This window comes from Thalassophryne amazonica, chromosome 23 (assembly GCF_902500255.1).
Source record: "Thalassophryne amazonica chromosome 23, fThaAma1.1, whole genome shotgun sequence".
Taxonomy (NCBI): Eukaryota; Metazoa; Chordata; class Actinopteri; order Batrachoidiformes; family Batrachoididae; genus Thalassophryne; species Thalassophryne amazonica.
Window position 1 is genome coordinate 24045909 of NC_047125.1, and position 121896 is coordinate 24167804.

The window sequence follows — 121896 nt, forward strand, 5'->3', positions numbered from 1 at the left end:
TCTGTTCTGGTATAACTTGCTAAACAATACGGAGAATTCATCTAATGGCAAGTTGTATGGTTGAAAAAAAATAGTGACAGTTTTTGGTGTATGCTTGAGCATTCAAGCTAGCGTAGAAAACACCCTTGACCAAATGATAAGCTATGATAGATTGTCAAAAGATGAAGTAGTACTTTCTAAGTCCATTTTCTAAGCAGTCAGTGGAGTTTTAAAATGACCTGTGTGGTGAAACTGGCAGGAAAAACATGACAAGAAAAACTGACACTGTCCGAAGTACACAATTTCCCTACCTTTTCTATCCAATATTATGTTGTATTTAAAAAAGAACAAAACAAAACACAAAACCTGCTCGCTATACCCCACTATATAAAACGGTTAAAACAAAACTCCAACACTACACCACTCCCAACATTTTTTTCATAAAGTTTAAACCCATTTATGCATATTTGGAATTAACAAAGCTATTAAAAATGCTCAAATGCCACCTTTTTGTCCTGTTCAATCCAAGAATTCTGCAGAATTTGATTCCAGAATAGTCCAAATGCTTTTACAGTTTCCTGAAACTGTTGTATTAAGGTGGCCAATCTTATACGAAAGCTCCGCAGCAAATTTTTTGTTTTGTTTCTGTTCCAGGTCTCACCTCGCCCAGTGCTTTCAGGATGTAACAAAAGACAGGAAGAAAGAAAGACAGGAGGAAAGCAAGCAAGAAACAACAAATAAACTGACTTCACTCAGAGGATCAGACCCTCCAAACCTTTCCACATTGTGAAAGCTGTCTTAAAGCTCCATCACCCTTTCCCTGCCCTCCCTCTTTTCTCCTCTCTGGATCACGGCGGGCTAATCTCAATATGTTTTGCTGCGATATCATACAACAGCTCCACAGCTACAGCAGTGCCATATCCTGTCGAGCTCGCCAGTGTGCCAGCCGGTCGCGGCTCTTAACTTAGCATGCTTCTGGGTTCTGTGGTTGTTTTCCATCAGCTCCGTCCAGGCACTCTGTTGCTATGATGCCACTACACAGTGTGTCCCAGCCATTGTCTCCAACTTCCTCCACACTGCTCTGTTATTTTCTGCAGTTTTCCTTTGCACACGAGTGCTCTTGGAGTGCAACTTGCACAGGTTTGTCAAGCTTCTCATTGACACTGAGAGCAATTAAGAATGCAAGACGAAGTCTTGTGAGCAAATCCTCAAAGAGCGAGGCTACTACCACAGTAGGAGCTGGCATGTCAGATTTAATCCTTGTGATATGGCTACTTGGGTGAAGGAATGGCTACTGTGTTGTTAGCGTGAGGCTCTTCATCACATATCGATATCCAAGGTCCCAGTTTCGAAGCTCAATTTTTAGAAAAATAATTACAAAAGACAAAATATAATATCTGCTGATAAACAAGATCAATATCTCTGTTTATTGAGCCAGCTTTGTGCTAGCTGACCAAGCTAGCTGGTTTGGTGAGCATGCATTTCAAGTGGGCTAAGTTAGCTAGGTCAGTCAGCATCTACCCAAATAATAACTGATTGATTTGTTGTTGTCTTTGTTGGAAACAACCTTTGTTTCCATCTGGGAGTCAGGCATCACCCCAGCTGCCTGGAAGACAAGACTTGTTGTCCCTCTCTGGAAATGTGAGCGTGATCGCCTGGACTGCAACAACTAGGAAATTGGGAATGGTGCTTGCAAATATCATTTGTAACAGGATTCAGTCCCAGTTACAGTCTGGCTTCTTGATGTCTTTGGTACTAAGATGACATAAGCAATTCCTCTATTAGTTCCATAGGGGAATGTACAAGGTTTCTCTGGAGGATCTTTGAGTACTACTGGAATGACTCTGTGTCAGACTGGGGAGATTCAGATGAGGTGTACTACTTGCATTCTGAGGGAACATTATCTATGACATTTTGGCCAAGTGGCAGGCTTCTTTGGTCATGATCCAGCACACAGGTGTCTTCCAGCTGACGATTCCACTTACCACCAGGCTTTTATAGACAGGTGGCTAGTTTCAGGAGGTGGGGTTGGTCTGGTTGTCTGCCTGGGTGATTGTCAATGAGGACCCGAGGCGGTTCCATACACCAGCGTACGCAACTCAACATAAGCGTGGGGAAAGATGCACAGAAAGATGTTCTATTTTAAAACCAATGTGAAATCAATATTTATCCATTTTGGGAACAGTTTATAATCCAAAAGGACAGAATTTTAGAACTTTACAATACGTGACACACAGCTAGCTCATATTATACTGACCTCTACTGTTGACACTGTTTCCATTCTGTCTCATGAAAATTCAGTAAGGTATATCTTATATATTACATTCCAATTCTAAGGTGGAACTATGCTAGTATACTAAGGTATATCTAACTATCTAAAAAGGAAAAGTAAAATAGAAGAGTAGAAAAGAGTAGAGTAGAGCCACTTAGGTGCCTGGTCTTGAGAACCAGGGATGTCAAAGGTTAACATGAGATAATAAGAACACTTTGCATTCTTATGCAGATTTGCAAAAATCTCCAGATTATAAAAAATAAAGTCTATCCGGCCCCCTATGAAAATGCTCCAAATGCTAACTAGAGCCAAGCAGAAAAAAAAGAAGACATCATTGGGAATTTATTTTAATATTATAGATTAGTCATCCAAACATCACTAATTTTTCATGATAATTTTCCTTTTAGTGTCTCCCGTTAATAGATCACAACTGAAACAGGTGTTGATGGCATCTCCTCTGCGAGCAATTATTTAAATGTTTTTAATTAGATGTTTATATGTGTGTGTGTGTGTGTGTGTGTGTGTGTGTGTGTGTGTGTGTGTGTGTACGTTCAGCTGTCACTGGAAGTGTGAGTGCAATCAATAAAACTGTGCCTCTTTGCTAATAACGCTTCCATAACAGCACATCATCACTTCATTCTGCGCCATGGCACCTTTTTATTAGTATTGACCAACCGCTGCACACAATTCATTACGCTAAAGCAACAGTGAACCGTGCAAAGTGATGCAAAAACATTCATAAGTCAAATAACAGCCTCGGATCAAAAACCAGTTTTACCGCTCCTCCGAGAAGCTCGAACATTGCTCAGACCTATGAAGAAGGATTTTAACTGCTGTGTTTTTGATGTATTCAGGATTATTGAAAGCCTCAGAGTGATATAATCTAATAAAAGACAATAAAAAGTGCGTCGGGAGCTGAAGACAGTTTGGATTTCATTTCTCTCAGATCACCGGCAGCTGTGCTTCATGCTCAAACTCTGCATAATTCTATGCCAGAAATAACCTACTTACTGGTTTGTATCACTCCGTTACTAATGTCATTTCACAAGGCAAAAGCAAATCCAATACCGCAAACAAATACTAAAGTTTATTCTGACTGTTTGCTACAACTTTAATAGCCATAACTGTCAATATTACAATAATAATTAAAATAACAGACATGAATATACAGTGAACTCACCCACTATTACTAATACTATAATTATTACAATGGTTGGAAAACTGCAGTGGAAACTCAATCAGTAGCATGAATAATTGCACAAGAAATTGAACCGCAGTTGTCATTATTATTACAAAAATATGTAAAATTGCACTAGAACCACAACCATTATTACAATAATTATAACAGCAGTAGGAAAAACTGCATAGGAAACTTAATCAGTATTGCAACAATTATTATAATAAGAGGTGAAGTTGCAAGAGAAATCCAACCACTGTTGTCAGAGTTATTACAACAGCAGGCAAAACTGTACAGTAAACTCAACCATTATTACCATAATTATTACAATTTTAGGCAAAACTGCACAGGAAACTCAACCACTGTTGGAATCATTATTGCAATAGCGGGTGAAACTGCACAGTAAATTCAGCCATGACGGGAATAAGCATAAGAGTAGTGGATTAAATTTCACTGGTAAATTAACCACTATTTTAGGGCCTGGTCACACGACACACTGTATTGGCTGAACACACAAAGTCCCAAATTGTTGAGAAAAAGTGGACGAATGAGCCGGCACTTCTCCCATCACCCAAAAGCCTGTGAGTCCAGAGCACATAAAAGAATGAAACAAAACCGAAACTAACAAAAGAAAAACTAAGCAAACGGTGACCTTGACGCTGTGATCATTTCTGCAGCGAGTCTGTGCTCTCCACAGCCATCTTCAGCTGCGTTGTCTTGACAACAGGTTTGTCTTCACTACAAAAACGTGTGCACGCACATACACATTGCAGCCAGAGACAGCTACAATGTGCGGAAACAGTTAAAACAGTTAATCAAATGTTCTTGCTGCTATTATTTCTGTATGAAAACGCTTTCTTCATCCCACACATGGACGAGTCACGTTCAGCTCGTCAGATATTTAGTTACTGATTCATTCAGATATCGTCAATGTTTGTGCAAGGTATCGGACTTGGGAGGTTGGACGAAGCTGGACAACAAATCAAATGGAACGCTGATGGTACGGGAACTACGCAAACGATGAGGAACCGTCAAGACAGAAAGCAAAACGGAATACAGACGAATTGATGTTGTTGTCGGGACTCGTTCGCATTTTTCAACAGTTTGAAAAGTCTTACAAAGCGCCAGCTACAGAAACAAAGGTGGACGATGGTTAAACGACGTCTCTGAAAGTCAACATAAGTCCAGATTTCTTGGTTCATTTTGGCTTCGGTGTCCTTTGTTAGTGCCGTGTGACCGGGGCTTTAATAATTATTACTATACGGGACAAAATTGTATAGGGGAGCTCAGCCATTATTACAATAATTATTACAATAGCTGGCAAACTGCACGGCAATCTCGCACACTATTGTAATCTTTACAATAGCGGTTGCAACATTTGGTTGCACAAATATGCTTTGCAATCTGTGGTATATTGGTATATCATCTAATTCACATGCAAATCAGTTGATCAGAAGATTTGATTCAGACTCTAAGAAAGTTACACTGGATGTGTGTGTTTTTTATTGTATTTTTCTTTCACCCACAGCTGTGGATTGTGTCATAAAGAGGAAATTGCTCCAAACTGAGTAAACCTGGTCAGTGTCAGAGAAAGATCGAAAAAATAATATCTTTACTTTGACCTGCCACACTGGCAGCTAAAAGGAGAAATATAAACAGGAAGTGGCCTCATGCAGCTCATAAACGTACTCCAGAACTGTCCCTGAGCAAGAATCCGCACATTAATTATTTCTGTTTTGATGGAAATGCACTTCTCCAAAATATCGCTCAACCATAACAATAAAAACTACAGATTATATAAAATCATGAAATACCCTGAACTTAAAAAAAAAAATCTGAGTGCTAGGTAATTGCACCCATGGGCATGAAGACAGTAACGGCAGCAGCACTCTGGCATTTAATCCCAAAAACGCTGACCTCTGGCTGACCTTGCCAGGGTAATTCTGGAATGCACCAAAGTGTGTGTCATACTTGGTCAAATCCCTTGACCTTCACCGAAATTAATTACTTTAAGGGTGATTTCGGGGTCAACCTTCAACGACATAACAAGTTTGGTATAAAGTAGCAAACACACAAACAAACATGACCTTGACCCCAATTTGCTGACCTTCAGCAAATTTGGTGTTTGGTGAGGAATTCAGGAACACACCCCTCCATATGTGTGCCACATTTGGTGCAAATCAAAGTGAAACATGATCTTTGACCTGAATGACCCTGAACACAAAGACTGACTTATGATAAGTTTGATTTCACCTGGGAAAATTCGGGAAGCCACCCACGTGCGTGTGCGATGTTTGGTGTAAATGGGAGAGAAAAGCCATTTTTGAGCCCCAACAATTGACTTTTAGCAAATTTGACTTTGATGGGCAATTCCAGAAACCACCTAAATGTTTGATGGACACTCTGAATTATGTATGACCTTTGAGCCCAACGTCCCTGACCTTTGACAAAATGCACCTTTTAAGGCCAATTCTGAGCTTGGCGGAAGTCAGTCAAAGGACATGGGAGACGGACAGACAGACATTTCTCAAGTTATAGTATTATATAGTTGCCATGATGGACACTATTTCCATTGCCTTAAAGGTTCACAGTATCAGGAAGGTTTGTAACTGAACACTGATGCAAAGTACAGTGTCAAACTTTATAAAGTTTATACAAACTGAACTCATGACTGATTTGTGTGGATTATGGCAGTGATAGCGGCTCATCCTTTGAAAATTCCTGGTGAATCCATGAATCAAGGATGGAATTAATCTGAATTTGCTGTGATATTTCATGTCTTAAATGAATAAGTGCCAGCAGAATCACCCAGTGGGACTGCTGGTTAATGACGTTATGCAACATGTCATGAAAAACTAAGCAATAGTTCATTCGGAGAGGCGGAGTTACACTGCGAATGCTGTGAGAAGAGACCAGCTGGTGTCTCTGATTCTGCTTTTAGAGGACAAAATCAAACTTCCAGTGGGAGAAATGAAAGCCGCAGTGTTTCTGGAAGCCGTAGAACAAAAGTCCTCTGGTGCACAGTGCGCTTTGGTCTTGTATCTCGACAAGACAATGGGTCAGTTGTCTCTTTGCTGCTCTGCGTGTCTCAGTCCTCTGTGGCCTTAAAGTATTTAGAACTGTGTGACTTCTTCTGCTTTGTTCTCTGCTCTGTCACTTTGAGTGGCTCTAATGCTTGGTCCCCTGTCTGCTTCCTCTCTTCATCTCACTTTAGTTCCATCCCCTTCTTTCATTTCCTCTTCCCTTCATTGGTGTATTTCTGCCTCTGATGGTTATTTGCTGTCCTTCTTTTGGTTAAAGCGGTGGACTTGTGGCCAGAGGATCCCATGTTTGGTTTCCCATGAGACAGGAATATCACAAAGGTCCCTTGGATAGGATCCTCAAGTTGCTCCCAGTGTGCCATCATCCATGTCTCACCATGTCCAAATTCCCTCATCCAACTTTCCCCTTCATTTTTACACATCTCGCCTACTTTTGTTGTACTTCTGATCGTCTCACTTCTTACCGTGTTCATCAGGAAATAAAACTGATTTATCACAAAATATGGTTGATAATGATTTGTTTAGTATGTGTTGGTAGTAACCTCATCTATCCAGGCCAATTTCTTGGTCTTTGGATACAGTTGTAAAGTTCTGAGAATGTTCAAAATGCCAGATAAACTCTTGACGGACCATGTCATGTAGTATCTGCTTCAACCAATTTTACAAGGAATTGGAAGATGTCTGAGTACACTCTTAATTTCTTGTATTTCAGAATATCCTAGTTTTCTAATTTAGCCCCTTAGTCCATAATCACGACAGCTGGAAAGTCACAGTCAAACCTACGTTCTGGGTTTCTTTCAATGGTGATGCAATTTACTGTGACCGTTAGCAGGTGCTAACATCATTACTGTGACTACTGTTTTGGGAAGGATTATTCTTCAGTATAACAGAATTACAAAACTGTATTTTGCAGCATGACTAGTCAATGTGACAGCCATTGCTAGATCAGATTAGATTAGATTAGACAGAACTTTAGTGATCCCTTGGGAAGACTCCTTCAGGGAAATTGAGGTTCCAGCAGCATCGTATAGCAGCACACAGGGTAAGAAGCGCACAGAACATCAAAAGTGAAAGTTAAAAAAAAACAACAATTTGCAAATATAAATATAAAGACACATAGAAATACTGGCTACTAACGTTCCTCTCCTTCCCGTCTTCTGTCTTCCTGTTACTCCTCCTCCCCCCGAGTGAGGAGTTTTAGGTGCCACTTACTATCTGAAGGGTCAGTATTGCCACAATAGCTTGTGTTTGCACATCAATGTAAATTCACAGGTCAAAGTTCACCAAATGAAGCCCCCCCCCCCCCCAAAAAAAAAAATCAATCCTTACCCATTATTATGTGCTGACAGTTTGCTTTTTGGACAAACTGTAAAATGTGACTGAGTTGTTTTACATCATATACAAGCAAAAAGTTGGTAAAATATACAATTTTGTGTACTTTCTTAAAATTTCACATTCATTCATTAACAGATGACCATCGGTCATTATTGTTTTGTTTTCAACTCTGTTTTGGACATACAATATTTTAAACCTACTGTTGTGTGGGCCGCTGAAGAGGAGGTACTGCTGGCCCACCACCACCAGATGGCGCCCTGCTTGGAGTGCGGGCTTCAAGCACGAGAGGGCGCCGGAACCAGTGGAGTGACAGCTGTCATCATCACCACCAGCTGTCACTCATCTACGTCAACCTCCATAAAAGCCGGACTGCAACTCCACCTCCCCGCCGAGAAATCATCTACTATACAGGCAATTTCTCTGCTGAATCTAAAAACCTTGTGTAATAGTCTGATCTCATTTGCAGCCGTTTTCCTGTGACGGTGTCCTTATTCTGCGGTATTGGCGTTTGGTGTGGACTGCGACGGCTTCGCCTCACACCCCAAACCAGACAAGTGGTTAAACAGGAGCTGCACGAGTGTGTGATTGGAGGTGGAGGTACTCCCTCCTAACTGAACACAGACTGTGGGATTACTGAGTGTGCATACTCACACTCATCAAACTGTTCTGTTCTCTGCCAGCAGTACCGGGTCTGACTGCTGAAGACGGTGGCCACCTGGGGCGCAGGGCTTGGCGGCTCCGGTGTTCTTCAGATCCGTTGGTGGTGGAAGCTGTGTGGGTTCCGGCTCTTCTATCACCAGACGTCTTCTATCTTCGAGCCTGCCACACGCCACCTTGTGTATGATTGACATTCCGCACTATTGTTATTGTCTGTACTTCGTTGTGCGCTTCACAACATTAAATTGTTACTTTTTGGCTTATCCATTGTCCGTTCTTTAACGCCGCCTGTTGTGGGTCCGTGTCACAACACTTTCCCAACACCTACTTCTTGAAAAGTCATGCCTGTGATGTTTTTGTCTGTTTTTAGTAGAAAACGATTACAGAATCAGCTTATGTATTCAGAGGTATTTGCTGATATGCAAAACAAAGCATCAGTGCCCTTGACTAAAACGTACTGATATTTTTGGAAAATATCACATTTTGGCTGTTGATATCAGGTATCATTTGATCATGCGTGTTTTTAGAAGACTGCACGCAGTGCTGCATCTGCAGAGGGATGTGCTGCACGCAGTGGTTGACTTTTACTCTACATTCAGGATTTCTGTGGAGGTGGGGGTGTAGGGGGGGCACTGCACAGTAAATGCAGCCCAAAGACCTTAGGACAAGATGAGTAATTACATATACTCACCCACAACAAGGCTTTTAATGCGAGTAATAGATCAATATATTTGGGGGCTGAAACAGTGGGCCAACAAACTATCAAGTGAAATGGGCAAATGTTATTATAACTATTACTTCCTGGGATGATTTGTGAAAATCTAACAAAGCGAGAGACATCGTGGGGACATTTAGAAAGATGGGATTTTCCATTTCCACACTGAAAGTAATGCATCAGTGATTTATAAAAGATGCAAAACCTCTCATGCATTCTAACAACTGATGCATTAGAATCAATTCTGATGTTGTTGAATTTGTACAACAGATACACCGTTCAGCCCTGCCACAGACTGGCCTCCTGTCCAGGGTGCACCCTGCGCCTCACGCCCCATGACAGGAGTAAGCGGTTGAAGATGAGTGAGTGAGATACATTGTTCATCTTCATTTTTAATTCAGCACACAACTTCATATTTAAATTTACACAGTAAGTTAGTTATCTTTATGTAGATTGGGCTTAATATTTTTTATTGATTTTCAAGTTTTTAAAAATGAGTTAATTATTGAAGTATGTTACATCACAATGCTAGCTAAAGATCTGTGGTCAAGGTCACAAAATAATACCACTCCTCACTGCTCAGCCATAGTATATGCTTTAATGTAATATATACGAGGGCTGTCAATAAAGTATAGGTCCTTTTTATTTTTTTCAAAAACTATATGGATTTCATTCATATGTTTTTATGTCAGACATGCTTGAACCCTCGTGCGCATGCGTGAGTTTTTCCACGCCTGTCAGTGACGTCATTCGCCTGTGAGCACTCCTTGTGGGAGAAGTCGTCCAGCCCCTCGTCGGAATTCCTTTGTCTGAGAAGTTGCTGAGAGACTGGCGCTTTGTTTGATCAAAATTTTTCTAAACCTGTGAGACACATCGAAGTGGACACGGTTCGAAAAATTAAGCTGGTTTTCGGTGAAAATTTTAACGGCTGAGAGATTTTGAGGTGATACTGTGGCTTTAAGGACTTCCCACGGGACGTCGCGCAGCACTCCCAGGCGCCGTCGTCAGCCTGTTTCAAGCTGAAAACCTCCACATTTCAGGCTCTATTGATCCAGGACGTCGTGAGAGAACAGAGAAGTTTCAGAAGAAGTCGGTTTCAGCATTTTATCCGGATATTCCACTGTTAAAGGAGATTTTTTTTAATGAAAGACGTGCGGGTGGATTGCAGCGTCGGCTCGCAGCCGCCGCGACGCTCCGCCACAGGAAAAACACCTCCGTGTTGATAACCATTTGTAAAATCCAGGCGGCTTTTGATGGCTTTCAGTGGAGTGAGTATATGAGAAATTGTTTAACAGCTGGACATGTTCCAACTTGTCCTTAAGGCTTCCAACAGAGGTGTTTTTCCAGTGGCGGAGCGTCGCAGCGGCTACGAGCCGATGCTGCAATCCGTCCGCACGTCTTTCATTAAAAAAATCTCCTTTAACAGTGGAATATCCGGATAAAATGCTGAAACCGACTTCTTCTGAAACTTCTGTTCTCTCACGACGTCCTGGATCAATAGAGCCTGAAATGTGGAGGTTTTCAGCTTGAAACAGGCTGACGACGGCGCCTGAGAGCGCTGCGCGACGTCTCGCTCCGTGGGAAGTCCTTAAAGTGACAGTATCACCTCAAAATCTCTCATCAGCCGTTAAAATTTTCACCGAAAACCAGCTTAATTTTTCGAACCGTGTCCACTTCGATGTGTCTCACAGGTTTAGAAAAAATTTTGATCAAACAAAGCGCCAGTCTCTCAGCAACTTCTCAGACAAAGGAATTCCGACGAGGGGCTGGATGACTCCTTCCACAAGGAGTGCTCACAGGCGAATGACGTCACTGACAGGCGTGGAAAAACTCACACATGCGCACGAGGGTTCAAGCATGTCTGACGTAAAAACATATGAATGAAATCCATATAGTTTTGAAAAAAATAAAAAGGACCTATACTTTATTGACAGACCTCGTATTATTGGTAAAAAAGCTTTTGCAGTGAATTACCAGAACTGAAATTGTCAACCTCTGTAAATGGAACTGATGAATATGATGTATGTAAAACAACAACAGAAGTCCAGTTATTTCCCTTTGATCATGTTGGGCTGAAATTATTTTCCTTCATGCGCACCTTCATGTGGTGCACTACCATTGTGTGAAGCTTCAGTGAAATCAACCAAATGGTTTAGGAGATTTCAAGAGGCAGACAAAGTGATTCTTACACACCTGCCCAAAGTTTCTTTGAAGGAATATAAATTTGTGCCTTCAGCACATTTATCTTGAGCCATCAAAACATTTGCTAAGATCAGCTGTTAGCCATAGCCACAGTTTTCATGAAACCATTCATAAAAAGTCTGTTTCTGTCTCCTGACCCTACCGACACTTTACCAATTTAGTTTTTATAAAGTCCATCTAGTGGAAACACACACACATCTCAAATTTTCCAAACATTTACAGCAAAGCGACTTCTTGTTGGTCATTAAGATGGTTCATCCCTCCTCCAAAGTGATGTCATCTGTTTTAAAAAAGGAAACATCTTGAAGACCAACACGAAGCTAGTTTCTGGATGGTAAATTTTGAGATATCACTTACCTGGATGACTGAGAACCTTCAACTAGTATTCCATACTAGTCTCTGTTGTAGGAAAAGTGACTTCTTCCTGGATCCTTCAAGGAGCAAAATTGTGATCTCAATGTATCCTGTGGGGAACAGCGAAGGCAAAGACCAAACATTAACTGGCACAGTAAAGAATGAGATAAGTACATGTTAATACATCTCTAAATCTGTAGCTATTATTCCAAACCTGCATCACGTAGCAACTATTTGATTTCTACATTCATTAGCTTTTCCTTTAACTGACAAAAGCTGCAACTGTAGCTGCACAAATGATCATTTTGGTTCCAGTATGAAGCTGTGATCTACATATAACAGTTTATTCACTGCATAATGAATGAATTACTGTGGGCTTTTTGCTTGTTCCTGTCTTGTTGCGCAGATGGAGAAACAAACCGGGGGTGTGCTGGGGGATAGTTTATTACCCACATATAATCACTTTGTGTGCAGCTAAAACAAGGTTTTCTTTGCCAGCACTGGTGCAAATTGAAGTGCCGTTTTGGGGCTGATTGATACTGAAATGGCAACATCTACATATGCTTGTGTGATTTTTTTTTTTCAGTAAGCAGTAATCCTGAACCAACAGTGTGTGTACACCTTCTGTCAAATCTGCACCGTTCATTGGTGTAATGAGCATTATTGTGCTCGGGGTGTTGTTCTGGTGGCCTCCCTGTATATGGCACTGCCAAGCTAGTTAACTGATGGTCTTTTTGGATAGAAAGTGGTTTTGCTGTCTATTTGGCTTGATGATTCAGTCACTGGCTGATGCAAGAAAAGCTGGCTGGCAGCTTGAATGGATGAATAATTGACTGAGGTCAGAGCTAATCAGAGATTTTGACACTCCTCTTTGACTCCTTGGGAATGCACAAAGCTGTTTTTAATTTATTAAATTTTTTTTTCCCCAAGTTGCAGTATTGATTGATAGAGAATGGCTTTTGTAAATTTATTTCACACATATGCTAATGATAATGATATGAAATGTCTTCTGTTGATGTGTTCACACTGATATAAACACTCAAGAATGTTTCAGGCATGCTGGAGGTAATTTGATTGAAAAGACTGTTATAATCAAAAGACCAGAGTAGACATTGCACATGGGGCCAAATCACTCAAAGGGATATGAGTTTGTGTTGCCAAAACATTGACTGGGGTTATTTCTTGTTGTGCTACATGTAAACGGGCAACGCCCGTGGCTGGGAAAGTGACCTACAATGGACTGGCATCCTGTACCGGGGGTGGGGCCGGACAGGTAGTTAAATGGGATAGAAGTTGAGCTGCCAATATATAGACCTGGGTTCAATTTCCATTCCCACTGCGAGAACGAGACACTTCAGTTGCAAATCCAACCAGTTGTAAGTGGGTACCGGCCTTTGCTGGAGAAGTAACCTGCGAGAGATTGGTGTTCCATTAGCATTGAAGACTAGCTTATTCCAAGTGTAACTCTGCATATACCTTATTGTGCAGGGCCGTAATATCATAGAACCTTTCGGAACAGGATAACTAATTTGACAACAGGGCTATCTGACCTTCAACAGGGTTCTAATTTATCCAGAGACGCCGACCTGACTGATTTTAAAAAGATAACAGCTCTCACTGAAGGATTACCATCTTCAGACAAACAGAGCAAATGCCTTAGATCGGGGTGCCCACACACCTGAATCCAATGAAAGGCTCATTAAAAGCCTGCTAACAAGTCTTTCATTGGATTCAGGTGGGTTGGAACAGGGAGACAACTAAGAGTTTCAGGAAGGTCGATCTTGAGGACTGAACCTGGGCATCCCTGGCTTAGATCAACACAACACCCCTTGAGGGTAAATGTCTGCTGCCCAAAACTGAGCTTCCTGCTTCAGACTTGTTTGCTGTCACCTCGAGGTTTTATTTACAGCGTCTAGGGAAGCATAAGCGACGAGTACCAACATTACGCATTCATTAAAGTCCCCCACAGAAGAGCCTTCCATATCAATCCTAGCTCAGGGAGATTTGTTTCGACCTGGTGCTGGTTAACAAGCATCGAGTGACACAGAGTGATGATGAATTATTGCATTATTTGACACAGTGACTGTGCTTCTGAAGTATTAGTCACTCATGTCTAATGCACGGGTGCATCATGGGATTTAGAGGTGATCACAAGTAACACAGTGACACATATTCAGGCGTAGTTTATAAAACAAGCAAATTAAAAACATGCACTTTTCAATCTTTTGTGTCAGCTACGAAATGGCTCGCTTTGTGGTTTTATAGATGTGTTTTATGCCTTTGTGGTATATATGAAACAAGTCTATAAAAGATGCATAATGCATCAAGGGTCCCTCTGTGGAAATACCGACTGAGATGACAAATCCTTACCTGTATGCTATATATCTGGGATAGAGGCTCGGCTACCAATATGTAGATGTGGGTTCAATTCCCAGTCACACTACCTGCCTATGTCCTGAGACAATGGACCTCCCAGGTCACTCAGGTGTAAATGGGTACAGGCCTTAGCTGGGGAAGTAACCTGCTGTAGAATGGCATCTGATCCAGAAGGAGTTGACTCATCTACTTCACACTATGACGTGTGGAGATAAGCACCGGCACCAAAGGCCTTGGGACATGTATTAGACTTATGAGGTCTATTAGAAAAGTATCCGACCTTATTATTTTTTTCAAAAACCACATGGATTTGAATCACATGTGATTGCGTCAGACAAGCTTGAACCCTCGTGCGCATGCGTGAGTTTTTCCACGCCTGTCGGTTGCGTCATTTGCCTGTGAGCAGGCTTTAAGTGAGGAGTGGTCCACCCCCTCGGCGGATTTTCATTGTCAGGAAATGGCGGAATGATTTGGGCTTTTTTTCCATCAGAATTTTTTCAGAAACTGTTAGAGACTGGCAGCTGGAAACCATTCGAAAAATTTACCTGGCTTTCGGTGAAACTTTTACGGGCTTCACAGAGAATAAGGACTGTTACTACAGCTTTAAGGACGGCTTTAAGGACGCTCAGCGTGCCGCACTCCGTGCCGCCATCGAGAGCCACAAACCACCGGATCATTTCTAAATGGATGGCTCTGTGGAGCCGGACCGTCGTGTGCACTTTCTCTGGTTATCACAAGAGCTGGACATCAACCATTTTCCAGCAGATTTCACTTTTAACAAGAGATTTTGTCATGGAAAGCCAAGCGGAGGCTTCGCGCGTCATGACCGATTTGCTGATGGAGCGAGACAAAGGAACACCTCCGTTTTGGTCTCACAGGACGGCTTTGAGATGGCGTTCAGACAGTTGTCGGTGGTTTTTCCATCGAGTGATTATCCGAGAAATTGTGGATGTGCCTGGACATGCCAGAACATGTCCCGTGAGGCTTCATCACGGCGTTGCTGTGCGCCATGTGGCACCGCAGCGACGCGCGAAACCTCCGCTCCTCTTTCCATGACAAAAACTCCTGTAACAGTGAAATGTGCCGTTCATTTCCAAACTGGACGCTGTGTTTTATCCGGGACGTCGTCTGACTAGCACAGGAATTGTGAAAAGACGTGGACATCAGCACTTTTTCGGCACATTGAGACAGACGTGCGGAGGAATTCCTTTGTCTCGCTCCATCAGCAAATCGGTTGATGGTTGATGTCCAGCTCTTGTGATAATGAGAGAAAGTGCACACGACGGTCCGGCTCCACAGAGCCATCTGTTTAGAAATGATCCGGTGGTTTGTGGCTCTCGATGGCGGCACGGAGCGCGGTGCGCCGAGCGTCCTTAAAGCCGTCCTTAAAGCCATCCTTAAAGCTGTAGTAACAGTCCTTATTCTCTGTGAAGCCCGTAAAATTTTCACCGAAAGCCAGATAAATTTTTCGAATGGTTTCCAGCTGCCAGTCTCTAACAGTTTCTGAAAAAATTCTGATGGAAAAAAAGCCCAAATCATTCTGCCATTTCCTGACAATGAAAATCCGCCGAGGGGGTGGACCACTCCTCACTCAAAGCCTGCTCACAGGCGAATGACGCAACCGACAGGTGTGGAAAAACGCACGCATGTGCACGAGGGTTCAAGTTTGTCTGACGCAATCACACGTGATCCAAATCCATATGGTTTTTGAAAAAAATAATAAGGTCGGATACTTTTCTAATACACCTCGTATTTCTTCTCTGTGTTACATCCATCCATTTTCAATCACATATCCAGGACCAGGTTGTGATGTGAACAAGTTAAATAACATAGTCCGGGCATCCCTGCAGTAACTCCTGGGGGATCACAGGGTATTCTTAGGTCAGATGTAATGTATAATCCCTCCAGGGTGGGCATATATGCAAAAACCTCCAAAGGGACATATCCCGGAGACAACTTAAGCACACCAACTACTCCTTTCTACAAAAACCAGCCGTTTCAGTTTGAGACATTCTGACATTCCAACACCCCTCATCCTGTCTACAAGGATGAGTGCCACAATCCCTATAACCAGGGATTCAAATAAGAAATTGTTCTCACTCAGTTTGTTTTGAGCAAAATCTGTATTTTCACATTTCCAGTTTTGGGTTCCATCATAAAAATGATCATTTGCAAACTGGTGAGAACCAAATAAAATACCAGTTAATAATGGTCCATGTAAAATTGGTTTGGTGGTTGCCCTCCATGATGCAAGGTGGTGGTTTGGTGATGTGGTGGATGTAGCACCGGGCTGTACCAGCCTATACTCTCAGAACTGAACTGACCTAAGGCTGTAGGACGTGTATCTTTTGCCTCAAGATGTGGGCAAAAATGCATAACTTGAACAAGAAGAAGAAGTTGTAGTCGCTGTAGATGTTGTTGTAGCTTTACAGGTCATAGGACCCATTGGTGCCCGAGTTTATCCCCAGATTCTGTAGCGTGAATAAGCATTTACAACTTCTCATGGAAGGGATGCTGGTCTCAGGTAGGTTAATTCTCCAGTCAAGATTCGTACCCATTTGCAGCTGGATGGACTTGGACAATGAGGATTAAGAGTCTTGCCCAACAACAAAGACAAGTAAAGTTTGAATGGGAAATGAACCTAGGTCCACATATTGGCAGCCCACTTCCTTATCCCAGTGATCTACTCACTTATGTGTTAAACTTTTCTTCAGTAAGTTGGGTTTTCTTTGTCATCTTTGAGACATTTTTGCCTTGCAACATCACAAAGATATACGTTCCTCTGTAGGTTTGTGGAGCTAATACTAGACAAAGGTATGCACTTTCTGAGTGCCCTTGCAATTACAAACGCAGGCAAATATGAAACTTTACAGCTTTAAGGACGCTCAGCGTGCCGCGCTCCGTGCCGCCATCGAGAGCCACAAACCACCGGATCATTTCTAAATGGATGGCTCTGTGGAGCCGGACCGTCGTGTGCACTTTCTCTGGTTATCACAAGAGCTGGACATCAACCATTTTCCGGCAGATTTCACTTTTAACAAGAGATTTTGTCATGGAAAGCCAAGCGGAGGCTTCGCGCGTCATGACCGATTTGCTGATGGAGCGAGACAAAGGAACACCTCCGTTTTGGTCTCACAGGACGGCTTTGAGATGGCGTTCAGACAGTTGTCGGTGGTTTTTCCATCGAGTGATTATCCGAGAAATTGTGGATGTGCCTGGACATGCCAGAACATGTCCCGTGAGGCTTCATCACGGCGTTGCTGTGCGCCATGTGGCACCGCAGCGACGCGCGAAACCTCCGCTCCTCTTTCCATGACAAAAACTCCTGTAACAGTGGAATGTGCCGTTCATTTCCAAACTGGACGCTGTGTTTTATCCGGGACGTCGTCTGACTAGCACAGGAATTGTGAAAAGACGTGGACATCAGCACTTTTTCGGCACATTGAGACAGACGTGCGGAGGAATTCCTTTGTCTCGCTCCATCAGCAAATCGGTTGATGGTTGATGTCCAGCTCTTGTGATAATGAGAGAATGTGCACACGACGGTCCGGCTCCACAGAGCCATCTGTTTAGAAATGATCCGGTGGTTTGTGGCTCTCGATGGCGGCACGGAGCGCGGTGCGCCGAGCGTCCTTAAAGCCGTCCTTAAAGCCATCCTTAAAGCTGTAGTAACAGTCCTTATTCTCTGTGAAGCCCGTAAAATTTTCACCGAAAGCCAGATAAATTTTTCGAATGGTTTCCAGCTGCCAGTCTCTAACAGTTTCTGAAAAAATTCTGATGGAAAAAAAGCCCAAATCATTCTGCCATTTCCTGACAATGAAAATCCGCCGAGGGGGTGGACCACTCCTCACTCAAAGCCTGCTCACAGGCGAATGACGCAACCGACAGGTGTGGAAAAACGCACGCATGTGCACGAGGGTTCAAGCTTGTCTGACGCAATCACACGTGATTCAAATCCATATGGTTTTTGAAAAAAATAATAAGGTCGGATACTTTTCTAATACACCTCGTATTTCTTCTCTGTGTTACATCCATCCATTTTCAATCACATATCCAGGACCAGGTTGTGATGTGAACAAGTTAAATAACATAGTCCGGGCATCCCTGCAGTAACTCCTGGGGGATCACAGGGTATTCTTAGGTCAGATGTAATGTATAATCCCTCCAGGGTGGGCATATATGCAAAAACCTCCAAAGGGACATATCCCGGAGACAACTTAAGCACACCAACTACTCCTTTCTACAAAAACCAGCCGTTTCAGTTTGAGACATTCTGACATTCCAACACCCCTCATCCTGTCTACAAGGATGAGTGCCACAATCCCTATAACCAGGGATTCAAATAAGAAATTGTTCTCACTCAGTTTGTTTTGAGCAAAATCTGTATTTTCACATTTCCAGTTTTGGGTTCCATCATAAAAATGATCATTTGCAAACTGGTGAGAACCAAATAAAATACCAGTTAATAATGGTCCATGTAAAATTGGTTTGGTGGTTGCCCTCCATGATGCAAGGTGGTGGTTTGGTGATGTGGTGGATGTAGCACCGGGCTGTACCAGCCTATACTCTCAGAACTGAACTGACCTAAGGCTGTAGGACGTGTATCTTTTGCCTCAAGATGTGGGCAAAAATGCATAACTTGAACAAGAAGAAGAAGTTGTAGTCGCTGTAGATGTTGTTGTAGCTTTACAGGTCATAGGACCCATTGGTGCCCGAGTTTATCCCCAGATTCTGTAGCGTGAATAAGCATTTACAACTTCTCATGGAAGGGATGCTGGTCTCAGGTAGGTTAATTCTCCAGTCAAGATTTGTACCCATTTGCAGCTGGATGGACTTGGACAATGAGGATTAAGAGTCTTGCCCAACAACAAAGACAAGTAAAGTTTGAATGGGAAATGAACCTAGGTCCACATATTGGCAGCCCACTTCCTTATCCCAGTGATCTACTCACTTATGTGTTAAACTTTTCTTCAGTAAGTTGGGTTTTCTTTGTCATCTTTGAGACATTTTTGCCTTGCAACATCACAAAGATATACGTTCCTCTGTAGGTTTGTGGAGCTAATACTAGACAAAGGTATGCACTTTCCGAGTGCCCTTGCAATTACAAACGCAGGCAAATATGAAACTTTGAGTTTGTAATTACGCATAACTCTAAGGTCGATATCTGTACACACCAGCAGTCCTAACACTTTTGCTATACACATTACACAAACTCAATGTGGCAGAAAAGTTTGAATTCTGGCTGTTCAATTTTGAAAAACAAAAACGATAACATGTTCTGCTTGACTGAACAGTAATTACACAAAGTACTTGCTTAACTTTTGGTTGCAAGAGCCACTGTCTTGGAGAAGAGAGTAAAGCCCTTCTGGAAAAAAAAAGACACTGCTGACATTGTCAACGGATAACAAGGTGGTTGAAGGAGAGAAAGTCAAAATCACCTTGGAAGGGTTATTGTGGTCAGAAATAACAAAGGAGCCAACGTGCCTTTAATGAGCCTGAGATTAAAGTGAGAGGGTAAAACAGGATCAATCACCTCTATGGTGCCAAGAAGAGATTTGGAGAAGGTTACGTGTGGGAAAGAAAAGAAGAAGGTAACACACTCTACAATGGTGCCAAAGAGGACCTGTCTGTGGTTCTACAATCACTTAAGTAAATCTCATTAAACCCTTTGTTTAGTGCAGTCAATTTAAAGTCAGGACTTAATTGTTATGCTTGTTCAAAAGGTACGATTGCTGTCTACCCGTCAGTAAATATGATGTCCACTGATAAAGGTCCTATTGACTTTTTTCACTTTCCAAACGGTACCTGAGTAACACTGACCTTTACGGTTTATTCCATTAACAACAAACAGGAGGTGTAGTATTTTTCTACATCCACACACAGTGGTAGTGCATGAGGAGTGGGTAATGTTTTGAGCCTCGTGTGTCTGACTGTAAGAACAACATTGCTACAAGAGCTTTGATCCAGTTTGGATCAAAGTTGGTGGAATAACTGATGGTAAGCCAAGGACGCAGTGATCTAATGCTGCGGAATTCAAGCTTGTAAGCACAGAGGACATTTATGCCGTATTTCCATACGTTACATTTGTGTTGCATCACATATAGGTCTTTGCCGTGTTTTGGTTCAGTGTAGGGAATGGGTGAATGAGAAACGGGGGGGGGTTACAAGAGACTGTGAATGCATCAGGGTATGTGTGCAGAGAACAATAAAATAATAATAATAAAAAAAAAGACGGGCAATTTTTTGGTTTAAAAGAAAGATGGTGTGGCCAAGATTATAACAGAAAGTGCTGTATAATGTACGATACTATTCAACCACAAGTTTGAGCCTGTGTTGCTTTGTGCACCAGCTATGTTTCTGCAATTTTTAAATTTTTTTTTTTTACTGTGTAGTAGTAGTACATAGTGCCTGCAACTAGGATGCAACTGAAATGTACCGCTGCGGAAAAGGAGGCATTGACTTGAGTGGTGTCCATCATCTCCATATATGTATCAAAGAAGCAACAGATTATTGTCGGACAGCAAGCGTAGTGTGTGAAAATCTGGCCTTTTTCCTGAAATAATAACCCAGCAAACTTCATTCTGTCTCATGATTACAGCTGGCTCACTTAGTGTGTCTGAAGAGCAGCAGTTTTGCTAATTTTGCAAAAGATCCCGTTGAAACAGAATTACAAATCAATCGGAAACTTGGCGAAATGACTGTAACGGCATATGCAAATGAACCGTCACCCAACTGACACACATGTTCCTACAGTCTTCAACTTTTAAAGCCTTTCTGTAATATGCCAATAAAGCACCTTTATAATTGAACTGACCTCAGAGCGACAGAACTGGGCCAGTGGATGGGACAGGAGGAGAGAGAGAGGGTGGATGGAGTGATAAAGTCGAGGAAGGGGTGCGGAGTGAGGTCGGGAATAATGCTGTCGCTCCCTTGTGGCTGGTGCAGTCTGATCGGGGCAACAACGTCAACCTTTCCCCAATGGAACCTGACTCGCCCACAAAACAGATTAATGTCCAGCTGTTTGCAGACGACACTCCCGCAAAAACAAGTTTATACACACTGAAGATGAAGCACTGAAGACCTGATTCATCTTCCTACACGTCTTGGCTGGTCTGTCCACAGTGATGTCTTTACTGGAATACACAAGTGAATGAAAAGTTTACAGTCCAACTATGATGGCTTTCTTGAGTGAGCCATCTTCCACTGGTGCTATAATACCTCGATCCCTACTTCGCGGAACACTCCCTATTGCTATAGCCATTTAAATGACAATTTACTATCCCTTTGAAAATACTGTCCAGCCAAATACACCTTCAAGTTAGGGAACAAGTGGAAATTTGACAAGGTAAATGCTGAGTGTGCTCCATTTTGTCAAATTTTCATAGTTGTTTTGCCTTGATAGCATAGAGCGGCATCTCTAGTAAATTGGCACTTGGTACTCTTTGTTTCTTGTTTGGCTCTTTGGAAGAACCTTTGCATCACCAAAAACATCAACAGAAGAAACAACCTTGATCTTCTTTAGAAGAGTGAACTGGGTTGTTTCATTGTCTCTAGCTCACCATCCCTAGTCAGAAACTTTCGATGAAATCAGTATCTGCTTCGGCAGCTCCAAGGTCTTTCTACAGTACCAATGTTCTTTATATCTCAAGTCCACTAGTGTCCAGCTGTGCAACAAAACATATTCTCACTCCCAACTAGTCACATTTTGACACAAAGCCATTGTTGGGAGTCAAGAAGATTGGTCTGTATGTTGTCAGAGGTCCAATTTATCAAAGATGTGTTGAGGCAAACATAATCTTAGCTCATAGACTTACTATGGGACAGATATAATTTGGTCCTTTTGGGCTTTTGGGTAGGACTTGGATTAGAAATGTTTCACACACTCAAAAGGATCTCTTTCAGAATGATCCATGTTCTTAAGTGATGACCAGTCTAGAGCACCAATTAGGCACCAATTGAGCAGAAACCTTTCCTTGAGTGCATATGAGGAAGAAGTCATTAAATTATTTTTATCTCCTCTTCTCAGATGTGGTTGCCACCGTACCAGTGCTGCACATCACCTGTAATCCTCACATATGCTTATGCATGCATCTTCCATAGTACCAAACAAAATGGCAGGGATTTATATGGCATCTGATGGCAGCATGATCCTTATCTTTGGCAATTTCTTGAAAATTCATGACCTTTTCAGTCTTGTTGGTTGAACTCCTCTATGGCAGCGCCTTCCCAAGGTAACATTTGAGCTCATTGGGGTGTTTGGCATGATGGAAAGCCTGTAATTCAAGGTTGAGGGCAGGTGCCACGGTGCAGTAACAGGATGCAGGGGAGGACAGGCAGGAGGTGAGAGAGCATGAGAGAGCAATAATTACGTTATTTAAGAGCTGAGGAAACTGCAGCACGGTCCTGATAGGGGACGGGGTGTGTGTGTGTGTGTATGTGTGTATGGAGGGAAATCCTGCAGGGTTTTCTCTTGCCATTCCCTGCTAGGCAAGCAGAAATGGAAAGAGAAAGAAAGAGAAAGAGAGAGAGAGAGAGAGAGAGAGAGAAAGACCAGTGGCAGGTCTGGCTGCAATCACAGAATCCCACTATCGTTTTACATTTTCTTTCTGGAGAGAGCACAGACTGCTCCAGGGGTTGAAGCACTGCTACTCTATTGCCATCATAGTTTAATATAAAACATTAGATGTATTTTATGAAAGCAGCATGTGCAGCTTACGAGTGAAACTACAATGAGATGCTTTTTTTTATAAGAATGTCATTTTTGTACTTATATCAAGTACCGCCATATGTAAGAAAGAAAATAAGTCAAATTAAGTTCTATATCAACCCTAAGCCCCATTGCTGCCAGGATCTATCCCCAAATTCAATTGCATAAAGTTAATGAGAGTCTACGACAGGTGACCGTATTGTTTCTCCCTCTTCACAATGCATTTTTTGACAGGTGCAACTTATACTCCAGAAAATGACTCTATTCAATCGAAAAATGAATGATTTGTCCAAATGCCAATAGAAATGTTACAGACATCTTAAGAAGACAGAAGCAAGAATATCAATATTTTGGTCTGAATGGAAGGCTACTGGCTACCAGGACAAAGGTCTGCTGGGAAACAGGACTCAGGTCTACAGACAGTCTTGGTGAAAAGTGTTGGAAGCAGAACAAATCTATATTCTGTGCTTTTATAGCGCAAGCTTACAGTAACGTGGTTTGACAATGTGAGCATGTGAGTACAGTGTATTTGACAGAGTGAGGCTCCCTAATGTGTTTGCAGATGATGTGTTGACAGTAATGCAAAGTTCCCACTGGGTGGGACTGCATCACCCTGTTATGTCCTTGTCAGAGCTGAGCACAGAACACTTGCAACATCATAGATGGGATCCAGAACAGTAGCAATGATAAAGATACTTTGGTTTTCTTAAACAATTTCTTCTTTTTGCTCATTGTTCACATATGTAGATTTATTAATTTCCTATTGGCTTGCAAGTCTGTAGTTCACTTACCATGATTTTCTGAAAGAACTAGATGTTTGGCTCAGTTATTTCTTTTGGACTCATTCCTGTCCTTCTGTCATTCCAACTTCTAGTTCCAACTGTTGGATTGATGAAATGTGATTGGCTGCTCAGTAAGACCGTCTATGACAGCTTGGCTTTTGCATATGGTTGGGAAGGAACCATCCATCACCATCCATAAAAATTAGCAACTTTGTGATGCCGAAAAAATGGGCATCTCCGCAGAGCATGAACAATCCCAACTTTAAAAATAGTTAGGTTATGGGAAAGTACTAGTGTAGATGGAATTGCCTTGGATTAGATCCTTACACACTGGCCTAGGGTGTATTATGGTGGACCCCATCCTGAATTCTGCACCATGTGGTTTCAGAAAATATTTCCAGCTACATGGGGGGAAAAAAACTCCAGCCAACTGCTACCTTGATGTAAATGAGGAGCAGTTGCACATGAATATTAAAAACACATCCTGCATAATTCGGGTCAGTGAGTTCGAAATCATATTTGGGCTCATAAAACTATATTACGTGCGCTTGATGCACAAAATTATGATATCTAAGGACCTTATTGTTCAGGTCATGGGGTCATCCAGGGCAGATTTTTACTCAGAGTTGGGTCGGAGAATGTCTGGTTCATGGCTTGATGGTTAGTGATGATGAATAGTCTTGTTTTATTATGCATATGTAGGTCGTGACCTAAGCGCCACCAGTTTCTACCCTTTCCACAGAACAGTATTACCCCTGAGGTCAAGTTAAAAAGGTTCTTCGGGTTCTGGCTCCATCCATAAAGACAGGCTGCTACACCAATGAATGCTTTCCAATCTGATCTGCTCAAACAAGTTTGGTCGGACGAAGCTTTTGGCAACAGCCCAATGGAGTTCATAAGTAGGGACGAAGAGAGAGCTGGGAAGAGGTGACTTGAGTGCAGACATCAAAGGAAGGGTCTGAGTGATAGAAAGGGAGGAGGAAAGGGAGGGAGAACGAGGAGCAAAGGGGAGGGATTAGCAAAATAGATGCCAGTGAGAGTGTGAGGGGAGGAGTGCATGTGGAGGGGAGAGAGAGAGAGCGAGAGCGCGTGTGAAGCACGCTGCCATGACTCGCACTTTAATGCATACTGTGAACAAGCTGGAGAGGGAGTCACATGTGTGTGCGCACACACAGCTGTGCACCTCATGTGCACACTCTCTCTCACGTGTTGGGACACACACACTTTCTACCTGTCTCACTCGCACTTTCACGCGTGCACACGTAGTGCAAGACGGAGCGGCAGCTGGGCTCAATGCAATATGACCAGAATACTGTCACCCACCAGTGTAGACTGAACGCATGAGCGGTGGCGCTACGGCACCTACTGTAAGACACAGCTACCTGCCAGCTGCTCCCCCAAACCGCCTCACCCCAGCCACGACATCTCCTCCCTCTCCAGCTCCCCCCACCCCCGTCACTGTCTTCATTCATTCATCCCTCGTTCTCTCAACTGCGAGGCGGCATGCATGGCTGAAGGACACAGCGCTGCGCTCTGCCGTAGTGGAGTGCGCCACTGACAGAGTTGGAGAGCTTGAGCTGAAAGAGGGGGAACGGATAGAGTCCCGGCACTCCCTCCCCTTTGTGCGCTCTCATTCATGAATGTCACCTCCATCTCTGGGAATTACTGGACTCATCAGCCTCGTCTTTTTTCCCTCCTCTCTTTCTGCGATCTGCGCTCAGGGTGTGGGTGACATCAAGGGTGATGCCAGGGGAGGTTGAAAGATAGCAAGGAAACAAGCTGCTCTCTTTCTGCGCTCCTGCATCCTCAATCCAGTTGATACCTCAGGTCGGACAGTCTTCACTTCGCCTACTTCTCGTGCACCCTCGTTGCTTCGGATGGGGGAATTTTACAGTTGAAAGACAGACAGGAAGGACCTGCGTTGTACCTGGACAGTCGCTCGTGTCATTTTGGAGAGTTATAAATTGGGTATTTCTCGCCTGTCTGAATTAAATCTCATCTGCCAGGCAGAGTGGGTAAACGGACTGAATGTGGATTTTGTTTGGGTCTGGTGTCATCATGCGGTGAACGTCTCAGTCACTCAAGGCGTTCGGACGAGGCTGAGTCAAAGTTCCCTGGAGTGCCAAGAGGGTGGCAACGCTGGATTGTTGGTCCAAAGAGGAACACTCAGAGTGGGACAGAGGCTCCCGGTGAGATCAACGCACTTTTTTGGGGGGAGGATAACAACATGGCATGTCCTAATCGAGGAACGGTTACATATGCAGGCATCGCCTGAACCTACAGCTGGAACAAGCTAGAACCCATCAATCAAAACATCAACAGGACTCAGCTGTCAGTTTGAAGTGGATCTTTAAGAAAGAGCCACCCCTCATATCATCACCTACCCCCTGCTTCCCTTTCTTGCTCACTTTTCCCAACTTTCTCCTTGTTGCATCCTCAGAAAGTCATTCATCTGCTCTACACCCCTCCCTCAGTGGTGCGCCATCGCCCCAGTTAGCGGGCGAGGGGTGACCCACGGGACCCCCTGGTACCCGGGCACCACCGAGCCATCCGTGGCTGGTGAGGTGGCAGGAGGGCCAGCACCAGGAAGATGGCTGCCCTTGCCAGCTCCCTCATTCGCCAACGCAGGGAGGTCAAGGACCCCCAGGCAAACCGGCAGATTGCCAGCAAGCGCAAGCCCTGTCCAAAAAGCAACAAGTCGCTCTGCCAGAAGCAAATCCTCATATTAATATCAAAGGTTCGACTATGTGGCAGTCGAGGGAGAAAAATAGACAAAAGGCCAGGTGAGTTCCACAGTTTACCACTTCCCTTCCAGTGTCTCCCTCGTTTCTTTCCTTTCCTTTTTCTTCTGAGCTCTGTGTTCTGCTTGTACTTGATAACAGGATTTTGGAGGTTAACATAGCAGAGTACTGATTAATCCTCAGATGAAAAGCTTTAACCCCGTACATCCTTTGCCTGTAATTTCCTGTACAGGACTTAATCACAATCCGGAAATCATCCCTGTTCATTCCCAGCAGCCAATCACATCATGTCATGTAGTTAAGGTCCAACAGAAGGAACGGACACAGGAAATTGTGCAACACATCGAGATCGATGCAGGACGGAGTCCTGACCTAGACTGGGTTATGAAAACAGTTACAAGTTTGTTTAAATACTCACTGCAAATGCTGTTTATCTTCAAGTACAGCTTTAATTTGTAGTTTCTGCCAGTTCATGAAATCACACAATTGTTATTCACTGAAGATAAATGAACTAAATCTGTCCATGTATTGCTTTAGACATTATGAGATCATATAACCTGTGAGCACAGTTCTTTTTTAGTATTAATATCTGCCAATTGTAGACACCGTACAACAGGGAGCCTCCTGAACAGAAGGTTCTGGGTTCAACACCATGCATTACATGTGTCAGGAAGGACAGCCGGCATCAAACTTGTGACAAATCCACTATGGTGACCCATATGGGGGGGAAAAAAAATAAAAACAAAACAGTTGAAGCCAAAAGGAATTACCACAAAACGGGGAAGGAATGGAGAGGAGATAAAATCACAATGGTGGGGGGTGCACAAACTGCTCATGGAAAACTAAAGGTGACAAAACAATCAAATGTTAAGAGCCCATCGGTATTAAGGTTTGCAAGATATAATCAAATAACATGTAAATGTGTCAATTTGTGATGAGGTTGGTCATGTTCATCAAGCAGAGCCTATCAAAAGCAAAACATGATTAATTCAAACTTGATCTTAGGCCCCGTGGTATTTATTCAAAATTCTTTCAGCTTGTCCAAACAGCAACTTTCGTATTTACCTTTTGCTTTGCAACAGTAGCATTTACAAAGATTAATAAAAATGTGCAGTACTTCAAGAAGATAACCAACTAAAACAAAACATTTTGTGGTCAAAACGGTTGGCTCTATACAACATAGACTCTTTCTCAAAATTAATTTCTGTATTTTGATGAAAAATAAATAAATGAATGAAAACATAACCCAGAAGTGGGGAGTGAGAACATTCACATGGACTGAATCTCTGCCAGAGAAGTTGCCATCCAGGACCGTAGTATGGTGAATGTGTGGTGGCACCAGCGCATGTGTCCAAACCTAACTACGATCTGACCTATAGGGTACAACCACTGATCTGTATGTATTACTGGATCGCTCATTGGCCCACACACTCCGTACAATCCGCTGAAGCAAACTGGCGGCCATCTTGCCACTTGGAACTTATGTAGACCACACAAACCGCTTATAAGAACGTCAACAGTTTCAAGTAATAACTGAGATGATTGTCTCATTAACTTATTTTTGATCTTTGGATAATGTAAGATTGATCCCTCCTAATCTATACCTGCCATGATTAGCTATTTGATTTATTTTCTTTCTTTTATTACTTTTATCACTCATATCTCACTGGGACAAATACTCAATTCTAAAAATTATAATTTTTTTAATCAAAGTTTATACATGTGGAATCATCAGCAAGCTCTTATATATATTCAAATTATTGTTCATTACTTACTTACTTACTTCTGTATCCGCTGTGGCAACCCCGGTCAAAACGAGAGCAGCCGAATGGACAACACTTCCCATTTCAGTCATGCTCACAGGTGAAATGTTTGTCCACAGCCTTTGAGATGGCAATTTGCGCAGTTTATAGCTGCACATGAAGGTATTTTTTAACAAAATTACAAAGAATAAAGTTGCGTGCGCTTCATTAAAGATCAATAGAAAAGAGCGTTCAAGAGCGAGACATTGGAGTGGTAATATGGCGGCCAATTTGCTTCAGAAATATTGGCCAATGAGCAAATTAATCGATTTCTTTAATGTACGTTAAAGGTTTTTGTTATGAATGTTGTAAGCCCTATATAAGCCCAGAGGCGTGTTGGTGCAGGTGATTATCCTGGAATTCTGCAGCATGAAGCATATACAAGTTTACAACTCCCCCTGGACTGGACACCAGTGCATTGCAGGCTACTTCTCCAAGGTCTTGGACAGGGCAGATGAAGTGTCTTCCCCCAAGGACAGAGACAGATAGAGCAACCAGGAATCAAACTCAAGTCTACATATTAGAAGCTCAACTCCTCACCCTACTAAGATACCTTTTATTTAATCTAAACACTGTGCTGCATTCCAATAAAGTAGAGCGTCTACAGTGTGAATTAGCCCGTAACGTTCTCCACACCTGTGTACTGTACTGCACTTTCCTTTTCCACTCTGTGCAAGTGCGCTTCCAGATGTGTTCCGTCATATTTATCACCTCGGTTTGCCAACTTCACGATGACAATTAGGTGGAGAACCTTAACGTGAGAAGGAGCACCTGTCACCAAAGCGTCTGCTCCATATGTTGTAATTAGAGTGTTGGGCAGGTTGCAGCAGTACAAGCGTTTTGGGGAAAGACCATGAATGAATCATCCCACGGTACAACCAAGTGTGATACGTGTTAAATTTGGTGATCACCTAGATGTGGTATGGAAGTTGCTTGACCAGGCTTACAGTTTCATGCTCTCTTTTTAAACTGATTTCTGCTCTTGTTCGAGCCAGTGAAAAAGTGAGAAATGAAGAAGTGAACGTGAGATGTGCACAGGCAGCGATTCACAGCAACCCATGTTAAACGGTGTTGGTGTGGCAGTGCACATCTTCATCATTCTCTCAAAGAGTGTGTATGTGATGATGGAGGACATTTCTGACCCCAGGCCATGACAGTGAGCTCACTCTTCTATAAGTGTGTGTTTCCATTTTGTGTGTGTGTGTGTGTGTGTGTGCACGCGCGCGCACGCTCCCTCTTTGAACCTCTTCTCAAAAGCCACAGTTGACCCCATCCAGGAATAACCATGTAAAATATTCCCCATCTTCACCCTCCGCCTCCTCATTGTCATCCTTCTGGCACCACTTTAGGGAAACCTATTTCCAATTTGCTGTCTTTTTGCTTCCAAATGTATTCCATTGTTTTCCGCTGGCAGCATTTGGCTTATTTTGGCATGTTTAGCTCACACATGCTTCCATTCTCTGCATTTTTGTTGTTGTTTTCATTGTGTTCTCTTTATTTCATTGGTTGCATTGACTTCTTTTGAGTCTGATTAACTTCTGTTCTATTATTATTATTATTTTTGTTTTCGGGCAATTATTGACTTATCAAGCAGATTCTCATGTACACATTTGGTCACATGCACACAGCCAATAACAAATGTTACTGTGTTGGTACCTGGTTTATTTCTAAAAGATATCTAATATAATGTGCACAGTTACATTCAGTTCTGTAACTGTTTGCACAAAGTTCAGTTTCCAGTCAAGCAGGGAAACAGATGTAATTCCAAATGTGATTTAACACCCTCAGGTTGTAATACTGCACCAAGTGTCCTGCAGATCTGGCCTGAAACACGTAAACAGGCACATTTGTGGGTCAGTGGTGTAACATCACACTGGTACCATGGTAATATAACCTGGCGTGTCTTCAGTTAATATGGCCTTGAGTTTTTGTCGTACTGTTGGATCCCACTCATCTCTGTATTAGTTGGGTTTCAGTCAGGAGCTTGATTGAACTGAAGGACCTTTACTACATAAAAGATATGTCTGCTGAACTTTAAAACATTCCCAAATACAGTCCTGTGTCTGACTTTGGTAAGTGAACCTTAAAATGTCATGGTGCATCACAAGTTTCATTGTTTTCCCTCAAGAATAAGAAAAAGTGCCCACTTTATGGGCTCCTAAAACAACCCTTCAAGAAATAATTTACTGAGGAGGTACAGCACATTTGAAAAAACATTTTTTGAAGCACTTCAATGTACTTTTCCAAAGCTGAGTACCATTGAAAATACACAGAGCAAATAGATAAACAAATATATAAATGAATGGGTCCAGTCTAGGTGACCAGATGTCCCACTTTGTGCCGCAAATTGAGATGGTTTCTGGTGTTGTTACTGACAGTCAGGCTTAGTTATGAAATGCGCGTTTAAAAAAACCTACAGTTATCAAAGTAACTCCTTCAGTTTGTCCTATTTTTCACTTGAGGTCCCAACAGTGGATCAGAGATGGATTTGCTTGTTGATTTGGCACAAATTTTGCAACGGATGCCCTTCCTGACGCAACTCCACATTACGTATGTGGGCAACGGGGAGGGGTGGCCTTGAACCAAGAACCTTCTGCTCTGAAAATAAGCACACTAACTGCAGTCCATCTCTACCTGGGTGGTCTGGGTGGTTTGGGTGGTTGACATCCAAGACAGAGGTCTTTTCTTAAAGTACCAGATGTAGCCAGGTACCACTACATGCTCCAAGACCTGACCTGAAGGTCAAAATACATTTAAAATTTCCCAAAAGTATATGAGAACAGGTGAGACTTTTACATGGCTGCACCTGAACCACACCTGGAGTAATTAAAATTATCAGCCCTTCCAAACAAAGCCTTGTCCCAACTGTAAAAAAATAATAATTGTTACCCAGTGTGGATCTGCATTTTTGTTCACAATTATATGCAAACACCCATTTGCAATCTCAAGGACACTGTCTTTCTGTGTCTTTGGCCAAGTCAGTCATTCAGGAAGCTCTAATTTTTGTGGAGGTTTGGACGCTTTTATGTATTTGCACGAGTTTAAAGCATGGCCGTCCTCTGAAACTGTGTGGTCAATGTGCAGAAATAAGCAAACTATAGCAAATTAACCTGATTGCAGCCTTTGGGCATGTAAAAGTACTTCATTACATCTTTGTTTGCAAAAGTGTGCACATGAAAGGGTCACGATTATATTATATATACTATGATATTTTATTATGAAAAGCATATTCAGATTTTAAGATGCATAATGAAGTGTTTTATGTTAGTTAATCAACTTTTAATGCCTACAGTATGTGTGAACAGTTTGTGACCTTAACCCCCCCCCCCCAAAAAATAACCATTCAGTGATTTCTCGTTTACTTATAACTGCCTGTATATTGTTTTCATCGTAAAGCAGTTGTGTTTAGTACAGCAGAAAAGTTTATGTGTGTGATATTTATGCATGTCGAGTGTCTTGTCTTCTACAGTGTAGCCAGAAAGGATTGCAGTGTGTATCACGAAACTGACTGTGCAGCTGACAACATGGAGACAAAAGCACCAACAAACTAACAAACTAATACAATTTTTATCAGCTAAACTGGGTGAATATTCCCATGATCATAGTTATAGCTTTTGAAAAAGTGAAGGAATCTCCATTTGGTTTTGGGGATCAAAACTAACCCTGAGATGGCTTTCTATTGGACAAATAAGTAAACATTAATGAAAAACGAGACTCTAGTGTGATTTAACTTTTTGTTTTTCTCAGATCAACATCAGCGAGCCTGCTAAAAACCAATCACTTGCTAACTAGCTTGTCAAATAGCTAACACTAATGAATGAGTCTAAAAAAAATTCATAGTCAGGGTAAGAGTGCACTTCTTTTCTGGAAGAAAAATGTAGGCATGGGGCTGGGGAACACTTCATCCCTTCATTCAGAACGAGAGAACTGCACATTGTTTTGTTCCTATGACAACAATGCACTGGTAACAAGTTCATAACATGCACAACAATAAAACCACAACACTCAACAGCAGCATTTAGAGTCCATCCAATCTGCTCCCCTTGATGAGCTTTTCTCTCTCTATTGTGATCGTTTTTGTGTGATATGTCGTACAGCTCAGCCAGTCAGCCACGTTGTCTTCAGTATGTTTGAATCTGTCCTATGTTGAAATTATCCAACTAGAAAAAGTGAGATTTGGGAACTTCTACTCTTAAAGGGCCAATGCTGAATATCTGAGAAAAATTCAATAAACTGAAATTTTTACAGTGTATTTTTTTCCTACCTCCTGCATATTCTACCAAGTCAAACCTAACCCAAACAGAGTATTTCAGGTAAATAAGTATACATCTGAGACAATCTCCAGACCTGACTATCTACACATTATCTGGAGTTCTTATAAGTAAAGTGTGGTGTCATCTATCACTCAGAGGAACCACTATAATACATTTAATAGACGCATCACCACCAGATGATGGCTTCTTTTTTCTGTTGTCCGCTGTCTATCTCCACCAGTGCACCAGTGTTTTGTTTTAAATAGTGCCTGGGATAAAGGATTTGCAGATTTAGCTATATGATGATCAATCAGAGCCATCAGTGCTGCTCCTCCCACCCAAATGATTTATGGAGACAACCGCAATTTGCTTGGCTGTGGCGTGGATTCACATTGCTATCAATCATTATTATAAAAAAAAACTAAAACAAGATTTCTAGCATGCGTCCTTCTGTGTGTGTGTTTCTGGAACTTTACATTTCAATGTGGGGCAAAAAGACAGGTGTTGGGGGGGAATCTGATGCACCATTCTGTAAGGCTCCAAGGCCCTAGTAGGAGTGAAGTGAGCAGGTTGGAGTGGTTCTGGCACATTCTTGGCAGGGCATGGTACAGGGAACACCAAAGGCGCTGCACCACTGAACTGAAATGGGAGTAGGGCAGCAAAATCTGGACCAAGAAGCTTTGCTCTACACATGACCTCCAACTGGGAGACATGCACTAAAAAAACCCCCAAAAAGCAGATATAAATATGTTTGTATTTAACCACGCTGTTCCTCGATGTCTTAAACTGGCATTACATGTAGTCAATGAGCTATGTGGTTTGTGTGCACAGCTGAGCTGGATGTGTGTCACATGGAGATGTCACTTTTGGGTGATGGCCTAAACACATTGAATCACAAACTGCATCAAAGCCTTCTGGGGTAGCGTCAGAACAAGATACAGCAGCACGCACAGGCACACAGTACTCTACACTGATCTGATTGGTGCGTGCAGGGTTGATCGCTCCCGCATGTGAGCCACAGTGTCCCTAACCGAAGTGACACGGTGGAGCGGTCGTTAAATCATGTGTAATGCACCTCTTTTCTCACTCACATGCGTCACCTTAAACACGTCAGTCCCGCAGTCGATTGATGCGAATGAATTAACGAGCCTAACGGGACAATGTGTGCCTGTGCTTCCCCATGTGTCTGTATCTGATTACGTGGTAATTTACTTTGATCTGATGAACGCATGGTACCCACGGGTGGTGTAGGATTTACTGACAGGTGCTGTGCACAAGCAGATTGGCACAAAGGGCCATCTCTTCTGTCTGTGACAGGATAGTTCCTTAAAAATAATGAACTACAGCACATGATGAGTAAAGTATCTCAGGAGTCATCAGGCCTAGTCTTGACAAGCTGAAGTGAAAGGTCAAAAGCGCATAGCGCAAGTGCATTTGAGGCGTGTCCCATTTCACTTTGCCGGTTACACCGTGCATAATCTGAGTGCAAAATAAGGCAGATAGTGCAATGGTGTTTTGTTTAGATACTAACCTCAATATGTTTATCTTGAGTTTCGATCAGGCTTTTGGTGGTGTATGGTGGAATAATTTTCTGCTGCCTCTTGACAGGAATGTACCAGTCCCGCCCTGATCACACCTCATTAAGACAAACATGCCAAAGGGCACACAAATGAGAAGACGTAGGCGTATATGCAGTAGATGGTATAAATTCTATAAATTTGGTAGAGAGTTGGATTCCACCGACCAATCTCGATAACGTTTGTTGATGCAAGCATAAAGACCACGGAGCAAGAGGAGCTGGTGTAAAAAACAGTGCGCACTTCAAGCTCTATGCCAGTTTTTAAATTCTGTTAATCGGCCTACTATAACGAAAATTATGATTAATAATTTCCGCGATGTTTTTTCGTGAAATCTATGGTCATATTTTGTGCACATATTTGCAGAAAGCTGCAGCAAAAAGTCTCGTGTCCTCATTCAGCTCCGTCTCGGGGCAAGAGGAGCAGAGAAAAAAAAACAGGCCTTCCTGTTTATCATGTGTGGAAACGAATGAATGAATGAATTTATTCAGCACATACAGATCCAAAAACAACAAGAAACTTACAAAGAAAGAAAAGAAAAGAATTCAACAACACACCATGCGCCTGAAAGGGTGCAGGCAGAAGCAAAAGCTTGTATGAAACGCAAGACCTTAGCCAATCAGGTTAGGACCCACATGGGGTGGTCTCTGAGGATTTTCTGGAAAAAACACCACCAAAGGCAGACAAAAGTACTAACACTGCCTCCAGCTGGACAGAAGCAGGAATGACAAAGTGTTAGGTCATTCAAATGTCCAAAATTACAAGCCCAACACAAGTCAGAGAAGTCTTGCTTTGGACGGGAAGTGTTTTTCTGAGTGGCACAAATTTAATTTGTGTGGCATCTTATTGCATGTACATAGTTGTACAAAAAATGCCTGAAGTATTCCCTGTATTTTAATGTAAATAGTTGTATATAACTTTTGTAAAATTTACAACTTATATTTGCATTCCGTTATAAAATGGTGTTTGTACTCATTTGCACTATTTTGCACCATAGAGTGCAGTGTTGGGAAAGTGTAGTGACACGGACTCACAACAGGGGGCGTAAATGAACGGACAATGGATAAGCCAAAATATAACAATTTAATGTTGCAAAATGTGCACAACGGAATACAGACAAATGCAATTTGTGAATGATAATCAATTATACGAAAAGTGACGTGTGGGCAGGCTCGAGGATAGAAGACGTCCGTCCAGAGAAGAGCCGGATCCCACACGGCTTCCACCGCCAACGGATCTGAAGAACACCGGAGCCGACAAGCCCTGAATCTCCAGGTGCCCACCGTCTCCAGCTGTCAGACCTGGTACTGCTGGCAGGAAGCAAAGACAGTTAATGGTGGGTGTGTGGATAAATACTCAGACACAGAAAACAGTTCCTCCGGGAGGGAGCACCTCCACCTCCGAAATAAGAATACGTCAGCAGCTCCTGTTACCACTTATCTGGTTGGAGTGAGAGGCGAAGACGTCGGCACTCTCACAGACCGCCAACCCAGCTGACAGGGCACCACAGGACATTGGCTGCAAACAGATCACACATAAGTCAACGTTTAGGCACAGCAGAGAATATTACCTAGTTTGGTAGATGATATCTCGGCAGCGAGGTGGAGTTGCTGTCCAGCTTTTATGGTGATGTGGTGATGATGAGTGACAGCTGGTGCTGTTAATGAGTGACAGCTGTCACTCCCGGTTGCTCCAACGCCCTCTCGTGACTGAAGCCCGCACTTCAGGCAGGGCGCCCTCTGGTGGTGGGCCAGCAGTACCTCCTCTCCGGGCAGCCCACACAACAGTGCAGAGTTAATTTTGAGTTTTGAGATCTGCACAATAAATGTTCTCAGAATTATATTGGGTTTTTTTTTTCTCAATTTAACTTTGCTAAGGGGCAATATAAAACAAATTCAGAAATACTTCCATTATAATTTTTACACTTAAGTTTATATCGTGATATATACCATTACTGTGAAGTGATTCAATTTATACCACAATATGAACTTTAGGTCATATCGCCCAGCCCTAGTAAGAAGAATTGCTACTTGGGTGCTTAGAAGCTAGCAATCACATTTGCACTGTAATATACCACTTTTGTGCCACATAAAAAATAGCATCTACTAGGATAAAATTCTGAAAGTCCAACTGTAGGGTGTTTCTCTGGGCATGATCCAGCATACAGGTACCTCAGTGTTGTAGACCCCAGAGACTGGAAAAGACCAATAGGTTGTTTTCGTGAGGTGGGGATAGACTGGTTGCCTCCTTGGGTAGCTGTCAGTCAGGACTCAGAGTGGTTCCATAGTGTGGTGGAAACAGGGGTAACCAAAGTAAACTGACCTTTTAGCCAAATGGGTATGTTTCCCAACTTTGTGAGGAAGCTGAAGCACCAGTGCAGTCCAACACACTGCCTTTTTGCTGTGTTTGCAATGTTTAGCTGTGACATGCATCAAGGCATGGTGCATGCTGGTGATTGAAACCTTACATTACACATTTTATGTAATGACATATACGACCATCTGAAAAGTGGGTGTCGGTGTGTGCACAGGGCACCTTGCTGACTGCAGCAGCTTGTCCACTCGTGTGCTGTTTTCCACTGGTGTGCACACAGAGGTGCATGATGCATCCTTCACTTTAAAGTGCCATCAATCAGCAGCACTGGAGACGAGCCAGAGCATGACCTCCTCATGCTCCCATATGGACACAGAGAACATGAGGTGCTGCACGCATACTACAGTGGACATACTCAGGAAGCGTCTGCTGCACTTTAAACAAGTCAGTTACCTCAAAAACATTTGCAGGTCAGGTAACTATGGGTTTGAAATTAAGCGTACGTATATACAGTGGTGGGCACAGTTCCGATAATCTGATAACAGATAATTATCAAAGATAATGTTTTCATTATTGGATTATCTTTTTAGATAACTTTAAAAACCATTATCGGACCAATTATCTTCCGATTAATTTTTGTCCGATAACATAAAGTAAACAAAGGTGAACAGCAGTTCAGTTCCTACCTGTTAAAAGTTTTGTAACAAATGTATAGTTTTACCCTCTGCAAACAGAAGAGCAAACATCTCTATCCTCTGCAGACAAAGGAGAACTAATCACCAAAGGAAAAAAAAAAATCATTTCCTTTAATACCATACTAATATGCTGGCAATATCACCTAAGTCATCCAGAGGCATTTTTAACTTATGGTTCAAATTTTAACCAAACTAATTTTGGACAAGTTATTTAAAATTACTGTCATGTCTGAAGTTTTATAAAGTGAAAATATCAGATATATGTTTTAGTTTTAAAGTAATGTGCTAATTTTTAAGGTTTTGTGAGCACATGCTGTGCCCAGCAGTGCATTATGGTTAGGATTATGTAATCTCAGTACGTTCACGACAGGACAAATGCATTTCAGACACTCTGTTCAGGCTCCATGGACAACAGCATTAAACTCTAGTGCCTAAAACTCTCGTGAATATATTCTCTGGGTTTATAGACGTTGTTATTGTATTTGCGTTTGTTAAATTCCATGCATTTTAAATGTAGCAGACACGGATTATCTGGAATTTTGTTTCGGCAAGTTTTCAAGGCCTCTACTGCCATCTACTGGCCAGTAGTGTTCATGGCAGTATTCGGCCTAAGTACTAAGCGTCTGGGCACCAGTAGATGGCAGTGTTCTATTTATTTTGACCCCGGTTATATCAGATGATTGTCAAATCAACTTTTTGGCTTTGCAAATGGCTTTTTTTTTTTTTTTTTTTTTTTTTACAAATTAAGTTTAAAAACAAAACAAAAGGAAAAAAAAACATTACAAGACAGCTCTGCAGTGTTTGCACATGCACAGTGCAAGCGGTTGGATGCTTGTAGCTTTTCAGCAGCAGGATAACCTCACGACGGCCAACCACAATAATATCAAACAGGTTTGATTTTCATTCGACCATACGATCGGCGATCAGGAGGTGGTCGTCAGATGTTAAATGCAGCTTGTTACTCCATGTACACTACACGATGCAGGATGAGTGATTAACCTGAAACTCGGTCCAAAAAATTCTTGCACAAATGAAAAATAATCTGAAAAAGGGCCAAAACTCACACAGTGTAAAGCCAACATTCATGTAGACAGTACTGAGTGCACGTTTTACAACATCAGAAAACGTGCGCACGGCACTAATAAATTGAGCGCACATTCTCTCCACATGCAAAACATTTTGCGATGACACTTCCAGGGCTCCATAAAAATGCCTGTTTTTACAAATAAAAAAATGGAATATTTTACAAAAGCACATTTAAACACCAACACACGACACACATCACATTGACGTGTTGGTTTACATCAGGGGTGGGCGTCGAGGGCCGAGACACTGCAGGTTTTCCGTGTAACCAGTCATCTCAGCAGGTGGGTTGCTGATGAGCTTCTGCTCTGAACATAAACACCTGGTTGTCAATGAAATCATCTGCTGAAACACCTGACCTTTAATGAAATCACCTGCTGAGGTGATTGGTTGCATGGAAAACCTGCAGTGTCTCGGCCCTTTATGGCACATGATTGCCCACCCCTGGTTTACATAATGAGTGACTGAACCAATCAGTGTTTAGCAGAGGCACTTTTACCCAGAACCCTTTGCGATCTGTCTGTGTTTGTTACAAAACCTCAGAATTAGTGCATTATTCAACATTAAAAGATATATGTTATATTTTACCTTTGTACAAATGACAGAATTGACATTAATGGAGTTATTCTATCGGTATTAATGTTATTTATAAATCAAAACCATAAGTCAGCATGACTTTATTTTTCAAGACCTCCACCTGACTGGAGCATTGCGATTGGCAGAGAGCTGGGCTTTATGGCTGCTCTCAGAGTGCCTCTGTGCTGGAAGCTGTGTAGTAAACAAGAGCTTTCAGTAGGGGCAGGATGTTCTAAGATAAGAGTGTGGCCTCATTGTTTTGGTCTGTTGTCACTTTTAATTCTAGTAGAAGCCATTGTGGCGTTACAACTCAAATTCAATTTATTAGTAGTTGCAAATGTACCAGAGACAATATTGGAATTTATCCGTTATCGGTTATCTGTAACTTACGATACATCGTGCATGAGTGCGTGCGTGCGGTTCGTTGTTTGGGTTTGTGATTGTGGTGTTAAAACTCAGTTTTGAAAGTTATCGGTTAGCTGTAGTTTCCTTTTGGGTGGTTTATCGGTTTAGCTTTATAAACGATAACTTTTCAGTTAGCTGATTATCTGTTATCGAAGCTAACGTTTTGGTTAGCTGTGCCCACCACTGGCTGAATCTGATAAAATATAGCTATCTCAAGTGGCCATTCAAGGAATTATAGGTTTTGGCACTTCCGCGATGGCCAGAGGTTCACGCTTGGTCCATATGAGAACAATTATACAAATGAACGGGTAACTAAAACCAGAATTAAACAGTAGACATAGCATGTGTCTGGGGATAATGCCAGAACATCTCACCCATTCTATAAATAAGTGATGTTAATTTGAGCCACTGCTCCAGAGTCTGTGTCAAAAGTAAGAAGACATCACAAACTGCTCTGAATGGGGACTTAATATGCCCCCCAAACGATTCAAAATGATGACATAGTGATGAAATATTAAAACAAGTTAAATGAACTAGGCTCATATTTAATATATAAAAGCAATGCATGCATTGCTAATGTTAAAGCCTGTCTCCCAAAATTTGCTGAACAATCCAGTCCGGACACACCAATGCCGTTCTGCATGGGAGGAGAGAGAAAAGAAGAATGTAAGGACTTAAAGGAGGACACAGATGCATCTTGGAAGAGATAGGCTGAGAGATGGACAGATAGAGGAAGGAGTGGTGGTGGGGCCAGGAGGCGAGGCAAACTTAAAGTCGCACTAAAATGGTGAGGAGGAGATGGTGCGATAAAGAAATAGAAGGATAACGAGACGAGGTAGGTGGGAGGAAGCAAACAGGAAGATCTAAAGGAGCAAGGACAGATGGGTCTGATAACAAAAACGGAGGATGCAAGTGAGGTGAGGAGGAGTATGCAAAGCTACTACCAGCAGAACTCAAATATATGAAAATATCAAGCTGAAGCTTCCAGCGCTGACAAATGAAGCCAGCACAGAAGTACCAAATGTTGTAGTTCCTTGAATGGCCACTTGAGGCGGTCACCAAAAGACAGTCAATCCCCACATTAAAATCTTCAAATTTACAGCAGAAATAAAGATGTTTACAGACTGGTATAAAAAAAATAATGTTTTTCGTCTCCCTACCTTGTTTTCCCATTTGTGACAACTGCATGGGGGGAGGGTAAAATTTTATGTAACTCACTGGTTTGCACTTTTTAAGCCATGAATTCATGAATAATTATGGGCAGGACCATGGATTTGACTGTTTTTTTACATGAGCATTTTATTACATCTATGTGAGATACTATGGCTTGCTGTGTCCTTAATTGTATGAACTGACAAATGAAGAGGTTTGTCTTTCACCATTTTAATCAAAATGTTAGTATTTTGTTAATTAGCATATTAGCACTGTTAGCATTAATTAGCAGGCATAAGGGGGCTTCTGGCTGTCAGTGACAGTGGGGGGTTAGAGCAAACCCTTCTGAAATGAGACAGTCTAGCATTTTGCTACCGGGAAGTGAAGGTTGCACGTGGCAAAGCTTGTGTCTTAGGCATAACCTGTATTTTTTATTTTTTGACAGTCTTTTTTAATTTAGCAACCATGTATTCTTGTACCTGCAAAAAAAAAAAGGGGGGGGGGAGAATTAAACTGTTTTGGCCATGAACAATACAACTGTTGTATCCTTAATTTTTTTGCGAGAAGAAGACTACAAACATTGCGTGCTATACAAGCAGCCTTTGAAGTAAGACAAGCCTAGTCGCGCTACTTTTTGACACAAATGACTGACGATTGCAGCCGAGAAGCTTTCAGCCACTGAATTAGGACACAGTCATAGAGTTATTGAACCAACATGCCTGTCGTAATTTTTAATACCCACATCCAACCCACCCGTGGTGAATACCACCAACCACTCCACAAACAATATACATTAATAAAACTCAAGAACCAAGGTTAGCCTATTAGCATTAGCTTATTTGGTAACTCCATGAGGTGGAGGGTGTTCCGGCTTCATTAGTCCTGCTCAGGTCATGCTAATATTGCCCAAGTTCCACCTCTTTACCCATTTTTGGGTTGGCCGGGAGTTAGCTGGAGTCGGACACAGCCAAAATGGTGACATTTGGAACCGTCCCATTTGAGCTTCAACCAAGCGCTTTAGGAAATCTTTGGGTGACTTTAAAGATGGTTTTGTCCTGTATATATAAAAGAAGGACGTGAAAGAGGGGGCGAAAGGCATGAATGAATAGAGGCCAAAGTCAACATATGGCTCTCACAGGAGCAGTCGCCGGGAAATTTATTCTGGAAAATACAAACAACTGAAGGAAGGAATACTAGCACAGCGCGACAGACGTATAAATTCATGTATAAGCGTATAGACGTATGAAATTTAGAGTGGTGAGAAAGGCTTTATGTAAATATGTGGTTCCTGGGGATGGCTACGGGTGTGTGGGTAGTTAAGTTGAGAATGGAGTCTTAGGGCAGTGGTGGTGCTTTGGAAGAAGATAAGGAGACATAATTAAGAGACCATTATTAAATTTGTTAATGAGCACTCAGTGTAACAGAGTGAGAGAGATCATGTATTTCATTGCACTAAGGAGTGAAGGAGTGAAAGAGGAGGCAGTGCCACTTCGTGTGTGTGCGTCTCTCATCTTCCATATCGGGCGTATCTGCTGGGTGAGATAAGTTATCATTATGATATGTCCTGCCTGTGACACATACATTTGCATAAAGAGGGCTTTTAGCGATGCCCTTGTAGCCTCAATGACAGTATCTCTGCATTAGTCAGCACACACAGACACACACACACACGGCACCATGCCACAAAATTAAGCACAATATATTCAACAGTTATTGTGGAAGCCCGTTCATTGACAAGGGCAATACTTACTCTAACCCAGTGGTGTCCAAACTATTCCAGAAAGGGCCGAGAGGGTGCAGGTTTTCCTTGCAGCCACTGACTCCAGCAGGTGATTTCACTGATTAACATCACTTTGAGCAGGTGGGATGAGTTCATCAGTGAAATCACCTGCTGGAGTCAGTGGCTGCAAGGAAAACCTGCACCCTCTCGGCCCTTTCTGGAATAGTTTGGACACCACTGCTCTAACCGGCATCACTGAGCTAAACCTCGATCCACTACAGGATCTTAGCAAGGCATAATCTACAGTAGAAATCCATGAATTCTTTGCAACGTTATCATGTCCACAATGTTTTAAGGACTCAGTCTCTTGGTGGATACGATTTAAAATGAGTTGTACCCATATTTGAACTTGTCGTTCGTAAGCCTTATTGAGCTGTATCCATGTTCCAAGTTTCACCATGATACACAAAGTCTTTCTCAAGATCTCATGTACACAAGCTTTCAAAGCCTCGAACACCTGGTGGCCACTATTAGAATTGAAATGCATCCAACTTCAAACTAGTCCTAGGTCTTAGTGAGGTGACCTTGTGTACCGAATTTTACACTGAACCACAAAGTCTTTCTCAAGCTCAAGGTGTCAGAGAGTTAGCCACCTGGTGGCCATAATTACAACTAAAAATGTACAACACTGCACACTTGACATCTTACTGAGATGAACTACTGTGCCGAGTTGCACCTCACTACACTAGGGCCCAATCCCGATACGCTCACTTCACCCTTTCCATTCTTTTGGCAAACTGACACATTCTACTAACCTCAGATTTGCAATTATCCCAGTTTGTGCAAGACGAAATGCCGATTGGTACAAGGGACTTGCTGTGGAACAACCACACTTGGATGATATCACAGTAAAATAATCATTGGAAATTTTGGCCAAGTACAATAAGCAGTGCTGAGATGGTGCGGATAGGTAGGCATCTGGGTGATGGCATTGATTTTAAAGCAGATACACAGTGCTACAAATGGTCAGGGATGCTGTTTGCAGAAAAACCCACCACTGGGCCCACAATGCCATTTTTTGGTGGAGAGGAATGTATATACAACTGACATCGTTTGTGGCATGGTTGATGCCACCTAGAAGGGATTGTCATTCTGGGTAAGCCAGCTCAAAGGTTATTCTTATAGCCTTAGACAACTCCAGCTTTGCTTTGCAGCTCGAGCGCTCCGACTGTAATCTGTAATGTCAACATGATGTACAGCTTGGAGGCTGTTCGCTGACAATGACTTTGTGGACTCACACAATGTTTGTCAGAATTTATACAGCCACACAAGCTCTTTGCTGTACTATTGTGATCGGTCCCCGAAAAAAAAAAAGACACACGTTTCCTCACGGGTGCAGCACTGAAAAAAGTCTCTCCTTGTTTGAGCATAAATACAACTAAATGAATAAACACTGAAAATACTCAATGTGCCGCTTTAGCAACTTTAATGTAGAGTGTGATGGGGGCTGTTACCTAAAACATATTCATGGTTTTCTAAAGCCTGGAAAGGTTTCACAGGGTATGTTCTTTGGCGCTAGAGGTTTCGAGGTTGGCATATGTAAGACTACAACTTTGACTTCATCTCAACATTAACTTTATCTCTGTTTTGGGTGCCTCAGTGTTAATAAATAAGTGTCTAGTGTCAAATTTTACAGTGCGAATCCGTGTCAAACTAAAAAAAAAAATAACGGGTGAGTTGTAATCCCTTACACTAAGAGCCAATAAATGCTCTGTGAAGTACCTGGTTGGCTTCAACTGCACAATAATAGTCAGCAGAGGTGGTCAGCAAATCAGGAGCCACTACCACAATTAAGAATATAAATTCTGTCAGCACTCAGCTGCTGTATGGCTGACCTGACAAGCTGTCCAGTCTTCCACACCAAGTCAGAACACTCAACTTTATAATAACTAGGTAATAATACCCATGAGCATGAAGACAAGAAGGACTAAAAGTTGTCATTTGACCCCAATGATCTTTACCTACCTCATTCCTTCATCATGACCTTTATTAAACGGCAGTTTCAGAGGTAACCTTCACTGACATACCAAGTTTGGCAGAAATCAGAAAAACAGCCTGGGTGGAGTTGGTCAACACACAGGTCTACGTGACCTTGGCGCTAATAATTGGCCTTTGGCAAATTTGACTTTGCTGCGTGATTCTGGAATCCACCTCCGTACATGTACTTTTACTCAAATCGGTGTGAAAAACGTGTCGACCCCAATAAATGTGTGGAAAAACCAAATTTTGACCTTTGCCAAAACTAAGCCTTTAAGGACAATACTGGGGCTGACTTTCCTCTTACCAAAAATCAGAGAAAGGACCTGGGAGCAGTCGGGGAACAAACAGAGAGATGATGCTCAATTTAGCCTATGATGGCTAGCTAGCTTGTGCATAGTGCAGCCATTCTCAGCAGTCAATATCTGTCTGTTTTGGGGAGTTGTTCAAACTAGTGAACCCACACGGTGGGCTTTGATTCCCATCAGGAAATGGACAACAGAAAACATCTTTTGGAACCTCTATCTACAGTAAGCTGTGTTATGAATACAGATAATCCAACCCCACACATTCCCACTACTTATCCCCATATAGTCTAAAGAGGGTTTGTCCTCAAAATAATTACAAAAAGACCAAAAATAAAATAAAATCATCCTCCCATAGGGGCAGCAATTACATGTACAAGTACTCTAGATGAATGGCTGCAGATTCTCTCCATGACTGCATCATTTTCCTTACATTTTAACTGAAGAGAGAGAGTGAGAGAGTTACAGACACACTAAAGCTGAACACCTTATCAAAAACCTGTCTCCCTGTCCCTTCTCTGTCTGTATATCCCTCTCCTCCCCACCTATCTAGAAGCCATCGTTTATGTACGTGGTAAATCTCGAGGGACTGAGGGAAGCAATTAGCTCTGGTTTGCCTCCCTGTTGCAATGACCGGCTTGACGACAACTGTTACGGCTTTATATGTTTGTGCGGAGCCATCGATGTGGTTGCCAGATCTTATGCATATCCTGCATATGCAGTAGTTGAGCCGTCCACTAAAGAATCTCTGTTCTTGAAGGATTTTGGAGAGAGATTTTACAGAAATATGCAATCAGTAGACATCCCTCTTGCTGTAGTGTCCTTGAGTGTCCTTCAGAAAGAAACATGCTGCTAGTCCCAGGGATGCTGCTCTGTGGCGTACTTTAAGCACTAACCTCCCTGTGAAGATTTTCCTAACAGGCTGAATAAGGTATCACATCATTAATATTGTCATTATTAGAAGCTGCTGTAGAAGAGAGTATCTAGTTGAAAGAGTCCACAATGGATGAAATATAGTTTATCCATATAGGACATTTAAATAATTCACAGGGAAAACGCAAATGTAAGATCAAGACTCAGTAGTGGATAAGATATGTATTGGTAATAATGGCCTATGAAGGACTACCAGTGTAGCCACACCTCTCACACCTGGTGAAGGTCAGTGTTGAATTTTCCTCAACAGCACCTGTGCAGGGCTTGTATGTGTCCAGGGAGAGGTCAACATGCTGCTTGGCATAGAGCAGCACAAGTTTGAAAAGTTTGCTTAAACTCTGCCAGTTTTGAACATGTTCAAAATTTTCAGGAGCTTAGCTGGACCAAGTTGGGGGTTGGGGAAGTGGAGGCTGCTACTGTTGACTCACAGCAAGAAGGTCATGGGATTGATTCCCATGTGATTGATTCTGGCATGTTCTTTCCGTGATTGCGTGGGTTCCTTCCAGGTGCTCCATCTTTCTCCCAAATCCAAAGACATCCAGGTTTGGTAGACTGGAAACTTTAAATTGTCCATAGGTGTGCATGCAGGTTTGTTTGAATACAGAATGAGATACTCTGACTCACATTTTGAAGCAGCAGAAGGACAAGAAGCTCTGAATGAGGAAAAGTTATTTGTCTTCGAGAACAAGTAAATTTAAGAAATCATGCTCTCAAACTGAAAGACTGCACTCTAGAATTAAAAAAGAAACTATGTCATTTATACTTTTCGGCACAGCACTTGTTTGGACTGTGTGAGACAACAAGAATAGCAGTGGCAAATCAGCTAAGTATGTTATCAAATAAGAGTTTTCAAACATTTAATTGCATGTTTACTTCAGCTATGATCAACTGTTCAGTGGTGACAAGAATCAGTTTACTTGTGTTTTGTGCCTCATACAATAACATTAATCAGCTCATTAGCTTCTGATCGGTAGCGTAGTGTTTGCATTAAAAATAAATAATGTGCCCAGTTGTTAAAGGTTTAAGGACCAACTGGGAGCAGAAGTCCGCAGATAAACAGATGGAGCAATTCAGGAGGAGATCACAGGGGCAGCTGGAGACAATGGAGGTGTCTGAATGGGTTTTAAGTGAGACCCATCTTTAAATGCATAAAGGGAATTATCCCCATCCAGTTCAATAAAGCAGGTTGTATAATTACAGTGCAGTTTACTAGCTAGAGGGCAACTGAATCTCAGAAGTGAGGTGAGGAAAGGAAACCTGTGAGAGACTGAGAAGGAGGCAGATAAGCAAGGGACAGGAAATTAGGAGCTTGTGAAAGCAGGAAAGAAGTGACCCATGTTGGGGGTTTGTTTTTCTATTATCTCCATTATCTCCAACAAATTAGGAGCAAACCTGGCAACACGGGAACTACAGTGCAAATTGTCTGCGTTTTCTTGTTTGCTATGATTAGCAGTACAATGGGGCTGGGTCACCCGGGCGAATTCATGTCCCGCTGGGAAATGTAATTTCGGTGCATCGTGGTTGGTGGTTTATTGTCGAATGGAGCCCGCTGCCATTTGGTGTTGCCAATCAAAGAGTGATTGTACTGGAAGGGGAACAGCTGCTTTCAATGAGATCAGGAAATAATTAGGCGCAACATTTTTTGAACTGCATGGCATTTCAGTTAATTGCAGAACTGCCAACGAGAACTGGGGGGGGACAAGGGTAGGGGTTGGAATGAGCATGTCTTGCACGAGTGCGTGTGTGTTTATGAGCGTGTGTTCTGGTGTTCTGAGCATGAATGAATTGGGGAGCGACTGTGAGACAGAGAAATATTAATTAAAGAGTACCGATGCATGAGATTAGACTGGGAGCCTACGGTGTCAAGGATATGATTACACTGAGAGAGAAACAAAGGTTCGAGACACGGAGCAAACAGGACAATTACATAGAAAGAAAGACAAGGTGGGAACAAGGTATAGTAATCATGATGGAGATAACGAAGGATGAGTATTTGAAGGATCACTGCTGCGGTTAGTTTGCCTTTGTTGCTCCTTGGATTGCCACAGCACGTGGGGTGTTTCCCATCTCGACAATGCGGTACTCTCCTCTGACAAGCGGTTTGTGTGCACACGCGCAGGTGTGTGCCTCTGGGTTGTCGAGTGACTAATTAGATAACACTGCACTGGATCTGGTGCAGGAGAGGACACACACAAACACGTGTTACTCTGCAGTGCTGGTCCCGTACTGTTCCACATCGCATTCTATTAGGACAGAATGACTCAATGTGACAGGTTTAACGTCATACAGAAATAGAAGGAGGAAGGGGGAACCCACGCACGCTGTGGTGTCAAGTTTACATTAAGTAATGGTGGCGCACATGGATGCTGAACATCTCCGCAGTCCAATTTCAATTTCAATTTATTAATTTATATAGCGCCAACTCACGACAAAGTCGCCCCAAGGCGCTTCACACAATTCACAACAACACAAATTAATCTAAAATCAAAATTAAAAACAAGAAAAGCACAATAAAAAGATAAAACACAGAAGAATAAAAGGAAATTACAAAGCAAACAAACAAATTAAATGAATGACAAGACAGTCTAAAAAAGTGGGTCTTCAGTCTTGATTTAAAAGTCTCCACCGTGTCAGACTGCCGAATAACAGCAGGTAGATCGTTCCAAAGAGTCAGACGACGGTAGGAGAAGGCTCTATACCCCACAGACTTCTTGTTCATCCTTGGAACACTCCACTTTTGTGTTTCTTTTTTTTCTGCTATATTTGTATATTGTGTGTCTTCTTTTTCTAGCGCACAATACCTACAGCAGACAAGACCTGTTAAATGTGGGTTTTGGATGTAGTTTATTAGTTACGAGCAACTTCCAACAGCAACATAACATTCCGGAGGATATAGCCAGAGCTCTGTCATCCCCAACAAAAAGGCGCAGACAGTGGAGGGACAGGAAATGCAAGCGCAGGTGCCGAACCCAAATGGCACACAGGAGGAAAATAGAGGGACACCTCATGGACAACAACCCGCAGCAGGTGTGGCGGGGAATCCAGAGCATCGCGAACTACAAGGTCACCAACACACCCTCCATCAGTACTGCTGCCTCACTGGCAGAGGAACGAAATGGCTTCTTTGCACACTTTGAGTCCTACAGACAACCGATGCCCCCACCTGCCTACAGCAGCATCTCACTAAATCTTACGTGAGGAGAGTTCTACGTCAGGTGAACCAGAGGAAAGCCACTGGATCTGACGGTGTAACTGGAAAGGTACTAGCTGCCTGTGCCAGTCAGCTCTCAGGGATCCTCAATCCAGTCTTCAACATCTCCCTGACTCAATCCACTGTCCCAACTTGTCTGAAAATAGTTACCATCATCTCTGTTCCCAAAGCGTCAGGCAACAGTGGCCTCAACAACTACAGGCCCATCGCCCTAACATCAGTGGTGATGAAATGCTTTGAGAGGCTGGTCATGCAGCCTGTCTCCCTGCTGCATTTGATCCCCACCAGTTCGCCTACAGGAGCAATCGCTCCACTGAGGATGCCATCACCATCACCTTACATACCATGCTGAGTCACTTGGAGCATCCTGGCAACTATGCAAGATTACTCTTCATAGACTATAGCTTAGCCTTCAACACGATCACTCCGGATATTCTGATAACCAAATTACTGGACCTGCACTTTCCACATGTGCCCAGATTAAAGACTTTCCCTCCAACAGACCACAGCATGTGCTTGGCCCTCACTTTTCCTCCCACCTCACACTTGGCACAGGCTCACCTGAGAGCTGTGTGCTGACTCCATTCTTGTACACTCATGACTGTGTCCCCCATCATTCCACAAACACCATCAGGTTCGCAGACACAATGGTGATCGGACTCATCTCGAGGGGAGATGAGACTGCCTACAGGGAGGAGGTCCAGCACTTCTCAGAGTGGTGTCAGGCCAACAATCTGCTTCTGAACACCGCAAAGACAAAGGAGGCCATCATAGACTTCAGGAGAAACTGAGAGATTATGCTTCTCTCAACATCATCAGAGATCCGGTGGAGGGAGTGTCATCTTTTAGGTTTCTGGGAGTCTACATCCAAGAAGAGCTCTCCTGGTCCACCAACACCATGGCTGTTATAAAGAAGGTCCAGCAGTGACTGGACTTCCTGAGGCTCCTGACAAAGAGCAGAAGCTGGCGGTGGCCTTCTATTGTGCCACCATTGAAAGTATGATGAGATACTGCATCACAGCATGGTGTGCCGGATGTACAGCCACGGACAGTAATCAGTGGCTGCCCCCTGCTCCATCCTGAGGGTGGGTTTGATGGCGAGGAATGATTTGCATTTCTGAAGCAGATCTTGAAAGTCTAAAGCTAAACATTAGTTTAAATCTATGTGCAGATAAAGGATTCACTCATCTCTAGTCATTCCCAGTGAACAAGTCTGATTTATGATCCTATTTAACTCCAGGTATGTTTTTCATCTGTGTGGCGGAGGGAAATACCCGCCTAAGTGACGAATGGCTGCAAAGTACTCGGAATATGACCTGAGGTAAAAGAAAATATTAGAGCTCCATGACTGTTGATTGCCTCATTTGGGAGCTGACGCCAACATAAAATGAATTTTAAAAAAAGAGAGAGAACGAAGTGCAAGAAGGAAAACTGAGGTAGATAAAAACCAAGACGAACGTTCATTCTATGACTCCTGACACTCGATAGGTTGGGTATTCTTTCTCGTGTGCGTAAGAAAGAGTGGGTTTGATTAGCATTGTGCTCCACGTTCCACTGCTGTGGCTCTGAGACGGAGAGAGAGAGGAAAAAAATGGCAGAGCGAGCATGACGGAGAATAGGGGAGAGGGATGAGAGAGGCAGAAGTGCTGGCTCAGCACTGTGCCAAAGGCAGAGAGGAAGATAGGAGACGATGGGAGAAACAGGGTGGGGACAGAGGGTGGAGGAGAAGGAAACAGTGAGGTGAAAGAAAAACAATTAGAAGAAGGTAAGGCACGTCTCTTGTTTGTACTTTTTAGTACGTACGTGCTCTCTTAATGTTGGAAGATTTCACTGGAGAAATAAGCAACTATGTGAGATCAAGCAGTGACCTCAGCTCTGGAAGTGAAAGAAACTGACAAACAAGAATTAATGGAATTCAAACACTCACCACAGCATTTGTGCAGCCTTGCAATTTTTCTGAATCCCCACATATTTGTGATGGTGTAAGTCAGTAATTATAGCAGTAATACAGGCAGACTATGAACAAACTAACATTCTTACAAATAAATGCTATGCCACTGGTTCCCAACCTGAGGTCTGTGACCCACTCCCTAGTGATCCGAGATGTTTTGTCCGCTCTCAGGTTCTCGTTTTATACTTTTGCAGTGGGGGTCTGCGGCCATTTGCACAAGCTGGGAGGTCTCAGCCTTTCAAGAAAAAAAGGTTAAGAACCACTGCTTTATGCTAATAACGATGTTAATTTGTGGTTTATGAAAGGTGAGAGCACCCATTCTTTTCCAAAGAAAATTGATAAATTCTTGCACTGTAAAAGAAAAACATTTTAGAAGAATTGCAAACAGTGCTTAGTTAAAGCAAAAAAACAAAACAAAAACCAGAATCAAAACTCACTGCGCTGAAACAAGAAAAATTTGGGTGAATTTCAAGGTTTTCACTGAACAAAAAGGTCCATATTTTGGCTGAATTTAAACATATTTATAATATTGTGAAGAAGAATTTTGAACAGTGTTTAGATGAAGCAAACAAAACCACTGGAATCAAAATCCATCAAGAATTGAAGGAGAACAAGTATTTGCTATGAATCATGGATGGACAATGGACAACGGCCAAAGAGACAGACGACAGATGTTTTCCTATGAGTTAACTCGTCAAATTGTTGGTCTGATGAGATAAAAAACAGATAAAACCCATTTTGATCAGAGTATTCTATTTCAAAGTTGAGCCATGTTGTGGGCTACGTATGTTTTCATTTAGGTAAGTCGAATAGTCGCCTTAGCGCCCTGTCACACCATGACGATTTAGCCACCGCATGCTGACAGTCCCGTTTCCATCGAGCGGTCCGGGTCGGTATGGTAAGGGTCGGAACGGTTAAGTCTGGCTTGGTTTGTATTTCCACCGCCAGCAGAACCCTTTTGTTGGGCAGGCGGTGCACACAGATGTTGACAAGCATGTCATCGAGCACGCATAAGCTTTTGCACGGCCTCTCCCTTTCACACGGAGACCAAACAGAGCAATTTCAATTTTATTTTATTTTTGTCTTGGTGGATAATGGGATTTACTTTCATCACGTGCAGAATGCCGAAGACTTGACTGATGTCTGTGGAAAATGCTGAACGTGACTGAATGAGGTGCTATGACTATTTCAACTTTTAAAATAAGTTCATTGTCTTGTTGTGGCACAAAGCGCCGGTGTTCTCTGGTTCAGGCTGAGAAAAGCACCAGGAGCAGACAAAACACAGAGGGACTTCTTTAAAAACACTACATTTCTTCAGTTACAAGAAACTAAAGTATTTTCAGACGTTGTTTTCCAAAATCAGGATGGCTTATGTGGATAAGTTTTTGTCAGGCTGTGATGATGAATCCGACTGAAACAAACAGCTTTCAGTTGTTCAGCCGATCACTGGGCAGCATCAATGGATGTATTTCGACTTATGAGTAACTTAGAAGAAACGTGCCAACAATTGCATAACTTACCTACAGCCAGGGTTGGGTTGGATTACTTTGAAATGCAATCCAAAAGTAATCAGATTACAAGTAATCCAAATGTATGTATATACATACATGTAAACCACATGTATTCTTTCAAAGTAATCCTACCCAACCTTGCCTACAGCATACAGGCTGCATATGCAGGACGTATGAACCATACGCTGGCATGGCCAAAATGTTTCAATGGACTCGCCGTACTACGCTGTATACCAGCGTGCTTCAACGTACTCTTAACTTACACAAAACATACCCATAACTTCTTAGACGTATGCCAGTGTATTTGGCGTATTATTCATACATCAGCATACGCTGGCTAAATTGTCAAGGTGTGACAAGGCTTTTACAGTTTGAGTTGATGTTTTGTTAGGTGGCTAATTAAAAACTGATTTATTAACAGATTAAAAGTTTAAAGACAGGGGAAACTGTATCGGAATAGTATTAGTACTGGGAGACACAGAAATTTCCCGTCTGTATCATATTGGAGGTGAAAAAGCGGTATTATGTCATCGTGATTCAAAACCAGGATACATTCGGTGGAGGATTTTCCAATCTGGTCTATAAGATACACAGACAGACAGACAGAGTGTTGACTGAAGTATGCCAGCTGATTCTGTCTCTTAAATTCCGATCATCCAAGATAGTCTTGTAATGAGTTTCACTGTTTTTCTGAAGTCATTTGCTGCTGGAAAGGTGTCTAAATCCATCCGCTAGTTTTTTGAGACGTCATGTACACAAAAACAAGTAGTCAGTCCAAGTGGTGTAATCACAAAATCTGTGGCCCTCGTTTGATGAAGTGAACAATTTATACTTCCTCCCTCCTCTGTTGACTGGCAGATGCAACTAACAAAAAACAGGAAATTTAACCAGTGTCTGGCCAGTTAAAGGTTATAGTTCACGCCTTTTCTTGGAAAAATAATGCCAGCGGTTCTGCCAACTGAAAAGGGAGGGTGGAGGTTATCACCTCCATTCCTCAGTTTCTTTCGGTCTCTTTATGACATCACAAAAATCTGATGGGGATAAAAGTATTCTGTCTGCCCTTCTTTGTCTCCAAGTGCCCTTGTTATATACATATATATATATATATATATACATATATATATATATATATATATATATATATATATATACATATACACATACACACACACACACAAAGCAGTTAAGCGTTTCTGATAATAACACAAGACTTTATATTCATGACTCTGGCTCTAATCCATGTGAAGAATTGAGCAAAAAGTCCTTCAGGGTTCTTTAAATTTATCAAGTCATTGTCGATCTCCGTCCCCTCTGACCCGTTACACATCTGTTGCAAATCCACCTGCACGTCTGCAGGGACACAGCAGATGGTCATTTAGAAAATCTCTACTGCTGCTGGACTTCACTGGAGTCAGATGTCACGGATACAAAAGTGCACCAGGCTTGCAGGGTTTGTGCTGTAAAATCAACCGTGAACTAAAACACAGAGAGATTCATGAAGAGACATTCAGTGACTTGGGAAATGTATCATACCTATCCCCTGAACTGAAGAGAAATGGACTGGAAAACTTATGATTTACTGTCCATTCTGTATATTCAATAAAGCGCGTGCTAATACATGTGTTGCGCCTGCATTGACGTCTACGAATCTATTTTGTTTTGTTGTTGTTCTAGAATAAATTTGGACATTTTATTAAATAAAGCATGTCAGCACAGTAGCGCAAGTGGTTAGTGTGCTTGCCTCCCAAACTGAAGACCCTCAAGTCAAGGCTACCCATATGCCCTATTCTCCTTCTACATCTGTAGTTGCACCAGGAAGGGAATCCAGTGTAAAACTTATACCAAATCAACATGTGGTTCCACACCGAATGCAAAATGGAAGAAGCCAGACAGAAATTAGTAAATTAAGCATTAATTATATTCAAAAATACATAAATAAATCCCTTGCTGCCACACCCAGCATACTATTGAACCACTTTAGATCCTGGACGGCAACCACCTGGGAAAACAAAAGTCCATCCCCACCCTCTGCACAACTGATTTTAATAAAAAAACAAACAAACAAACAAAGCAACTATTAATGACATCCCTTTGTTACATACTGCAGATACGGCCAAACATTTTTACCATATATGCGGTCAAAAACACCCATTCATTCCACTATCCGGTATCAAGTCATAACGGTGATCTGACTCCAACTCAAAATGTATCTGTGTTTATTCACAACCATCAGGTTTTGTACAAATCTGTTTATTTTTGAAAGAGAGAGAGAAAGAGAGACAGAGAGAGAGAAGCCTCTTTGGCAGAGATGAGAGTCTCGCACACATACGGGCACCGTCCAACCTGGTGTCAGATTCTCTGTCTCTGTTCCCTTCCGAGATGTTTGAGACTGACAGCTGCAAATGTCATGGCCTATTCTTTGTCATGACCTGAGCAAGTTGGACCTTCCTCAACTCGCTTTAAACACCTGCTATCAACTGCAAACACTCACAACTGCAAGCATGTGACAAACATGAAATAAGTTGCTGTATTCTGGTAACTGACAGGCGTGTCTGTCTCTGTTCTGACAGCTTCTGGTAGCTAGCTGGTCCCAATTGTTCACTGGGTGAACAAAATAGTTTTATCTGCTATTTTCATACAGTTTATACTTACATTCATATGAAAATTCTTCAAAGCCCCACAATGCAATGTTTATGTATGTATAAAAATAAACCTGCCATGACACAAAACCACACTTACCACTAATCAATATGCTCACAGACTCATCCATTGGCCACTCCCCCTCAAGGAGACGGAACATCAATTCAGAGTCAAGGTCTCTCTCTCTCAAAAAAGCCAGACCTATATTGTGTTGATTCAACTACAACCGCATTCTTGGTTAGACGCCTTTAGTGTAGCCTTTGAGTGTGCTTTCTTGGGGGAGGAGTTCCTGATAAATCACTCCTCCTCCATCTACATTACTGTGTGGGTACCACTAGTGGGCGGTCACTACTGCATCTTTATAAATGTGGGAAGGGGCAAGAGTTTCACACTGCAGCGCTCACATGGATGAAACATATGCATGCAGCCGGCCCCCTATGTAAACAAGCAACAGAAAAGCTCAGATTACTACACACGCAAAGGGAGTGTCGCTTCATTTTCTGCACACAACACCATAACGCTGCAACATCTCCACAGAGAAAATAGTTACTGTATGCAGTATTAATGTGTAAAATATCACATATGTGATCTTTAACGGTTGAGCTATAATCTTTCAGAGTTCGGAAGATTTAGTGCTTTGAGGCACTGCTTTACTGCGCTTCCCTGCAAATAATGGAATAATCTTCATTATGTGTTGTCTGGAGCAGTCCAACAGACAGAAAACTGGTTTGTATTTGTCTGTAATGGCTCCTAAGGGAATATTTCCATTTATCTTTGTACAGTTCGGCACTTACCGGGAGGGGAGAAATATAGTAGCATGTTAGGAAGTTGAAAGATGTAAGGTGTTGTTAACCGTCTAACAGAGAAGGAGAGATGGGATCGAGTGGCAGGAAGCAATGAGGAAGTGAGGCTGTCCAAGAGAGATGTTGGTGATGAAGAGAGAATGTGAGTGGGTGGAAAGTTTGGTTCCTGGCCATTGACTCTTTTCAGTATTACAACACCAGAGCCATTTGGTGATTGATCTCTCCCCGCTCTCCTCCCAGGCTTCTTTTCTCACCGTGTGATCGCACTCCACTTTTCTTCTCTTGTCGATTCACTCTGTCACTTTCACCTCTGCTGTTCTTTTTAACATGTCTCAACTTTTTAGTCCCCCTCTTTAAGGCTGATCTTACATGCTCCATCATCTACACTCCAAGTCGTCCATATACTTATGGGCTTGACCAGTGTTGTATAAAGTACCAGAAAATCACACTTAAGTAAAAGTACAGATACCCAAATGACTTTGGTAGAAGTTCAAGTCACTGATTGAAATGCTACTCAAGTAAAAGTCTTAAAGTATCTAGTATTTATTGTACTTAAGTATGACAAGTAATGTACAACTAAATGTACTCAAGTATTGAAAGTAAAAGTACAACTAAATGTTAATAATCAAAAACGGACTGATTTTTTTTTTAATAAAAGTTTATCTAGGCTTGTAAATGACTGGTAGTATTAGTCAAAATGCCGAAAATTGTGCACATCACACAAAAACACTTCAGAAACAAGGTTTCAAAACCTAAACGAGAGTAGGCTACTCACTAGGTGTTCACAGGAAACAGTTATTTATAGTTATTTTCATTGTTACATGGTTTTATCTTTTCTGTTGTGTTTTGTTTCATTAGGTTCTTTTTGTCTCTTTCTCTAAAATTGTATTGTAACATTATTAGTCTATTATTATTGACTACTATTGTCTATTATGTAGACTGTTATTGTTGTTGCTATAATATATGAAAAAAAAATTAAAAAAATTACAATTTGACTCTTTTAGGACAACGAACGCTGAGCCATTAATTATACAGAAAACAAATCAACACAAATGTGCTGATGCAAACAGCTTAATGCTAACTTTAACATTGAAAACGCCATAGACATGCTAACGCGTTAGCATCGGTCCCGTTTTTAAGTTATAAAATACATTTATCAACTGTCGGAGTCGAGCCGCTGGAGGAGCTGGGGGAGGTGTGTGTGGATCGGGAGGTCTGGGCGGCTTTGCTTGAGCTGCTGCCCCCGCGACTCGACTCCGGATAAAGCGGAAGAAAATGGATGGATGGATGGATCTATCAACTGTTTCAGAAGACCATAACAGGTCGGTTTAACATAAAAATATTAATCACAGACATATGCTCTTCAGGGTTTTAGTGGGGAAAAATTATGATAAAGCGACAATGAATCCATGAATCATAAATCGAAGCACTGCTTCGTCCTGTGAATCACTACTTCGATTGGTTCAAGGTTCAAAGCAAAGCCCTGCTGCATAAAAGTTGATTACAGACCCACTGCAGGTCTGTAATCAATGTAGAGAAATGATCATTTTCCTGACAAACACCCTCCAAGTGTGCAACTGCAAAAAAGCCTACCGGACATGCCTCATAACAAATCGGCCTGACTTCGTTGCAGTCAATAATAATCAGTGGTGTCTCTGGGTGAAAACACGATTTTTTTTCGTGTGTGTGTGTTTTTTTTTTGTTTGGTTGGTTTTTTGTAACGAGTAATGGCATGGCGCATAGAAAATGTATCGGAGTAGAAGTATGCAATTAAGGTTGGAAATGTAGTGAAGTAAAAGTGAAAGTAAGCTGTATTTAAAAAACTCAAGTAAAGTTTAAAGTCTCCCAAAACGTACTTCGTTACTATACAACACTGGGCTTGACTGTATATCCCCAGCCCATTCCTCCACCTCCTCCTCCTTTGTCCATCTTCTCTTTCGTCCTTTCATTCTCTTCCTGTTCATTCTGCTTCTCCCAGGATGCCTTTGTATCCTTTCCTCCCCCTTAGGTGCTGGTCTGGATAAGTGCTGAGTTGGTGGAGCCTTCTCGATGATCATGACTGTAATTAACATCAGTAGGGTAAGGTCCTGGGATAGTGGAAACCTCTGGACTGCTCTCTATTGCTGCATCTTTTCCCTTCAATCAGACCTCTGCAGTGTTACAATATGACAGGAGGCGCCAAAGTGGAACACAAAGGGCTCCGGTTTCAGCACTTTTCTTAATTGGGATAAGATCAAAATAGGTAGATTTATTCAAAGACACCTCAATCGAGATCCCACATGAAAATATAATCCAAACTTTCTCGCTATCAACAAACAGTCCTGAGGGTCCTCCGGTGCAAAGCTGGGGGTCCCCAGGCCTGAAATGTTTCATAAACTACATAGTAAACAGCTCTGCATGTCTCTATTGCTGCAGGCAGCAAAGATAACCAATTTCTCACAGAACTAATATCAATGATTAGGTTCTAACAAATCATCATAATTATGGGAATGTGGATATAATTGAGGGCCTACCAAAAACAACAACAAAAAACACAGTGCCTTCTTACATTTAAGATTGGAATGTTTTTTTTAAATATATATATATATATTTTTTTTTTTTTGATTGATATATTTGGATTGCCACAAGTCCGGATCCTCTTTGGTAACCATGGCACCACGGGTTCTTGTAAAGTCCATGTAATACAAATATAAGAAGCCTGGGAGCATATAGACTTGACATAATTGAGGACTGTTCCCTGTTTTGTGGTATTTATATTGTGTATTTATATTTGCAAACTGTTTCTCTTTTTTTACTTTTACTTTTGATACACTGTGTGCTTCTTACCCTGTGTGCTGCTGTACAATGCTGCTGGAACCTCAATTTTCCTGGAATCTTCCCAAGGGATCAATAAAATTCTATCTAATCTAATTTAATGTATACTCAACAAAAATATAAATGCAACACTTTTGGTTTTGCTCCCATTTTGTATGAGATAAACTCAAAGATCTAAAACTTTTTCCACATACACAATATCACCATTTCCCTCAAATATTGTTCACAAACCAGTCGAAATCTGTGATAGTGAGCACTTCTCCTTTGCTGAGATAATCCATCCCACCTCACAGGTGTGCCATACCAAGATGCTGATTAGACACCATGATTAGTGCACAGGTGTGCCTTAGACTGCCCACAATAAAAGGCCACTCTGAAAGGTGCAGTTTTGTTTTATTGGGGGGGATACCAGTCAGTATCTGGTGTGACCACCATTTGCCTCATGCAGTGCAACACATCTCCTTCGCATCATCCGTGAAGAGAACACCTCTCCAACGTGCCAAACGCCAGCGAATGTGAGCATTTGCCCACTCAAGTCGGTTACGACGACGAACTGGAGTCAGGTCGAGACCCCGATGAGGACGACGAGCATGCAGATGAGCTTCCCTGAGACGGTTTCTGACAGTTTGTGCAGAAATTCTTTGGTTATGCAAACCGATTGTTTCAGCAGCTGTACGAGTGGCTGGTCTCAGACGATCTTGGAGGTGAACATGCTGGATGTGGAGGTCCTGGGCTGTTGTGGTTACACGTGGTCTGCGGTTGTGAGGCTGGTTGGATGTAGTGCCAAATTCTCTGAAACGCCTTTGGAGACGGCTTATGGTAGAGACATGAACATTCAATACACGAGCAACAGCTCTGGTTGACATTCCTGCTGTCAGCATGCCAACTGCACCCTCAACTGCATGCCAACCTGCTCCCTCAAATCTTGCAACATCTGTGGCATTGTGCTGTGTGATAAAACTGCACCTTTCAGAGTGGCCTTTTACTGTGGGCAGTCTAAGGCACACCTGTGCACTAATCATGGTGTCTAATCAGCACCTTGGTATGGCACACCTGTGAGGTGGGATGGATTATCTCAGCAAAGGAGAAGTGCTCACTATCACAGATTTAGACTGGTTTGTACAATATTTGAGAGAAATGGTGATATTGTGTATGTGGAAAAAGATTTAGGTCTTTGAGTTCATCTCATACAAAATGGGAGCAAAACCAAAAGTGTTGCGTTTATATTGTTGTTGAGTGTAATATAATCTACTCTAAATTAACACCTAGGAATTAATGAACTTCAGTTCTAAAGGCAAACAGGTCCTAGGTGACGGGTCAGACTAAGGGCAGTTCAGAACCTCCATGACCAGTTAAAGATCAAGGACTGTGACGTCGCCCGGTATGGCGGAGCCGGGGTCCCACCCTGGAGCCAGGCCTGGGGTTGGGGCTCACGCGCGAGCGCCTGGTGGTTGGGCCTTAGCCCATGGGGCCCGGCCGGGCTCAGCCCGAAAGACTGACGTGGGCCTGCCCTCCTGTGGGTTCACCACCTTCTGAGGGGGCCATGGGGGTCGGGTGCAGAGATAGCAGAGAGACTAGAGATAGTCGGGCTCACCTCCACGCACAGCTTGGGCTCTGGTACCCAACTCCTGGAGAGGGGCTGGACGCTTCATTTTTCTGGCGTCGCCCACGGGGAGAGGCGGAGAGCTGGGGTCGCATTGCTTATTGCTCCCCAGCTCAGTCGCCAAGTGTTGGAGTTCACTCCGGTGAACGAGAGGGTCGCGTCCCTACGCCTTCGGGTCGGGGACAGGTCTCTCACCGTTGTCTCGGCCTACGGGCCGAGCAGCAGTGCAGAGTACCCGACCTTCCTGGAGTCCCTGGGAGGGGTACTAGATAGCGCTCCGAATGGGGACTCCATTGTTCTCCTGAGACCTGGAGGGGGGTGATCGGGAAGCACGGCCTCCCCGATCTGAACCCGAGTGGTGTTCAGTTGTTGGACTTCTGTGCTAGTCACAGTTTGTCCATCACGAACACCATGTTCGAGCACAAGGGTGTCCATAAGTGCACGTGGCACCAGGACACCCTGAGCCGGAGGTCGATGATCGACTTTGTAGTCGTATCATCTGACCTTCGGCCACGTGTCTCGGACACTCGAGTGAAGAGAGGGGCAGAGCTGTCGACTGATCACCACCTGGTGGTGAGTTGGATCCGCTGGGAGGGTAGGAAGCCGGTAAGACCTGGCAGGCCCAAACGTATCGTGAGGGTCTGCTGGGAATGACTGGCGGAACCCTCTGTCAGCGAGGTCTTCAACTCCCACCTCCGGGAGAGCTTCTCCCAGATCCCGGGGGAGGTTGGAGACATGGAGTCCGAGTGGACCATGTTCTCCACCTCCATTGTTGATGCGGCTGCTCGTAGCTGTGGTCGCAAGGTCTCTGGTGCCTGTCGTGGCGGCAATCCTGAACCCGGTGGTGGACACCAGAAGTAAGGGATGCCATCAAGCTGAAGAAGGAGTCCTACTTATCTTTGGTAGGTGGGACCCCAGAGGCAGCTGACAGGTACCGGCAGGCCAAGCGTGCCGCAGCCCGTGCGGTCACAGAGGCAAATACTCGGATCTGGGAGGAGTTCGGGGAGGCTATGGAGGAGGACTATCGGTCAGCCTCGAAGAGATTCTGGCAAACCGTCCGACGCCTCAGGAGGCGGAAGCAGCTCTCCACCAGCACTGTTTACGGTGCGGGTGGGGAGCTGTTGACCCTAAGTGGGGATGTTGTCGGGCGGTGGAAGGAGTACTTCGAGGATCTCCTCAATCCCATCATCACGTCTTCCGACAAGGAAGCAGAGACTGGGGACTCGGAGGCGAACTCATCCATTACCCAGGCCGAAGTCACCGAGGTGGTTAGAAAGCTCCTCGGTGGCAAGGCTCCTGGGGTGGATGAAATCCGTCCTGAGTACCTTAAGTCTCTGGATGTTGTGGGGCTGTCTTGGCTGACACGCCTCTGCAATATGGCGTGGTGATCGGGGACAGTGCCTCTGGATTGGCAGACCGGGGTGGTGGTCCCTCTGTTTAAGAAGGGGGACCGGAGGGTGTGTTCCAACTATAGGGGGATCACACTCCTCAGCCTCCCCGGTAAGGTCTATTCCAGAGTACTGGAGAGGAGAATTCGACCGATGGTTGAACCTCGGATTCAGGAGGAGCAGTGTGGTTTTCGTCCTGGTCGCGGCACACTGGACCAGCTCTACACGCTCCATCGGGTGCTCGAGGGTTCATGGGAGTTTGCCCAACCAGTCCACATGTGTTTTGTGGATCTGGAGAAGGCATTCGACCGTGTCCCTCGGCGCACCCTGTGGGGAGTGCTCTGGGAGTACGGGGTCCAGGGTCCTTTGCTAAGGGCTATCCAGTCCCTGTACGACCGCAGCAGGAGCTTGGTTCGCATTGCCGGTAGTAAGTCAAACCTGTTTCAAGTGCATGTTGGCCTCCGCCAGGGCTGCCCTTTGTCACCGGTTGTGTTCATTATTTTTATGGACAGAATTTCTAGGCGCAGCCAGGGTGTAGAGGTGGTCTGGTTTGGGAACCACAGACTCTCGTCTCTGCTGTTTGCAGACGATGTGGTTCTGTTGGCTTCGTCAAATCAGGACCTTCAGCGTGCACTGGGGCGGTTTGCAGCCGAATGTGAAGCGTCCGGGATGAAAATCAGCACCTCCAAATCCGAGGCCATGGTTCTCGACCGGAAAAAGGTGCTTTGCCCTCTTCAGGTCGGTGGAGTGTCCTTGCCTCAAGTGGAGGAGTTTAAGTATCTTGGGGTCTTGTTCACGAGTGAGGGATGGATGGAGCGTGAGATCGATAGACGGATCGGTGCAGCATCTGCAGTGATGCGGTCGCTGTATCGGACCGTCGTGGTGAAGAGAGAGCTGAGTAGGGGGGCAAAGCGATTTACCGATCGATCTACTTTCCGATCCTCACCTATGGTCATGAGATTTGGCTCATGACCGAAAGAACGAGATCGCGAGTACAAGCAGCTGAGATGAGTTTCCTCTGCAGGGTGGCTGGGCGCTCCCTTAGAGATAGGGTGAGGAGCTCGGTCACTTGGGAGGAGCTCGGAGTCGAGCCGCTGCTCTTCCACATCGAAAGGAGTCAGTTGAGGTGGCTCGGGCATCTTTTCCGGATGCCCCCTGGACGCCTCGCTGGAGAGGTGTTCCGGGCACGTCCCACTGGGAGGAGGCCCCGGGGAAGACCCAGGACACGCTGGAGGGACTACATCTCTCAGCTGGCTTGGGAATGCCTTGGGGTTCCCCCGGAGGAGCTGGGGGAGGTGTGTGTGGATCGGGAGGTCTGGGCGGCTTTGCTTGAGCTGCTGCCCCCGCGACCCGACTCCGGATAAAGCGGAAGAAAATGGATGGATGGATGGAACAGTTCTAAAGGTCCAACAAAACCTAAGGATCCCAATTAAGGAACTGATAAAAGATCAGAAGGCATTAGAGAGAAATGTGAAAACCTCGAACAGAGCACCTCACTGCCATGGCCTGAAAGGTTGTTGGTCACGGACGAAGCCATCCCTCTAAAAATCAGCATAAAAATGCTCAACAAAAATTTATGGTTGATCAATGGGGCGAGGCTTTTTAATGTCTGCTTTCCAGTCTGGGAAAATGGGGCGGAAACCTTATAGAGCAAATACACAGCATTGAGACTTTATGACACAGCAAAGACGGCCTTTCAAATGCCATAAAGCAGCACAAAACACTTCTCGCATTCATTTCTCACATAGTATGATGAAAAATTCAATTCTATACAATAAAAAAGAAAAAAACTGTAAAAATATAGTGAACATTATTTTCAAAGCTAAAGTTACACCAAACCACCGGGGGGATCACAGTTTTAACCTTTGACATAACATGTTTAATGTTAATTGGACCAAGCACCTCAGATAAGTCGTAGAACAAACAAACAAACAAACTTTTCTCACGTTAAATGATGTTAAACACCTCTAAATCGTGCACAGTTGCAGTTTTAAGTTACCATTTGGCTTTTTTCCCAAATCTTCCAGCGGGTGCAGGTAATTGCCTTTATTTGTGAGCTCAATTAGCTCAGTCAGTCACTGGTGATGTGATGCCATTAATAATGTTACAACTGGAAATCCATCTTAACGGAATGCCTGGGTAACTTTCCTAAAAGCATACATCAGACTGCAGAGAGAGAGAGAGAGAGAGAGAGAGAGAGAGAGAGAGAGAGAGAGAGAGAGAGAGAGAGAGAGAGAGAGAGAGAGAGAGACCACTGAAAAGGAAAGAGGGTGAAGCAGTTTGTTTTGAAGGTGTCCCACCTCTTTTTCTTTCGGTGTCCTATGAAGCTACAGGCATTTTGCAGATGATTGATGGTCATTGTAAATATGGCCATTACCACATAGGCTCTCCCCACTTTTACTCCCATCATTCATTGTCAACCGGGGCCCCCTAATTTTATGCAACATAGCTGTGCACCAAATGCGAAGACTGGAATCAGAAAATATGAAAACAGGCCCAAGCTTTTCATCCCGAATCCACAAAAGGAGTGCATACATGACCTTTCTACTTCTGCGCATGCGGTGCTACATTTCAACTGTTTCCATTTCGACACAACGGCGCGTTATTGCAACCGCGCTCGCTGTTGAGCGTTTGCTGTCGGATGCAATAAAAGCTGGGAGATGAAATAGCAGCAGTTGTAAAAATCCATATGTCCACGAATTAATAGCTTCAGGCTCTCGTGCTCATGGTGACGAAGACAATATTAGAGTCAGTGGGGAGAAACAAGCTTATTAGCTACGGTGCCGCGGGGGGGGGTTTCTGTGCAGAGCCGCTGTGTGCTAAGAGGCAGCGACTGAGCGGGAATTTGATCAAATTATGCAGAAATGACCTTTGTCTTCTGGCTGATGAAAAAACAAAAACAATCTGTGAACATGAACTTGATTTTGACACATTCGTTATATGCACAGTTTGCAAAACTGAGTCACATTTACCGACAAAGAAAAAATTGATATACTTACATACATGGATATACATACTTTTTATTTATTTATTTAGTAATCGGACAGTGGAGGATGTGCATTCAGGCTTTTTTCTGCAGGTTTTCCTAACCTCAACTCTGTTAGTTGTAGACTAGCCAAGACATGCACCCTGTAAAATGAGAATAATGAGAATAATGAGGGCACATATTCAAATGTGATGAACTTTAGTGCACAATTAACTTTTTTTTTTTTTTTTGCCTGTCTAATTTCCAATAGACATGTCTGCCACCTACTGGATGCCAGATGGACAATAAAAATCAGAAGCAGGTGTTGCTGCCAGTGAGAGAGAGCTTTGTCCATTTTGGATTCATAGCTTTCTCCATGGTCGACAGCGCTTTAAGTTCATGGTGATGGAATGTTCTCCCAAACGTGAACAATGTTGCATTTCTATCTGATACCTCTACCTTCATCAGAACCTTAATTCTGACCTGACATTATCTTGGATTTTGGTCTGAAGTCTGAAAGTTCTCAAGTTTCTTAAATGTTTGTGTCACAGATTGTAATGTTGCCTCTGGCACCATCACCCTTCTTCAGATTCCTCCCATTATAATTATAATTATCCTGTGCGTCAGCAAAGCAGCGAGCAGTGTATTATTTTCACTGCTGTGTGTGTCTATGACTGTGAACAAGATAAATCAAAAATGGATGGATGGATTTCCTTCAAACTTTATGGGAATATTGCGTGGATAGATGTCTAGAGGTGAATAGATTTCAGAGTCATTTGATCAAAGTCACGGAAAACATTGTCCAAACGTCACCCCTCCCTTTTTCTTTTATTGTATACCTCAAATACCAAAAATCATATATTGATAAGCAAAAATATTTGTGATTAACTCCTGTAAATGCCTTCAAAATCAATCACACGGAAGTCTCATAAAGAAGCCATTCAGTCAAAAACAACATTACAGACGTGCATTTACATTGTGGTGTGTAGAGTGTGCAGAGTATACATCAGTTGTTGCCTGATGCCTTTCATTCTTTAGTATGCTTTTCCTAGTCTCAAACACAAGAAAAAAATAGGTTCTACAAGTGGACCCTTAAATACTTAATTCCCCAATTAATTCCCCAATTAATCCCAAATTATGTCAATGAGTCATTCAGAAGCTCTTACAAGCAGCAGTGTCCTTAGTGGCCAACAGGACCCTGCGATCAGCAGCAATGCTTCATAAATCCCATCCTAACACTTACCTGTTGGAACAAGCCTGGACATGCGCCACTGTGCCAACATTTTTATTTAAACTAATATATAATTAATAATTTTGCTGACCCACTCACTGACTGATTCCTTCATGCCCACGCATGCGCTGCTAATTATAGAGAACAAGTAATTCCATCAACTTCTGGAATGTTCAGTCATCCACACAAAATGTGCAAGAACTGAAATAAAACCTATTATTATGGCAATAATTGGAATTAACACATATATAGTTGTAGTTGCAGACATACGCTTCCATACACCACGCATGTGTTAATTCAGTTAGTATGTCTGCTTCGTGAATACGTTTTAAAAGTGCAGAATGGGTCGTTTTGGAAGGCAGGGACAAATTGGGCCATTTCAGTGTGAGTGCCTATTATAATGTCCAATGTCAAATAAAAAGAGGTGAGGAATAAAGTGCCCGAGACCACGAAGTCAAGCCTGAGTACAGTACAGTGCAACAGATCCTCCTCTTTCATTCCGTGAACAGCAACTGTAAATTACCGCTGCTCAGCCGCTCTGCCTGCAGGAGTAATTACGTGAAAAATTCAACTGTGCTTTGTTTCCGCCTGCCAGGCAGCACAAAGCCCAATCTGTCAGCCGGCTGACTGAGAGGTTTGTGTTACAATGCCTATACGGTTCTATTTTACAGCCCAGACAATGGAGAGGAATGCCACCTCATGCTGCGGCGCCAATGCAAAATGCGTGAAAGCTGCAGGTTGGCAACAGGAGAGTCGCTTCGATGTGTGAGGTGTTTTTCCAGTGAGAAAGTAAATCATACTTGAATTTAAGGAACATTTCATCCCAGATGCTTTGGCCCATTCCTCTGAATGTGATATGTGGATGAAGGTCAACTCCATAATTCTACTTAAAGGGTTTATGTTGACAAAGGTCAAGTTCATTGAGGTCAAGTGTCTGATTTTTCTCATCAATTTCAAGCAAACTTGAACATGTATGTAGGTGGGTTTTGGAATTGCCAAGGCAAGATCAAATTTGTCAAATCTAAATCATTGGGGTCAAGGTACTTGGCACTAAAAGACAAAATGTGGATTCCCCCACCAATAGATAATGTGCAGGTGATGCCACGGATCACGTGATATGTACTTACGCAGCCATATTGGAAGGCAACTTCCGCATTGCATGAACGGCAAAGGATGGAACCTTATGTTTAGCAGATGACTGTCTACACAAATTATACCAACATGGTGTTTCATTGCTGTGCACAAGATTGTCAAAAGAAGGGTATATTTTTTTTTATCATTTTCCCGCTGATAAAGAACGGTGTGAAAAGTGGGTGGCTGCCATGAAAAGACCCAGGCGCTGAACAATCTACAGGGAATCCTGAATCAGGCCCTGCCTCATTTAATGACTGAGTCAAAACTTCTTCTGAAACAAATAAGCGCCTGCCTAAAATAAGCGCTGGGCATTATGTGCATTAAAAAGATTACATTTGGTCGAATCACTGTTTTTTCTAAGTCAGCTACGTCAGACTGTGGGTCCCATGTCTGAGCACCAGTGGTGGGCACAGATAACCAAAAAATTAACTTCGATAACAGATAATCAGATAACTGAAATGTTATCTTTGATAAAGATAAATTGATAAGCCACCCAAAAATGTATCAGAAGTTACAGATAACCAATAAATTCCAGTATTGTCTCTGGTACATTTGTAACTACTAATAAGCTGAATTTGAGTTTTAACACCACAATCGCTTTTGGAAGCATCAAAAGCGACAAAAGACCCAAACAATGAACCCACACTTCTATGTTTGAACATCCTGCCCCCTGCTGGAAGCTCTTGTTTACCACATTGCTTACAGCACAGAAACAAGCTGAAAGCAGCCACAAAGCCAGTTCTCTACCAATCACAATGCTCTGGTCAGGCGGAGGTCTTGGAAAATAAAGTCATACTGACTTATGGTTTCGTGTGAATACTGATATAATAACTCCATTAATGTCAATTCTGTCATTTGTACAAAGTTAAAATATAACATATATCTTTTAATGTTGAATAATGCACTAATTCTGAGATTTTGTAACAAACACAGACAGATCGCAAAGGATTCTGGGTAAAAGTGCCTCTGCTAAACACTGATTGGTTCAGTCATTCATTATGTAAATCAACATGTAAACCAACACGTTAATGTGACGTGTGTCGTGTGTTGGTGTTTACAGATAAATGTGCTTTTGTAAAATATTTCATTTTTTATTTGTAAAAACGCATTTTTACGGAGCCCTGGAAGTGTCATCACAAAATGTTTTGCATGTGGAGAGAATGTGCGCTCATTTTATTAGTGCCGTGCACATGTTTTATTATATTGTAAAACGTGCACTCAATATTGTCTTGACACATAAATGTTGGCTTTACACTGTGCGAGTTTTGGCCCTTTTTCAGATGATTTTTCATTCATGCAAGAATTTTTGGACCGAGTTTCAGGTTAATCACGCGTCCTGCATCGTTTAGTGTACATGGAGTAACAAGCTGCGTTTAACATCTCACGACCACCTCCTGATCGCCGATCGTATGGTCGAATCAAAATCAAACCTGTTTGATATTATTCTGGTTGGCAGTCATGAGGGTTTCTTGCTGCTGAAGAGCTACAAGCATCCAACCGCTTGCACTGTGCCTGTACAAACACCGTAGAGCTGTCTTGTAATGTTTTTTGTCATTTTGTTTTTAAACTTTGATGTCTCCCATTGAGAGTTTTTGTAAATTAAGTTTGGAAAAAACTTAACTTGTGATTAAAAATATCATACAGTGTCTGCTCATCTTCAGGACAAATACTGCCATGAACTGCCATGAACACTACTAGCCAGTAGATGGCAGTAGAGACAGTGAAAACTTGCCAAAACAAAATTCCAGATAATCCGTGTCTGCTACATTTAGGTAAAATGCATGGAATTTAACAAACGCAAATACAATTACGTCTATAAACCCAGAGAATATATTCACGAGAGTTTTAGGCACTAGAGTTTAATGCTGCTGTCCGTGGAGCCTGAACAGTGTCTGAAATGCATTTGTCCTGTCGTGAATGTACTGAGATTACCCTATCCTACCCATAATGCACTGCTAGGCACAGCATGTGCTCACTAAAACCTTAAAAATTAGCACATTACTTTAAAACTAAAACATATATCTGATATTTTCACTTTAGAAAACTTCAGACATGACAGTAATTTTAAATAAAAAACTTCAGACATGACAGTAATTTTAAATAACTTGTCCAAAATTACTTTGGTTAAAATTTGAACCATAAGTTAAAAATGTATGCCTCTGAATGACTTGGGTGATATTGGCAACGTATCTGTGTGCGTGCATGTGTGGAACTATACATCTTTCAGAAAACCTTTAACAGGTAGGTGCTCAAATGATTTTAGATTTTAAAATTGTTTGCTGCTGTTCAGCTTTGTTTACTACGTTATCGGTCTAAAAGTTATTGGACAAAAAATGTATCGGAACATAATTAGTCCGATAATGGTTTTTAAAGTTATCTAAAAAGATAAAACATTATCTTCGATAATTATCTGTTATCAGATTATCGGAACTGTGCCCACCACTGCTGAGCATGTTTAGAAAAAATAAACGGCCGGCCTTTTAATCACAAAAATATGGTACCCACTTTCTTCAAATCGGTGAGCATCCGTGCTGAACTTTAATTTCGTACCTCTGTTACTGGGTGTGTCCAAACTGCTTTGTCCGGTACATGCGAGGGGTTTTTAATGGAAATACATTGCAATCGGACAGGATGTTTTGTCTGATGTGGGCGAAAACACGTTATACTCTATTGGTTATATACGAGGTCTGTTAGAAAAGTATCCGACCTTATTACTTTTTTCAAAAACCATATGGATTTGAATCACGTGTGATTGTGCCAGCCAAGCTTGAACCCTCGTGCGCATGCGTGAGTTTTTTTTTTTTTCATGCCTGTCGGTTGCTTCATTCACCTGTGAGCAGGCTTTGAGAGAGGTGTGGTCTAACCCTCTCGTCTATTTTTTATTGCGAATAAATGTCTGAATGATTTGGATCTTTGCTGCATCAATTTTTTTTTCCAGAAACTGTAAGAGACCTTCAGGTGGACACCGTTCGAAAAATTAATATGGCTTTCAGGGACGATTTTATTGGGATTAAACAGATTAAGGAGTGTTACTGCCTTTAAGGAAGGCCCACAACTGCTGAGAGCGCAGCGCGCTCCCAGCGCCGATGGACAGGCTGACACCCTGCACAAACAACCAGATCATTTCCAACGTGAAAGCTTTGTTGATCCGGGACCTCATCTGACTTTCACAAAAAGGCAGAAGATGTGGACATCAGCACTTTTTCCGGCACATTCTACCGTTACAGGAGTTTTTTTTCATGGAAAAAGAAGCTGAGGGACGGGCGACCATGCCGCTCTTGACGCGGCACAAAACCACCTCGGTGTTGGTCTCTCAGGACGGCTTTCAGACGGATTCCGGTTGCTTTTCTGTCGTGTGAATATCCGAGAAATTGAGCTTGAGCTGGACAAGCCCCAACATGTCCTGTGAGGCTTCATCACGGCGTTTCTTTTCGCCATGCAGCTCCGCCGCGACACGCGGAATTCCTCCGCCTTTGTTCCTCTTTCCATGACAAAAACTCCTGTAACAGTGAAATGTGCCGTTCATTTCTAAACTGGACGCTGTCTTGATCCGGTATGTCCTCTGACTAGCACAGGAATTGTGAAAAGACGTGGACATCAGCACTTTTTCCGGCACATTCTACCGTTACAGGAGTTTTTTTTTCATGGAAAAAGAAGCCGAGGGATGCGCCACCGTGCCGCTCTTGACGCGGCACAAAACCACCTCGGTGTTGGTCTCTCAGGACAGCTTTCAGACGGATTCCGGTTGCTTTTCTGTGCTTTTCTGTCTGCGCTCTCAGCAGTTGTGGGCCGTCCTTAAAGGGGCAGTAACACACCTTAATCTGTTTAATCCCCATAAAATCATCCCTGAAAGCCATATTACTTTTTCGAACGGTGTCCACCTGGAGGTCTCTTACAGTTTCTGGAAAAAAACTGATGCAGCAAAGATCCAAATCGTTCATTTATTCGCAATAAAAAAATAGACGAGAGGGGTGGACCACACCTCACTCAAAGCCTGCTCACAGGCGAATGAAGCAACCGACAGGCGTGAAAAAAAAAAAACACACATGCACATGAGGGTTCAAGCTTGGCTGACACAATCACACGTGATTCAAATCCATATGGTTTTTGAAAAAAATAATAAGGTCGGATACTTTTCTAACAGACCTTGTACTGTGTTTATTACATGGAAAACCACACAAAAAGATTGGGGCTTTTGTTTTTATTCAGTGAGTGCAAATATCCAGTTTATACGATGATGGTTTAGGTGATTTTTACTGTAGTTACTCAGGCTTTTATTACCGAGATGTCATCAGTAACCCGACTGATGACCACATTCTGCACCCATCCAGCCGCGAGGAAGCTGTAGGCATCCAAACTTTTATATGCCTTCAGGGCTTCTTGTGTGTAGGGTGACGGAGTGTTGATAAAGTAGTTGAAAATGTCTGGATACCACACGTCTGGCTTCCACTCAAAACTGATAAAACTGGTGAGCTTCTCGAGGGCAGTAATAATGACTTGGATTTATAGAGCGCTCTTCAAAACACCCAAAGTGCTTTACAAGTTGCATTATTAATTCCCTCACACATTGGTGGTGGTAAGCTAGTGTTGCCACCGCTGCCTTCGGGCAAATTGACGGAAGCGTGGGTGCCATTCTGCACCTATGGTCCTCACCTCATTCATACACAGACAAGGTGGGTTAAGTGCCTTGCCCAAGGACACAATGCCAATATGCAGATTTTTGACTGGTTGGGAGCCGGATTCAAACTGCTGACCCTTTGCTCTACCAACTGAGCTATTGCTGCCTACAATATTGTAGGGATCCAAATTGATTCTCTCTAAATACATCTTCTGATGTTCTGGATTGAGCGCTTTTGCTATATCGGACAAATTATCTTGCCCATCCACCGACGATCCAGCATCAGCCATGCTGTGGTATACAAGGAGGTTGCTGTCCAATATGGCTGCTTACACAAAACCGCGTGTTGCATGTGACGTCAGTGCACATTGTCTATTCTAACTCGTTACCTGTCGAAAACATTCGTAAACAGAAGGTAAAAGGCAAAAGACTCTGAAGGGTTTATATCTGGGAGACTTGCTACAAGATCGCCGCTTCAACAGCATGCGTTTGGATCAATTTTGGGAGCTGTGAAGCATGAAGCGAGTGATTTCTGTCAATGACATTTTCAGGATTTAATGTGACCAAAGTGAGTGTCCACCAGTCAGACATGTGACACACCAGTGCTTCCTGGAATTTGACAGCTGACACAGAATTAGTCGTGTAAGAAAAAACCACAACAGAGATTAATCAGTGATTGTTGCAGCGGCTTTGACCTGCCTGACAGACTACACAGCCTAAGAAAAAACAAAAAAAACAAACAAACGTGAATTACCGCAGTTGCTAAATGAAACTTCAGTAACATGTCTTCAGTATAAAAATGTAGTTGTCCGCCCCGACGTCTCCTCTTCTTACTCCCGACCTTCTGTCTTCTGTTGCTTGAGGAGGTCAAGGGCTAGCTTCTTGATGTACTCCTGGATGCTCCGTGTTTCATGCTGAATAGTGTCACTGACTCTCATTCATCACATTCAGGCTCTCTGGGTGGTGGACTTTGGATGGAACCGTCCAATACATTGTGAGGAGTTCAGGTGTCGTGACATCTGTGGCATCTATCTCTTCATTTGGCCATGTTATTATTCCAGCAGGATATCTGATGACTGGTGGGGCATACATGTTGATGGCTTGGATCTTATTTCTCCCAATGAGTTGGCTTCCCAGTACTTGCCTTACTCTCTGGAGGTATTTGGCTATGATTGTACCCCTTGCTTTCTCATCATGACTCCCACTGCCCTGTGGGATAATGACGGTACTTGGAACTGTCCTGTGTATTTGCAATCCGGCCTTCTGGTAACTTTGCCCCTGTCAGTTACAACCACCAAATGTGGCCACATTTGTAATGTGAGCAGGTGAAGAATAAATTTACTGTTTCACTTCTTTTGCAAACCCAAACTGCAACTGGAGTGTTTGATAGGGGTGAAAATAAAACTGCTGCCCAGTTGTCATCTGACTTTAAATATCAGGCATCAGAGGGTTCAGGGTGACTTCAGTGGTTGAAATTCTTAATAAGTGAAATTAATCCTAGTCTTTTGTGGGGTCACACTGTAATTGATGTTGAATATCTGTGGGATTAAGAGCCCAAATCCTGCCCAAACGCGCGCGCATGCACACACACACACACACTGAAGGACATGATGCACTCTGATAACAGATTAATTGTCTATTGACTATTGCTATCATATTCCCAGAATGCACCCTGCTGCATGTGTGATCACCGTCCACACCTTCTGGAATTTTTTTTTGGACGTGGTAAATCTCAAACAGACACAATGCGTAGATCGAGAATATGCTTGCGAAACACTTAAAAATGGGTCAATCAGCACCTTTTATCTGACATTATCAGCAACAGCCTTAAACATCTTAAAACTGGATCCTGGTTTTACCCATCTTGTAGTGACACGGACCCACAACAGGGGGCGCAAATGAACGGTCAATAGATGAGCCAAAAGGTAACAATTTAATGTTGTGAATGTGCACAGCGAATATACAGACAATCTCAGAATCTGATAGCAGTCAATACACAAAGGTGACGTGTGGGCAGGCTCGAGGATAGAAGACGTCTGTCCTGAGAAGAGCCGGAACCACACGATTTACACCGCCACCGAACCTGGTGAATACTGGAGCCGCCAAGTCCCGAATTCCCAGGTGATCACCGTCCCCGACTGTCGGATCTGGTACTGCTGGCGAGGAGTAAACAGTGAGATGTGGGTGTGTGCACACCCAGTAACCAAAACAGTCAGAAGGTGGAAAGTCACCTCCACCCCTAATCACACACTCGTGCAGCTCCTGTTAACCACTTATCTGGTTGGGGTATGAAGCAAAGCCGTCGCTGTTCACACCAAACGCCAATCCAGCAGATAAGGCTCACAACAGGAAAGCGGCTGCAAAAAGAGTTCAGACTATGACACAGTTTTCAGTACAGCAGAGAATATTACCTTCACAGGTAGATGATATCTCGGCAATGAGGTGGAGATGACGTCCGGGTTTTATGGAGTAGTAAGATGAAGTGTAGATGGGTGACAGCTGTCATGAGATAATGAGTGACAGCTGTCACCCCCGGCTGTGTCCGTGGCTGCAGCGCCCTCTCGTGCCCGAAGCCCGCACTTCAGGCAGGGCGCCCTCTGGTGGTGGGCCAGCAGTACCTCCTCTTCTGGCGGCCCACACAACACATCTGGCTGTTTTTGCCCAATGCACCTCAGCTCAGGTCCTTCTGTTAAAAAGAAAAATAAACAAAACAGACTCGGCTCTGGAGCATCATTAAACAAAGTCTAATCAGTTTGTTGTCATTATATGCCCTTACATGATGACAGTATTTATTACCTTGTGTGCAGGGAGTATTGTAACTAGGTTGCATTTTTATTGTGCTTTCATGCTCAAAGCACTTTACAGTAATGCCGCACTCACATTCACCAAACAACAACAACAAAAGTAATAAAATAAAATAAAATAACTTGCATTAGTGTCTCCAGATAATTAACTTTTGGAACATTTTGGTCCAACATCAAGCTAAACATAACTCATAAATCAGGTTTAGCATAATATCTCTGCTTGACACTTTATCAAAAGCTCATATTGATCAGTAAAATATTTTTTGATCAACTGGCATAAGTGACTTTATGATTACGTCACATATTAAGCCATATATATATATATATATATATATATATATATATAGTATAAAAAAGGACACCTTTGCATTTAAAACTCCTTAAATTATATAAAGTTAATAAAATGCAATAACTATGATACTGCATTTAGGGTTTGTTTTTTTTTATATGAATATGTAGCTTCTCTGAGGTCAACCAGATGTTTGTGGGGATCTGATTCAAACTGTAGGATCTAATGTGGTTTTTAAGCCACGACCTCAGAATTACTGACTCCGTGGAGATTCAATCTGCTTTCAGACTAAAGTGTTGTGAAAGTGACGTGACACGGACCCACAACAGGGGGCGTTAATGAACGGACAATGGATAAGCCAAAAAGTAACAATTTAATGTTGTGAATCGCACAACAACGTACAGACAATAACAATATGGTGGACTGTCAATCATACACCAGGTGACGTGTGGGCAGGCTCGACGATAGAAGATGCCTGGAGAGAGAAGAGCTGGATCCCCACACAGCTTCCACCACCAATGGAGCTGAAGAACACCGGAGCCGCCAAGCCCTGCACCCCAGGTGGCCGCTGTCTTCAGCAGTCAGATCCGGTACTGCTGGCAGAAAACAGAGACAGTCCAGATGAGTGTGAGTTCGCACACTCAGTAATCCCACAGTCTGTCTTAAGTAAAGGAGGGAGAACCTCCACCTCCAATCACACACACCCGTGCAGCTCCTGGTCAACCACTTATCTGAGTTGGGGTGTGAGGCGAAGCCGTCGCTGTTACACCAAACGCCAATCCTCCAGATAAGGAAACACTCCAGGAAAACGGCTGCAATAGAAGTTCAGGTTAAACACACACAGTGTCAGGCAGCAGAGAAATTACCTGAATGGTAGTTTATTTCTCGGCGAGGAGGTGGAGTTGCAGTCCGGTCTTTGTAGTGGTGATGATGGGTGACAGCTTGTGTTGATTGATGACAGCTATCACCTCCAGCAAAGCCGACGCCCTCTCGTGCTTGGAGCCCGCACTCCAAGCAGGGCGCCATCTTGTGGTGGTGGGCCAGCAGTACCTCCTCTTCAGCGGCCCACACAACATGAAGTTAGAGGTTCCAAGATATATTCAGGGCCCACCTCTTTACGAGCCTTAAGCGTCATTAATAACGTCTTAAAAGCAGTTTTTAAATGCACAAATAATTAGTGGAACGAGGCTGAATTTAGTGCAAACTCTCCTCTTCTGTCAGATCTTGTTAGAAGCTTGGCTGTGGTGTTTAAAGCTGCAGAGTGTAGGATTTGGTGTCATCTAGTGGTGAGGTTGAAGACTGTGTTATACAGTTGCCACACAGTTTCCCTTCATGTTTTCGCTTTTTTTGGTGATGGCGATTCGTGCTCTCTTGCCTTTGAGCGTGATAAGTAATGTGTATGATCTCCATTTCACCAAAATGAGGATTCTCATTTTAAGCTGCACTTGCAACCAGAAGACAGTATACAGGGGAGGAACCACTGATTCTTCTTTTTTCTTCAGTTTTCCAACTGTGCTACAAAACACGAAAGATTAATTAAATATGTCTCATTTGGGCTCCTGTATCGACATATCAGCCTCCAAGAGAGGGCTCCCATGTAGATATTTCATTCTAAGCAGTTGAAAACACATCGATTTGTTGTTGCAAGTAATTACACACTATTGAACAGATGGTTGGTTATGAATGCGAGATTGCATTTTTGATTAAAAAAAAAACGCGCCCTTAAATTCTACACACTGTAGCTTTGAATACTAGTAAAAGTATAATTCCACTTTACACCTTCAAACAGTTCTGGGAGGAAGACTGAACTACAACCGTTATTTGATGACTGAATTTTAACCATAATTTTAGAAAAAATCTGGTTACAGGTAAATATTTGAAAATAAACAGGATCAACAGGATTACAGTGTGAAAAATGACAATGACCTCACATATGTTTTACAGTAACAATTAAATTCACTCAGCTCTGGACAAGAATCAAAGGCATCTTGTTTGAGTTGAATGGGCACTAAATGATTAGCAGTATGCTTTTGGATAATGGGGTCCAAGGGGCCTACTAAAGCAGAGTGGGAGGAGCAAGAGATCATGAAAACAACAGCCAGTGGGTTTAATTCCTTATTATGGCCAAGTGTTGAGGTTTCATGCAAGACATTAAACCCATAAGTTGCTCAACCATGGGACACATCAACTCCAACAACCCCCACACATGCATGAGATAAAGATGTAGATGGGGGGGAAAAATGGATAACGTGATTCATTAGTGGAATGGAAATTTCCATCACAAGGGCAATGCAAACGCTGTACCTACCTACTGTATAGTCTATATAGGCTCTGTGGCCTGTTGGTGCCTTTGCTTATTCTTAATTTCATAGTGTGAAGCAAATGAGAATCCAGGACCCCCCCTGGATGGGAAGCCAGTCCAATGCAGGTTACTTCCCCGGGCTAATGGTGGTACTGCTTTACAGATGTGTTGACTGGGACAATGCAGATTAAGTGTCTTGCTCAAAACCACAGGGAGGTAGCATAAGGGGGATTCAAAACTCTGGTCTACATATTGGCAGGCCAGCTCCTTATCCACAGAGGTGTTTTTGCTTGTCTCCAGTGAAAAGTTTATCTCAATAATGTCTAAAAAAATGGAGCCCAAGTTGAAAAATCACAACGTTCCTTTCAAAAGGTCTTTTTCCACAATTGCCTTAGTTTCCTATCTGACAGGGACTTGAAGAGAAGACCCAGTGGTCACAAGCCCACTTCTTTAATTTTTTTTTTTTTTTTTTGCCTTCTGCCATTTCAATTGGGGTCACAGTGGTGGAGCCAAGTGTTTATTTGGCACAAATGTCCTTCCTGAAGCAACTCTCGACATACAAGGAGATTTGAACAACACCAAGAATGATTCTACTTGTCATTTTTGCATCAACATAAAATGAAATTTCCATTTCTGTTGTTTAGATAACACCTGTGTGCAGGCAGCAGCTACCCAGTACGTCCTTGTGTCTCTCAGCATCATTATCAAACATAGCGTGTGGAGGCGGAGTCACCTCAACCCCTCTGTGGGTACATGTGTTAAACAGCACATGGCTTGCTGTGTGGTCCGAGGTTTAATTTGGGATTAGTACTCAGGATATTGCAGATTAGCCCACTCCACAGTTGACCTTCTGCGTCTCATCAGCCAGTGATGGATAAGCTGTTTTTCCTAGTTTAACTGCTGAGGCCGTGACCTCGAATGAAAAGCATTGCAGTATGTTGTGTAAAACGGTCATCATCAAAGGGAGGATTACCCACTCACGCTTGATGACTTTACAAACCCCAAGGATCAAACTAATGAGTTTCAATTCTTCATAAAGTTAGTGGAAGCACAGACAAAATATTTATGTTGTAACAGTTTACTGTCACTTTCATCATTCTGAATTGTCAAGATAATTACACAACTTTTCCCAGTAAGATATTACTTGTTTCAAACACTATTTTTGAAACGAGAAGTACTCGGAGAGCGCAAACCTCCGCCAAGGCCATAGGGTCACTGACGTCACATGGAATACCCTTTGGCAAAGAGACTTCTTCCACGTCGTTTCATGCATCTACCGTCATGTTTAAGATTCAGTGGTTAAACCCTTAGATCTTCAGCAAATGTATTTATAAGAGAAACTGCATGAACTACACAAGTTTTTTTTTTTTTATTTTCTAATAAGTTTATTCAATAAGAAGAAACAAATGCTAAATTATTGTTGTGTCTTAACTTAATTTTTGTTCAGCCTCTGTGACCAAAAATGTTGAAATTGGCCCTATCCTGCAATGACAAAGAATCCTTAAAAAAATTACTGGATCCGGATCATGTTCCAGATCATTACCAAACTTTAATGACTTCTAAATTAGGCCAAGATACACCCCTGGTAAAAATTTCATTGAAATCCGTTGAGGATTTTTTGAGTAATCCAATGTTGGTTTGTTAGCAGGATTGTAGATTCTCCTTTATGATGCCACAAGGCAAAGAAATGTTTCCCTTCACTTTTAGCATGTCTTCTGTTCCACACATTGCCAAAAAAGAAAGAGACAAAGTGGGGAATGTGTTTATATATATATATATATATATATATATATATATATATATATATCTCAACACAAAATTTAACTTTTCATTGATCCAAACACAATCTGCCAAGCTTTGACAAAATCTGCCCTCAACTTTGAGATATTCTATATACAACAAGCAACCTCCAGCCTTCCTCTGGAGGTGTGTGAAGTCTGTCCACTCTTTGGCTGAAGTCAGAAAACAAAGTGTATATGCTAGAAATGGTCTTTAAAAAAAAAAAAAAAAAAATTGTGGTTTGAGTGCCAACTGCATTATTCAAATGGTGCAATTTGCCACTTGTAAATAAAATAAAAATGAATTTGTATGTGCAACCCATCAGTCCAGCCAAAGACCACAGTCACCCTTTCTGAGTGTTTGCTGATTTTGCTGAGTAAATATCAGGACCTGCCTCTTATTTGGTCATACTGTGCGCGTTCATGAACGCTTGATGCTAAAGTGTATTTAAACCTGTGCTTTCTATGCAGAGCCCCAGCTCAAAGGCATCGTCACGCGGCTCTACTGCAGACACGGCTTCTACCTCCAGATGCAGCCGGACGGCACCATGGAAGGCACAAAGGACGAAAGCAGCTCCTTTTGTAAGTGATGGTGTTGTTGTTGTTGCAGATGTTCCATTTTACAGTCCGATACTTCTCACACTTCACCCGCTTCTTTGCCAAACACAGAAAAACACTCGAGGGGATTTGTAGTTGGATGGTCTTACATTAGAACATCCTGGCAGCGTGTGAACGCACGATGACACCATTATGGCTTGTGGTTTGATGTCACTGGAGGATCAACCAGGCTGAAAATGGATGCGCTCTCAGTGAGCTGCTTTGGGTGAATGCCAGTTACAAGGGATTAGCTCATGTTATGTAACACACCCAGCAGAGGCCAGATGCTTCAAACTCAAGACTGAAGAATGCAAAATATAAGAAGAATAACGCATAGGCATCAAGGCATGCATTTTTGACAAGCCTACAGGTGAGGCCGGGGAGCTGCGGAAATGCCTTGGGTCCTGGACGGAATCCAACCAGTAAGACAGCTGCACCATCCTCACTTTTCAAGGTAGCCATCTATTTGCAACAGCTAGGGGAAAAGTGGGTTGGACTTCTCCAGCTGCTGGGGTCCTCAGCACTGAGGCACCTATGTGCTAGATCAGGCTCAGAGAAAAAAAAACACTGAGAATATCATAGCTAACATTCCCACATGACGCAAGTGGTACTCCTCATCACAGTCTCCCGAAGTAACCATTGCATTTGGCACAAAGTCCTTCCAGTGCTATCCAAGGATCCTCCGAAGACACCAAGTACTACAGACATCCACACTCACCACCTTAGCTCACTGCTTACATCCAAGTCTGCCCTGTTTATGTACTGGGAACTGACTTTCAATGAGAAGTCTTCCGCTTTTACTAAATCTATAAATAAGATTTGTGAGGGTGTTTAAGTTTAGCGATAACACACACACTCACTCTCCAGGTTTGGATGAGCCTCCTCCAGTAGTAGTGAGGGAGGTGTGAGGCAACAAGACCCACAACCAACCACCTTCGCCAGCAGCCATGTTACCATCATCAATTTTTATTTATTTATTTTATCAATTTTATTTATATAGCGCCAAATCACAACAAACAGTTGCCCCAAGGCGCTTTATATTGTAAGGCAAGGCCATACAATAATTACGTAAAAACCCCAACGGTCAAAACGACCCCCTGTGAGCAAGCACTTGGTGACAGTGGGAAGGAAAAACTCCCTTTTAACAGGAAGAAACCTCCAGCAGAACCAGGCTCAGGGAGGGGCAGTCTTCTGCTGGGACTGGTTGGGGCTGAGGGAGAGAACCAAGAAAAAGACATGCTGTGGAGGGGAGCAGAGATCAATCACTAATGATTAAATGCAGAGTGGTGCATACAGAGCAAAAACAGAAAGAAACAGTGCATCATGGGAACCCCCCAGCAGTCTAAGTCTATAGCAGCATAACTAAGGGATGGTTCAGGGTAACCTGATCCAGCCCTAACTATAAGCTTTAGCAAAAAGGAAAGTTTTAAGCCTAATCTTAAAAGTAGAGAGGGTGTCTGTCTCCCTGATCCGAATTGGGAGCTGGTTCCACAGGAGAGGAGCCTGAAAGCTGAAGGCTCTGCCTCCCATTCTACTCTTACAAACCCTAGGAACTACAAGTAAGCCTGCAGTCTGAGAGCGAAGCGCCCTATTGGGGTGATATGGTACTATGAGTTCCCTAAGATAAGATGGGACCTGATTATTCAAAACCTTATAAGTAAGAAGAAGAATTTTAAATTCTATTCTAGAATTAACAGAAAGCCAATGAAGAGAGGCCAATATGGGTGAGATATGCTCTCTCCTTCTAGTCCCCGTTAGTACTCTAGCTGCAGCATTTTGAATTAACTGAAGGCTTTTCAGGGAACTTTTAGGACAACCTGATAATATGAATTACAATAGTCCAGCCTAGAGGAAATAAATGCATGAATTAGTTTTTCAGCATCACTCTGAGACAAGACCTTTCTAATTTTAGAGATATTGCGTAAATGCAAAAAAGCAGTCCTACATATTTGTTTAATATGCGCTTTGAATGACATATCCTGATCAAAAATGACTCCAAGATTTCTCACAGTATTACTAGAGGTCAGGGTAATGCCATCCAGAGTAAGGATCTGGTTAGACACCATGTTTCTAAGATTTGTGGGGCCAAGTACAATAACTTCATCCATGTCTTTATGTCTGTAAGACAATCCTGCAGTTTAGCTAATTGGTGTGTGTCCTCTGGCTTCATGGATAGATAAAGCTGGGTATCATCTGCGTAACAATGAAAATTTAAGCAATGCCGTCTAATAATACTGCCTAAGGGAAGCATGTATAAAGTGAATAAAATTGGTCCTAGCACAGAACCTTGTGGAACTCCATAATTAACCTTAGTCTGTGAAGAAGATTCCCCATTTACATGAACAAAATGTAAACTATTAGATAAATATGATTCAAACCACCGCAGCGCAGTGCCTTTAATACCTATGGCATGCTCTAATCTCTGCAATAAAATTTTATGGTCAACAGTATCAAAAGCAGCACTGAGGTCTAACAGAACAAGCACAGAGATGAGTCCACTGTCTGAGGCCATAAGAAGATCATTTGTAACCTTCACTAATGCTGTTTCTGTACTATGATGAATTCTAAAACCTGACTGAAACTCTTCAAATAGACCATTCCTCTGCAGATGATCAGTTAGCTGTTTTACAACTACCCTTTCAAGAATTTTTGAGAGAAAAGGAAGGTTGGAGATTGGCCTATAATTAGCTAAGATAGCTGGGTCAAGTGATGGCTTTTTAAGTAATGGTTTAATTACTGCCACCTTAAAAGCCTGTGGTACATAGCCAACTAATAAAGATAGATTGATCATATTTAAGATCGAAGCATTAATTAATGGTAGGGCTTCCTTGAGCAGCCTGGTAGGAATGGGGTCTAATAGACATGTTGATGGTTTGGATGAAGTAACTAATGAAAATAACTCAGACAAAACAATCGGAGAGAAAGAGTCTAACCAAATACCGGCATCACTGAAAGCAGCCAAAGATAACGATACGTCTTTGGGATGGTTATGAGTAATTTTTTCTCTAATAGTTAAAATTTTATTAGCAAAGAAAGTCATGAAGTCATTACTAGTTAAAGTTAAAGGAATACTCGGCTCAATAGAGCTCTGACTCTGTCAGCCTGGCTACAGTGCTGAAAAGAAACCTGGGGTTGTTCTTATTTTCTTCAATTAGTGATGAGTAGTAAGATGTCCTAGCTTTACGGAGGGCTTTTTTATAGAGCAACAGACTCTTTTTCCAGGCTAAGTGAAGATCTTCTAAATTAGTGAGACGCCATTTCCTCTCCAACTTACGGGTTACCACTGGCAATCATTGTCAAGGTGGCCACTGGATGGCTGGGGGCCTACCCGAACCTCAAAGAGATTGACCAGGTGCAGTTCCATCCAGAGATGGGAGTGCGTGTTTTCTTCTGCAGGCCTCCCATCTTGTGCACCAGCATGGACTCCCAAAATCTCCCAAAATTTCCTGTATTGTCTATTGTGTTGGTAGCATGGCACAGGCCAGGGTCACCCACTTTGAGTCTGGTCTGCTTGAGGTTTCTTCCTCAAATCATCAGAGGGAGTTTTTCCTTATCACTGTGGCCTGTGTGCTTGCTCTGGCGGTTGGTGGGGTTGGACCTTGCTTGTGTGGGGCGCCTTGAGGGAGCTTTGTTGTGACTTGGTGCTATATAAATGAAAATAAATTGAAAAATTGAACTGAAATTGTTTCACACTTATTTACAAATTTCAATTTCAATTTATTTCATTTTATATATCACCAAATCACAACAAAGCTGCCTCAAGACACTTCACAGCACAAGTAAGCTCTAACCTTACCAACTCCTAGAACAAGCACATAGACGACAGTAGTAAGGAAACACTCCCTCAAATGATAATGAGGAAGAAACCTCAAGCAGACCAGACTCAGAGGGGTGATCCACTGCTTTGTCCATTCTAACAGTTACAAAATTTTTACAAAGTTTTACAAAGCTGAAAAAACAGAAAACAGGAAATCAAAACAACATCTGCTGCATCAGCTTCAAGGTCAAGGTGTCTTTATTGTCCTCGGGGCAATTTGTTATGTCATCAGCAGAGAGAACACATTCATACATACATAGACTTAAACATAACATGATCTTAACTATAACAAGAAACATTGTATTTAATAATACAATATAAACTAATATGTTCAGGCATGGCATCTCGCGGTCAGTCCAGCATCCTGTTGTCTGCAGATGCCAATCCTGTGCAATGCCCTCCGCACTGCATTAGCTCATGTTTTGATAATGTGTGAGAATGATAATTTGAATGTACTACAGATCTTGGTGAAACTCTGTTGTACCTGTATTAATGGTACATTTCCACCAGGTGGACATATTGCTCCATTTCAAGAATCTTGAGTATGGGCTGCTGGGACACCACCAAGGACAACTAACCTGTTGCTTATATTAGTACATAGATGAGAACCATAGGCAACAATACCATGGTACAAATAATGTCAGATCTTTATCTAGAGATCATATAATTGAACAATCTTCACTGCTTTGAAACTGTTTTATACCATGACATCAATAACAACCCATGCCTAAATGAAGCAGCAGATTCAAGCACCAAAATGAATTTGAGTAATCGTGTTTAGAAAGGAGCCATTTGAGGTTGCTGAAGCATCTAACTAGGATGCCTGCTAGAAATGTAAAAATGAGGTAGATCCAGAATACACTGGAAGGTCTACACTTCCCATGAGGTCTAGGAACACCCAGGAATCCCTCAGGATGTGGTCAGGGAGATGGATATCTGGTTCCCCTTACTTAAATGGCAACTGTTCAACTTCACCTGAAATAGCGCAAAATATATATACAGTTTGAGACTTGACTAAAAAGATTTTTCAGAGTAAACGTAAAATGTAATTTAAAGTGGTTTCCAGCCAGTCTGCGCTATAATGTAAAACTCCACAGTCTACTCACACAGCTATTTATACCCTCAATATTCTGTGCAGCCACATAGATGATTGCAGCGCTGACTGATACTCAGTAACAATGACTCCAGTCACACCCCTTCTCATACAGAATAGGTAAATAATGTGAATGGGATAAGGGCACAGGATTTATGAGCTGTCAGGGAATTACCTGTCACCTACCTCACTATCCCCTCAAAAAGCAGAGTCCAGGAGAGGAATGGGCCACAGCCAGGATTGATGGAAATACAGTCGCTATAAAATGAATTGCAAGTCAAAACCACACAAACACTTTGTAAGATGACCCTCCACTGTCTGATATTTAATACCCTGTCACACCAGCACCGTTATGCAATGGCATTCTTCGCTTCTACATGAAAATGAGCCCTGCTTGAATTCAGATGTGCCCTATGTGATGATTTTGTATTTAACACGAAAATGTTTAAAGTGCAGCATGCTGTGATGTTTCCTTCAGTGTAGGTGTGTTAATGTGTAGGCAGATTGAGATCAGAGTACTCATACCAATGTTAATGAAGAGCATTTCCATCCAAACATCTGCCTATCACATCATCCTCTCTTACCCAAGTTATATAACTGGTATGGTGTATATATATATATATATATATATATATATATATATATATATATATATATATATATATATATATATATATATATATATATATATATATATATATATATATACACACACACACACACACAGTATACTGTATTGTCTGTTCCTAATATAATACAGCTGTAATTACAAGGTGACTCCTTCCCCTTTTTCAATATATATTTTTGTAAAATGGCTATCTGAAAACCTAATATCTTTTATATAAAGAACATGAAAAATGTAGCTGATAAAAGCCCACTTTATGGGTTGCTGGTGATTTGTTTTTTGAACCACTTACTGAAAAAGTTCCCTGTCAATATATCTCTAGTGGAAGCAGCTGCGTTAAAGACCACATTAAGCTTTTCTCACTGTGTTAACAGTATTGGACTGGTTTTTTTGACTCACTTTCTTGTCACTTTGCAATCTGTCACATTGTTATTTCATGGCTACTTGAGAGTTGTTTGATGATTACTTCATTTTTCAGTGTGACCTTAAAGTTTTCATAACAATGGCTCCCCATGTTTTTTCCTTGAAAAAAGCACTGGCATTATGCTTTGGAGTGTTTCTATGATTCAGCTGCTCTCAACCCATAATTTGTTGTTTCAATAACTGCTAACAACAAGATTATAATGTGTACATTTACGAAAAACATTTGCACTCCATCCAACTGCTTCTGCAGAATGTTAGAGAGGTGGGGCACTCCAGTCTTGGGAGGCACATGTTATATGAATATTTGGTGCCACCTAGTGTTTCATATGTATTGACATGTACCAGTCTAGACCCTGGATATAGATGACTCCCATTTTTGTCCGATTTAGTTCGAAGACATAACGCTCATATTTGGAACAACATGGTGTATAGATATGTACTGCAAAACTCTCAAAGCCTGCTCTTTAAGGAAAACGTCCAGAAATCCCTAAATTAGCTACCACAATGTTGAATCCAAGTAAAGGTAGCATACTGCCACATGTATTCTGATGCCTAGACCTTTACAAAGACAACCTCAATTGTAAGTTTGAGTTTGTTTGTTTTTTTTGTTTTTTTACCCCCTCCATGGAGATTCTCAGTCCAAAATCTGCTAACTTTATGTTTCCATCCAAGCTGGTGTTTTGACAGAATTATTGCTGTGTTACCACATTGGGGATATCCTGTAATACAATATTGATCTCTTTGGGAGGGTTGAATGGAGTCCAGGGACTCTACCTGATCACAGTATGTGATGTTTTTGGTCAGTAATCATGCAAGGGATGACCCCATACGGGTAGAGGTGTGTGTGTGTGCGAGTGCGTGCGTGCTTTTCGAGGCTCAGCAGTAGAGGACAACAGCAGTCTTTTGTACTCATGTTTCGACTATTTTTACACTACATATTTAAAACTAATAAATGAGTCTTGTGCTTATTTGTTGCTTTTGGCCATTTAGATATCAACACCAGATGTGCTGTAAGGCATCATTATAATCGCCCTTAAATTCAGTTTTGCATTAAAAAAAAAAAGAGATCTGTCCTGGAGCATCCCAGGGTTTGTGGCATATAAGTTGGGCAACCAATATGAAGACCTGTCTTCAGTTCCATGCATTTGTGCCAAGCTACTTGTCTGTGTCTTTGGACAAGACACTTCATCTGCATCATCCAACACCACCCAGGAGTAAATAGGTACCAGTTTTGGCTGGGGAAGTAACCTGCTTTGGAGTAGTATGACATCCAAATTGGTATTGTTGTGTTCAGGGGCAGGTATTCTGGCACTCGTTGACATTTGAATCCTTCCTGAATCTACCCAGAAAAAGGTAGATGTAAGTTGGTGCCCTCTGAACTCACATGTGAGGGATGTGAGACAAACTTATGTTTTAAATATCACAAAGGTGGGCCGTTTTTACATGGTGGCATACATTTGAACCATAATAAGGAGGAAAGGGTATTTCCCTCTAATGTCAAGTAAGTGAGATTAATTTCTCAGGCAAATATCTTGCGTTTCCAGTCATCTGGTAAATGCCATGGACACACAGACAAATGGATACTCACACAGACACAGCCTATTTCTATAGCTCCTGCACGGTGGTACAGGAGCTAAAAATCAACATAAGATAACACCACTGTTTGGCATTTTGTCTTAATACTAAGGAGAAAGAACCATTTGGCTCCACGTCTGAAATAATTTGAATAATTCACAGTTTGGGGTTCTAAGCATTCAATTTAAATCCAATGCAAACCACAGTGTCCTCTTCATGGTCTACTTTTGTAGAATACCCTAAGGACAGAACATGTACAAGAGCAAATACATGAATGTTCAAGGAAACGTGCTGAAAGTCCAAACCTACTGCAAATACTCTCACATGATTTAGGACCGCAAAAGAGTTCAGTATGGTTCACACAACTATTTGCAGATATGTATTTGATATAAAAACCAATTTCAACAAGAAATCCAGCATTGGATTTACCAGAAAGCAAGTAACTCTGAAGTTAGTTATACGCTCACCATCCCGACTGGGAAGCATGACAGAGACAGTATTTTGCTGTGGGGATGCTTCCCTGCTGCAAGGCCTGGGAAGCTTGTTAGGGTAGAGAGGAAGATGGATGCAGTAAAATACTTTAAAATCCTCGAGGAAAATATGGCACAGTCTGCAAACTAACACACAAACAAAACAGGCTGAGTAAGTATGTTTTCCAACAAGACAACATTAAGTATGAAGCTAAGTTTTAAGAGAGTTGTAAGAGACAAACAGGTAAACTGGTTTGTGACTGATCATCCCGATTGTCTTAGTCTATCAAGACAATCAGGATGTCAATCAATCTGCTTAAGTAGCAGAGATGAAACTGTCAAGCTGCAGTTCTTGCATATTTGAGCAACCTTCAGAATAAGAGGATCAGGAACAAGGCGGGCAAGATAAACACAACTGAGCACACGAGACGAGCGGCTGGCACAGGAAGAGAGGAAAGACAACTGAGGGTATGGAGGTGGTGAAGCAGCTGGCACGCTGCTAATGACTCCTCAATCACTGCGTCTCCCCCCTCTGGTGGGAGGTTAGAGGAGCTGCCGTCTCTTCGTCCCTCACTGCACATCCCTCCTTCTCCGTTTTTGGCTCTCGTAGCCTGTTATGTAATAAAGCTGGGACAGAAATGAAGGATGGAAACAGAGGAGAGGTGCAGAACTTGATGTACTGCTTAATTACTGGAGACGAGGGTGCTGTTTAAGTTTTTTCTTTTTAAACATGCTGGAGCCACTTTGCAGTCTTTGTGTTGTTTTTAATTGACAAAGTCTCAAGGGTCCAACATGATGATGAATATGTTTGTAAAAGAGTGACTTGAATGGAAGTACAAGGAAAGAGACAGAGGGGGCACTGGAGACACGGTGGATGGATCGAGTAAAGGAAGACGAGGGAGACGGGTGAGATGGCAGAAGTTATATTATCAGGTTGTGAAGAGCCTTTTAGATGGACAGACACGTGGGAAAAAGCTTATGGACTCGTGAGCTTGTTGGACTGAGGTGTTTGATGATGCCGGTACCTTTGTAAAAGAATGAAAGTCCAAGAGTTTAGAGTTTGGTTGTGATACTTGGAACCTAACCAGTGACTTAAGGGACAACTGGATGCCTTTGGTACTAGATGTCTCTGGTGGATCTTTCAACACAGCTGGAATAACTGTGTCAAATGAGCCAGATGAGAATCACATTCATTGCGAGGGCTACGACATTCTGGCCATGAGGCGCATTTCTCTGGGAATGACCCAGCATGCAGACACTTCAGTGTTCAGGACCACAGTGTGGAGAAGGCCTGGGGACATACACGTTTCACCTGGTTGCAGCAGAGCCATGGCATCTTTCGAAAGGTGGAGATGGATGTTTGTTTGCGTAGTGTGGTAGATCAGCCCAGTCTCAGGCTTTTTTCATGCTCCTGTCACAAAATGAGTCACATTTTCATGATGCGGTTTGTTTATTTTATTATTTCTAACCCTGTCCTTTCCCTTAACCCTAATCATAATCCCAACAGACCCCCCACGTCTCCACGCATTTCGTGATACCGTCACGAAATTAATTTGTGCTTTTGTCACGGTATCACAAACTAATAGATTCATTTACTTTTCGTGATACCATCACAAACTGGCATGAGATTGGTTTGGGTGGATGCAGTATCATATGTAGCACCAGCACATGCTCACAGACGTAGTACATCGTATCAAAGATTTCTAGTCATCGCCTTTAATTACTGGCTGCCATCCAAGTCTCGAAAGACCTGGTATTGGCTTTGCAAAAAAACAGCTCTGCCCAGAGATTTTATGCGTCCATATGGTCTTCTCAAGCATTTCTCAGATGATGAGGACCCAGAGACGTGAATGTCACTGCCGAGATAAATGAATATTCAACATTTGCACCACATACAGATACTTTATGACTGCCTAGTCCAGGAAGTCATTTAAAGCCTGGATCTTTACCAATAGTTTGTAAATTTGACACGGGTAAATGCATGGCTTTAACAATATGCGAGATTTAACAAAACATAAGTTATGTTAAAAAGATACTGAACACCTCATTGGAAGTGGACATCATTTGTCTTCATGAGCCACGTTCCCCACACCGCCTATTGCACACGGTACATCATGTCACTAACTGTGAAGTTGGATTTTTTTGTCTTTTAATTTTAAGTCTGGGAGAGCAGACAGTTGTCTCAAAGGAGTCAAAGTACAATTTTTTTGAATTGAATCTGGATTCTGGGAGAGGTAGAGAGCGCCAGATCCAGCATGAGGCAAAACAGCATGAGAAGGTAAAGAAGGAAAAACGGGAGGATAAAAGGCGCGTGTGAGGCAGATATTTAATTTCAACACGTGCGTCTGGAAGCCGCGAGGAGGGGCCCCATTCGCTGACTTTTATCCGTTGTAATTACCGTATCCCGCTGTTAGAGGGAAATTTGACTTTATCTCTCTGGCCCGGAACTCCTCTGCTCCCCCCCCATACTCTCTTCCTCCTCAGAGTGCAGATAGAAAGAAAAAAGTTTGTCGCATGAAAGGCAAATGAGGGGAAACTTCAGAGCTGCTACATTCTGAGGGGGGAGGAGGAAAAAAACAGCGAACCTCGAGAGTGTAGATAAAACAAAGATGTGGCAGAGGGTAGAAAAAAACAGATAGAGATGAGCGAGAGAGTGATTACGAAAAAGAAGAGGAGGCTGCAGGGTAAGACAGGACGAAGATGAATGGACACGGATGGACAAGTATTGGTTTCATGGTAGAGAATGACAGACGAGAACGAGGGAATTGCAAGTGAACAAATAAGGAAGACAAATGGACTGACGTATTTAAAACATACACACACACACACACAAAGATAGGAGAAAGGTTAATTCATGACAAGGAGGAGCCAAAAGACAGGAGACGCCATTAAAAGAGAAGACGGGATAGACAGATGGACTGAAAGGAAGACTGATAAAGATGGGGAGAGATCAGTTATGGAGAGGAAAGCCTGGGGGGGGGGGGGGGGGGTGTAGACGTTAAATAAGAGGAGAGTGAGGCGAGTTCACTTGTCCTCAGCATCAGACCACAAAGGAAATGAGGCTACAAGTCATTTAATCTTTCACTGAGTCTTTAACACATTTTTTACAACACGAACAGAACCGCGAGCCACTTCCATTTGCTGCCTGTGCAAATCAAATTGTTTTTACAGCTATATTAATTGAAGCGACATTTTACAGATCCCCGCGTAGTAACCATGCACATTATTTAACGTTTTGAAACTGTGGTGAAATGACGGAGAACGGTCCAGAGTCGAAGGCGGAGCTCCGCCCGTGATGCAAAGTGCAGGCATCCAAATACCTTTTTGACATGAATGTCTAAGTACTAATTAAGTAGCTTTCACACCTGGATCTTTTGGTAGAGAGTTTTTGTGGGTTGGGACTCGACACAACTTGTGAATGGGGCTGAGTCTGGTGTTCTGACTTGGGGGCTTGTTTGTACTCGTAGCTGCCTCAGCTTGACTTGTGCTGGGCTCAGAGTATACACTTGGCACAACCGTCACGCCAAGCACAGAAAGATTTTCCCTGTATTATCCAAAGTCAAATACAAGTTCGACAGGACACCAGGCTTGTCTCAGGTTGTCCCAAAGTTGAGTGTGGGTTGGGTCGAGGTAATTCAGAATTTGACCAAGTTCCAGGGAGAAAACAAACAAACAAAAACTTTTTGATTTGTACTGAGCTGTGTTAAGTAGTGTGCCTGCTCAGGGGGATCTGATGTAGAAAGTGGCCAGGAAACAAAAAAAATCAGCCAAGGGATACACAAAGTTGAAACTTAGCTGAATCTGGTGTCAAACTGTGAAAATCTCAGCCATCTGTGAGAGTTAATTTTCATACATGTACTGATGTTATGTCTTGGCCTTAGACTCAGTTGACTTCTTCAAAGTGGTAAAAATAGTTTATTAGGGTTGGGCAATATCTACTTAATTTTTATGTCATCATGTCTGCCACGGCACATCATGCAAAAAGCTCTTTTTGCTACCTTTGGATGAGTGATCAAAGTAAAAATTGAACTGAACATGTAGACCTACAACCCCTGGCAAAAATTATGGAATCACCGGCCTCGGAAGATGTTCATTCAGTTGTTTAATTTTGTAGAAAAAAAGCAGATCACAGACATGACACAAAACTAAATTCATTTCAAATGGCAACTTTCTGACTTTAAGAAACACTATAAGAAATCAAGAAAAAAATATTATGGCAGTCAGTAACGGTTACTTTTTTAGACCAAGCAGAGGAAAAAAATATGGAATCATTCAATTCTGAGGAAAAAATTATGGAATCACCCTGTAAATTTTCATCCCCAAAACTAACACCTGCATCAAATCAGATCTGCTCATTGACATTGACCCTGTGCCATGACCCTATGTGTCTTTTTGCAAGGAATGTTTTCGCAGTTTTTGCTCTATGGCAAGATGCATTATCATCTTGAAAAATGATTTCATCATCCCCAAACATCCTTTCAATTGTCCAAAATATCAATGTAAACTTGTGCATTTATTGATGATGTAATGACAGCCATCTCCCCAGTGCCTTTACCTGACATGCAACCCCATATCATCAATGACTGTGGAAATTTACATGTTCTCTTCAGGCAGTCATCTTTATAAATCTCATTGGAACGGCACCAAACTAAAGTTCCAGCATCATCACCTTGCCCAAGGCAGATTCGAGATTCATCACTGAATATGACTTTCATCCAGTCATCCACAGTCCACGATTGCTTTTCCTTAGCCCATTGTAACCTTGTTTTTTTCTGTTTAGGTGTTAATGATGGCTTTCGTTTAGCTTTTCTGTATGTAAATCCCATTTCCTTTAGGCGGTTTCTTACAGTTCGGTCACAGACGTTAACTCCAGTTTCCTCCCATTCGTTCCTCATTTGTTTTGTTGTGCATTTTTCAATTTTTGAGACATATTGCTTTAAGTTTTCTGTCTTGACGCTTTGATGTCTTCCTTGGTCTACCAGTATGTTTGCCTTTAACAACCTTCTCATGTTGTTTGTATTTGGTCCAGAGTTTAGACACAGCTGACTGTGAACAACCAACATCTTTTGCAACATTGCATGATGATTTACCCTCTTTTAAGAGTTTGATAATCCTCTCCTTGTTTCAATTGACATCTCTCGTGTTGGAGCCATGATTCATGTCAGTCCACTTGGTGCAACAGCTCTCCAAGGTGTGATCACTCCTTTTTAGATGCAGACTAACGAGCAGATTTGATTTGATGCAGGTGTTAGTTTTGGGGATGAAAATTTACAGGGTGATTCCATAATTTTTTCCTCAGAATTGAGTGATTCCATATTTTTTTCCTCTGCTTGGTCTAAAAAAGTAACCGTTACTGACTGCCACAATCTTTTTTTCTTGATTTCTTATAGTGTTTCTTAATCCAGAAAGTTGCCATTTGAAATGACTTTAGTTTTGTGTCATGTCTGTGATCTGCTTTTTTTCTACAAAATTAAACAACTGAATGAACATCCTCCGAGGCCGGTGATTCCATAATTTTTGCCAGGGGTTGTACTTTGGATCTGCTGTGGCGACCCTGAGTGAAAACAAGGGAGCAGCAGAACAGAGTTACTTTTGTTGTGCCCCGACTGCTGCAGCGGTGTACTATGGGCATACAAGTAAAGACTCGCCCCCATGCTTAACGTTTGTACTCTCCGGGGGCCACTTCTTTGGTCAGTGCTCCATTTGATTTCTTGGGAAATTTCTCATGCCTGCTTGAAACAGAGATGATATTGCATAATACTCATATTGTCTCGAATTCAACGCGCCCTCTGTTGAATGAAAGCAGTACTGCATGTCCACCTTCCAGTAACCAGCAAATGAATTTGAATTACATTCAATTTGGACTTTAAAAATCAATTCAAATATCGGAAACTTATCTTGATATCACGAGTTTCAATATTTTTTGAGTGTCAATAAGAAAACAAAGAAAAAAGGAAGAAAAAAGAAGCAAAATATGCGTAATCCACAAAATATCTCAGAAGTAGAACAGAAGACTTTTGAATTTTTTAAGTGTCAATATCTTATTCAGTAATTCTGGCCTACTATATATGAGACCATTCTTGTTTCAAAATATCAGATCGGTGCACCGCTAATCGAGAAAATATTTTATGAAGTGACATTCCCAAGACAGGTGCTGCTCTGTCACCCTCTAGTGGCCAGCTGCTGCCCTGTATGAACACCGGGCAACTTTGCATCACAACTGTGAAAACACAGCGCATGAGAAAGAGGTCTTAATTTCACTGAATATTAACAATAAAGTCATTTTGACCCGTTTATTCATTCTGAGTTTAAAACATTTCTTGGATAATCCGCCAATAAGTCAAATTTTTGGTTGCCTCAGCAGCTATTCCGCGTCCCCGGTGCTACGGCTCCAGACACAGCAGATGCAGAATAAAGAGCGAGTGCCTATCCAGAAGTTAAACTCTGAGTGACTTCTTGCAGATGAATATAATCCTCTTGTCGTTTAAGTGGAGACCCACCGGGATGCATGATGCAAGCGCCGTTACAGGAATGTGTACGACCTCTGCAAAGCTGAACTCCGCGCTCTGCTGTCTCCTTGTTTATTTGCTGTGATGATCTCAGGCCTGAAATTGACTTGTTGGATTGATTTGGTCACACCTAACTTTGTCTCGTGCACACCCCCCCCCCCCCCCCCCGATCCCCTTCACACCTCTCTCTCCCTTTCTCCCTCAGTAGACTCTTTTGATTGAGCGTCCTGTATGAGCAAAGGCTTCTACAGCACTGTATGTGCAGCGTTGGGCTTTGTTTTTAGATGTAGCGGGTTAGTGTGATGTCATCACCCCCCGTGTACAGGATTCTGTTCTAAGTAAGAGAATGGAAGAGTGAGCGGTGACAGTCTCAGCCATGGTCTTTGGTGACACTTCGCTCATTTGCGAAACCAACTGTTTAAGATGCAAGAATCGATGGAGCAAACACAGCCAGTGCGGCAAAGATGGGAGAGAAGGAGGAAAAAAGTGAGAGGGAGTAAGAAGTATGTGGACATTTCATTGTATCACCATCGGTTTGCGCCCACTTTACTATCTGAACTGCTTCATTGGGTTTACACCGGACACAATTCCTGTTCTGAGAAGGCATAAGTCCGACACAAGCCCTGACCAAATGGACCGATGCTTATCCTCGGAATACTGCAGTGTGTAGTGGATGAGACTCTACAACCTGGATGGGATGCCTTTCCATCGTAGACTACTTCTTACAGCTGGGTGGACCAGGACTATGCAAATGAAGCATAGACAGGTAGCCTGAAGCAAACACCTGGAATTGACCCGGCCTATATACTGCTAGCCCAACTTTAATCCCACAGAGCCACCTGCTCTACTTTAGAGAAACTACTGTAAAATCTGACTCCAGCTACTCTGTGGTTACCGCTGCCAATTACACCTTCCAGGTCTGAATTTATTTTGGGTCAAAAAATCAAAATTAGAAAAACAGCAAATTCGGTTATTCATTCAGTTGTGATGAAAATTCTATAATCTGCTATACTCTGGCCAAACCCAAAATATAAGCCACCCTTGGTTATTTTATACCCTGAGGTATATTTTGGGCTAACCCATAGATTGGCAAGGGGATAATCTGGCCTGGTACATTGAGGCAGTTCTTGAAGCTACGTGCAACAAGTCCGACTTAACTTAACATGTCACAACTTGCAAAGCACAAATTTAGGTGAGACTCAATGCACAGAAGAATAAACAAGCATACATCTTTATACATTTTGATGAGTAGTACATACTTACACGCTTGGACAGAAAAGCAATTATTAGACTATAAAGGTATCACAGTGCTGCTTTAATTGCTGGGCTGAAGTCAGTTTGTATGGAGAACTGCACACACAAGAAAACCAAGGTTTGATGGGGTGGGGGTGGGTCAGTGAACTGCTGTTTACTGTGTCAGGAGGAAGGAAACCAATTGAAAGCAGGCTCAGTGGATGCCCCTTTCTAATGTACTGTATCGTAAAACTGTGCTCTGTCTGCAGGGGTATTCTCTGTACTTTCACTTCGGGGAGTTTATCTAACCTCGGGTGTACTAGAAACCTGTCATTACTCTTCCTAAATCTCCCTCTCTTAATCCCCTTCTCTCTATATTTTTTTACACACTTCTCATTCCTGTTTTTGACAGATATACTGTGCAGCGGGGAGAATGAAATAGGAGACACCCGGGAAGCAGCTGTCTTTTAGGCCTTTTAGAGGCACGATGAGTGTTTAAGAAAATGAATGACTGCTCTAACACGACTCCCCCATTATCCTCCCGTCCTCCCTGCCTTCCTCTCTTTCTGTAGTGCAGTTCAACTTGATTCCTGTGGGGCTCAGGATAGTGGCCATTCAGAGCACCAAGACACGACTCTACGTCGCCATGAACAGCGAGGGCTACCTCTACACTTCGGTATGCACGTGACACGCCGTACACGGACCCTGTGAGCGACAACATCTTTGACATAAGGATGAGGTTTGAGGCAGTGGAGCAGCACTTGAAACCAGCAGTGATTATACCACAGCTCTTTAAATGCTTGAATGAATATGATTACAGGATGTCAGTCAGCTGATGATGCAGGTGAAATATGAACATTTGAGCTGTTTGGTTGGTCGTCGGATCATTGCAGCTATGACACATTAATCATGTCCAAAATAATTTTGTGATAAGTGGTATATACACACTCATTCTTATTACTGTTTGTGGCAATTCTAAGATATCAGTTTAGGGCTAACGAGTGACGACTTGGGGTGGTGGTCCCCATATTTAAAAAGAGGGACCAGAGAGTGTGTACCAATTACAGGGGCATCACACTACTCAGCCTCTCTGGTAAAGTCTACTCCAGGGTGCTGGAAAGGAGGGTTTGGTCAATAGTCGAACCTCTGATTGAAGATGAACAATGCGGGTTCCGTCCTGGCCATGGCACACCCGACCAGCTCTTCACTCTCACAAGGATCCTGGAGGGGGCCTGGGAGTATGGAGTGAGGGGGTCCCTTTTCAGCGACATCCAATCTCTGTACTCACAAAGCGAGAGCTGTGTTCGGTTTCTTGGCAGTAATTCGGACTCATTTCTGGTGGGGGTTGGCCACCGCCAGGGCTGCGCCTTGTCGCCAATCCTGTTTGTGATATTCATGGACAGGGTCAGTTTGGTGGGCTCAGGGTCTCATCACTGCTTTTTGCAGATGATGTGGTCCTGTTGGCTTCATTGGTGTGTGACCTCCAACATTCACTGGGTCAGTTCGCAGCCAAGTGCGGAGCGGCCGGGATGAGGATCAGCACCTCTAAATCTGAGGCCATGGTTCTCAGTCTTACCGCAAGGGAAGGAGTTCAAGTAGCTCAGAGTCTTGTTCATGAGTGAGGGGACAATGGAGTGTGAGCATGAGGGACGGTGTTGCATGTGCGCTACTTTACTGTTGTGACAAAAAGGGAGCTCTCAATCTGCCGGTCTATCTTTGTTCCTACTCTCACCTATGATCATGAGGGTTGGGTCATGACCAAAAGAACTAGATTGCGGGTACAAGCGGCCAAAATGGGTGTCCTCAGGAGGGTGGCTGGTGTCTCCCGTAGAGATAGGGTGAGAAGCTCGGTCATCCGTGAGAACCTCCGAATAGAACTACTGCTCCTTCACGCTGAAAGGAGCCAGCTGGTAAGAGTGCCTCCTGGGCGCCTTCAAAGGGAGATGTTCCAGGCGTGGCCAGCTGGGAGGAGACGCCAGGTAAGCCCCAGGACTAGGTGGAGAGATAATATCTAAACACTGGCCTGGGAACGCTTCGGGATCCCCCAGTCAGAGGTGGTTATTGTGCCCTGGAAAGGGAAGTCCGGGGTCCCATGCTGGACCTGTTGCCACCATGACCCGATCCCAGATAAGCGGTTGCAGATGAGTGAGTGAGTGAGAGCGGCTTAGGGCTTTGAACATATTGTTGGCACCACCACACTGTCTTGGTTCCTGGACGGCAACCAGCCTGGTAGACACCCTCCCAAAAGTAACCATCTGTTTGGTGCATGCAGTTGAAACACGGCACCCCCTTTGCCTTCTCCAGTTGCTGTGATCCTCAACACTGAGGCACCTGTGTGCGCTATCAAGCCCAGAGAAAGGTACCATATATAGAGTTAAACCACATAATTGACATCATGGTCTCCCTGTGGTTGTTTGTTTGTTAGCTATACAGAGTGTAGCAATAAGTAAACACATGGTCCAGTGTCTAGGAGGCAGACAAACTACAGGCGACTTTTAACCACAGCTGTTCGTAATTCTTTTTGCAATTTTTTGGGTGAATTTATCCAGCATCCGCTCACTGTCCATAACTAACTGATGCTCATGAAGGCAAACAGCTCCACTAACCATCCAGCAGGTGGCACTACGTTCACGGGATATTACACAGACAAAACAAAATTGCTCTTTTGATCCATTTTGTGCAAAGTTCATCAGAAGCAACTCACTCTTATTGGTTGTCCAAAGACAAACACTGTTACTAGCATCAGGAATTATTGATATGATTCATTTAATTGGTTTTGGCCAAACTGTAGTGATTTTCTTTGATCTCACATCACCTGAAACAGTACACCCAGGAGTGAGTCACATACCGCTTCTCATGTTGCGTCTGTATGCTTTTGTGCATCAAAGCAATTTCTGCCACCCGGGTTATGTGCCACTTTTATGCTACAAGGTGTGAAACAGCGCATATGTATGCTGCTACCAGAGAGAGTTTGTTCACATTGATGCGCGGAGCGGAGCAGCACAGCTGAACCGTAGATTTGAAGAACAGATGAAGAGATTGAGGGACGGATCAGGGTGTACTTCATAAAGATGCAGAGAAAAGCTCTTTTTTCCACCCCGATTCCTCTTGGCGCGCCAGCAAAGCGTGTGTGATCTCGTTTGAAGTGTGTCGGCGCGCCGACTTCAAAGCCCTCCTAACTCTACCTGAATGTGCACTGGAAGCAATAGAACACTGAGCCTGGAAAGAATGCACGCGCATGCACACACACACAAACACACACACACAGTCAAAGACTGCTGACATATACATTATTGTAAATTGTCCGAAAACAATTAAAGGAAAAGCACAACTTTGTCCGCACAAGCTGGATAAAGATCCAGATGCGAGCTGATGTCGACGTCCAAATGAAGAGTTGACTTCCTTTTCTCCGCCCCCCTGTGGAAACACAGATTTCATTTCCTATGAAGTGGTGAGGCTTGTTTTCTGTCACCTCCACTTTAAGGTTTGTGGGGACGTAGATCTAGGGAAGATCAGGGTTTACCTAAACTTTTATCTTAAATTTGTCGTTGTACGTTGTCGTTTGTTGTACCATTTTCATGGTACATCGAATGCAGCAAAAGCATTCCAGCCCCAACCCACACAGTCAGGAGAACGTGGCAAAGTATTATTTACTGGAAAAAAAATTCCATCAATGACAACAACAAGTCAAAGATTCGGAATAAGTTGGAAGAGCAGGAAGTCTGAACTTCAAAATGAAAAGAAATCTCTTACGATAGATTTTACGTAATCTGTCGTTGCATGACAAAATACCATGGCACGGCCCCAATCCATATTTTCCATTGACCATAACTCTAACCCCAATCAAACTTTTACCCTAATCGGACCTAGAAAAATGTTCATGCACGACTTTTCCGGTGCTGTGCGCCTCCGGGAGTAAAAAGCTGGGACTCTCATCCAAGAAAGGTGACCCATTTTTACTGAGGAAACAAAAAGAGGTGGCAAAGACGAGGGAGAATGATAAAGTCCCTCTGAGGAGGGAAAGAAGGGAGGACAAAGCAGGGGAGGAGGAGTCTCCCCCACGTTAAGATGTGCTCCGCTATACTATTTGAATATGTGCAGTGGAGAGAAAAAGATGAAAAACAAAGAAATTATGTTGGAAGGAATATTTCACTCCATATTACACTGCAGGTGGTTGGAAAATAGATCCACAGTCTTGTGGTTCCCCATGCAACCATGATCTGTACCTACAATGTAACTTTTAATTTAAAGGGCCCTATCTTGACGATCTATATTCCACAATTTGAAGAGCGTAGCATAAGTGCATTTGAGGCATCTCCATCATCAATTTGCTATTCATAGGTTGCGTAAATTGAGTGGGAAGTAGGGTGCAGAGCAAAACGGGGTTGGATTTAGTTGGTTCATCAGTTATGAGTATAACAACTAATAAATGAATCAGACTGTCACCCGTTGTTACCTTTAAGAGCAAAGATGCACTGCTAACTAGTCTTCGGCTATTTCAACAGTACACTCAAGTGACTGGTTTTCTGATGTGTTCATGGATCTGTGCAAATGGGACAAAGAAATTTAACAGGAAGGTGAAAGTTTATATTTTGTGTTAGTGTTTACTTTTATGTTGTTTAGCTATTGTTTTCAATTCTGTTTTTTTTTTTGTGTGTGTGCATGGCTACAAGCAGGTTTTTGGTGGTCTCTGTTGTACTTGTTTTCTGCTGGCTCACATGTTCCAACACGGCGCCCGAGAACATCTCATCTCAAGCACAACATACCCATGAGTGCACAGATGAGCACAAATGTGGGCATTGGGTGCGAAAATCACTACTGCGTTGGGTGGAAACTCCAGCAATAGCGTTACACTGCGCACTCTTTAGCACTGAATGGAAGATAAGGACCTAGTTTCATAAAGCAGTGTAATCTTTTAGTCTACTAAATTTAACTTAGTCAACAAAGGATAGTTGCCCAACATTAGCCATCTAATGTCCATTTCACATCAATGGCTAAACTTGTAGATTAGCCATCTAATGTTAGTCAATGATTTTCACGGGCATAGCGACCTTGCGAGTGCTGTTACCAAGAAACGCCTCTCATGCACGAGAGTTTTGTTTACTTCCGGGTGGGCAATCTTCTACAACCATGGCCGGAACTGGGCCCTGAGAAGCGCTCCCGGCCGCGGCATCCATAAACATCTCCAATGGATTAATCTGGTCCCAGAACACCCGCTTCCGCTGCAAGGCTCTCCTTCCATCCTGCTCAAGTGGTGTTACATGATAGCTGCCCTTCTTTAGGTAAGACCCTGAAGTTTTGTCCACTAAAATAAGATTAGCCTCCTCTGGAACAGCCTAAAAACATTAGTTGGCCAACTAATGCTTAAGTGCCAACCGTCTAAGTGCTTTGTGCAACGGCTAACGTCAGAAGATTAGTCGACTGAGTTAAATCAACTCTATCACAGTGTAAAATCAACTCTTGTTGGAATAGAAATACTGGATTTGACAAGACAGTAGAGCTGATTTCACTCTATAATAGAGCATATTTTACTATATTCAGACTGGGACCAACTGTTATCCCAGCAGAGTATATTTTACTCAGCAAAATTTACTGTGTGGCTTTCCTCACTTGTCCTTCATTTGACACACTCTTTCCATTTTTTAAATATATGATTTAACTGACTGGGGGATGTGCAAGGCTTTAAAACAATGTGAGGCTTCTTAATCTGCTGATGTTAGGCAGTCATGTGGTAAATCTGCACATATTTTGTCATTTCATTTTCTGACAGATACATGAGAGATTGTTTCTGGAACCGTGGCCAGAATCAGAAGGTTACAAGATGACACAGTTGAGTAAGTTATTTTCAGTCAAGGTCAAAGCTGTAACCATACTGAGGCAACACAGCACCGATCCTCTAAAAAAATTTGTCTTTCTCCTCCACGGGGAGGTCAGAGGTCATGGGGAGCAACAGTTAGGATTTATTTAGCTGCCCTGTGATGCAGCACGAATTTTATATATATATCTATATATATAGATATATATATAGATATATATATATATATAGATAGATAGATAGATAGATAGATAGATAGATAGATAGATAGATAGATAGATAGATAGATAGATAGATAGATAGATAGATAGATAGATAGATAGATAGATAGATAGATAGATAGATAGATAGATAGATAGATAGATAGATAGATAGATAGATAGATAGATAGATAGATAGATAGATAGATAGATAGATAGATAGATAGATAGATAGATAGATAGATAGATAGCACTCTCAAACTTTCATTTGATACAGATATCTATGCCACTGATATATATTACATTGTATTACACTATTACTTTGCTTCTTTACTCTCTCGTTCCGTGTGTCCATTCACCCGCCAGGTCTGCTCCATACGTATCCAAAAAAAAAAAAAAAAACATTCCACAAAAGACATTTAAGCTTGGTACCACATTTTCATGGTGCATTTAGTGCTCAGGAGAGACAAGAACAAATAGGCTGAATTTATTTGTAACACCTTAAAATGTATATAAATGGTTGTGACACTGTCAATGTACCTTTTGTCCTTGCATGTTTCAGTGAGAAAACAACAACAAAAAACAACATGATGATAACAGAATGAACAGAGCGGAGAAGAGAATCACCACAAAACATCTGGATAAAAATGAAGGATGCAGTGAGATGCTATAGTGGGGGGGGGGGGGGGGGGTCACCTGCATGGATATATTTGGATTGTTGTTATTCCGAATTGCCACTTTTTGGAGAAGTCAGATACTGGATGGCAAATCTGTCTGGACTGTGCAATAAAGGAAGTAAAGTAAGCCACCAAGACACCCATGACATCTCTGAAGGAGTTACAGGCTTCTAGACTGTGTTGGGAGAATCTGTGCATAGTGCAACTTGGCAAAGATTGGCAATTTTTTTTCTTAATTACAAAAACAAACAAACAAACAAAAAAAAAAAAACAGTTTTGGTCTGATGGTGTTGTGGTTACTAAGGCAATACCACCTGTTATGCAAACTGACACCCAGTCTGCAAAAATGTCAAACACCAGAAGCTAAATTAGCCTGTTAGCCGTAGCTTGATTGGTAACTATAAGATGAGGAACAGGTTCAGGCTTTATTGTTCCAGTGCAGGTCACACCGGTCTTGCAGATGCTACACCTCTTTACCAATGTATGGGTTGGCCGGGCATTAGGCAGAGTCAGGAATGGCCAAAATGGCAAAATTTAGAACCGACCCATTTGAGGTTCAACCCAGCACTTCAGAAAAGCTGCGGTTGATATCACGTCCGGTTTGTCCAGTGCATAATGGATGCTGGGACAGAAAGAGAGAAGGCCAGACTCATTGCTGATATAATGTATCTACTGGGTGCCACACTCACCTTCCTTCCACCTCCTTCATCACCACGTCTCTTTCTCACTTGTACACCGCCTGTCAGTCTGTCTTGCTCGCTGTCCAGCCATTCATACGCTCATCTGTTTGACCCGCCTTGTGCTTTGTCCTTTTCTTGGCCGCACACCTCCCTCCACTCTTACGGCGTTCCTCCTCCCTTTGCTTTATTTCTATTTTATTCAGAATATATGGCCCTGTCTTGTGTCCCTTATCTGCAGTTCTTGTCCCGGCACTCTGTCCAACCTCCCCTCCCCCAGTCTCCCTTTTGTCCTCTACCTTTTATCCAAAAACTTTTCCCTTCTCAGTCATCTCTCCTCCCTATGGATTTCAATTACACTTTGTGAATAGGTGGTCAGGGAAGAAATAAGTACAATTTTGTCACAATCTGAGTGCCTCAAAATGTTTCTGTTGAATATATTTATTCAACCTAGTTTTCTATTTTTTAAAATAGTAAAAACTTCATCCTTTCATATCACCATGCTTCCCAGAAAGAGCTATGCATTTGGGTTCACGTCCCTGTTCATGACACCATAAGGGACCACTCCCTTTCCTACTTTACCATATCGGGGTCTGAATTATGTCAAATGAGCAACTCGTGTTCACTGTATTATGGCTTTACTTTGGCAAAATGGTCATAAAACAGGAAGTGTATCAATTTTTACCTTTGTCAGAGTTTGTTTTGACCCATAACAGTTGCTTTGTTGTACTGTCACCAGCATTACCCCAAAAAGGGGGAGTGAGGCATGAGCCAGGAAAAGACCCATTCAGTTTTGTTGCAGAACCCCTTCTAGGTGCTCCAGATGGGCCGCTTGTATCCATCAATCCTCAAACATTCCAAGCAATGAAACTTCTCTACTCCATCACGTTGTCCTTCTGCGGCATCTGTATTCCATTGGCCTCATTCCATCATGTCTAACCTCAAACCCTGCATTGTCATGACCATTAATTCGTAGGGTTGGGAAACTAAAAAAACAAAAATGCTATCACCTTGTAGGCTACCAAATTAAAGAACATATAGAGAGTACAAACCCTTTCACATCTGGTGAACTTTGATGTGTCAGATCAATTTGGTTTTGCCCACGTAATAACTCAAAGATGTACCCACCATCTGTTGGATGGTAAGTGGATGGTTGATTGATGATGGATTAATAGCAGCTGTGCTCATTAGTCAATCAGACAGACATTTTCTCCACAGAAACGTACTCAGCAAAGTAATCTGTTATTTTCTGATTTACATTCTAAAACTCAAGTAACTGTCACAAATTCACACAACCCCCCAGGAAGAATTTTATGTGAATTTAAGACACAGAAGAAAGTGAGGTAGATGGTTAGGCTAGACAAGCAGTGAATGGGATCTTTGTGAGAGAGACTGAGTTGAGACTTAGAGAGAGACTCTAAATGGGTAGTGACCAAGGCTGGGGAAGGAACCTGCATTGGGCGAGCAGAGAAAGTCGTAGATGCTCATCTACTTCTTGGTACAGAATCTTGAGTTAAGCATCGGCACCAATAGGCCACAGGGCCTACGTAGGACTTACTACAAATTCTTCAAGGTGTGTGTGTGTGTGTGTGTGTATGTATATATATATATATACACACACACACACACACACACACACACATGAAATCCAAGAGAACTGGCGGGATTAGTTCATGAGTCATATTTTGAGGAATGTAAACATATCTTGGAGTTTTTAATTACTAAATGCCATATTACAGACTGCAATACTTGGGTGCTTGAGAGTTGCTTGAGAGAGATTAAGAGCGGGAGGGAACTCCTTGTCATGGCTCCATAGTCTGAGGTGACGGGACAAACTTACCTGGATGCACCTCCTGAAAATGGCTTCCTGATAAAAGTAGTGCTCAGCCATGGACTTGGCCCACTTTAATGCACTCTGGAAAACCCTCCCAGGTAGAGAGAGGTGCTAGTGGAGGAGGAAGGACCTCTGCATTGAGGCAAATGATGCATGGAAGGGTCGTGAGGGTGGCAATGTAGCCACCCTCCATATCCCTTCAATCACACATGTGGAGGCAGGTATAAACAATCTGACAGAAGCAGTCAAGCTTCTGTTGAGTTGGTCAAACTCTCCACAGCTAAGAGGGGAAAGTTAGGCAAAGGAAAACTTTACTCCACCAGATGACATTGTGGACCTATACATAGAGGATAACAAACACAGATGTAAATGTGACCCAGTACTGGGTCTCACAGGTAGGGAGGCAGAAATAAGGCAAATTTTCTGCCTCCTTACAAACGTAATTGAAGTGAGGCAAAGGTAATGAACCTTTAACTTTATTTGCTTGGTCGAGTGATAAATAGACACCTGGAACCTTGGTTATGTACGAGGGTAGGCTGAAAAGTTCTAAGGCTCACCAAGAAGGAGAAATGTCATTTCAATAAAACTTGGCATGCATTAATTTCAACTCTTCTGATGACTAACTGTTATTTTCTTCCAGGTTGTGAGGTAGTTTGTGGTTCATAGCCAAGTTTGAAAGTTCGTGGTAGAGGGAAACAGCAAAAATGGACAAAATCTGGCGTCGCGGTGTGATTAAGTACCTGCATAAGAAGGGGTTAAAGCCCAAGGACATTCATGTGGATATGGCTGCTGCATTAGGGGATGAAGCTCCCTCCATATCTACAGTGCAGAAGTGGGCAGCTGAATTTAAACCATAAATGGACAGTACTATTATAACCTACAGAGACAGTTACGCGAGGCTATCAAAAAGAAGCGACCAGGAAAGCTGACGAAAGGGGTGCTGTTCCATCAAGACAATGCCCCAGCTCACAAGTCAACAGTGGCCATGGCCACTATCCACGAGTGTGGATTCGAACTGGTAGATCACCCATCATACTCCCGACTTGGCACCCTCTGCCTTTCATCTGTTCCCAAACCTGAAAAAAAACTTGGCTGGGAAGCACTATCGGAGCAATGATGAGGTGATGGCTGCCGTTGAGGACTATTTTGACTCTCAAGATGAAAGCTTCTATGCCAAGGGAATCAAAGCACTCAAGCACCGCTGGAAGAAGTGTGTGGAGTTACAGGGAGACTATGTAGAAAAATAACCCTGAATTTGTTCAATTTGACAACTGCATCATAGTCAGCCTTAGAACTTTTCAGCCTACCCTCGTATTGTAATCCTTGCCACGGTCACAGTAGAGCTAATGTACAGGTATCAAACATCACAGTTATAATTTTAAATTATTCAGTAAAACTATGAAATGGGACCAGTCCCAATAAACACATTATCAAAATACATGCTTTGCTTCCAAACAAGATAAACAAGTCTGTTTTTGAGGCAGACACATGCTAAATAGCCAAGTCAGTATGGACTAGCTAATTAGCGCTCTTGCTACCAAAATATAATTGCTTGAAAGAAAGGTTTCATATGTCATACAACTGAATGCAAATATCCAACTATCAGTGGAGCAGTTTAAACTTTGGAAGGGTGGAATTATATCAAATTGACATCATGCAACTGTATTACGAAGCTACAATTTTAAGGCCCGTTCCCAGTGGGGAGAGGATTATTTGCGCATGCACTGAGTATACAAATTACGGGCACTCGCTGTTGTCCGCAACAAAATTGGCCAAAAATGACAAATGTCTCAGTATGAATTACGGATATATTAATAATATATAGCGAATATATGACAAACAATCACGGATGTATAACGCATGTATTGAGAATGCATCGGGCACGTGTCGCGGCAACAGCGGGTTGTATTGCGTGTGCGCGCATCTGCATTGCTTACATAACAGAAGCGCACTCGAGCCTGTCGGCATCACTATTCACACCAACACCACAGGCCTCTGGATCAATTGCTGGACTTGGACAACGTTGATTGGTATGTTGTTGGATGGCAGCAACTATCACACTATGTCTTTGGGGATCATAACTACATCTGTATGTCTCCACAGCTGGACTGGCAGTGACTGGCAGGTATGTCGATTTCTGTTTGTTTATGCATTCGCAATTGTCCGCAAATCAGATGCAAAGCAGACGTAATACAAACGCTTATATTCGTAGCCAATCTGTATGCATTCGCAACAACTTATTTTAGTTTGTGATGTGGACTGGATAGGCACTTTATATCCGTTTTACACACTGTCCCAGTCCACTGCCAAGCCGCAATACCCCATCAGTTGCGGATATCAGAGGTTAACGGCAAATATACAGTGCATAGATTGAGTATGTAAGGCGGCTGTCATCCGCAACCAAAATTTTGTGCAGCTCAAAAATCCTGGCAATGGAAAAACGTGCCTCCGCGGATACTCAGTCGACTCATACAACCATGTTTCACGGATATTGCGATGTTTAGCAACTGGAACTATTGGTTCCAGTCAAATGTTTTAATGCATGTACAAGTAACTGAACACATGCACAGAACAGATCTGGCAGGCGGTACTGATCTGGTACTTACACTCTTCATTGTAACAATGCAAAATCTACAAAAGTCATTCAGGTCCTATGTGGGTCCTGTGTGTGGTGGATACAAAAACGAGGGCACAAATGGGTTGGACTTAAAGTCTTCAATCACCCACCCTTCCACTAAAACTGAAGTATGCCAGTAGCACAGGGCTGTAGTGTCAAGGAAGTGGAAGCAGGTTAAAGGATTTCTTGGCAACGTTAATGGATGGCCGTCATCCCGTCAGAGTGCTCAGTGTACACGAGCCACCAAAGCTCCCTGAGGGTGAAGCAGTGCAGCAGCAACATGAGTTTTGTATTAGGAGTGTTTACTCATTTAATGGCCATTTACAGCATATATGTCACCTATCTATGAGAGGAAGTGCCAGGGTGCCAGAGTGAGGTTGTTCCATCATGAACAATGTTGCTTTACTTTGCAACCTCACGTCACAGGCATTTGTTAAATATGTGGTGTTTTTTTCTAGCCCTAACTTACCTTTATGAAACATGAAGCCAACACTGAAGTGCACAGTTCCTTGAATGACCGCTTGAGGCCCACAACAAAGAAAGTCAAGGCCCTCTCACACATAAGGCCGCATATCAGGTATTCGTGACAACCACTGGAGTACCATTGTTGCCAGCACACAGACCTTACTCTAGGCCAATACTGTAACTACCGGTGTGTGTGCCGTTTTATGACTGATGCATGTGCATGCCATGTACGCACTTGCAGGCAATGGTGACGATATTTGCAAGAAAGAAAACTATATGTGTGTTGTGAACCCCTCATCTAAGACGTGTCTGAGTGTGCTTGACTTCAGACCAAGTTTTTTGATGGTCTTATGGTGCAAATATAAAATAGACTGAAAAGGACTTGTTCAGTTCTCATAGTTATTGGAGAACACAAGCATTGAAAGTTTTCAGCAGGAGCCTGAGAACCGTCACTGCCAAGACAGACTCGTTTTGAATACCGTGATAAACAGATGAACGCTTCCATGCATTTTGGCATCTTCAGCTCTCCCACTCTTTTTGTGAGTTGTTCTGCTCCCCTCCCTACTATACTTGTTCTCTGCACTTTTTTTTCTTTAACCTCCAGCAAATTTGCCGCTTGGGACACCTTTGGAGATGCACAAAGGCACAGGCCTCTAAATAGGGAACCACCTCTGATCACGTAACCAACATGGGATGACCGGAGAGAAAGGACAGCAGCAAAAGGCGAGGGAGTAAGGACAGGCAGATGAATGGATAAGGGAAAATCTGGGACATCAGGCAAGAAGAGGAGGGGAAAAAGCTGCAGCGACATCGAGAGCAAATGCACAGAGTTCCTGCATTTGACAAGATTTACGGCTTGTCCCAAATGAGCTAAAAAACAAGTTACTGCACTCGGTGATGACGGGATGGAACCTCTCTCTGTAAGACAGAGGAACAGTTTGAGAAAAAAGTTACGGGGATGTTCTCTTTAAGATATTTAGTTCAAATGGTTTAGCTGCAGTGCTGCCATGGAGAGTAGGCCAGAGGAGTTTGCTCAGAATGACTGAATAATCAAGTTCTGTTTGCCTCTGCACTCCTCACTTTCTCTTTATTACTTTACAAACTTCTATTCATAACAAGTGGGCAGGTGGAGCGGTAGCCACAAACAAACCGTAATAATGAAGATACAGTAAAAAGTTTAAAGACAAAGACAAGTTTAAAGACACTCATATTGTGCAAGTGGTTGGGTCTTCAGACTTTGAAATCAAGAGACACCTGGAAGAGCTTATGGTGGTGGTTGCCATCCAGGATCTAAGGCGGTTGTGTAGTGCGCTAGACGCAGCAACGCTCTCTTGCTGTGGCTGTCAATGCCTCCATAAAGATGGTGAGATTAAATAGGTGCCACAGGGGTAATCGTAGGTTCCCTTTTTGGAGAATCCTCAAATGCACAGTGAGGGTCTAGCAGTCAAGGTGAGAGGCAGAGGACATCACACCCCCCACCCCCATGCTACAGCCTCTGCCCTCTCCAGCTGTTCTCATTACAGTACATAATTTTTTTGGGAGATCTGCACTCATTTATGTGTGCCTCGTTTGTCCTTCTGTGCAGTCAGATATCCGGATTACACATGTGCTTGTGTATCTGTTGTGCAGGCTGCATGTGTTTGCATGATCCGTGTGTGTGTGTGTGTGTATGAGTGTGTCGGCCCTGGTCGAGCTCCAGCACTCCTCTGGGGCGTCCCTGCAAATGCCAGAATGTTGGCACAGAAAAAGGCCTCTTGCTGCCCAGGACTGCTAAAAACTTCTTTCTCGTCTGTGTTGGTCGGGTCAGCTCATGAGGGCTCAGTGAGGAATGTGAGGTCAGAGGTGGAGCCGGGACAAAGAAACCCCATCAAATAGGTTGTTGTAAAGCTTGTTTTATTTGTGCTGAGCTGGGGATTTGAGAAAATATTCAGTTAAGAAGAAGTTAAGCCTGTTTGATTAAAAAATTGGACTACAGATATCAGAGACTGTGGGACCCCTGGTCTGTACCTATCAGGACCTTTCATTTAGAAAATTGCTCAAGGTCCATTGTATTTACATTCTGTCCCCACAGTCAGACACACCGATCCAATTCCAAGTGCCTGTCAAGGGATCATAACACCAATAATTATGAACACCAGTATTGATAAAGTAGCCCACAATGCTATCATCACCGCTTAGTGCGTGAAACTTGTTAGTACTTTGTCAATTGCATTTGGCATTTAGCTCTGCATATTGATGCTTACGAGCAGTTTTTTTTTCAATTATATACACACACAATGCAACCACTGATTCATCGATTACAATTTGACTATAAAATTAATAGACAACTAGTTTGATAATTAAAATCTTCTTCTCTTTGTTAATATCAGTTTCAGCTTCCTGGAGAACATTGGCTCAACATTTTTATTTTATTTACGGAATTAATGGCAAAGTTAAAGCAAAAAACAGACCATTTGGAGCAAAGTAGAACTTGGGGGCGCTGTTCTGACTTGATTTACCTTTTCAAGCACCGAGGGATGGCATTATACCCAGAATTAGAAAAAAAAAAGGCATGTGGAGTTGATCATGGACAGAGATAATACCACTAGGATTAAAACAACGCTCTATTTTGCCTAAGCATAAATTAATAAGTGATGATTAATCCAATCTTAGACAAGCGTTTTGCAAGCTCCTTTGATGCTTCCTCAGCTGTTTGTTCTAATTAAGGTTGCTTTTTTCCAAGCTCATTACTTCAGATAATAATCAGCTTGCCCGTAAATAAGCTTTTGGTCAGACTAACCTTGCTGATCCTTATCCCTCTGACAATAGACCTCGAGTTGCAGTTGCAGGTAAATTCACAATAATGGAAAATTATACCTTCCCCGTACAGCCACAGCCTAACATCAAGTGGATAATAATGACGTTGCGCATTACGAAATGCTCACAGAAAACTAACGAAAATATTCAGCTTTATAATTGCACACATTGTAGATCTCCACGAAATTGTCTCTTAAGGCTGTGAAAGATGATTCTTTTGCCATGTCACGTCCTCCTAGAGTATACCAGAGAAAATCACCAAAGCAGTTGGTTTAGGATGAAAGAAAAACAGCTCGCAATTCGTCATCAATTCTATATCAATCAATCAATCAATTTTTTTATATAGCGCCAATCACAACAAACAGTTGCCCCAAGCCGCTTTATATTGTAAGGCAGGCCATACAATAATTATGTAAAACCCCAACGGTCAAAACGACCCCTGTGAGAAAGCACTTGGCTACAGTGGGAAGGAAAAACTCCTTTTAACAGGAAGAAACCTCCAGCAGAACCAGGCTCAGGGAGGGGCAGTCTTCTGCTGGGACGGGTGGGGGCTGAGGGAGAGAACCAGGAAAAAGACATGCTGTGGAGGGGGGCAGAGATCGATCACTATGATTAAATGCAGATTGGTGCATACAGAGCAAACAAGAGAAAGAAACATGTGCATCATGGGAACCCCCAGCAGTCTACGTCTATAGCGCATAACTAAGGGATGGTTCAGGGTCACCTGATCCAGCCCTAACTATAAGCTTTAGCAAAAAGGAAAGTTTTAAGCCTATCTTAAAGTAGAGAGGGTGTCTGTCTCCTGATCTGAATTGGGAGCTGGTTCCACAGGAGAGGAGCCTGAAAGCTGAAGGCTCTGCCTCCCATTCTACTCTTACAAACCCTAGGAACTACAAGTAAGCGCTCTATTGGGGTGATATGGTACTACGAGGTCCCTAAGATAAGATGGGACCTGATTATTCAAAACCTTATAAGTAAGAAGAAGAATTTTAAATTCTATTCTAGAATTAACAGGAAGCCAATGAGAGAGAGCCAATATGGGTGAGATATGCTCTCTCCTTCTAGTTCCCCGTCAGTACTCTAGCTGCAGGCATTTTGAATTAACTGAAGGCTTTTTAGGGAACTTTTAGGACAACCTGATAATAATGAATTACAATAGTCCAGCCTAGAGGAAATAAAGGCATGATTAGTTTTTCAGCATCACTCTGAGACAAGACCTTCTGATTTTAGAGATATTGCGTAAATGCAAAAAAGCAGTCCTACATATTTGTTTAATATGCGCTTTGAATGACATATCCTGATCAAAAATGACTCCAAGATTTCTCACAGTATTACTAGAGGTCAGGGTAATGCCATCCAGAGTAAGGATCTGGTTAGACACCATGTTTCTAAGATTTGTGGGGCCAAGTACAATAACTTCAGTTTTATCTGAGTTTAAAAGCAGGAAATTAGAGGTCATCCATGTCTTTATGTCTGTAAGACAATCCTGCAGTTTAGCTAATTGGTGTGTGTCCTCTGGCTTCATGGATAGATAAAGCTGGGTATCATCTGCGTAACAATGAAAATTTAAGCAATACCGTCTAATAATACTGCCTATACACACAATAACCCCAGCTTCCCCTTTAACTGTGTCCCCTTGGGTTGTTTTGATGACATTCTCTTCTATATTGGATTGTAAAGCGAGGAGACAGAAACCACAGGACAGAGAGACACAGGGTGTAGATGTGAGCTGACAGTTAGATGACAGAGATGAACTTCATGATAGCACAATGACCAACTTTTGTCACGCAACAAAAGAGAAGAAGACATAAGTGCTATACAGGTCCTGTGGCTTATCCCCGGATTCTGGAGCATGAAGTGGACTGGAGTGTATGAATTAGCCTGGATGGGACCCCAGCCCATCACGGGTTGGTTCCCCAGCCAAGGCTGGAACCCATTTACAGCTGGGTGAACTGGAACAATATACAGTAGATTAAGCAGCTTGTCGAAGGACATAAACACGCAGCGTGACGAGCAATCAAGACCAAGTATACATATTGGAAGTCCAGCTTTTATCCCACTGAGATGCTGGATCAAAGGACAGCATAAAATGATAGATATAGAAGAAATAGTAAAAGTAAGTACTACTGGGCCCATTGGTGCCAGAGCTTATTGTCAGATTTTGGAGTGTGAAGTGTTTGATTGTCAATTCCTCCCCTTGGATAGGATGCCAGTCCATTGCAGGTGACTTCCACAACCAAAGTTGTTAACCATTTACACCGAGACTGACTGGAACAATGCAAATGACGCAACTCATCTAAGGACACAGATCGGTAGCGTGACCAGAAAATCAAACCCAGGTCTACATAATGGTATTCAAGCTCCTGTACTATCAAGATACCTCCTCAAATGACATTTAAAAAATGATGCATACATAAGAAGCAGAAGTAAGTCCTGTATTGGATCTGAGGCTAACTGGTGGAATCTGCAACTCCACCACCATGGAATGACAGCCCATCGCAGTGTTACACCTGATGTTCTCTCACAGTGAGGAGTAGATAGGGTGCTGGCCTGCCAATGTGCAGACCTGGGTTTGAAACCCATTCATTTTCTCTGTCTGTGTCCTCGGACAAGACACTGAATCAACATGGTCTTAGTCCAGCCAGCAATAAATGGGTACTGGATGGAGAAGCAACCTGCATCAGACTGGTGTACCATCCAGGAAGAGTCATAGACCTTCATCCGATTCATGCTAATGAATCCATAGAAAAGCACTGGCACAAATGGGCCTTGGGGCCTCTATAGGTGCCAGCACAGAAATTAAATAATATTCAGATAATGAATGTTTATGAGTTCAATGGTACGAGTATTTAATGAGGTGAAAGACAGAATGTTCCATTCAACGAGGCAAACCCGAGTTGAATGGAACATTCCAGCTTTCACCGAGCAATTAAATATTTCTTCCATTGAAAAAAATGTAAAAACATTCATTATTTGTTTTATATAATGGCTAAAACAGATCCTTGTCATTTGATATTATATTAATTTATAAACAACAGAAAAGGGACTTTTGTAACAGGTGTTTTGACATCAATAGTCCAACATCAACTTTAAATAGCAGTCCAAAATTGTTCTCAATCAACTTGGAAAAATAGTCAGTTATACTTCCAAAAAAAAAAAAAGAAAAAAGAAAAAAGACTGTGTACTTCCTCAGTCCAGCAAAAAATTGTGTCAGAAATTTGTCCAGTTTTTCATTCTAACAGCTCTTCATGCCTCCAGATGGTTTATGGTGTAGTGGATTTGTTTTGTGTGTGTGTATGTGTTGAAGAATTAGCAGCATCAATTAGCTCATTCAAATTGTCATCCATCAGCAAAACAAATTCTGGCATGTTTAGCTAAATGCCACCCCCACTAGTGTGTGTGTGTGTGTGTGGGGTTTGCAGTGTGCAATGGTACAAAATGTATGGAATGCAACACAAATGGGACGAATAATCCATGTCACGTGACATACAAAGCACCAATCAAATGACAAGGATCCACTCAGCCGTTATATAATGCCAATTAACTAAATATCGGTTGTGCGATAGACTGCCTGTCCAGGGTGTACCCCGGTTTCTTGGCCAATGACTGCTGGTCTGCACCCCCTTAAGTGGCTGGAGGTTGTCACTTGAAGATCCTCAACAGTCCTTCAGAGAGAGGTAGTACCAGAGACATCCAATCGTCAACTTAGGTTAATTTATGTATGAAGATGTCTGAATCTTCTGAGTTTGATTTGTTGTCTTGACACACCAAGATTTGGGGAAATTCCAAAGGGAAAATACTTTAAACAATCATTGTACTTTCCCATTCGTGTGCATTACCAACACATAAAAAGGCAAGCACGTGTGTGCCCTATCAGTGGTGTAAGAACACGTGTGTTCTTTGGAACAAGGTCAGTAAGTGTCTGCGAGTTAATTAACTGACAGACTAACCTCATGGATTTACCTGCAGATGCCCCATCACAGCTTATAAATCGTTGAAGTTCTTCACGCTTGGGTGCATCTCTGTGTTGTGTGCACAGGTTAAGTGTAATCCAGGTTTTGTTATTTGTTTTGTTTTTTTTTCCAGCCGAGTGGCTACTGAACCATGGGAGGCCTCCCAACAGAATCAATTCTGCACCTGAGTGCATGGGAGGCTCTGTTGTTACAGCATATGCCTACGACCGGGATGGAATGACACCTTTAGATGTCAAAGAATGGAACTGAGACAGTGTTTGGGTTATTACTGCAGAATAACTACTCAATTCATTTCCCTCGCTGCTCCCTCGTTTTCGCTTCATCTCTTCCTTTTTTCCTCTTCTTATCTCCGTCTCCGTTACTGAGCAAGGACAGAGAGGACTAGTCCATCTGTCTCTGTTTACGTTGTGCGTCCGCGTGTGTGGCTATGTATGTCATCTTGTGCCCAGTGACCTTCCATTGATGTAACAGGGATTCGTCATGCCTCTCAATCACATCAGCAGACACGCGTGAGTGGGCAGACACACACACACACACACACAGTTAGTTTACTCTGAAATCTGCGTGAAACCAAGGTGTGAACGAAGATGAGTTGAGTAGTCTCAGCATCTTCAAATTACTTGCGAATGTGTAGTCATCTCAGGTTTTTGTGGTTTTACCCAAAGAAATTATTTCTGTAATTGTCTCAGCGTGTATAAGTCAGACAAAGTGGAAAAAACGTGGATCCAAAATCTACACTTGAAATCAATCCAGGCGTAACCTGGTCATTTGCAAGGCACAGAAGGACACTGAATAAAGATTAAACAAGTAGACACAAACCAGCAAATACCCCACCCAACTCTAGGTAAAACTGTGCACTGGGTGATGTTATGACCTAAATTGTAAGATCACCTAGTACCTAATAGGTACGTTGGAGTTATTTGTAGAATCAAGTCCTAAGTTGGCTCCTAGGCCTATTGCGGCTGGTGGTCATCCCCACATTCAGTAGCATGAAGTGGAGGAGAGTGTACGACTACTTGGACAGTATGCTAGTTCCTTTGCAGGATACTTCTCCAGCCAAGGCTGGACTGGGACAATGGAGATGAAGTATCTTTTGTCATGACAGACAGGCAGCGTGACCTGGAAGGTCTGCAGATGATTTTTGGCCAGAATTGTTCACTTGGTGATACAAGCATCAGATTGGGCACGAATGTTCTTCATAAATCAATGCTTGAGAAAACATTGCTAGCCACTTGGAAATCCAATATGGTGGCCAGTTAGGGGTTAATGAAGAAATACACAGGGGTCAATCATATTGAAAAGTATAACATATTATTTGTCTGATTGTACTGATTCCAAAAAGGTATGGTTTGGACCATCTATGACTGAATTATATGGAGTTACTAGCATGTTGCCCATGGGGATCCACAAGATCTAGTTTGGGTAGTGTTTATAAAATAGGTAGCTGACATTTTTCAAGGGTGGGAAAAAAAATTATGTAAAAGTTTCTATAATGAGTTGGAATGGGGTGTGAGTCCAGAATGTTTTTAGAACCTTTTAGAACTCAACCCTTTTATTTCCAGTTAATGTGATTTTTTTTTTTATTTTAATTTGCTGTCTTATTGTATTTACAAATTGTTTAGGTTCTTATCACATATACACTATTATTATTATTTTGTTATTTGATTTTTAAATGGACCACAATGGAAATAAGTGTTTTCACTTTTGTGTCACCCATGTATTTTTAATGTATTTACAATTGTATTATGTGCTTACATTAAATTTAGTCTAGAATGTAATTATCAGCAGTCATTGTTCAGTGCTGTTAGCTAATATCCATAGTTTCTCCAAAAATATTAGTCCTATCAACGCTTCATTTTGGCTGTGCTCATCCTTGACCCAAAATATATAAGCATAGCAAATGGCAAATATCAGCTCTCCTATCAGCATGCGTGATCATTATACGCACGCATGCAGAGCTTTTTGTGTTTTCTGGATTCTGCCACAAACAGGTGCTTTTATTTTTACACATCCACAAACAGAGATGGTGGAGGAAGACATCAAACGCCTACACTTCTCACCATCATGTAATAGCAACATGACACTTAAGTAAACTGATTAAACCAATTGAACTGCAAATATACAATAAACCCCCAAACCCCAAATCCCATGGTGCATTGCAGCACAACCTCCATTGTTCACTGTTGTTAGCTAATATCGCTAATTTCTCCAAAAATATTAGTCCTATCAACTTTCAGTTTTTGCAGTGTCCATCCTTAACCCAAAACACATAAGCATATGAAACGGCAAATGTTAGCTCTCCCCAGTTTCTCCGTGATCAATGCCATACACACGTACATGCCTATACCCACACAGAGGCCACGAGGCTATTATAATATAGATGAGGTACAAACAGCCAAAATGTGACAAAGGTTCATTTCAGTTTGTACATGGGTCAAAAGGTAAAGTTGCTCCAATTTTAGTAAAAAGGTTATGTAAATTATTAGTTGAGTTAATAGGGTTTTAAAAAGGAATACTTTGCACCATGTCGTGCTTAGTTTTCGTGTTACAGGGTATCATATGTCACATGTCATAGAATCAAATAGACATCGATATTGTTTGACCTTTAGTTTGGACAGTAAACAGTCAAACTGTTCCATTTATTAGTCCTATTAGTTCAACCAATAATTTTCATCACTTTTTACCAAATTTGGAGCAACTTTAACTTTTGACCCCTGTGTAATACTTTATTGACCCCTACCTGGCCGCCTATCCAAAAGTCAAGTGGCTAGTCTGCTTATTCAAACAAGTAATGTCTAAGGAGTATTTGTGCCGAATTTGGTGCTTGTATCACCATTTGAAAGATTGTTTCAGTTACCTGTTGCACTATGTAGCCCAAGTCCTCAATTGTAGGTTGAATCAAAACCTTTGTCTACCTCACTCCATGACCCAAAATATGATTTTGCTCTCACTGACCATGTGACCTAATTAATTTGCTTATCAATCAATACTGCTGTGATGAGCTTCAGCCAGAATCTGCCTAAAATATATAAGCTGAAGTTTAAAGCTTTTAAAAAAAGTAGCACGGCACTAAAAAAAAAACCCTCATGTACATTTGATGCTGTGCCAAGGCTTGAGTGGTTTTTAGCAGCCTAAAAAAAAAAAGCCCTCTAGGGAGAAATGAACATTATAGAGTGGCAAAGAGACACCAGTTCATTTTCCAGCAAACTCCATTTGCTGTCTAGTTTACAGTTTTTCACAAGCAGCCTACAAAAAACACTAGTCGAACTAGCTAAGCTTTTAGCTATGATAATTGGAAATAATCCATCAGTGTGAATGTAGCCTGGATGAGGCTGCAATGGACAGATGTGCGCTTGTCCCCCTGTGTGTGAAAAATGCTTCTCTTTAATGGCGTTATCTGATAAAGCAGCTTTGTTGACAGCACCCTGAGTGTGACGAGCACAGACAGCTGGATCCTCGCCAAGACACAAATGTGGGAAACAACAGGATGTTTTCCCTTTACAATACATCCCAGACGAACCAGTCTGGACATGTCTTGGAAAAATATTGAATTAAAATTCAGTATGTCAATTTTTCTAATCGGGGAGGGGATCACAAATTACTATTTAAAACAGTCATCATTTGCAAGTCTGCATTGAACACAATGATCTAATATATGTTTACATAAGATGTGACTCTGCCCAATATTAACATTAGGCGAGTCTTAAAGGGACTATGCTGTGCATATAATTTCTCACTTACCTGTTCTGACCCAATATAGTTGGCATTTAAGCTTAAATATTCCATAACTACCATAATTTTGTGTTTGATTCATTAGAACATACTCTGCTGTTAACAAAATAAATGGTTCAAACACCTCAATTTGACTTCTGGATTAGTCAGGATTGAAGAAAAGATGAATGCAGCAATGTACAGAGACATCCTGGATGAAAACCTGCTCCAGGGCGCTCTGACCTCAGACTGGGGCGACAGTTCTTTCAGCAGGACAATGACCCTAAGCACACAGCCAAGATATCAAAGGAGTGGCTTCAGGGCAACTCTGTGAATGTCCTTGAGTGGCCCAGCCAGAGCCCAGACCTGAATCCAATTGAACATCTCTGGAGATATCTGAAAATGGATGTGCACTGATGTTCCCCATCCAACCTGATGGAGTTTGAGAGGTGATGCAAAGAGGAATGGACAAAACTGCCCAAAGATGGGTGCACCAAGCTTGTGGCATCATATTCAAATGGTAAATGGACTGCATTTTACTGTAGCATGTTTCTATCTGCATCAGAACCTTAAAGCACTTTATAGTAATGCCTCACATTCACACAGACTGATGTCAGGGTGCTGCCATGCAAGGTGCTCACTAACACCGGGAGCAACAAGGGGTTTAAGGACCTTGCTTAAGGGCCCTTAGTGATTTTCCGGTCTGGCTGGGTTTTTAAACCGAGGATCCTCTGGTCTGAAGCCCAACGCTTTACCACTAGACCATCACCTCCATATTCAAGAAGACTTGAGGCTGTAATTGCTGCCAATGATGCATCAACACAGTACTGAGCAAAAGGTGTGCATATTTGGGTGATTCTTTAACTACGGGCACTATTGGCCTTGTAAATGTAATTTCCACCACACCATTGCCTTACAATATAAAGCGCCTTGGGGCAACTGTTTGTTGTGATTTGGCGCTATATACATGTGCTCTGATGTCACTGTTTATCTCCATAGAAACTACCCAAACAATCTTTCATACAAACTGTTTAAAGGGACATTACAGTGTTGTGGTGGAAATTACGGCAATAGTGTGGGACAACTACATTTTGTTTAAAAAAATCACAACAGTTGTATGACATTGAATACCCCAATCATGTTTTGATTATTTTACTGATATTTTAAAACATTAGAAAAAACGTTTTTTTACCATTCATTTTTATCATTGAAGATCAAAAGTCTGGGTGTGGGACAAGCACAAAATGGCAATATTTGCATATAATGATGCTGAAAAAAGGTGAAAAAGTCATCATAGACTACTAGAACAAATTTCTTAACACACTTTCATTGTAAAGATAACTATAAAAGTGTGAAATTTCCCCTTTTTTCTGTTTTTCATACAATATGATCAAAGGACATAAGTGCCCGTAGTCTAAGAATCACCCATTTATGCACATGTGATTTCATAGTTTTTTATTTTTAATATATTTTCAAACATTAAAAAAAACAAACATTTTCATGTTGTCATTATGGGGTGTTGTGAATACAATTTTGAGGGAAAAATGAATTGACTCCAAAATGACTCCATTTTGGAATAAGGCTGTAACATAAAATGTGGAAAAAGTGAAGCGCTGTGAATACTTTCCAGATGCGCTGTACACATCGCGGACATCCATATCAGAACTAGTGCTTACTGTGTGGAACACACCCAGCCTGTGCTTTGTTTGACACACACAGTTTATGTGATGGATACAGACAATTTATCCAGTGTACATTACATTAGCATAATTTTATAAGGTGGGTGGAGTCAATCAAATGCAGTAATTTCTAATTTAGAACACATACAGTATCTAGCTGTGGGAAGTCAAGAAAAATGCCAACATTGTTTTGTGGTTCTATGGGATGGAATCAGAATTTGAGTGACAGCATTAGCACTACTTAACTCAATGAACTGAACCAAATGTGCAAATCTGCCCAATTTTATTTCAAGGACATTAAAGGGGACAAGTCTTTTGGATTATAAATTCTGGATTATATATCATCACCACAATTACACAACTTTTTTTAAAACTACAGTTAATACAAAAGCTTAGACTCACTCCATTCTTAAATATGGTGATAACAAGGAGTTAGCCTTGGTGGCCACCAAATCCAAGCTCTGTAAATGAAAGACCCTGCAAACAAGCTAATTTTAAGATTCACCCAACTTCAAAAACACACGCTCCTAATTTCCATCATAAATACGATGGTGATCCTATTCCCTACAACTACCCAAGATATGTCCAACAGGTGGTATAGTATACAAGGACGAAACATGTCACAGGTCTCCACGTCACTGCAAGAATAAATTAACAAATTTCAACAAAACTTGGGATTGTCTTGGGTTACAAACCTATTTTGGTGCAAATCTCAATGGTATAGTGCTTTGGCCAATGGCAGAGGTAGGCAACCTCAAGAGTGCTGTGCTTAGAAAAGCCAACCGTTGTACTATGTTTTTGTGGTGGCCTGTCGGAGTGATAGTGGCTAACTGGACCAATCCCCCTTTAGTTGTGGCTGACTGCAGATTATTAATAATGCCCTCACAACACCTCATCAGCCAAACATATTTCTCGCACATCAAGGCTACCTTTAAGTCATATAATAAATCAATTAACGAGCTTGACCACGCCAACACCCAGCACAAAGCAAACTTTAATCGTGCAGTTTAATACAGAGACTCACTGCACTACTGCAGCAAAAACAGTTAATGATCACAATCTGATTCTGCCTTCCAAGAGACTCCAGACCTTTGAATTTCACTCTGTGTTATTAGAGTTAAGTTAATGGGTGGGTGAGGAAATGAATGCCGCCTAAGTGAATGGATGTGTAATTAAAGAATGGGCGATGCAGTCAATGTAATTAGCTTGTTTATGTGCAGGCCGATGGGTATAGGCAGGCGTTGAGGTTGCATTCCCACGCCTGGGGTGGCAGACAAGCAAAGAGAGAGAGAGAGAGAGAGAGAGAGATTGGAGAGCTAGGGGATGGCGGGCAAGAGAGGTAGAAATGAATAAGGGTGGGAAGAGAGAGAGCAAAGTCCTTATTCAGGCCTTTTCTGCTTACCCGTCACACCAAGGATCCAAATCAATCCTGCAAATTGGTTTGTTCCTCGACAAGGTTACCAAATGACGGAGGGCTGAAGAGAAGGAGGAGAGGGGGAATGCAAGATGGAGAGATATAATGGAGGGCAGGGATGCCCCAGTGTTGACATATTGTCTAATACAGAACATGATTGCATGTGTGAGCCACAGTGGCACTGAAGGTTGACGGTGGGTCACTGAACTGTGAAGGGATGAAAGATTCCGCCAACTGTTGTTGGTAAGCAGGTGAACCGAAATCACCCAAACCAAATGTGCTACTTCTGCTGACTCGTTGAGTGTCTGTCTCCATTTCTTTTCAGGAGAACTTCACACCGGAGTGTAAGTTTAAGGAGTGTGTCTTTGAGAACTACTACGTAACCTACTCATCTATCCTTTACCGGCAAACTCAATCGGGCCGAGCCTGGTACATTGGCATCAATCGGGACGGACAAGTCATGAAGGGGAATCGCGTAAAGAAGACCAAGGGAGCAGCACACTTCCTGCCCAAACTCATTGAAGGTGCAATAGATTACGATATTCTTCAAATACACCAGTGGAATTGTACTGTATTTTTATGAGGAGTACCCCTTTGAGTACATTTAGGACTTTATTCATCTTTGCTCCATCGTTTAATGGTTTCCTCTTTCCATAGTTGCCATGTACAGGGAGCCGTCTCTTCATGACGTTGCTGAGCAGAGTCCACCAAGGAAAACGCAGAAGACCTCCAGTGACTTGCCTGCACTCCAGAATGGCAAGAAAGACCATCAATCCAAACCAAAAGGCAACCTCCTAGCACTAGGAGATACTGGTGGATTGGATGACATGGGCACCAGCACACCTGAATAGGGAGGGCTGTTTAGGCTAACCCACCCCATCAAACTCTGCCCATTACTGAGAACCAACGCGGTTAGGGTAACATGTGATGGTGGAAACCTCAAACAAACAGTTCAAGGATTTCCACCAGGTCTATCAAAGCTGGCCAGTGGGGAGAAGACCCCTTTACCCCTTTACCTTCAAAGACCCCTCCCCTGTCCACACCAGCCCTCCACCTTCTGATTAAATGACCCTGTTTGAAAAGCAGAGCCTGGGATATCCACAAGCAATAAACTTCACAAGGAGATGAACAGTCGTTTAGCATGTTTGTAAGGAAATATCACATGCCTTCTAGCTAAAACATCAGTGACATCTTCCACTAACTCAAATAATCAGTCTTCTGAGTTTCACCACCAATGGGTGCGATGTTCAAATCTGCCCCAGTGGAAAGAACACGGTTTTTAAGTTCTGCAAAAGGCTCCTCACTTAAGCCTGGGAGTGGAGCCATGGTAATGTGAGGCCGTCACTGAGACTCTCGCACACTTCTGTTATGCAGCCATCTGCTCGGTCCACATCTTGTGTGTGTCAGCAACTTTCACAGAAGGCCGGATACCTCCCCTCCTTGTCATCTTCTTTGCCTGCCATT

At 42.4% G+C, this 121896-nt stretch overlaps 1 protein-coding gene across 1 annotated transcript; it reads left to right on the forward strand.

The window, feature by feature from the left end:
- The first annotated feature begins 25853 nt into the window (after positions 1 to 25853).
- On the forward strand, positions 25854 to 121666 carry fgf11a (fibroblast growth factor 11a). The gene is made up of 5 exons (XM_034164871.1): positions 25854 to 26380; positions 78703 to 78813; positions 95146 to 95249; positions 120758 to 120956; positions 121090 to 121666. The coding sequence occupies exons 1-5, from the start codon at positions 26188 to 26190 to the stop codon at positions 121281 to 121283; spliced, it is 801 nt and encodes a 266-aa protein (XP_034020762.1). The 5' UTR covers positions 25854 to 26187; the 3' UTR covers positions 121284 to 121666.
- Positions 121667 to 121896: the final 230 nt, after the last annotated feature.

Excerpts from the sequence above, each read along its gene's own strand:
- fgf11a (XM_034164871.1), top strand. The coding sequence starts at position 26,188 with ATGGCTGCCCTTGCCAGCTCCCTCATTCGCCAACGCAGGGAGGTCAAG. Across the intron at positions 95,250-120,757 it reads AGGGCTACCTCTACACTTCG|GAGAACTTCACACCGGAGTG; the intron begins GTATGCACGTGA and ends ATTTCTTTTCAG. Across the intron at positions 120,957-121,089 it reads CCTGCCCAAACTCATTGAAG|TTGCCATGTACAGGGAGCCG; the intron begins GTGCAATAGATT and ends CTCTTTCCATAG.